Below are 144,179 nucleotides of genomic sequence, written 5' to 3' on the forward strand. Positions count from 1 at the left end.
TGGGGGAAAGCTCTAATTTCTCTCAATTACTTCTACCTCACATGTTTTTTTAAACAATTATTACTGGAAGTTTTTATTAAATAAATTGTTTTCTATCATTAGATTGTAGTGTGTTAATTATTAATACTGAATAATAATTAAGTTCAGCATTGTCCAGCACTTTTTCCCAGTACTGACAAGTGAACTAACGCTCTAATGATGAAACCAAGGAGTTCTGACATGACGTAACAGGAAGGATCCTAAGGTAATGTCAGTTCCTGGGAGTGAGATGAGCGAGAAGGTTTTGGTTTAGTCAGTAGGTGCTTCTTTGCAGGTCCGGACGGCCTATAAAGTGAAGCCCCTGGAAGAAGAACCCCAGGCAGAGTCTGTGTTTTCTCATTCGTGAGTCTGTCTTGGTGACAGGATTCTAGCCACTTAATTGTTATTTTTTAAATATATGTTTCTTGATTTCGGAGAGGAAGACAGAAACATCAATGATCAATCCCCACTGGGGATCGAGCTGGCAACGCGGGCACGTGCCCCGACCAGGAATCGAACTATGACCTCCTGGTTCATAGGTCAATTCTCAACCACTGAGCCATGCTGGCCAGGCTAGCCACTTAACTATTTGAAAGAGTGAGGATTCATCATCTATGCATAAGGCGCTGTGAGTTGGAGGCTTGGGATAAGCTAGAAGTTAAACCCAAACTGGACAATCAAAGAGCTAATAGTGCCGTGCTGATACTCATGCCAAGGACTAAGACAGCAACCCAATCACTAATGTCACTGGGCACTCAGCTTTGCTGAGTTCCGGATCCAAAGCACCATTAGCCTAATAAACAAGACCTTGCTTACAGTATAAAGCCAAGATTTGATGACAGTGTAGCTGTTCCAGTGACCTCATTCCTGAGTCAGTTCAGAGCTCCTGCCTCCTGACAGCTCCCTTTTGCTGTCTTTGAGTCCTTTCTTTTCCCTTTTAAAGATTATTTATTTTTTAGCGCAGTGGTTCTCAACCTTCCTAATGCCTCGACCCTTTAATACAGTTCCTCATGTTGTGGTGACCCCCAATTTCATTGTTACAAATTGAACATAATTAAAGCATAGTGATTAATCACAAAAACAATATGAAATTATATACGTGTTTTCTGATGGTCTTAGGCGACCCCTGTGAAAGGGTCGTTCGACCCCACCAAAGTGGTCGCAACCCACATGTTGAGAACTGCTGTTTCAGAGAGGGGAAAGAAGAGGGAGAGAACGCATCTATCAGCTGCTTCCCGCACGCCCCCTACTGGGGATCGAGCCTGCAACCTGACCGGAATTGAATGGCAACCCTTGGGTGCACTGATGGTGCCCAACCTTTCTTTCCCTCCTCATCTCTCCCTCTTTAACGGTGGGTCTTCCCCAGAGCTCTGTGTTTGGTCTGGTCCTCCTCCTCTCCTTGGACAGCCATGGCTTCAACCACAGTCGTGTGGCTGTTTACCAAATCTATACCCCACCCTACCGGCCTTACAAGTTTTGGTTATAGCTCTTTCCTAGTTCATGCTTTCAGAATCTTCTATGAGCATTTCAGAGACAGTACACATGAAATAAATATTCCCATCTTCATCTAATGCAGTCATTTTCAACAGGTGTGCCGTAAAAATTTTTAAATGCAATACCTGACTAGTCAGGGGCACTGACCTCTTTTTCTTTATATTGTCAAAAAAAAAAAAATGATAGCACTTGTGTTTGTTTTTGTAATTTGTGGACAAAAACTGCATACAGGTGCTAAAAATAAAGCCTCTTGCAACCCAGAACTCATTGCTCAGTATGAGTTTTGATACATAAAAGAAGGAACATGATTTAAAAAAATGACAACAGTCAACACAACAATAACCATCTGGTGTGAATGAATCAAAATTATACTTATATTTTTTTGTTAAATCTACAAAATAAATATTTTTTGGTGTGCCACAGAATATTGGTAGTGTTTGTGGGTCATGAGATGAAAAAGATTGAAAATTGCTGATCTAATACCTTCTCATTGTGACCCCTATTTGGGTTAACAACACCATCTACTTCACAGTTACCTGACTGTGAAGTCTGTAGGATGGCCGGCATGGCTCAGTGGTTGAGTGTTGACCTATGAACCAGGAGGTCATGATTTGATTCCCAGTCAGGGCACATGCCCAGTGTGGGGTGTACTGAAGGCAGTTGATCAATATTCTCATCAGTGATGTTTCTATATCTCCATCTTCCTTCCTCTCTGAAATAAAAAAAAAAATTTAAAGAAAAAAGTAGTCTTTGTGTACTTTCTTTAAATGTTTTCTTTCTAGCCCTAGCCAGTTTAGCTCAGTGGATAGGAGCGGCAGCCTGTGAACCAAATGGTCTCGGGTTCAATTCTGGTCAAGGGCACATACCTCGGTTGCAGGCTTCTCCCTGGCCCCGGCCCTGGTTGGGGCTCATGCAGGAGGTAACCAATCGGTGTGTTTCTCTCATATCTATATTTCTGTCTTACCCTCTCTCTTCCCATCTCTCTCAAAATCAATGGGAAAATATGCTCAGGTGAGGATTAAAAAATGATTATAATAATAAAAAATATTTCCTTCTAATTTCAGAGCAGTACATGATTTTAGTGAGAATTTCAAAAACTGCAGATTTTAGAAAATTAAATTTCATTGTAATCTCATCCTTCAGTTATAACTACTGGTAGTTTGGTATATGATGATCTAGCCTGGTGTTTAAAAAACAAAAATTACCACTACCCACAACAAAAAATACATTTAATATCATAACTGCATAGATATGTGTATGTGTGTGCATCTGAAACAATACTTTTCACAAAATATTTACCCTTTTTATATGTGATACACTCTAATATTTTCCACTCTGTTCCATTACAAACAGAGCTAGTTGTGAGCTATTAAAATTGCTTTCCTGCCGAAACCGGTTTGGCTCAGTGGATAGAGCCTCGGCCTGTGGACTGAAAGGTCCCAGGTTCGATTCCGGTCAAGGGCATGTACCTGGGTTGCGGGCACATCCCCAGTGGGGGATGTGCAGGAGGCAGCTGATCGATGTTTCTCTCTCATCGATGTTTCTCTCTCTCTCCCTTCCTCTTTGTAAAAAATCAATAAAATATATTTTTTTAAAAAATTGCTTTCCTATCCCACTAGGAACTTGGAGCCCAGGTTTGTAACAGAAGTCATTCTCTAATCTTTCTTCATGTATTGGTTGTACTATACTGAACTATTTTTGCTGTTCCCTGCACGTCTTTTCCTTCCCCCATTCGATTCCTCTATCTAGATTTATCTTTTCCTCCATTATCATTTATGTAACTCTACCCAGTCTGAAAGACTTTACTGTCACCTTCTCCAAAAAGCCTTGTCTGATTTTCCCCCCTGACAAAATAATTACTTTCATCTTTATACTATAATAATGTCTTACGTAGCTTTATACTGTTTACTGCTTTTTAAAGCAGCAGTAGGCATACGTAGCATGCTTTAAAATTTGCCAATAATTTCCATAGATATTCTCTCAATTGGATTAAACCCTACAGAGTACCTAGCACAGATAGTCTATATTAGCGTATGGCCCTGAGTAAGTCATTGCTAGAATCCAGGTGTTTGGATCAGTAATTCGGCAATTTTCCCAGTTGCTATGTGTTCCCCGTTCGGTGTGGTACACATTTTCTAGGTGCTATACTAATATTCAGAAGCATCACATCTTGGGCCAGCTGGTCCTATCACTGGGAGCCTTATGGCAGGATACGACAAGCTGGTCTACCTGGGTTCAGTGGGCAGCTTTGCTGATTAAAAAGACTGCTTGTAGCCCTGGCCAGTGTGGCTCCGTGAGCATCGTCCCATGCACTGAAAGGTTGCCCGTTTGATTCCCCGTCAGGGCACATGCTCAGGTCTTAGGTTTGGTTCCCGTTCGGGTGCATATGGGAGGCAACTGATAGATGTTTCTCTCTTTCCCTTCCTGAGAAATTAATAAAACATATTTTTTAAAAAAGACTGCCCGGCTGGTGTGGTTCAGTGGTTGAGCATCGACCTATGAACCAGGAGGTCATGGTTCAATTCCCAGTCAGGGCACATGCCCGGGTTGCGGGCTCGATCCCCAGAAGGGGGCCTGCCGATCAATGATTCTCTCTCATCATTGATGTTTCTCTCTCTCTCCCTCTCTGAAATCAATTAAAAAAAAAGACTGCTTGTAATTAATAGGACAGGCCCATCCAATTCCACTCAAGTCACCACTGACCTTTAAGTGATGGAGACTCAATCCTGAGAAGTCTGAACCAAGATGGGTGCAGGGGATAAAGTCTGTCTTTCCTGACAGCTCTTTTCTGGATATTGCTTTGGTACATAACAAAAGATGTTTACATTGATTTTTTTAGGTTATATTTATGATGATTTAAAAACTTTTCATGCCCTAGCCCAGGAGGCTCAGTTGGTTGGGCATTGTCCTGTGCACCAAAAGGTAGATAGTTGGAGTTCTGGTCCGGGCACATGCCCAGGTTTCAGGCTTGATCTCCGGCAGGAGTCCCGCAGGAGGCGGCTGATGATGGTTTGCTTTCACATCGATGTTTCTCTCTCACTCTCTCCCTTCCTGTTTCTCTAAAAATCAATAAAAATAAAATCTTTGCCCAGCTGGCGTGGCTCAATGGTTGAGTGTCGACCTATGAACCAGAAGGCCACAGTTCCATTTCCAGTCAGGGGCACATGCCTGGGATGTGGGCTCAATCCCCAGTGTGGGGCGTGCAGGAGGCAGCCAATCAATGACTCTCTCTCATTGATGTTTCTATCTCTCCCTCTCCCTTCCTCTCTGAAATCCCTTTCTCTCCTATTTGCTTTTCTAAATGCACTTAGAATTCCTCCATTATTTAAATACTAGGGGCCCGGTGCACGAAATTCGTGCACTGGGTGGGTGTGTGTGTGGGGGGGGTGTCCCTCAGCCCAGCCTGCCCCCTCTCACATACTGGGAGCCTTCAGGCGTTGACCCCCATCACCCTCCAATTGCAGGATCGGCCCCTTGCCCAGGCCTGATGCCTCCGCCAGAGGTGTCAGGCTTGGACAGGGGACCCCCATCTCCCCCTGATCACTGGCTCTGGCCCCTGCCCAGGCCTGAGGCCTCTGGCGCAGGAATCATGCCTGGGCAGGGGACCCCCATCTCCCTCTGATCGCTTGCTCCACCCCCCGCCCAAGCCTGACACCTCTGACCCAGGCTTCAGGCCTGGGCAAGGGGACCATCATATCCCCCCAATCCCCGGCTCCGCCCCCTGCCCAGGCCTGATGCCTCGGCCAGAGGAGTTGACCCTCATCACCCTCCGATCACCAATCACCGGATCGGCCCCTTGACCAGGCCTGAGGCCTCCGGCAGAGGTGTCAGGCCTGGGCAGGGGACCCCCAGCTCCCCGTGGTTGCAGGCTCCGCCCCTGCCCAGGCCTAACACCTCTGGCCTAGGCGTCCAGCCCGGGCAGCGGGGACCCGCAGCTGCAGCGGCCCCGCGATCGTGGGCTCCGCTTTAGGCCCAGGCAAGGGACCCCTAGCTCCCGGGACTGCCAGCTTCGACCATGCCCAGCTCCCATCGCTGGCTCCACCCCTACTTCCTGCTATCACTGGCCAGGGTGGAAAAGGCACCTGATTCTCCGATCATGGCTGGGGGGCAGGGCAAAGGCGGCCCCAGGGCCGCCTTTGCCCTGCCCCCCAGCTCTTAGCTCCCCCCTGGGTTTCTGTTCACTGTCAGTGGCAGGGGGCTTCTTCCTGCTTTCCCTTTCGCCTCCCTGCATTGTGCCTACATATGCAAATTAACCGCCATCTTGTTGGCAGTTAACTGCCAATCTTAGTTGGCAGTTAACTGCCAATCTTAGTTGGCAGTTAACTGCCAATCTTAGTTGGCAGTTAATTTGCATATAGCCCTGATTAGCCAATGAAAAGGGTATCGTCGTACGCCAATTACCATTTTTCTCTTTTATTAGATAGGATAAAATAAATATCAATTAAAAAATCATAAAACTTCAAACATACACAAAAATAGAGTAGTACAATGACCTCCTATGTACCCATCACCCATATTCAATAGAAGATTTTCCTGCAGTTGTTTAAAAACCCTTGATTTATCCCTCCCTCATTTATTTTTAGAGAGAGTAGAAGGGAGGGAGGGAGAAAGAGAAAAAAACATTGATGCAAGAGAGGCACATCGATTGGTGCCCTGACCAGGCTGGGGATCCAACTTGCAACCTTGGTATGTGCCCTTGACTGGGAATTGAACCTAAGGACTATTTGTTCCTCAGGCCAATGCTCTAACCATTTGAGCACACCAGCCAAGGCAACATCTTGACTTTTTTTTAGCTGACATGTTGTAAACCAAATTCTAGACATTTAATTTCACCCCTATACTTTAGTATTTTTGTTACATAATATTTGAAATCTTAAAAATCTGGATTCTTAGCTTTAGTAGATCAATGACTCAGAACAGATTAATATTTTACTTAACCCTATTAAGTGTAGTTAAACATAACACTAAATTCAATTCTGTTCAACACAAGGGGGCTAGAATATCCAGCAAATGTTTATTTTAAGACTATGTTCTCAAAGGGAGAAATGTTTTTGCTTTAAATAAGGTAGATTTGTTGCTGAATTAAATGTCTACTTGTTACCTATAAAGTCTCTGAGGGGCAGAAATCTAGGAACTAGAGGTCTTTTCCCTTGTTCTTATTGCTCTATAAAATAGTAAAAATACATACTTAGCCCTAACTGGTTTGGCTCAGTGGATAGAGCATCGGCCTGCGGACTGAAGGGTCCCAGGTTCGATTCCGGTCAAGGGCATGTACCTTGGTTGCGGGCTAATCCCCAGTGGGGAGTGTGCAGGAGGCAGCTGAATTGATGTTTCTCTCTCATCAATGTTTCTAACTCTCTATCCCTCTCCCTTCCTCTGTAAAAAATCAATATATTTAAAAAATATATATACTTAATTTTATTTGCTTTTCTAAATGCACTTAGAATTCCTCCATTTTTTACCCATCATTTGGAGAGAAAAAAAGTGAACAGTTCAGTTGTATTTCAGATTTAACATCAAGATACTAGAAGGGGTTGGACTTGTCATGAGTTTTAGACTCCTGGAAACACTGAAAACCTCATATCTTTTGAGATCATGAAAATGGAAGCTACTTTTATACTAGTTCAAAATCTGGTGCTGTCACTTACTAGTTCTGTGACTCCGGGTAAGTTATTTAATCTTTCTGAGGTTGGTTTCATCTGCAAAATGGAGATTATTCCTTCTAACTGGGGTGGTTTTGAACATCAAATGAGACCCTGGCTAGGAACTGATCTGCATATACAATACATGCTCATTGATAGGAGAGGGGGCATGGAAGATCAATGGCAAAAGCGTGATGGGAAAGTTGACTATAAATATATGGAAAAAGTGAAATTTGACCCTATCTTCTGCCATTAACTAAAATCAATTCTGGGTGCAATTACAAGCCTAAATCTGAAAGGCAAACCTATGTAACTCGTAAAAAGAGAGTATCTTCATGACCTCGGGGTAAGGGAGGATTTCTTTCCTTTTTTAAAAAAAATTATCTCCTCCCCCCCAAAAAATATATATTTTATTGATTTTTTACAGAGAAGAAGGGAGAGGGATAGAGAGCTAGAAACATTGATCAGCTGCCTCCTGCACACCTCCTACTGGGGCTGTGCCCACAATCAAGGTACTTGCCCTTGATCAGAACTGAACCTGGGACCCTCCAGTCTGCAGGCCAATGCTCTATCCACTGAGCCAAACCGGTTAGGGCTAAATTTATCTTTATTGTTGAAAGTATTGCAGATGTCCTCTTTTTTCCTTCCATTGTGCCCCTCTATCCCATCCCCAAGAAAAATTAAGAACTTATATTTATCAAAGGTCAACATAAAGAGAGAAGATATTAAACAGGAGTCATTGGCAATACATACTAGTAACTGACACTAAAGTACTATGTAAATACTTAGTAACTTGTATAAGAAAAGTAAGTGTACTGCAGGAGCTCCAACCCAGGGAGCGCCATGCTGTTCTTTGCTAATCCGAAAAAACCACCCAGGGGGATCAGAGGGGAAAGACATAGCCTTTATTACTGACCTCTGGCAGCCCATAGCAGCCGCTCGGGTGAGTTTCTGGACTTGGCAAGAGTAGGCTGGGCGCTTATCTAGCAGAAACTAGATAAGGGAAAGGCCTGCAAGCAGACCAAGGACAGACAGCCCGGTGAAGCTTGCTAGCTATCGAGCACGTGGGAAACACTCTGTTCCCGCTGCTGTGCTCCTCAGACTGGGAGGGGGAATTGGGCCCTATCCTGGCCTGACCCTACAATAAGTCAGTAGAAATACAGGCTCAAAACTTGAACAGTCTCTTTGCAAAAGAGAATCTCCAAATAGTAAATAAACATGAGAAAAGTGTTCAATGTCATGTGGGATAAATATAAAACAAACCCAGTATACTCGTTTACCCACGAGATTGGCCAAAAATGAAGAAATTCTCACAATTCGAGCATTAGAATGGAGATGGAGTTACAGAAAGGCTACATTGCTGATAGGAGTGTTAATTTTGAGAAGAGTTTTGAAAATAATTTGGCATTATCTAGTAAATTTAAGAAAGGTATGCCTAGTAAGTTTAAGAAAGGTGTACCCAATTTCCAATAATTCTATTCTTAATCATATGCCTTTAAGGCTGTTTTGCACCAGGATGTATGTACAACCTAGAACAGTGATGGCGAACCTATGACACGCGTGTCAGAGGTGACATGCGAACTCATTTTTTTGGTTGATTTTTCTTTGTTAAATGGCATTTAAATATATAAAATAAATATCAAAAATATAAGTCTTTGTTTTACTATGGTTGCAAATATCAAAAAATTTCTGTGTGACACGGCACCAGAGTTAAGTTAGGGTTTTTCAAAATGCTGACACGCCGAGCTCAAAAGGTTCGCCATCACTGCCCTAGAACAACCCAACATGGAAATTCTTCATGGAAGTAGATTATGTTCAGCAAGTGAAACAAGTAACAAGTAACAAAATTCATAGTATTATTCCATTTGTGAAAAGTTTACAAATAAACTACATTGTTTAAGGGCACATACTTGATTGGTAGTGACATACAGAAAAGCAAGAAATTGGCCGTAGCTGGTTTTGCTCGGTGGATAGAGCCTCGGCCTCCGGACTGAAAGGTCCCGGGGTTCAATTCCAAAGGGCACATGCCCGGGGTGAGGGCTCAATCCCCAGCAGTGGGTGTGCAGTATCCATGGCTCACTCTCACCACTGATGTCTCTCTCTCCCCCCTCTCCCTTCCTCTCTGAAATCAATAAAAATATATTAAAGAAAAGCAAAGAAATTATTCTTTTAAAAGTCAGAATAGTATTTACCTCCAGGGGGTGGTGAGTGAGGGGGGCCTAGTGGCACTTCCCAGGGAGGATGCGCCCTCAATCCGGTAGTGGTTACCCAGCTGGTCATTTTACGATGATTCTTTAAACTGTGTCTATGTTTTATACATTTTGTCCATGTATGATCGCCTCACAATAAAAAAAACTGAAACCCAAAAGCAGTACAGAGGCATAAGAGGACTTGATAATGGCCAAAGCGATGACCAGAACACCTCACCCCATTTTCGCGAAACATCTCGGCCTGTTCCTAGCACCTGCGGATCTGAGGACAGCACACCTTTCCCAGCCGGCCCGGCCTAACACAGGGTCATCACCACGACGCTGATCCTCGGCCTCAAACGAGAAGACACCTGTTTCCTCTGATCAGTAAAACCGTCCCTCTGCTTTTTCCCATCATTTAAAAACGTTCAGTTGTACTTGACATTCAATGTTCTACCAGGGTCAGGCGTACAGCACAGAGGTTGGGCATTTTATCATCCACGAGGTGACCCTCCGCTAGCCTGGTCTCCTCGCTGCGTTTTATAAACCGCGCAGGTCCCGGTGACCGCCGAGCCTCGGGCTGTCCGCACAGCGTCGGCAGCGGCCTGCCGGCTGCTCCGGCTGCGGATTTCCCGGATCCCGCTGCTGCCCGGAGCCCGAGCAGGTGACCCGGAGGCAGGCAGGTGCGGCCGGTGAGACGCAGCCACCCGCGGGTGAAAACGTGCGCACGTGGCCCGCATCTGCGCGGACGCGCTCCCGCGGCGCGACCGGGTCCCGCCCTCCGGCGCCCGCACCGGGACCCCTCCGCTCCGTTTCCGGTCCTTCCGGCGCCGCAGACGCCGAGGGATCCGCGCAGGCGGCTTGTCTCCCGCGGCCGCAGGCTCTGCGGCCCCCGCCCCCTCGCGGCGCCGCGCCCCGCGTCCTCCCGCCGCCGGGAGCGCTGTGGGCCGCCCGGGCCTGGCGCTGACGCCGTGGCGGCCGCCGCGCGCCCGAGGGGAGCCGCTGGGGCCCCGGCTGTCCCCGCCCGAGACCGCGCCGCCGCCGCCATGGGTAAGGGAGCGGCCGGGAGCGGCCGCTGGGTCCCGCGTCCGGGGCTGGAGGCCGCGGCCCGACCAGGAGGACTGGGGGGGGGGTGGGCACCGAGGCCCCCGGGCCGGAACGGGGCCCGGAACCGGGCCTGGGGCTGGGCGGGGGCCGCCGGGGACCCGGGGGCGCCCGGAGGCGCCCGGGGTCACCATGGCAACGCGCGGCCGCGCTGGTCCTCCGGTCCCCGCTCTGGAGCTGAGGTCGAGGGCTCTGGGTCCGACCGCTCCAGTGCGCGTGGACGGGCCGGCGGTGCCGCTGCCTGGTCGGGGGAGTTGGGGACGAAGGCCCCCAGGTTTGGGGGTGGCCGTTGGGGGGAGGGGGCAGCGCCGGCCGCAGCGCCCGGGTGAGCCCTCCGCGGGGGTCCTGGGGCCCCCGAGCCTGTGGACAACTGGTGGGGGGAGATGGGGAGGCAGGGAAGGGGCTCCCGACCCGGCTAGATGCGGGGCCACGTCCGCGAGGCGGGGCGGGGAGGGGCCGGCCGGGGGAGCGCTCCTCCGCGGCGGCCGCCGGCGCCCGGCACCGACCTGCCTCCCGCCGCGGCGAAGGCCTTTGTCCGGGCGTCGCATCGGAGGGTGACGAGCGCTGTTGAGAACGAGGGAGACTTCCCGTCGGTTCTGCAACACCCGGGGGTTCGTCCCCAGGGGAAGGGGGGTCCTGGCTCTGTGCCGGCTGGAGAGATGGTGCGGAGAGTCCCACCTGCGGGCGGGGCCCGGGCCGGTGCGGCCGTGGGCGTCTCCTGCCTGAGGTCAGAGCAGGATGCGGGGTCCCTGGGAGCCCCGACTTCTGGTTCAGGGAAAAGGAAAAACGGGCGCTGGGTGGCCTCGGGCCGTGAACCTGTCGGAGGATGGACCGCTTCGCCAAGCGCTTTATTTTTCCGCACGTGCTTTTGCCATCTGTGTGCAGTGAGGAGAGTGTCGGGTAGCGTCTGAATTTCTGAGTAAGCTGACAATACAGTTTGGGGGGAAGGAAAAAAATACCTTTTGTCAACCGAAAATAGCCATTGAGATCAGTTGTGTGAACTGTCTCGGTTAACTTGTGATTCAGCCAAGTCAGCCGAGCGCGGGAGCCTCCCTGGGAAGCTGGACCCCGTTTTTATGTCCTCGGGGAAAAGGAAGGAGTCATGCAACACAGGCCGAGAGTTGTCATGAAAAAAACAAGTTAAAATGAGTGGAAATTGAGTGGCTTCCCCTGTATCCCCTTGTTTCTCAGTGTGTTTTTCTATACCTGTCATGGTTGTTACTCGTAATACTGGAATCGTAGAATTTTAACTACCTTTTATTTTGTTGCCAATATAATTCTGAACTTTTATTTTTTTTTTTGCCTGGGAATTCATCTTTGGATGGTTCTTGCTAGCCACCTTTTGCATGAGACCCTTAAACATGTTGTCTATTAGTCTAAACTTATCTCTACAGAAATTCATGAAAGCAAAGCAAAACAAAAGCTTACTCTCCCTGAAAAGGGGTACCATGAAAGTAAAACAAGTACCAGAGACTAGCCAGTTTGCAGGGTCTTGGGGATAATTCGTTAACTTGGACTGGAGTGGGCATGATAGAGCTCTCTAGCGCATGTGAGAGAGACAGAGAGAGAAGTTGTAGGTTCGTTAGGAAGACTAATTTGTCCACCAAGGAAACGCAAGCAGCCGTTGGTTTCATAGGGGAAGGAAAGGGTTTGTACTAGTATATTGTTCAATGTCATGTCTTGCAAATGAAGTTGGACTCCTTTCTTGTGCTTTCAGCTACAAAAGACCCCACAGCCGTAGAGAGAGCGAACTTGTTAAACATGGCTAAACTGAGCATCAAAGGACTCATTGAATCTGCTCTCAGCTTTGGCCGCACTTTGGATTCTGACTATCCCCCCTTGCAGCAGTTCTTTGTCGTTATGGAACACTGTCTGAAACACGGTCTTAAAGGTACCATTTTAAAAAATTAATTAACTTTAAGATCATTTCCCCCTCCCCCAATCTTAAACATCCTTAGAAATGTGGTGGTTTTGAGGCCATAATTACTGTTCCTTTATATTTTAAAATACTCGGTGGGTTGGTTTTGGGAGAAAATGTCGTACTGTTTTATGTTTTGAAATGGGTGGTCTTAGAAAATGCTTACTTGATTGTGTCTGGTTAAAAAGCATATTTAATTTTTAAAATTTTCAACATACCCTGAATTGGTTCCTATCTTCTAGGACAGTGATGGCGAACCCATGACACACGTGTCAGAGGTGACACGCGAACTCATTTTTTTTGTTGATTTTTCTTTGTTAAATGGCATCCTATCTAATAAAAGAGAAACATGGTAATTAGCGTACGACCGCTACCCTTCCCATTGGCTAATCAGGGCGATATGCAAATTAACTGCCAGCCAAGATGGTGGCCGGCAGCCAGGGAGCTTGAAACTAGCATGATGCTTGCTTGCTTCAGTGAGGGAGGAAACCAACGTTCCCCACCTGCCGCTGCAGGCCTCTGAGCCTGCAGTTTGAAACATTGTAATAAATATAGAAGCTAAACAAAACCCCAGAAACCTGCTTTCAGCAAGCCGGGATCTCAGAGCTGGAGTTATACATTATTTCGATTATAGAACCAAAACAAACCAGATACCTGCTTTCAGCAGCCGAAGCCTAAGAGCTGGAGCCTCAGAGTTAAAGCTGGCCCAGAATTAAAAAGAAAAAGAAAAAAAGGAGCAGTTGGGAGCTTCAGTCACCCACCAGCCTGAAAACAGCCCTCAGCCCCTCACCCAGACTGGCCAGGCACCCCAGTGGGGACCCCCACCCTGAAGAGTGTGTGACCAGCTGCAAACAGCCATCATCCCCTCACCCAGGCTGGCCAGGCACCCCAGTGGGGACCCCCACCCTGATCCAGGACACCCTTCAGGCAAACCAGCTGGCCCCCACCCATGCACCAGTCCTCTATTCTGTATAGTTAAAGGGTAATATGCCTCCCAGCACCGGGATCACCGGGATCAGCATGACGGGGGGCAGCGCCTAAACCCCCTGATCGCCCTGCGGCTCTGTGTGTGACGGGGAGCGGGGCCACAACCTCCCTATCGGCCCTGCTCTGTTCCTGACAGGGAAAGGCGCCCCAACCCCCTGATCGGCCCTGCTCTGTGCCTGATAGGGGGGAGCTCCCCAACCCCCTGATCGCCCTGCGGCTCTGTGTGTTACAGGGTGCGGCGCCCCAACCCCCTCACCCCACGGGCCCTGCTCTGTTTGTGACGGGGTAGAGCCATTACCTCCCCATCGGCCCTGCCCTGAGTGTGAGAGTGGCAGCGCCCCAACCCCCTGATCGGCCCTGCTCTGTGGGTGATAGAGGGCAGTGCCCCAACCCCCCCCCCCCCCCACGGGCCCTGCTCTGTGTGTGATGGGGTAGAGCCATAACCTCCCCATCGGCCCTGCCCTGAGTGTGACAGTGGCGGCGCCCCAACTCCCTGATCGGCCCTGCTCTGTGGGTGATAGAGGGTGGCGCCCCAACCCGCTGATCTGCCCTGCTCTGTGTGTGACAGGGGACGGTGCCCCAACTCCCCTATGGGCCCTACTCTGTGAGTGACAGGGGGGAGCTCCCCAACCCCCTGATCGACCCTGCTCTGTGCGTGACAGGGGGGAGCTCCCCAACCCCCTGATGGGCCCTGCTGTGTGCGTGACAGGGGGCAGCGCCCCAACCCCCTGATTGGCCCTGCTCTGTGTGTGACGGGGTGGCACCGCAACCTCCCCATCGACCCTGCCTTGAGTGTGACAGGGGGCGGTGCCCCAACCCCCCAATCGGCCCTACCCTGAGCGTGACTGAGGGTGGCATCGCAACCTCCCAATCTGCCCTGCTCTGTGCATGACAGGGGGCAGCGTCCCAACTCCCCAATCGGCCCTGCTCTGAGCCCTACCAGGGGCTGCACCTAGGGACTGGGCCTGCCCTCTGCCACCCGGAAGCAGGCCTAAGCCAGCAGGTCCTTATCTCCTGAGGAGTCCCAGACTGCGAGAGGGCACAGGCTGGGCTGAGGGACTCCTCCACCTCCCCCACGAGTGCACAAATTTTTGTGCACTGGGCCTCTAGTTTAAATATATAAAATAAATATCAAGCCGAAACTGGTTTGGCTCAGTGGATAGAGCGTCGGCTTGCGGACTGAAAGGTCCCAGGTTCGATTCCGGTCAAGGACATGTACCTTGGTTGTGGGCACATCCCCAGTAGGAGATGTGCAGGAGGCAGCTGATCGATGTTTCTCTCTCATTCTAACTCTTTCTAACTCTCTATCTCTCTCCCTTCCTCTCTGTAAAAAATCAATAAAATATATTTAAAAGAATAAATAAATATCAAAAATATAAATCTTTGTTTTACTATGGTTTCAAATATCAAAAAAATTCTATATGTGGCACGGCACCAAGAGTTAAGTTCGGGTTTTTCAAAATGCTGACACGCTGAGCTCAAAAGGTTTGCCATCACTGTTCTAGGACATTTATGGCATTATTTTTAAAATGTTAAATTTGGTGATCCTGATATGAACTCTTCTTATTAGTTTGAGCCCTATTGAACAAATACATTAAAATAGTTGATTGCTGAGCCCTGCTGGCATGGCTCAGTGGTTGAGCATCGACCTATGAACCAGAGGTAACGGTTCGATTCCCAGTCAGGGCACATGTCCAGGTTGCGTGCTTGATCCCAGTAGGGGGCTTGCGGGAGGCAGCTGATTAATGATTCTCTTTCATCATTGATGTTTCTATCTCTCCCTCTACTTTCCTCTCTGAAATCAATAAAAAATATATATAAAATAAAAAATTAAAATAGTTGATTGTTGAAATGTAAACCTCCATAGTGCATGGGAGTATGTCTTCTGGATTGGATTATTGTAGAAATATTAGTGCTCCCTGAAAACAATGATAATAGTGAATATTCTTCTTTACAGTTCATATTGAATAATGTGTGTAAAATATTTGTATTAATATTTAACATATGTTGTGTAATACCAGTTCTTTCACTTAAAATAACTACTTGCCATGGGGTTCAGGACCTGAAGGAGGGGCCAACACACAAATGAAAATACTATACAAGAAATATGGATTTAGAAGGCATTGGGAGCCAGGTGGAGCCTCTTTCTTGAAGACGCACACCTACGTCTGTCCTGGTCTATTTTTTTTACTTGAATACACATTTGCGCTTTAGCAATGCATACATACAGGCTATCAAAGGTAACGTTTGGTAAACAGTAAAAGGATTATCAGGTTTGGAAATTGCATTGAGCCACCACTATCTCAACAGACGAGGTGCTTAGCGGCAGCCCTGCTAATGCCCAAGGTCAGTGCTCGGCAAACTGCGGCTCGCGAGCTACAGGTGGCTCGGGAGCTACATGTGGCTCTTTGGCCCCTTGAGTGTGGCCACGAAGTTTCATTCACACTGTACGTGCGCGCTCGCACGTGGTATTTTGTGGAAGAGCCACACTCAAGGGGCACAGTTTGCCGACCACTGCCCAAGGTCCATCGGCCTTCTGCGTTCCTTGGTGCATTGACAGTATTAGCCAAGTGGTGGCTTCCTGCACTTCTAGTAACAGTTGTTGACAGTTTTGGTCTTTAATTCATACTATCAGCATCTGTATAGAGGGCTATATAAGTTATATTAAGGTGACTATTATAAAGCAAAAGAAGCTTGGTTTTTTGTTTGTACTTGGAGACTGAGTAGGTTAGGATGGCTTAGAAGTTCTGACTATGGTGCATGAAAGTGTGGGTTAATGTAAAAAGCAAAAGAGGATATTTATCTAAATATGGTTTTAATAAACTGAGAAGGAGTCTTGGCACCAAAATTTGAGAAACCCTATGTGACATTAATGTACTCATTTCTTTTTTTTTTTTTTTTTTAAATATATTTTATTGATTTTTTACAGAGAGGAAGGGAGAGAGATAGAGAGTCAGAAACATCGATGAGAGAGAAACATCAACCAGCCGCCTCCTGCACACCCCCTACTGGGGATGTGCCCACAACCCAGGTACATGCCCTTGACCGGAATCGAACCTGGGACCTTTCAGTCCGCAGGCTGACGCTCTATCCACTGAGCCAAACCGGTTTTGGCTACTCATTTCTTTTTCTTTAAAATTTTTATTTATTTTTATTGAGATATAATTGACAAGTAACATATTTCAGTTATACAACAAAATGATTTGATATTAGTATATGTTGTGAAATGATCACAAGTCTAGTTAACATCATCACCATATGTAGTTACAAATTTTTTTCTTGTATTGAGAACTTAAGATTATTTTCTTAGTAACTTTCAAATATAATACAGTATTTATTTATTTTTAAAAATATATTTATTGATTTCAGAGAGGAAGGGAGAAGGAGAGAGATAGAAACATCAATGATGAGAGAGAATCATTGATTGGCTGCCTCCTCCTGCACACCCCACACTGGGGATGGAGCCTGCAACCCAGGCATGTGCCCTTGGCCGGAATCGAACCTGGGACCCCTCAGTCCGCAGGCCAATGCTCTATCCACTGAGCCAAGCCGGCCAGGGCAATACAGTATTATTTAAGTTTATATATTTATTTTCCTCTTGTAGCTTATGTTTTGTGTACATTGAAGAGAAGATTAGGAGCAGCAAAAGTGGGTCAGATTGGCAGCTAAGAGCAACTCATCAGGAAATACCCAAAAGGGTCTCCTATTAAAATGCAGCAACTTCTCATTATTGAGGTGGTTATTCATATATATTTTTTAATTTTAAATTTAAATAAAAAAATACTTTTATTGATTTCAGAGAGGGAGGGAGAGAGAGAGAAACATCAGTGATGAGAGAGAATCATTGATTGGCTGCCTTCTGCACGTCCCACACTGGGGAATCGAGCCTGCAACCTGGGCATGTGTTCTGGGGAATCAAACCTTGACCTCCTGGTTCATAGGTAAATTGAGCCATGCTGCCTGGGCTATACTTCTTAAATGTGATCATCATATACACTTCTACAGATACTGAAGGTCTAATTATGGTAATTCTTGTATACAATATAGTAGTGCTAACTATAGTCATCATATTATACATTACATCCCCATGATTTATTTGGCTCCTTCAGTCATTTTATTCACCCCTACCCTCTGCCTTTGGCAACCACCAGTCTCTTCTCTGTATCTATATGAGTTTGTTTGTTTTTTAGCTTCCACTTTTAAATTAAAGGCTTATGATAATTAAAAAATATGTCAATAGAGAAATCTACTCTTTTTGTACATGCATCAAGTAACATAGAAGCACATAGAGCAAAAACACAGTTTCCCTTTATTTTCCTCCCTAAAGGGAATGCTTGTCATTCTTCTAGCTCTTTCCTTTTGTTTCTTTTTTCTTTTACTCTAAATAGAGTTGTGCTATAAGTGTTATTCTGTGACGTCCTTTTTCTCCTCTTTTAAAAACAACAACAACATGGTGGTATGCACGGTTCAGTGATGTGTCCGTTTATGTAAGTGTCCTTACCACACTTGTAGTGTTGTATACTGTTTCATCGTACATGTACACCATACCTTTTTAAAAAATATATATTTTATTTTTTACAGAGAGGAAGGTAGAGGGATAGAGAGCTAGAAACATCGATGAGAGAGAAACATCGATCAGCTGCCTCCTGCACACCCCCCACTGGGTATGTGCCCGCAGCCAAGGTACATGCCCTTGACCAGAATCGAACCTGGGACCCTTCAGTCCGCAGGCCGACGCTCTATCCACTTAGCCAAACTGGTTAGGGCACACCATAACTTTTTAAGTATTCTCCTCTTAATGTACACTTAGTTTTCCTGTTTTTTGCTATTAAAATTGTGCTGTAAGGTCATCTTTGGGTATATATGTTTGTGCACATGTGCTAGGATTTTTTTAGAATTCCTAGGTGTAGAATTACTGGGTCAAAATAGGCAAATGACATCTATGAAGGTTTCACTAACTTATCAAATAACAGTGAATGTGTTTGTTTCCCCACATTTTTGCCTGTTCTTGATACTATCAGTCTTTTTGAAAGTTCCTTTGTATTTTTAAAAATAGCAGAAACTTAGATTTTTATTTCCCCCAACCTGCTGAAATGGAATTTGCCAAAAGATGGCCAAAATAATTAAATTTTAAACTCTTTTCTGAATTTATTTTCCTTTACTTCAAAGGATAACACGAGGCATGTCCTAATAGTCATGGGCTTATTTTGTTGAATCACTTTAAAGCTACTTTGTGCCGATTGATTTTTCTCCCCCAAGGAAAAGGTGCCTATTTTGTGGTTGTCCACGGCTGGTGCATGTTATAGGCACACGGGATCTGCAGGAGAGCTGGTCAGTCTTAAGAAAGAAATGGATAGTGATTTCATGGTTTTATATTACCCAAACCTCAGAAGAAAATAAAAGGAAAAGTAAAGCCACAATTTTTACATGTTTAAAAGTAAAGTGACTTTTATCTGGTTTACTTAATAAACTGATAAAGATCAGCCTTTATTTTGATACTGGTAAATAATGAGCCCTTATTACAGTATTTTTTTTTTCACCGTAATTACCTGCCTGCATATTTCTGATAAGGACAAATATCAGGATCCTGGTTAACAGGCTCTTCTTGATCAACAGGGCTGTGGTGATTAAAGAGGTAAGGTCTCTGAATAATTGTATGTTGTTAGAAATGTTGAAACTAAATATTTAAAAGGAAGTTAGTACAGTTATATACACATGTTGAAGTCATATTCATCATATTTTCTTTTTTTCAGTAAGGAAATCATTTTTGAGTTATAATAAAACTATCTGGGGTCCTTTGGAACTGGTGGAGAAGCTGTACCCAGAAGCAGAAGAAATAGGGGCCAGTGTCCGGGATTTACCTGGTCTTAAGTAAGGAATCTTATTACTTGCTCATTTCTAACCACAGAAGTGTATATATATATATTTTATTTTTAATATTTTTATTGATTTCAGAGAGAAAGGGAGAGGGAAAGAGAGAGGTAGAAACATCAATGATGAGAGAGAATCACCGATTGGCTGCCTCCTGCACGCCCCCCACTGGTGACCTAGCCCTGCAATCCAGGCATGTGCCCCTGACCGGAATTGAACCCGGGACCCTTCAGTCCACAGGCTGACACTCTATCCAGTGAACAAAACTAGCCAGGCCACAGAAGTATATTTACTGTTCCTTAAAAGTACCTCACATTCTAGTTCAGTGATGGCGAACCTATGACATGTGTCAGAGGTGACACGTGAACTCATTTTTTTGGTTGATTTTTCTTTGTTAAGTGGCATTTAAATATATAAAAGAAATATCAAAAATATAAATCTTTGTTTTACTGTGGTTGCAAATATCAAAAAAATTTCTATATGTGACATGGCACCAGAGTAAGTTAGGGTTTTTCATAATGTTGACACGCTGAGCTCAAAAGGTTCGCCATCACTGTTCTAGTTTATCTTCTCTTGGCCTTAAATAGCTTTCTTCCATTCTCTCCTAATAAAATTCTGTTCAATCTTTATGGTTCATCTCAGATTTCATTTCTTTTATGGTTTTTCTTAGCCCTGTCAGTAAGAATTAACTGTTAAATACTCTAATCACTATAGTCATTCCTTATTATATCACTTACTGGAGGCCCAGTGCACAAAATTCATGCACAAATACAGTCCCTAGGCCTGGCCTGCGATCAGGGTCATCTTCCCTGGCAGCCGGCCCTACTTCCCGCCGCCACCCATCCCCAGTTCCCTGTTCCCCATCGGGCGATTGGAGCCTGCCTGCTTGGGGAAGGGACTGAGAGGTTGGCAGCAGGCCCCCATAGGGCAATTGGGGCCAGCGGGCTGGGGGCAGCTCCTGCATTGAGCGTCTGCCCCCTGGTGGTTAGTGCGCATCATAGCGACCAATTGTTCTGCTGTTTGGTCAATTTGCATATTACCCTTTTATTATATAGGATTTTAGTTCAGCATTGTAATGCATGAAGTTGCAAGTCCTTTTAAGGTAGGATGTGTCAATTATGCATTTCTGTTTCCTGAGTGTTAAGCTATTTTGCAGTAATAGGCAGTCAGTAACAGTAACAGTTTGTTGGAGACTGATTAGGCTAAATCTAGGCAAAGGCTCAGGAGGTTTTGAGTTCTCAGATAAGCCATTTATGTAACATTAGAGGCCTGACGCATGAAATCTGTGCAAGGGGCTCCCCACGCTGCGGCAGCAGCTGACCCTGCCTCGGCCCCCGCTGCTGTGGCTTCGTCCAGAAGGTCGTCCGGAAGGATGTCTGGTCTAATTAGCATATTACGCCTTTATTATCATGGATAAGACATGTGCAAATTACTTTCTTTCTCTGAAAATTAGGACCTATAGGGTACCCTGCCTCTTTCACTCGACAAATGTTATGAAATGTCCTAAAAGCTGAACATCCTAGCTAATAACTCACGAGTGTTGAAATTTTTGCAGTCATAAAGTGTTCTTAGGGCAGAGATCTTACACTTGTCATGATATGACTAAGATGTAAGAGCTCCCTTTAGTATATCTTAATTCTTGTAAATGAGATAACTTTTTTATGTTCAGCATTTCCTGTCAGATCATCAGTTTGCTTTCTTTTAGACAGGTTTACAATTTAGGGTTTATATGTTATAGGGAATATGGTAGTGTTTTCTGGCTATCACAATATCTAAATGTTTACAAGTTATACTTAATCAAGTGATATACAGTAAGCAGCTACTATTAAGCACTGCATCAGGATAATATAATTATTTTACATGAATTATTTCATTTAGTGCTTAAATCAGTCTCCTAGGGTACAGATTATTATAATAAGTGTGTAGATGTGAAAATAAAGGTTAGAGAAATTATAGTTAATAAATGGCAGAGCCAGGATTCAAACCCAATTTTTATTTTATTTTGTTTTTAAAAAAATATTTTTATTGATTTTGGAGAGGAATGGAGAGGGAGAGAGAGAGAATCATCAATGATGAGAGAATCATTGATCAGCTGCCTCCTGCACACCCCACGCTGGGGATCGAGCCTGCAACCTGGGCATGTGCCCTGATCAGGAGTCAAATCTCTTGGTTCATAGGCAGTGCTCAACCACTGAACCACGCTGGCCAGGCTCAAACCCAGTTTTTAGAATTAAATAGCAAATGATATTACATTTGATGTTTCTTATTTTTATTTATTTAAAAAAATTTACAGTTTTCTTTTTCTTTTTTTTTAATTTATTATATTGATTTTTTACAGAGAGGAAGGGAGAGGGATAGAGAGTTAGAAACATCGAAGGGAGAGAAACATCGATCAGCCGCCTCCTGCACATCTCCCACTGGTGATGTGCCCGCAACCCAGGTACATGCCCTTGACCGGAATCGAACCTGGGACCCCTCAGTCCGCAGGCCGACGCTCTATCCACTGAGCCAAACCGGTTTCGGCTTATTTTTCAATTACAGTTTACATTCAGTACTATATTAGTTTCAGGTGTACAACATAGTGACACTTGATGTTGTTGTTTTTTTTCCTCTTGATGTATTTGTATTGATTTCAGAGAGGAAGGGAGAGGGAGAGAGAGATAGAAACATCAATGATGAGAGAGAATCATTGATCGGCTGCCTCCTGCACACCCCCTACTGGAGATTGAGCCCGCTACCTGGGCATGTGCCCCTGACTGGAATTGAACCTGGGACTTTCTGTCCATAGGCCGGCTCTCTATCCCCTGAGCCAAACCGGCTAGGGCTGCTTTTTTATCTTTATAAATGATAGAACTTGGATAAGAGAGGTATGAGATTTAATATTTAAGGACAATTGATTAAAAGAAACATTTGAAAAATAGCAAGAAGCCTAGTGATTTCTCTCTAATTACCAGTGTGGCACCTTTTTAGCTTTGTTATGCTTTTTTAAAAAAGATGTTTTTATTGATTTTTAGAAAGAGGAAGGGGGAAGGAGAGAGGGAGAGAGAGAGAGAAACATTGATGAGAAAGAATAATGTAAGACGGGAAACCATAAAAATATTAGAAGAAACCAAAGGCAACAAAATCTCAGACATATGCTGAAGCAATATCTTCAAATATTTTTTGAAGGCATTTTACTCCCCTATTGACCGATACAGCTCCTAGGGCATTGGAAACTAAAGAGAAAATAAACAAATGGGACTACATCAAAATAAAAGGTTCTGCATAGCAAAAGAAACCATCAACAAAACAACAAGAAAGCCCACTGCATGGGAGAACATATTTGCCAATATTATCACCGATAAGGGTTTAACCTCCAACATTTATAGGGAACTCATACAACTTAACAAAAGGAAGATAAACAATCCAATCAAAAAATGGACAAAGGACCTAAATAGACACTTTTCAAAAGAGGACATTCAGAAAGCCAAGAGACATATGAAAACATGCTCAAAGTCACTAATCATCTGAGAAAGGCAAATCAAAACAACAATGAGGTACCATCTCACACCTGTCAGACTGGCTATCATCAGCAAATCAAAAATGACAAGTGCTGGAGAGGAAGCGGAGAAAAGGGAACACGCATGTACTGCTGGGGGGAATGCAGACTGGTGCAGCCACTATGGAAGACAATATCGAGTTTCCTCAAAAAGTTAAAAATGGAACTCCCATTTGACCCTGTGATCCCACTTCTAGGAATATATCCCAAAAAACCAGAGACACCAATCAGAAAGGATATATGCATCCCTATGTTCATAGCAGGACAATTTACCATAGCTAAGATCTGAAAACAGCCTAAGTGCCTATCTGTAGATGAATGGATTAGAAAACTGTGGTACATCTACATGATGGAATACTATGCTGCTGTAAAGAAGAAGGAACTCTTACCATTTGCAACAGCATGGATGGACCTGGAGAGCATTATGCTAAGTGATATAAGCCAGTCAGTGAAAGAAAAATACCACATGATCTCACTCATTTATGGATAATAAAGACCATTATAAACTTATGAACAAAATAGATACAGAGGCAGAGCAGCATTAAACAGACTGTCAAACTACAGCAGGAAGGCTGGGGTGGGTTGGTGGGGGGGGGTAAGGGATCAACCAAAGGATTTGTATGCATGCATATAAGCATAACCAATGGACACAAGACACGGGGGGGGTAGGGGAGGCTGGGGAAAAAAAATATAGTCAATAGTATTGTAATAACGATGGTGTCAGATGGGTACTAGACTTAAGGGATCATGTCATATGTTATATAAGTTATATAAATATCTAACCACTATGCTATACACCTAAAATTAATACTCAATGTAAACTGTAACTGAAAAATAAAATTTTAAATAAATTAAAAACAAAACAAAGATCAGCTATCTCCTGCACGCCCCCTACTGGGGATCAAGCCTGCAACCCGGGCATATGCCCTGACACGGAATTGAACCAGTGACTTCTTGGTGCATTGGACCGAAGCTCAACCAAGTCATACCAGTCATGATAATTTACATTTGGCTACAGTGTTAATTATTTTTTGAAGGCATTTTACTGCCCTATTGATGTATTTTGCATATTCGTTTTATAGAAGGCTAAGTCCGTCTGAAAATATATTTCTTGTAGAAATATTCTCACTTTTTAGAGAGTCATTTATCTCAAAACTTTAAATGGTACTTAGACGTCCTAGAGGTGCAAATTTACCTTAGAGATTTAAATAGCTCACAGGGATTGGTTTGCATGCTCAAAGAAGCTAGTTTAAAACTATAGAAATGAAGACAAAACTGATAAATTGCCTTTTTAAAAAGTTAATGTACCTCAACAGAGATAGAACATACGGTTTATGTTCTTTGGGCTGGGACTATTTTCTTACCAGTTGGTTTTACTTTTCAGGACCCCCCTGGGTCGTGCAAGAGCATGGCTTCGTTTAGCCCTCATGCAGAAAAAAATGGCTGATTATCTTCGTTGCTTAATTATTCAGAGGGATCTCTTGAGGTTAGTACCATTAAGTCATGTTCATTTTCATTTTTTATTTCATTGATATCCTGTCTCCCAAAAAGCATTAAAGATGTGAAAAAGGACTTGTAAAATACAACAAGATGGCATAAACACAGGGAGGAGTGAAACGAGTGAGAAAACCATGGTGGAGATGTAACAGTGATTAGGAACTAGCTTAAAAAATGATAAATTTATATTTCTAAGTTTCCTTTTTTGAAGCCTAATATACATATTTTTTCTAAATTACAGATAATTTTATGAATAAAAATATATAGTGAAATTTGGGGCTTTAATTCAAGGGATCTCTTTTTAGAACTTGAATATCCAACTACTGTTTTGACTGGATTGTGGGCTTTCTTTAAACTATCAGTTTAAATTGAAAGCCAAGTGCCTACGACAGACTTTCAAAGTAAGGTAATCAGTTCTTAAAGGAAGTGGGGCCCATGGTAGCCCCTCAATTCACCCTTGTTCTTTTAGAGTGCTTGTCTGATGTTTGGGAGAATTTTGTCATTTTTGGTTTTACTTGTGACTCCAGTTCATCTTCGTTTTCCCACTTTGTAAATGAGAATGACTATACTTTAAGCACCTGCAATTTCTCAATAATTTCTGAAGTGATTAAATACTATACATGGGACTTTAAAATTTTTTTAAAAAAATTTATTTTAGAAGAAGGGAGAGAGAGGGAGGGAGGGGGGGAGAGAGAGAGAGAGAGAGAGAGAGAGAGAGAGAGAGAGAGAGAGAGAGAGAGAGGAGAGAGGAGAGAGGGAGAAGAGAGAGAAGAGAGAGAAACATTGATTGGTTGCCTTTCCCAAGTGTCCTGACCAGGGATCAAACCTGCAACCAGGTATTGAACCTGCTACTTTTTGGTACAGTGCATGGATGATGCTCCAACCAAGTAAGCTACACTAGCCAAGGCTACATTGGACTTCTTGAGGAAGGCATGAGTCAGTGATAACTAATTCTTTGAATATAAATTGTCAAATATTAGTTTTATAAAAAAAATATATTTTTATTGATTTCAGAGAGGAAGGGAGAGAGAAATAGAAACATCAATGATGAGAGAGAATCATGCATGCCACTCACCAGGGATCGAGCCTGCAACCCAGGCATGTGCCCTTGACCAGAATTGAACCCAGGGACCCTTCAGTCTGCAGGTCAACACTCTTATTCACTGAGCCAAACTAGCTAGGGCTCAAGTATTAGAATGTTTTTTAAAAATATGTTTGTTTATTTATTTATTTATTTATTTATTTTTAATTGATTTCAGAGAGGAAGGGATAGGGAGAAAGAGAAACATCAGTGATGAGAGAGACTCATTGGCTGCCTCCTGCACACCCCCTATTGGGGATCAAGCCCACAACCCAGGCATGTGTCCTTGACCAGAATCCAACCTGGGACTCTTTAGTCCGCAGGCTGACGCTCTGTCCACTGATCAAAATTGGCTAGGGCTCAAGTATTAGTTTTTAAACTGTCTGGTTTCTTTCACAGATCTCTTATTTGAACATTTTTTTTTAAGAATATAAATATCCATAGGTATCTTTTATTGGTTATTTATTAAGAACATTTGCAATACACATTTCAAATGCACTGACTTGAACATGGGTTTTGAAATGTTTCATATATTCATTTCCTTATCTTAGTCTTTCTCCCAAGGGTCTTAAATCTAGAATTGAAAATTCAACTCTAATAAAAAGTGTTGTAATCATATCAGTAACAGTCTTTTGAGAGTTGCAAACGTTCTAGGCCTCAATGATGCCTCTTTTTCTTTTGATCTCTCTCTGATTTTCTTCTCTCTCACTCAGAATTTCTTTTTCAATTTTATATCCTTCAGTCTGTCTTTTATGTTTTCTGCATAGAATTTAAATTTCAAAAATTTTAAATTATTCACATATAGAAAGGCTAATTTGAAGATACCTAATATTTTTGGTTCCATGTTTGTAATTAGGTTGCTGAGATTTTAAAATTTAGTTTTTGAAATAAATTTGTGATTTACGGTTTTTATTATTTTAATTTTCACAGTGAATTCTATGAATATCATGCACTAATGATGGAAGAAGAAGGAGCAGTAATTGTTGGGCTACTGGTTGGCCTGAATGTGATAGATGCTAATTTGTGTGTAAAGGGAGAGGATTTAGACTCACAAGTAAGTAGAAGTGACTAGTACCCAATGCAGAGTGTTTGCAGTTTGCACTGTTCTGCTTTGATACAGGTCTTACTCTATAAGTTGTAAACAGTGCTGTTAAACAGTAAAGGAAAATTAAGAATGAAATTTATTTGTATGTTAAAGGTACATCTGATATTTCTCCCCTTTAAATAGAAATACCTTTATTTATAAATTCAGGTTGGAGTGATTGATTTTTCCATGTATTTAAAGAATGAAGATGATATTGGAAATAAAGAAAGGTATGATTTCCATAAGTTACTTCACATGTATTTTTTTATGTAGCTCTTCATAATCAGTATGAGGTCCATCTATTTAGCATGTGGTTTTTATTTCCTTTATTTGTGTGTATTTCCTGCTTTGTTTAGTTTTCACTCCATTTGTAAGCTTTTCAAAGCAAAAACCACTTGGAAGGAGGCTTTAGTATGATGTGTAACTTCTGGTTTACATGTTAATAGGTAATAGACCCATTTTAATAGCTGTGTTTTGTGATAAAAGGGATGAAAGCTTATTCACAAGCTTACATATGCTGGTTTATTTCAAGAGCTAATTGTGTTTGTTTGTTTATTTAAATTGTGTTTAAATTTAAAATATACTTGAACTACTGAAAAGAGAAGATAATTATGTAATATAATAGAGGTGCTAATTATTGCTATGGCAGTCATAATATATAAATGTATCGAAGTAACATGTTGTATGCCTTAAATTTACAGTGTTATATGTCAGTATATTTTAATAAAAAATAAATCATAATGATGCAAAATTTTAAAAAAATACACTAATGATATTGTTAAATCTAGTATTAACAAGTAATTTATTTAACAAAGATTATAGTTATTTAGTACAAAGCTTACTACTACATGATTATGAAGATTCTTGAATTTTACTTTAAAGGCAAAATAATGTTTTACCATTATGACTTTACAATTTTAGATGATATAGATATTATTTTTGGCACCCAATGAATACCTTTCCAATTAGCACAAAACTACTTTTCTCCCCTCTAGGAATGTTCAAATAGCTGCCATATTAGACCAGAAGAATTATGTTGAAGAATTAAATAGACAACTGAAGTAAGTATTATGGATACTTGGAATACTTAGTACATTTATGACTATTGTATTAGGGTCCCCCTCTTTTCAGGCCAGCTTAACTCTATTCCCTCTACACATCTTTGAGAAGGGGTTGAGGAGACATAGCATATCTAAATTAAGTATATAGAGAATTATTGGAGAGAATTCATTTTCAGTAGAAAATAAGTCAGACTTTAATCTTCAGAGGATTCAAAAAATAGAATTTCTTACTTATCCCTATACCCTTAAAATAAAGGCTAGCCCTGGCTGGTTTCACTCAGTGGATAGAGCCTGTGGACTGAAGGGCCCCAGGTTCCCTTCTAGTCAAGGACACATGCCCAGGTTGTGGGCTGGATCCCCAGTAGGGGGCATGCAGGAGGCAGCCAATCAGTGATTCTCTCTCATCATTGATGTTTCCATCTCTCCCTCTCCCTTCCTCTCTGAAATCAATAAAAATATATTTAAAATAAGTAAGTAAAGGCTAGATAGGGTGGAAGTTTATATCATTTTGATGGTTCAAAAATTCATTGAAACTGTTAGCTAATACTCAATCTGGGAAGAATGTCTGAGATCTGTTTGTATGTCTAATCCTATATAATAAAACCCTAATATGCAAATTGACTGGTGGACCGACCTGCGGAATGACTGGTTGCTATGATGTGCACTGACCACTAGGGGGAAGACGCTCTGACTGGTAGGTTAGCTTGCTGCTGGGGTCTAGCCAATTGGGACTGAGCGAGATGGGCTGGACACACCCTGGAGCCCTCCTGCCATCCCTCCCTGGCTGGCCAACCTCTCACGTCTCTCCCCAGCCCTGATTGTGCACTGATGGGGTCCCTCGGCCTGGCCTGCACCCTCTTGCAATCTGGGACCCCTTGGGGGATGTCAGAGAGCCAGTTTCGGCCTGCAGGCCAGGCCAAGGGACCCCACTGGTGCACAAATTTGTGCACTGGGCCTCTAGTTTAATATAAATAGAAAAACATTTTTCTTGTTTCACATCTAAACTAAAATACCAATAGCTGTTTCTGAGGCTGGTATAAAATTTTTTGAATCTATTCTAGATTTTTACTATAATGTATACAGCATATTACATTTTATTAGAGAAAGTTTGAAATGGTAAAATCAAGCAGGACTTGAAAATTAGATTCAGTAAAAGGTATAATAATGCCCAGTCTTGATGGATTTAAACAAAAATATAAAAAACAAGTTTTTTCATGTAGTGGAACTTGATTTTTGACTATATCCTTGAAAGATAGGTGTTTGCTTAGCTTCAGGCTGATTGGGTACCTGATATTACGTATCTCATTTGCATTTCTCAAAAATGAGTGATTTTGGGGGTCTTTAAGTTATTATGAAAGTGGAGAGAGGAAGTAGAATGGGGCTTCTGTTGATGAATACTGTTTATAAGCATCATTAAAGTTTATCCTTTAAAAAATAATTTTAAATTTAGTTTTAATAATAGTTACCTTTTTTTAAAAAACACACACACATTTTATTGATTTTTTACAGAGAGGAAGGCAGAGAGATAGAGAGTTAGAAACATCGATGAGAGAGAAACATCGATCAGCTGCCTCCTGCACGCCCCCTACTGGTGATGTGCCCACAACCAAGGTACATGCCCTTGACCAGAATCGAACCTGGGACCTCTTGGTCCGCAGGCCGACGCTCTATCCACTGAACCAAACCGGTTAGGGCAATAATAGTTATCTTTATGTGGAATTTCCATTCCTAAATAGTATAAGTAACATGTAAAAGGGACCCTAAGAAGACAAAAAATGAGCAGCATCAATTGAAATTTTAATAGAAATATATTGATTCTTTTGCTACAATTTTTGTTGTTCTAGTTAAATCAAGTTATTCTGACTTACTGAAATTTCCCACACTAAAAAATTCAGACAGGGCAGTTGGTGAATGTCATTCAACATAGAATCCAGGATCGCGTACTTTTTCTTGCTTTTGTGAGTTTGAATGAGTTTTTTCTTCATTAATTTCAGCAGCACAGTCAGCAGTCTCCATTCAAGAGTTGATTCATTGGAAAAGTCAAATACTAAGCTGATTGAAGAGGTATTGTCATCACAGTGCTAGTATTTGTGATCCTTTTTCATTTTCAGTATGAATGTATTAATAAGCACACACACATTTTCATTGTGATTGAGACGTTTGAGAGAAACCACATATCTCAGGTGAATCTGAATTGTTTCGAGATACTCAGCTTCTAGAAGTGAGCTTCAGAGATGAAACTCATACATACTCTTCTGTAAAGAAGCTGTGCTGCTCATTTTAAAATCTGGATGACCTGAATTTAGATGGTGCATATTTTTTATGTATTAAAAACATTTCATTGTTTTTCTAATTAGAAAGTAGTTTTGGTACATATAGAATACTTCACCTATAGTTAAATTTCCTACTAAAATGATATTCTCCCTCTTGTTCCACTAGTCAGATTACTTTTCTTTTCAAGCATGATCATATTCACCATTTCTCCACCCTCTCATCTGTAAAATTCATCCCACATGCTCCAGTTTCTGCATTTTCAAAGTGGCTATCTGGTAGTCCAAGAACCAGAAATTTATCTTAGCTCTTTTTTTAATACTATTTTTATATAACTTTAAAAAATATCTATCAAACCACAGATGTATTGCTTTATATTTTCAGAATTATTTCAGGTAGAGGAAGAAGTCTGTTATTTTATTAGTGCTATTTTCCATATGAATTGAAATTATTTTTTTTAAAACTTGCCCAATTTTTTTCAAACCAGGGAACACATGGTTGTTTGCACGTCTGCAGTTAAGAATGTATCTTTGTTTTGATAGTTTGGGATTATTAGAAAGAGCTGCTCACTGGTTTGTGCCTCTTCTTGGCCTTAGACACACTGTGAAGTTCAAGTTGTATCCTTGATAAATTATTCAGAAATTTACTTGTGAGCCAACATTGTGGAGTGGCCCCTTCTTCCTTTTCCTTGGATTCTTCTTTTTATTCTGGGCCTCAGAGCCAAGCCACTTAGTTATTCATGTTTAATTCTGATGATGAGAGCTGACTCATATTGGCCCTGGTCACTCAGTGTGCCATGTTTCACAGGGTATCCTATTTGGTTATCATGAATGTCATTTTCAATGATAGTGAAACTTTTTTTCCTTATAGAGATTTCTGTCTTTACACAAGTCTTTACAAAGTTTAGTTGTTTAACACATAATTCTTTATATGCTTGCTTAGGCACTTTTTATTCAGGGCATATTGTAAACAGGGATAAGCATAGTATATTTCGATTGACATAATATATTGACTAACAAAAGGAAATAGTAGAAATTAGTAAATTTCTTTCATTGGTATCTTGGGATAATAGGGGCATATTTTTCTTATGAAAGTTTTTGTAGCTGTGAGATTTTCACTAGCTTTAGGATTTTATTTTCTATTATTGATAGCTGTGAACATAACCTGTAAAGCAAGTATAAATAAAGCTGTTTAAATTTTTTTCTTGCCTATTTCATAATTTTTAGTTAGCAATAGCAAAGAATAATATCATTAAGCTTCAAGAAGAAAATCATCAATTACGAAGTGAGAATAAGTTGATTTTAATGAAAACACAGCAGCACTTAGAGGTAAGTATAGACAGATTGCAAACACTGTCTTGTGTCAGAAATTGTTACTTTTTGGGACTTTGGAATAGACTGTGTATTTTTGTGCTGTATTAACAATAGTGGTTATTAGAATAAAAAGTTTTCTTCCGAGGTTACCAAAGTGGATGTGGAAACTGAGCTTCAAACATACAAGCATTCTCGGCAGGGGCTAGATGAAATGTACAATGAAGCCAGAAAGCAGCTTCGAGATGAATCTCAGCTACGACAGGTAGGATACATTAAAGTTATATGAGTATATTAATAACAGTTATTATTATTATTTTTTTAAATATATATTTTATTGATTTTTTACAGAGAGGAAGGGAGAGGGATAGAGAGTTAGAAACATCGATCAGCTGCCTCCTGCACACGTCCTACTGGGGATATGCCCGCAACCCAGGTACATGCCCTTGATCGGAATCGAACCTGGGACCCTTGAGTCCGCAGGCTGACGCTCTATCCACTGAGCCAAACCGGTCAGGGCAATAACAGTTATTATTATTACTGATATTATTTACTCTTAAGCAAGCACTACTTAAAATCTTTCAGCCTTATTTTCCTCAGTGGGATAGCAATCAATCTCATTCCCTTAATCCCCTCAAATTCTTTAAGTTTCCATTTTATCTGTGTTTTTTAAACAGTGTTTTTAAACTGTTACAGTCTGTGTTTGTGAAATAGATTGTGACCAGCATTACAAAAAAAGGAAACAGAATAAAATGACGTATTCAAATTTTAGTAAAATCATATTTAAAATTAACTTATTTTTACCTTTATAAATTATGAAATACAATACCTGTATAACTACCTCCCAGGTCAAGAAGAGAGTATTGTCAGCTTTTTCATCCCTTTTGCTATTTGTCTTTAATGTTAGGAAACATCTTTTCCTTTTGGTGTAAAATTGAGAAAAAATTTTGAGTTATCTTGGCTTTGACTTATATGGACTGCTTCATTTTTCTGTCTAAGGAAAGTCAATACTGAGATTATGTGGCAAAAAATATTCGTGAGCCGGTAGAATAGTAATAATTGACAGAGTGTAGAAAGTTCTTTTCATTTTAGCAAAATATTTATTGATTATATAGAGAGAGAAGGGCAGAGAGAGACAGACAAAGAAAAACATCAATTTGTTCCACTTTATCTATGCATTCATGGGTTGCTTCCTGTATGTGCCCTGACCAGCAATCGAATCTGCAACCTTGGTGTATTAGGATGATGCTCTAACCAACTGAGCTACCAAGCCAGGGCTGCATTTGAAAATATTTAGAATATTGTTTTAAGGCCTGATTTATTCCCTTTAGTGGGGCTTATAACTCAAAAGGAGTAGTCTACATATTGAAACTTTTTTTGTTGTTAATCCTCACTCGAGGATATTTTTTAATTGAGTCTTTGGAGAGAGTGGAATGGAGGGGGAGAGACAGAGAGAAAACATCAATGTGAGAGAGACACATTGACTGCTTGCCTCCCGCATGTGCTCCAACCGGGGCCAAGGGTCAAGCCTGCAACCAAGAAACGTGCCCTTGACCAGAATCGAACCAAGACCCTTCAGTCCCTGGGTCTGTTCACTGAACTGGCTAGGGCTAGAACTTGTATTTTTTAATCCTCACCCAAGGATATGTTTTTTTTATTGATTTTAGAGAGAGGAAAGGAGAGACACAGAGAGAGAAACATCGATGTGGAAGAGAAGGTTGGATTGGTTGCCTCCCATATGCACCCCGACTGAGGATTGAACCCTAAACCTTTTTGGTGCCGGGAGGACACTCCAACCAATTGATCCCCTGGCCAGGGCTGAATAGTAGCTCTTTCTTGGTCTCATTAACTGTTGTGTATCTGACTTTTGACATCTTGAAGTGGCATCTGAATTGAGGATATATTGCAATTACAGGATGTGGAGAATGAGTTAGCTGTACAAGTTAGTATGAAGCATGAGATTGAACTTGCCATGAAATTGTTGGAGAAAGATATCCATGAGAAACAAGATACTTTGATAGGCCTTAGACAACAACTAGAGGAAGTTAAAGCAATTAACATAGAGATGTACCAAAAGTTGCAGGTAAGGAATGTTCTTAAATTCTTGGAATTTGTTATATAAATTGAAAATGAATATTTGTATACAAGGTTTGATTTAAAGCAATGAGGTTTCTTTTATTTCTAAATGGAAGCTTAAGAAATGTAGCAATGAAAAAAGTACTGAAGAACTAAAAAACAAAATCACCTATCTGAATTTGTTTTTTAATGCTGAAAGGTTAACAGCATGAAGGTTAAATCTTTTGGGAAAACTCAATCTAAATATGCAAGACATTTTTGTGAACTTTTTTTTTTTATATATTTTTATGGATTTCAGAGAGGAAGGGAGAGGGAGGGAGAGAGATAGGAGCATCAGTGATGACAGAGAATCACACTGGAGATTGAGCCCATAACCCTGTCATGTGCCTGGACTGGGAATCAAACCCCCTGACCTCCTGGTTCATAAGTCAACGCTCAACCACTGGGCCACACAGGCTGAGCTTTGTGAACTTATTTATACAGTACAGTCCTGAGAAAGATTTGATTGAAATGCTTTACTATGATTGTGAATTCTCTAATAAAGTGACATTTTTGTTAAGTAGACTAGTTGCCAAAATCCCTTTACAATTTAATTTGAAAAATAGTGTATGTTACAAGGGCTCATCCTGTTGTCTTCCAAAAACATTGAAGGCTGTTTCCTTTTCCTTTACTATATTTTAAATGAAGACTGATAGTACTACTGCTTAATATCATAGGAGTATTTTAATCTATAAATTAACTCTGCTCATTTCAAGGTAAGAATCCCATAGCAGAATGGTATACAAAACTTACAAATATTCAGGGTTAAAAATCAAAACCACTATAGCTTTTATGTTTTTCTAAATAGGGTTCAGAAGATAGTTTGCAAGAAAAAAATGAAATAATTGCCCGACTAGAAGAAAAAACCAATAAAATTACTGTAGCCATGAGGCAGCTGGAACAAAGGTACAGCATTTCCAGTCTTAGTTTCTTTTTTCCTTTCCTTCTCCCCCTATTCTTTATTCAACTCTGACATCTGCCACAAAAAAAAAAAAAAAAAGGAAAATTTAGATTAGGACATGTTTTTCTTTTAGCCCAGCAGAATTTTCCCTTTTTTGTTTTGGTTGTTGCATGGAATCAAGTTGTTTTATATGAAGCTGATTCTTTGGAACTTGCCATTTTATATGTATATATTTTAAAGGCCTCCTAATATCAGCGATTTCATGTGGTTCAATCTATTACATTACATAAAACAAATACACAAACAGAAACCTCGAAAAAATGTAAAGTGAATAAAATTCATGGTGAAATTGTTCCTGATTGGTTTCCATGCATATTGGTTGTCATTTCCTTTGTCATTCACCATCTCTCTATCTGAAATCAGGCTTTCTGAGTTGACAGTTTAGTTGTTTTCTTTGAGGTAGGCTCCTTAACCCAAGAGATAATTTTGTTTAAACTTAATTGTTTTATATTGGCATTTTTCACTTTTATTGTTGGAAAATGTAATGTATTTCCATTGACCTGTCATGTTGGTGTCAACATATGTCTTATCATTGCTTTCTTTGAATCTACTTATGAAAAACATAACTATTAATGCTTTATTGACATGAATATTCTTTTATTGACATCCTCTTTCTTCTTTTTTCTTTTTTTGTTTTCTTTATCCCCATTTTTACATTTTGGACATCTTTATTACCTTTTTCTGTCTTTGATTTCTGTCCATTCCATTATGAAGTGACAATGATTTGTTAACTCAAACTAGGACAATTGCAATGTCATTGGTGAAATGTGCCAGCAGTGACACTCAGGACCAGTACAAGCTGGTCAAAGATATATCTTTCTAAAAACCACTGCATTTAAATAGCCTAAAAGAGAATCAACAATTTTACAATATATTAAATAGAAAAGAATTTATGCTATTAAGTCTTCTAAAAGGGTGTTAGGGACCCTCTCCACTTCTTGATCAGCTGCTGTGTTAATACACTGCCATAAAGCAGAGTGGCTGCACTTGGATTTCCAAAACATATCCTTAGACCCTGTGCACAAGGGCTGATTTTGAGTATTGACCTTTGGAGGTCAGGATTTTCAAGTGCAGTTTTATCTTTTTTGCTACTTTTTGGTGGAAAAATATAAAAATTTAGTTTAAAAATAAGTTAATCTTTAGTTTCACAATGTGTTGGCACAGATTCACACCCTCCTACCCCCACTATTGGTCCCTTCCTTGCTTGATGGCTCTTTTACTAATTTTAAAATATGTTTAAAATAGTTTATAACCCAGATTGGCCATCATCTTGTGCTTTAGCTCCTCAAGTTTTTTTTAAAAATATATTTTATTGATTTTCTACAGGGGGGAAGGGAGAGGGATAGAGAGTTAGAAACATCGATGAGAGAGAAACATCGATCAGCCGCCTCCTGCACACTCCCCACCAGGATGTGCCTGCAACCAAGGCACATGCCCTTGGCCGGAATCGAACCCGGGACCCTTCAGTCCGCAGGCCGACGCTCTATCCACTGAGCCAAACCGGTCAGGGCAGCTCCTCAAGTTTTTAGTTCCCCTGAGCACTCTTCTGTGATAGCACAGCTTCATGGCCTACCTCACGCTGACTTTTCTTTTAGTTTCTATAACATTATGAAAACACTTGTGTCCCCTACCTCCCACCTTAGTATTTTAAATTTAGAGATAACTGGAATGTTACTCTCTTTTCCTTAGAAGTAGCATTCATACTTCTGAAATATGTGAGGTTTCCCCATTGGTATGGTTTTAAGGAAGAAAAGAAGAGGCAATATTTTTGGTTAGTTGAATAGAAATTTCTCTTAGGATTCTCTAAAAGGAATTAATGTCTATTGAATATTTGGTAGATGTTCTCTTATAAATATATTGAAGTTACATATAAGAAATCCTAGATGGCTGTAGGAGTCAGGGAGTGGAGCTAAGCACAGGGAGAAGCAATGCCTTACAAATAAAAACAGAAAAAATGGAAATCACATTTTTAGCCAATTTTTAAAATGCAATGATGAGGATCAAAAATAATCTCTAGAGAATGTTGCCAACTAGTACTAAATTCTTTTAAATCTTAAAACACAAACACACATGTACATACAGCTTTGGTATAATTTAGTAAATACGTAATGATCCTATGGGGCGGACTAAACTATTATTTGAAGTAATTGCAGGTCTTTGCTCTTGGCCTTGTTAGCACACTTGATTCCTGGTATCCACATCTAACATAATATATAACAATGTGGCTTCTTCACCTACTATAGACATAAGTACTATGCTTTTCATGGTTTTGTAAAAAGACAGTAACACACCTATTATACTTGGACAGTTGATTCATTATGCTCTACAAAAGTGGTAAAGGCTGTATTGCTTTGCATTGTTAATTATAAACAAGAAATAAAACAAATTTGAAGATAGTATTCTGGGCATATTATATGTTATATTGAAAAAAATCACAAAACAATTTTTAGACATTGTGTGGCTCTTTCACGTTTGAGTTTGTGAGTTTCCCCCCAAACTTTGTTTTCATTTAGAAATGTTTCTATTTCCCCATTTTTCTTTTATTTGTCTTCTTCACCCTTTTACACCCTAGTTCTAGCCTCAGTTTTACCCAAAGTTGATTTGAATTACACCAGATTGCAGCAAGCAGAGAAGGCGCAACTGGAAGCTGAAGATGAAGATAAGAAATATCTACAAGAATGTCAGAGTAAATCCGACAGTCTGCTGAAACAAATCTCTCAAAAGGAGAAACAGCTGTGAGTATTTCGCTCTTGGAAAAAATATTTGTATTAATGTAATTTCCACGCACCCCTCTTTCTTTTGCACCTGTGGTAAAATATATTTTCATTTATTTAATGATGCCAGTTGGATTGTAGAGTTCTTAAAAAAATTAGATAACATACTTATGATTAAAACTTGGTTTTTACTACCTTTATTGCTTATCGAGCGCTTTCAAGTGTATTGCTGTCTTTTTGCTCAAGGAGAGTTTTATTCTTTCTGTTGTTGTTTAATATTAATCTGATGGCCATTGTGTTTCTAGATTCTAAGTATAATAGGCCTTTATAACTCCAAGGAACATCTATTATCAAAGAACATGATGTTTTCTGAGAACATTTTTATGAGTACTTCATATGATAGGTCTGTATATAGCTAAGTAAGAAGGATGTCAGTATATGTCATTGAGTTGAAAAAAAAAGTTGCAGACAGTATGCTATGCTAAGTATTATCCTATTTTTTTATAAAATTAAAACTGCATATGTGTATACTTACATACACATAGAAAAGAGTTTATAAAGAATACAGATTCTGGGATTAACGGGGATATTTTAATTTTACTTTATAAACATTAGTATTTCTCCCCAGAAAATATATATTACTTTTGTTATTAAAAAAACAACAACAGCCCTAACCGATTTGGCTCAGTGGATAGAGCACCTGCGGACTGAAGGGTCCCATGTTCGATTCCAGTCAAGGGCATGTGCCTTGGTTGCGGGCACATTGCCTGTAGGGGGTGTGCAATGTTTCTAACTCTCTTTTTCTCTCCCTTTCTCTCTGTAAAAAATCAATAAAATATATTTTAAAAAACCAAAAAAAAAACAACAACAGTAGAAAGTAGAGTTATGTATTATGTGTAACATATCATTAAACAAGACCACATAGCACGTTTGATACATAACTGCTAAGCTATCTTATGATCTATTGGTTGAAATGTTAAGTTCTTCTCTGTTCTTACTGATTTTCTCTCTAGCACAGCGGTTCTCAACCTGTGGGTCGTGACCCCTTTGGCGATCAAACGACCCTTTCACAGGGGTTGCCTAAGACCATCCTGCATATCAGATATTTACATTACGATTCATAACAGTAGCAACATTACAGTTATGAAGTAGCAACGAAAATAATTTTATGGTTGGGTCACAACGTGAGGAACTATATTTAAAGGGCCAGAAGGTTGAGAACCACTGCTCTAGCAGATCAATTATTGAAAGAGAATTGGTTAAATTTTCTATAATTTCAAGTAACTTGGACTTAGATATTTCTACTTTCAGGTCTATCAGTTTTTGTTTGTTGTATTCCGAAGTTTTGTTGTGTAATGTCTACACATTTATGATTGCTATGTCTTCTTAGTGAATTGATCTTTTTATCATTATATAATGTGCATCTTTGTCTCTGGTAATTTTATTTGCTTTGAAGTCTACTTTATCTGAATTTAGCCACTTCCGCTTTTTTTGATGAGTGTTTTTATTAAACAAAAGATTTTTCTGCCATTTTACTTTCAGCCCTATCTTTATCATTTTATTTGAAGTAAGTTTTTTATAGTTTGGTTTTTGTCTATTCTGCCAGCCTCTCTTTATATATATAATTTCTTAAAATTGATATCAGAGTAGAAGGGAGAGGGAGTGAGAGACAAAAACATAAATGATGAGAGAGAATCATTGATCGGCTGCCTCCTGCACCCCCCCCCCCCCCCCAACTGGGAATCAAGCCCTCAACCCCCCCCGGGCATGTGCCTTGACTGGGAATCAAACTGTGACCTCCTGGTTCATAGGTCAACGCTCAGGCACTGAGCCACACCAGCTGGGCCAGCCTCTCTTTTAATGATGTAGTTAGCCCATTTATATTTAGTATATTGTTGATATATTAGAGCTTAAGTCTGTTATTTTATTGTTTATTTTTCTGGTTTTTATTTCTGTTTCATTTTTCCTGCCTTCCCATGTGTTACTTGAACATTATTTAGAATTCCTTTTTGATTTATCTGTAGTGTTTTGTTTTGTTTTTAGAATTAGGGTCATTTATTGGAGTATGTCAACAGAGAACACAGGAGATGGGAATAAGTATTAGGGCCTTGAAAGTGGGCTTGGAGTACAGGAGCCCATCCTGGGAGAATGATCAGGTCCCAGGCTGTGCCGAAGAATTTGTCAGTGGGTACCCAGAGGTATGGTGAAGGAGAGATAGTCCCCAGGGCGCCCCAACGGGGCCGGTAGATCTGGAAGATGGTGATCCAGGGGATGAGTATAATCACCCAAAAAAGGAAGCCCACAGCAGAGCGCCAGGCACAGCCTTTGACTTGGCTCTGCTCTGTGTGTGCAGGGACAAGGAAGGCCTCTCGGAAGAACCAGGTGTTGACCAACCAGAGAAAAGGCAGGAAAGCAAACCCACCCAGGTAGTACTTGCGGCACAGGTTCAACTTCTCTTCGTTGGACACCTGCTCCAAGTTCATAGTTGCACTAGGGCTAGGTCGTTCCGTGGGTCTGAGGGGCAAGACGCTGAGATGCAAGGATCGCGAAAATCCATGCCCCAGTGGAGTTTACTTCCTCCGGATTTGTGGTGTTTTTAGTGTATTTCTTTGTATAGGTTTTTTTTTAGTGGTTGCTCTACACATTATGTATTGCAACTTTTCACAGTCTACTGGTAACATTTTATTACTTTAAGTGCGGAAGCCTTACCTCCACTTTATACCCTCTCTCCTTTACAATACGACTTAAGTATTTTCTCTACATAATATTGAGAAGCACGTCAGACAGTGTTATAATTTGTGCTTCAACCTGTAAGCATAATTTAGAAAATTTTCTTTTTGTTATTCTTTCTTCATTCCTGATGTCCCAAGTTTCTAATTTGTGTCTGAAAAACTTCCTTTAGCCATTCTTTGAGGGTAGGTGTGTTGACAACAAATTTTCTTATGTGTGTGTTTTTGTTGTTTTTTTTTTTCATTGGAAAACATCTTGATTGATTTCACCTTCATTTCTGAAGAATATTTTCAGGGTATCCTTAGAATTCTAAATTGATATTTTTGTTCAGCACTTGAAAAGTGTTGTGCTACTTTCTTTTGGTCTTCATAGTTTCTGCTGAAAAATAAACTGTCATTTTAATTGTTCTTCTAATTACTCTCAAGATTCTTTTATTAAATTTATCCTATTTGGGCTTTGGTCAGCTTCTTGAATCTTTAGGTTTATCTTTACCAAAATTGGAAAAATTTTGGGCATTATTCAGATATTTGTTCAGTTTCACATGCTTTCTCCTCTCCTCTGGACTCTGAAACATAAATGTTAGATCTTATTTATTTATTGTTTTTCCTATATTTTTATTGATATCAGAGAGGTAGGGAGAGGAAGAGAAACATCAGTGATGAGAAAGAATCACCGATCAGCTGCCTCCTGCATGCTCCACACTGGGGATCAAGTCCACAGCCTGGGCATGTGCACTGAGTGGGAATCGATCCGTGACCTTCTGGTTCATAGGTCAATGCTCAACCACTGAGCTGTGCCAGCCAGGCAGATCTTTTTTTAAAATAGTCCCACAGGTCCCTGACACTCCTACTTTTATTTTTTAGTCTATATTCTCTCTGTTGTTCATATTGGGTAATTTCTGTATTGAAGTTCATTCTTTCCTCCTCATCTTCCTTCCCTCAGTGAGTCAGTCTATCCAATGAGATTATTGTATATTTCAGTTCTAAGATTTCCATTTGGCTCTGTATCTCCTTCCTTCTCTTCTTTCCTTTCCCTCTTCCCTTTTTATTTTTGCTGGAACTTCCTATTTTTTTTCATTTGTTTCAAGCATGTTCTTTTTTTTTTTTTTTAATTATTTATTGTTAAAGTATTACATAAGGCTTTAACCGGTTTGGCGCAGTGGATAGAGCGTCGGCCTGCGGACCAAGAGGTCCCAGGTTCGATTCTGGTCAAGGGCCTGTACCTTGGTTTTGGGCACATCCCCAGTAGGAGGTGTGCAGGAGGCAGCTGATCAATGTTTCTCTCTCATCGATGTTTCTAACTCTCTATCCCTCTCCCTTCCTCTCTAAAAAATCAATAAAATATATTTAAAAAACAAAACAAAAACATTTTGATGACTATCCTTATTTATTTTTGGTATTATATTTATATTATCTAGTTTTAGTTTTTAGGAAGGGATCATGCTACCTGCTCTTTAGTATCTTGTTTATTGTATTACTACATATCACTTAATATAGGTCTATACCATCATAACACAGTTAACCTAAACAAATCCTTTAATCTGAAAAATTATGCTTTATTGAGTTTGAATATCTTTGACTACAAGTGATAGCTTGCATTTCTTTATTTTGTGAATTATCAGTTTATAATTATTTTTTTCTCTTCGTGTACAGCTTTTTTTTGGTAAGAGTTCTTTATCTATTTACTTTAGGTTTTTCACCTATAGTGAAAGTTTTCTAAAGTTTACTATTAATTTTTTAACATTGTTCATAGTCTACCGCTTTTTATTTACAAAATTAAAATTTTTATAGTTACATTTTCCCTTTTTCTCTCTGATTTTCTGCTTTTGGTGGTCAGCATGTTTTGACAATATATTTATAGTAATTAAAAAAAATTTTAAATTTGTTTTTTCACTCAGTATTTTTTATTTTGAGAGTACATTTATTACAGTTGGGGACAGTGAAACAAGGAAGGGCTTAGGATAGAAGCAGCAACATGAGAGATCCTAGGCAGTGCTGCGTTGGCCTTCCAGAAAGTTATAGGAAAGTGAGCCCCACAGGGCTGTGGACTCACTGAGAAGTAAAAGTCAAGGGACAAGTGACCCAGGCAGGGCTGCTTTAAGCTCACTGAGAAGTGAGAAGGGGGCCTTGGAGACAGGCCCAAGAAGCTTAGCCCAAGATGAGCTGCTGCTGCCCATTGCTCCACTGGATGCAAGTCTCATGGGGACCCTTAGAGTTTAGGAGACGCTGGCCTGTGGGGAAGGGGGTCTGCGGCGGGGAGGGGAGCTCACTTCACTAGTTTTTTCTGATTGTGGATGATAAGGCCGCTCACTCAGTCAGGCACTCTGTGCTTGGGGTACTTTAGTGGTAGTAATATTACATTTGCCCCTATGTATTCCTTTGAAGTTTGTAGTAAAATAGTATTTATCTACAACTTGTAAATTCTGTTTTGAGGTATTCTCATCAACTCGAATTATAAAATCTGAAGTTTACTTCATTGAAAAAGAACCTGGCTGTAAATGGAAATGCTAACTTTAATGAGGAAACAGATGTAATAAAAATATTAACACAAGATATTGAAATAATGTAATATTCTCAGTATTATGATATATTGTAATTAAAATGTAAAGTATTAGAAACTGTAGCATTATTAGTATATACTCCCCTGTTATACCTACTTGTGAGCAATAATTATCGAAATGAAGGAATTTCACAACTTCTGTTTTGTCAGCTTGTACCTGTTGTTAGAATGTTGAAGTAGTGCTTTCAAATGTGGACTGGCATTTCCAGGCAGTGTGGATTTTCCCCCGTGTCTCCTTGGTCTTACCGTCTTGTAATTGGTCAGCTTCTAACAGTAATCTAAGTAGCTCTTTGCACCAGAGCTTGTTTTTCTATTACTGATGTTAAACTGATTTAGTAGTTGCTATAATTTTTATATCAGAAGAGTACTTTCCATTAGTTGTAAAATTTTTCACATGGCACAGAAATGTAAATAAAACCCCATATTTCTCACACACTACACTGTTACTGTAACCAGTTGTAATAGTATAGTGTGGCCTTTCAGGCATTTTCTATGCAAATTATTGTCTAGCAAGGAGTTTTTGTGGTTGGCAATTAAACTGGTGCTTTGGGATCAGAAAATGCCATGCTGCTTAATTTGTTTATCAAAAAATATTTATGAAAGGAAATATGAAGAAATGAATTATAAAGGCAAAAATAACCCAAAAGATGCTCTTGTTAAAGAATACATACAACTGTCATGTGAGCAGCAGTACTGAGCTTCTGTTTGTTTGTCATTCAAGGGCGCAACTGGAAACTGATTTGAAGATTGAGAAGGAATGGAGGCAGACTTTGCAGGAAGATCTTCAAAAGGAAAAAGATGCTTTATCTCATCTTAGAAATGAGACCCAACAAATCATTAGTCTTAAAAAAGTAAATGGTGGTAAAACTTTTAAAAATTACATTTTGATGAAAGTTATTTATAAACAGAATCAAATCATAATTTACATTTATACCAAGGAAACAATATAATAGTCATCTTAAAAAAATATTGGTAAGGAGCCCTAGCCTGTTTGGCTCTGTGGATAGAGCATCGGTTGTGGGCTCAATCCCCAGTAGGGGGCATGCAGGAGGCAACCGATTGATGATTCTTTCTCATCATTGATACTTCTATCCCTCTCCCTTCCTCTCTGAAATCAATGAAATTATATTTTAAAAAATTGGAGATTAAATGAATAGAAAATAGTTGATAGTTGATAGAGCAACTATGAAATAGCTTTGAACATATAATTTTATTTTTTATTTTTAAATTTATTTTTATTGACAGTTTAACAGATGCCTCCCACTTCTCCCTTTTGCCCTCCTCCACCTGCCCCGCCCCACCTCACCCCACTACTGTCTGTGTCCATGGGCTAGGCATATCCACTATAATAAAAGCATAATATGCAAATCAACTGAACGGTGAAACAACTGGTCACTGTGACATGCACTGATCACCAGGGAGCAGATGCTCAACGCAGGAGCTGCCCCCTGGTGGTCATTGCATTCCCACAGAAACCCTGGCTCATGGGTGGCAAGTGCAGCAGTGGTGGTGGGAGCCTCTCTTGCCTCCACTGAAGGCAGGCAGTAAGGAGCGAGGGGTCCCAGACTGCAACAGCCCCGAACTGTGAGAGGGATGTCTGACTGCCAGCTGGGGATTGGGCCTAAGTCAGCAGGCGGACAGCCCCCGAGATTCGTGCACCAGGCCTCTAGTATACATATAAGTTCTTTGGTTAATCTTTTCCTGTCCCCCCTCCACTCTGAGATCTGTCGGTCAATTCTGTTTTTTATAAAAAGCTAAAGGATTTGTGTTCCTAATTAATGGTATGTATATAATGTGGAGTTTTCTTGTTTCTTTCTTTTAAATTGTGTTTGCTGTTTTTTTACTGTTTTGAAGGAGTTCCTTAACCTCCAGGATGAAAATCAGCAGCTGAAAAAAATATATCATGAAAAGGAGCAAGCTCTTCAAGAACTTGGCAACAAACTTAGCGAGTAATTTCTCTTTTTTCCTTCAACTAAGTAGTCATTGATTTTTATTAAGTGTGCCAAACCAAATAGGCAGAAAAGTTTAAATATAGAAAAGAAAGGTAAGAACTATTAAAAACAAAACCAAACAAAAACTTTGAAGATTAACAAATAAAATTACAGACAGTCCTTGTGTTATGTTGGCCTCGACGTACATCGTTTCGTGGTTATATTACGTTGCTATCTCCCATTTATTTATAAAAAAAAAATGTTCTGTCATTTCAACGTATGTACATATGTGCTTTATGTTTTTTTCGTTTGTTTACCATAGTAAAGGTCAGGAATTGTTATCTTATAAATTTTTTTACTGTTTCACTTCATTACTGCTGTGTATGTGCTCCATGTGAGTGATGTAGGTGCTTATGTAGGTGGGTTCTGACTTACGTTGAAAATCGCGTTAAATCGGGCCATAGGAACGGATCTCTGATGTAACCTGAGGACCTACTGTATAGGGTAGAGAGATTTTATTAAGTTTTCATATTAGATCTTGGCTCTGAACATTTTCTAGGAGATGAAAGCTAAGACTTTTGTTTAATTTCTTTAAATAAGAGTATTCAGGAGTTACGTTTCTCAGAACAACAGAAGCCAAGTTTTAAAAATATCTGGAGACAGCTTTTGCAGAGTGTTTTGAGAAGGAGCCAACATTGTGGGAAGCGAAGGGTATTTTATCCCACCTGGAGAGGGGCTTGGCTTCAAACAGTGTGGTTGGTTCTATTGCAATGAAAGGTTGGGTTCCTACAAAGACAAGAAAGAGAAATGTTCTGTCTCACATATTCCTCCTCGTTTCCTGTGGTCTGCATTTTGCTAAAGATGGGATTCCATAAGAAGTCTTGAAACAAGTTTCCAAGGGCAGGGGAAAGAATAGTTCACTAAAACCACAAAAGGAAACATTAGCTTTCTAACAGTTTTTATTTCTACAAATTCAAAGAACTGCATTGTGATTCTGGCATCCATTTACTTAGCACTTTGAGCCAGATCCAGTGCTAAGTGCTTATTACCTTTTTTCCATTCATTCATTTGATAAATACTTGTTGACCTTGTGCTATGTGCCAGGCACTATTATAAATGCTAGGGACTCAACAGTGAAGAATCCCCACAACAAAAAATGTTTACATTTAGTAAGATCATAAAGGTTTAATACTAAAACAGATTAGAATAATTAAACAAGGAATGTGTCTTTCTTTTCACCCATCATTCAACACGAGAAATTTTATAGTTGTAGTGAAAGCATGGTCTTTTGACTATTCAGATAGCTGAATTCAGACTTGGTTTTTCCTTCAGTCTAATTCATGGTTTCTCAAATTTCAGTTTTCATGAAAATCACTGCTCAAGGCCAGATACACTCAGCACTCTATACTGAAATTTATTGACTAAGGAATTTTCAAGGGTTATTTTGACTGCTAAAATTTTTCATTGTAAACTGCATTCTTAATCCCTGTGTAACTCAGCTATATGCATGTTTTTTCTGAAGTTTGTGCTTTTTTTTTAAGAATACGTTAGAAGTTTTTCCATCTCAGTACATAAAGATATGCCTTAGGATGAATGTGCTATCATTTTTATTTATATTTATTGGCTTAGAGAGGAAAAGGGAGAGAGAAAAACATTGATTTAAAAAAAATATATATATTATTGATTTTAGAGAGGAAGAGGGAGAGAGAGATAGAAACATCAATGATGAGGAAGAATCATTGATTGGCTCCTCCAGCATCCCCCCTACTAGGTATCGAGCCCACAGCCCAGGCATGTGCCCTTGATAGCAATCGAAACTGGGACCCTTCAGTCCCCAGGCTTATGCTCTATCCACTGACCCAACCCAGCTAGGGCGAGAAAAATATTGATTTGTTCCACTTATTTATGCATTCATTGGTTGATTCTTGTTTGTGCCCTGCCTGGGGATCCAACCCACAATCTTGGTGTATTGGGACAGTGCTCTAACCAACTGAGCCACCCGGCCAGGGTCATGAGTGTCCTATCATTGAAACTGTTTCTAATTTTTAAAAAACTGTTTCTAATTTTTTAAAAAACTGCCCGGCCAGCATGGCTCAGTGGTTGAGCGTTGAACTATGAACTAGGAGGTCACAGTTCAATTCCTGGTCAGGGCACATGCCTGTGTTGCAGGCTTGATCCCCTGTGGGGAACATGTAGGAAGCAGCTGATCAAGGATTCTCTCTCATCATTGATGTTTCTCTCTCTCACTTCCTCTCTGAAATAAGTAAAAATACATTTAAAAAATGACCACCACCCAGTGTTTCTGTGAACATCTTTGTATGTATATGTTGATATATCATGATATACTTTATTAATGAGTATATCTAAAAATTAAGTTTATAGAGATGATTGCTGGGTCAAAAAGGATGTGCTTTCAAATTTTTTGATAGTGCCAAATTACCCATCACTTCAATGTTAAACCCTTCCTCCAGAAAGAAGTAGGAGAGAATGTTTATTTTTGCCAGTTTGATAACTGAAAATACTGATTTGTACTTCTTTAACCATGAGTAGGGTTGAACTTCTGTTTGTGTTCCATTTATATTGTAGTTTATATACTTTGTACATATTTTGGTTGGATTGCTTATCTTTTTCTTATGGGACCTTTGTAAATTGTTATACACAGCATTCATCTTTTTCCCCCCACTTTTTGTCATTTGTTTTTTTTACTTTAGGATATATGTAGTTTTTTCCTTGCTAATGTTTGAATTTTTATGGGGCAGCTTTATTAGTTTTCCTTTTCTGCTTCTGAGATCCATAGTCCCTAAGATATGGGTAGGGCTAATTGTGAGTCAAAACATATTCTACTTTGTCAACTTTAGTCCTCTTCTGCAGTGATGAGACTTTAATCAGGGCTGGAGGGAAGGACCAATAGCCCTGTGAGTTTTTCCAGACTGTATCAGTTTATCTGCTGAAATACTCTTCTTCCTCTATTCCTATGATTGTTATCAGATTGGATTAAGTAAAAATAAATTCCTCCCTAATACAAAGGATGAAGAATATCTCTTTAAAAGTTTGTTGATGATGAGGGCCTGAGGTTGGCTCAATACTTTAAAACATCTTTTTATTGAATTTAGAGAGGAAGGGAGAGGGAGAGAAGAGAAACATCAACGATGATAATCACTGATCGGATGTCTCCTGAGTGCCCCACACAGGGACTGAGCCTGCAACCCGGGCATGTGCCCTTACCGGGAATCGAATCGTGACCTCCTGGTTCATAGGTACATGCTCAATCTTTGAGCCAAGCCGGGCTGATAGCCCTTTTCTTTAGGATATTTGGCAATTTGTATTAGAGGCAAGGTTTTTAGAGTCCATATTTGTGAATGAAAATATTTTAACTGGCAATATATTAATACCAGTAAGTTTTCATGAAGTATTTCTATAGTGAATGCCATTAAGGTACTTTCAAAACAGCAGTTACTGTTCTGGCCATTATTCCCACTAGCATCAGTGTTCCTTGGGCACTGAATTCAGACAAGAAAATTGGATTATTCAGTTAATATTTTTAAAAAATATATATATATTTTATTGATTTTTTACAGAGAGGAAGGGAGATAGTTAGAAACATCGATGAGAGAGAAACATCGATCAGCTGCCTCCTGCACATCTCCTACTGGGGATGTGCCCGCAACCCAGGTACATGCCCTTGACCGGAATCGAACCTGGGACCTTTCAGTCCACAGGCCGACGCTCTATCCACTGAGCCAAACCGGTTTCGGCAGTTAATATTTTTATACTGTATAATTTTACGTTGGTTATTCCCAATGTTAGAGTATGAGCCAGATAAAAGCCTACCATATTTTTATGTCTTAGAATAAAGAGCATTTGTAGGGTGAAGCAAATTCCTAATATTCTGCTTCATCAAGTATTTGATTTTGAGTCAGTAATCTCATCTCTAAGTTCTAAGAAAAATGATACAAATGTTTTGGTCATTCCAATTTCCATGAGTAATTTTTGTGGCAAAAAATTTGAAACAAATTCAAAGTTCAGTAGATAATTACGTAAATTATTTTATATTTTTTTTATGGTATACTTGTAACCATTTACTATGATAATGTGGCAGATACTAAATAGGAAGTCAGTAGCTTTGAGCCTTTTAGGATATATTGGTAAGTGCTGGTTATGGAAATTTGTGTCAATAATGATTCCATTTAAAATACACACATTCATGAACATGTAGAGATTATCATCGCTGGATAGTGGGCTCACAGGTAATTAAATATTGCTATTTGTAATATGCATGTTCACTAATGTGTATTTTCAAAAGAAAAAGTATTACATAAAACTGAAACTCATAGGTAACAGTATGGTGGTTACCAGAGAGAAGGAAGGAGTAGTAGTAAAGGGTAAAAGAAGCCAAAAAATGGTGACAGGCCCTAACTGGTTTGGGCTCAGTGGATAGAGCATCGGCCTGCTGACTGAAGGGTCCCAGGCTTGATTCCAGTCAAGGGCACGTACCTTGGTTGCAAGCTTTTCCCCAGCCCGGGCCCTGGTCAAGGGCTCATGCAGGAGGCAACCAATGGATGTGTTTCTCTCACATTGATATTTCTCTCTCTGTCTTTCCCTCTCTCTTACATTCTCCCTAAAAATCAATGAAAAAATATCCTCAGGTGAGGATTAACAAAAACAAAAATCAATAAAAAAAGTAAAAAGTTAAAAAAAAAATATTAAATGGTGATGGAAGATGATTTGACTTGGGTGGTGGGCATACAAATGCAGTATACAATCATGTGTCATAGAAACGTACACTTGAAACCTATATGATCTTATTAACCAGTGTCACCCAATACATTCAATTAAAGTATTACTATTTTTTTTAAAATATATATTTTATTGATTTTTTACAGAGAGGAAGGGAGAGAGATAGAGAGTTAGAAACATCGATGAGAGAGAAACATCGACCAGCTGCCTCCTGCACATCTCCCCACTGGGGATGTGCCCGCAACCCAGGTACACGCCCTCGACCGGAATCGAACCTGGGACCTTTCAGTCCGCAGGCCGATGCTCTATCCACTGAGCCAAACCGGTTTCGGCAAAGTATTACTATTATATCTTCCATAATTTCTCCTCTCTTTTGCATCTGTTAGACAAATAATGTGTATATTGGTAGCATGTGGGCTTTGTGGTTACATAGACCAGGGTTTGAATCCTGGCTTCCCCAGTTACTTCTTCGGTGACTTGTTACAAGTGACTAAACCTTATCAGAGCTCACTTTCTTCATCTTTAAGATAGTTTTGTGGTTTTTTCCCCCTCAAAAAATGATTAAATGAGATTATGCATGCAAAGGTTATAGCATAGTGTCTGGCATACCATAAACCAATAAATGAGAGCTATTATTAATACTAATATTGTCATAATCACATGAAAATGTAAGTATTTTAAAAAGCAGTTTTTAAATTTAAAGAATACATTTTTGCTTTCAGACAGAAAATAAAAATATAATCCCACTAGCCAAAGATTATTAGAATCATGTATGATATACAATTTTATATTCTATGTAAAAGCAGTACCTTTCTAATGAATTACTAGATGTCCTATATTTAATTATGTGTACTGAAATTTAGACTTATTTGTAATCTTTTTAGATCCAAACTTAAAATAGAAGATATAAAAGAAGCCAACAAAGCATTGCAGGTGAGTAGAAAGTGTTTTTGTCAAGTAGGAAGGTTATATATATGTAAAAAAGCCTTCAGTAGAAGGTAAAGACATCCTATCTAATAAAAGGGTAATATGCAAATTAACCATCACTGTCACAAAGATGGTGGTGCCCAGTCCTCTCAGCCGTGCCAGAGTCCCCCAGTCCCAGGGGGGCAGCGCGACCGCTGAGAGCGGGCAGCACGAGCGGCCTGGAAATGCTTGCTTCGTCACCACGCTGGAGTGGACAGGGACAGGGGGGCTGGCCCGCAGCCTCCGCGGCTGAGTGCAGGCCTGGAGAGGAGATGGTGGGCCCTTCTCCGGTGGAAGCGGCACAGCTCCCTCCCGCCTCCCATGGAATGAATGCGGGTCCCTCCCGGCTCCCGTGGGTGCTGGCAGCTCGCTTTCGCCTCCCGCGGAAGCCCTGCGACTCCTGGCAGCACACTGCAGTTCCTGCCGCCTCCTGCGGAAGCGGTGGGCAGCCTACTTCACGCGATATCGCACGATGGGCCACTAGTACAAATACAAGGTATATTATTGAATCCTAGGATTTATAGAGCAGAAACATTGAATAGGGAGCCTGGGTGATGGGGATCCAGCTCTTCCCTATACTTTTAGAACCACATTTTAATTATTTTCGTATTGGAAATGACCTTGGGAAGAATTTGTCCATTTTCCTACAAAGTGTGGCATGGCAGATTGAAATTGCCTTTGAATTGGAGAATCCTTGAGTTCCTATGCCATTATATTACTAGTTTTTGACCTTCAGCAAGTCTATTCTCATGAAGTGTTTTTCTCTTCTTAAATGGGCTTATGATTTTACATAGGGTTGCTTTGAATGTTGGGTAGGTCAAGATATGTGAAAGTGATTGGTATAATTTATCAGTATATGGTTCTGAATGCGTTTGATGGATGTAAGAATCCCTTCTACGACACAGAAAATACAGTCTTGAGTACTTAGTGACAGATGGCTCTCTTCTTCATCCTCTTGTCCCTTATGGACCCTAGGTCTGTCCTCGTAAAGGGAACTACTTCCAATTCTTCTAGTTGTTTCTTCAGGCATTTATCCCTGTTTAGTAACTTCTTGGAAAGTGAACCCCAAGATAAAGACTAAGAATTTGCACATCTGCATATGCCTTTATTTTGCTCTCTTTTTAAGGAGATGGGTAGGAATGTTTGCCCTCCTGTTATTATTTAAAGACTGTGAAATATTTTTTGTTGTTAAAAGGTATATTTATAAGAGGCATATAGTACAGCTTTAAAACACTGACATACTCTCTGCTTTTAGCTTATAAATTTAATAGAACACGTATGTGTGTTCCTTGATTGCATTCTTCTCCCTATAGTAACAATTTTATATTTTGTGTTATCATTGTTGTTTTTCTTTAGTTTTATCATCCATGTCTATTTTTAACAAAATATTACCTAGATGTCCGGATTTTCAAATGTATGAAAATAGATTTGTGTGTGATGTGTGTTTTTTTGAGCAGTTGTTGGGTCTGGGACAGCTGTCCTACAGTTTACTACATTCTGAATTTTATGAGTAATCTTTTCCCCCAGTCTTGTTTTTCTATGTTGTTGTTGCCTGTAAACTGGACGTTAAAGAAATCTCAAGGCTTATGCAGCCTTCAGAGACTTATTTCTGCTGCCATATTCTTAATATTCAGCAGGCTCTTATTTGCTCACTTTCCCTTTTAAAAATAGCATCGTTTTCTCTCTCAGGATATTCAGTATAGTTTCTGTAAAGTTTTTTGGTACTGCCATTCTGTATTTCATTCTGAATTTGTTTCTTTGGCTGAAGTATCTCGTGCCCATCATTCCTCAAATGTTGGCTAATCCCCCTATTTCAATTTTTAAAAAATTGGGGTGCCCGTGTAATGGTTGGATGGATGAGGGTTGGTTGTTATAGATTGGTAGGCTTCAGCTTAGAGAAATCTGTTAACTAGCAAACTGCTGGGTATCCTCTGCAAATAATGGTAGAACAGGACTTCCCTCTGGGGCAGTTGAGTTTCTCCAGAAAAAGGATCCTCTAATGTCGTGTCTGGTGGTGGTGGTGGTGTATAAGTTATGTGACTTACATTCTGGAAATTGGGCAGAGAAAAATAGCTATTTATTTGCAGAGTAATAGTTTGTTCTCTTATAGCAGGGGTCCTCAAACTACGGCCCGCAGGCCACATGCAAATACAAACATTGTATTTGTTCCCGTTTTGTTTTTTTACTTCAAAATAAGATATGTGCAGTGTGCATAGGAATTTGTTCAGTTTAAACCAGGGGTGGGCAAACTTTTGAACTCGAGGGCCACAATGGGTTCTTAAACTGGACCGGAGGGCCGGAACAAAAGCATGGACGGAGTGTTTGTGTGAACTAATATAAATTCAAAGTAAACATCATTATATAAAAGGGTTTGGTTTTTTTTTTTTTTTTTTCAGTTTTATTCATTTCAAACGGGCCGTAGTTTGCCCACGGCTGGTTTAAACTATAGTCCAGCCCTCCAACCGTCTGAGGGACAGTGAACTGGCCCCGTTTAAAAAGTTTGAGGACCCCTGTCTTATAGTTTTGGCTCTGCTTGTAAACAGCATGTTTCCTTGAGAAAGCAACTCCAGCTCTCTGGACCGCATTTTCTTCTCTTGATAAAATGAGAGCTGTAGGTGCTGATCTCAGCCTGTCCTTGGGAGACAGGCAGGGTAAATTCAGTCAAATTACAGTAAGTCTGAAAAGCCCAGCTCTGATATCAGAAAGGTTCTCTCTGAGTCTAATGGTGCTACTTGAGAATCTGCTTCACATCAGGTTCTCCAACCCTTACAGGAAAGCTGAGCAGGAAGGAGAGCTGCTTCTAACAGGTGGCTTTGGGGCATTTGGCAAATCACTTCCCTTTCACATGGTGCTCAAGTAGGATTGGATTATCTTTTAAGGTCCTATGCCGTGCTTAAGAAAAAAATCCACAATTCAAATAATTTGATTCTTTGCAGGCGGTGTTGGAGCTATCTGGTTTTTAAAGCCTTCACTTCTTACAATCCTGTTCCAAGGAGCCTTAGACTGCCTCAAATGCATTAACCCAACACCATTTGTCTTCTGCTAGGAGATAATACGTGCTAGTCATTAAGACTGCAAAACAGTAATATCTGAAATTAACCTTGTGATTTTTATCTGTAAAAGCTTAGTCCTTTTTCCTTTACAATTTTGTCAGGAATCTTTTAAGAAAATTTGGATTTTGGGGAATGTATCTGTGGGCTTTTTTACTTGGAGGATTTTTCTCTAGTTAGGTGATAAAGGTCCCTGTGCCTAGAGGTCAAAAGCATCAAGGACTCTCCACCTGGGTCTTTTTAGCATAAAACTAACACCATCTAACAAAGTTGCTTTTATAAGAAAAAACGTTCTTAGCCAAGATCTTGATTGGTTAAGAATGGGTCAAATTAAAAATTTTAGGTAAGAAATTCCCACCTGTTTAAGACTACTTACATACACTTTCTACTAAAGAATAGACACAGTAGCTATTAAATTTGTGTTATAGAACTTGAGGGAAACTAATGGCCATATGAAACTGAATTTAAGGTGAAGTCTTAATGAACTCAAATATCCAATTTCCAAATTCTCAAGTTTTAGGGAATTACTGTATAAAGTAACCTAATGCCAAACTCAAATGCATTTCAGTGAAAATTTGCCCTTGTTAGACTAAATAAATAATCTTTAAGGTTCTTTCCTTAAAGAAAACTCCCATCAGTAATAGGTTTTTATTTAAAAAAAATTTTCATGAAAATATAAACATATGTAATTGTAGAGTAAAAACAAACCAGTATTCAGTTTCATTATTTACCGAAATGTGGCCAATCTTGTTATATATATATCTCCCACATCCTGTCCCTTCTAAGCTCACATTTAATTTACAACTATTTCATCTAAAAAAAGTTATACATATATTTTTTATTGATTTCAGAGAGGAAGGGATAGAAACATCATTGAGAATCATTGATCCCCTACTGGGGATCGAGCCCACATCACAGGCCATTCCCTGACCGCAATGAAACCCGTGACCTCCTAGTTCATACGTCAGTGCTCAATCAGGGAGCCACACCGGCCAGGCAGGACTAGTTTTTGATTCTGCACCTGTATACATTCCTGTAAAGTGTTCTTAGTTAAAAATGTTTCCACATGTAATTTAGTGTTATCAATTTGAGCATTTTCCTCCTACTAGGGACTGGTTTGGTTGAAAGACAAAGAAGCAACGCATTGTAAGCTCTGTGAAAAGGAATTCTCACTCTCTAAGAGAAAGGTAAGCGAAGTAGCAAATCCAAAAGTTTCAGTGCAAATATGGCTTTTAACTTTATTCACTTTTTTCTCTTTCTGATTTCCTCCCCCCTCCCTCAATTAATAGCACCACTGTAGAAACTGTGGGGAAATTTTCTGTAATGCTTGCTCTGACAACGAACTGCCTTTGCCTTCTTCGCCAAAGCCAGTACGGGTTTGTGATTCCTGTCATGCATTGCTCATTCAGAGATGCTCATCTAATTTGCCGTAAGATTCTAAAGCAAAATCCTCACTGTATGGAAGTACTGATTATGAATGTTATGTATGAATACGTGCACAACATACTCAGACAGCCCTTCTTAAGCAGCTTTCAGACAGTATTGGTACCAGTTTTATCTTTCACATCTTCAATTATTGGGAATTAAAAAGTTGCATAATTGGGTATTTCCTTTCCATTATTAAAGAATTTTCATCAGGGCATGCTTTAAAATAACTTCAACCTAATTCCTAGTTCATGTAATAATCATGTAACTCTTAATAACATTGATAAGGCCAGATAGTAGCTAACACAGTTGCCTTATTTTATAAAGGCCTTCTTAAAAACAGGGCTTCAGATTTTCTTCTCCAGATCGCGGAGTTGATATTTGATGGTGCCTGTAATTTTCTTAATGCACTTTAAAGCTTCATGGTTCTTAAAGATGGGAAATGTGTAGAATTTTTTATGTGTTAATATCCCAATTCATCAGATTTTCAATTAGCTTGGTAAGGTGTCAACTATATTTATTTGGCCCTTTGCTCACGTTGCATTAGAAAAGGCCAATATTTTATGCTGTTTCCTTTGGGTCTTACTCCTAAAACCAGTGTTGTAATTGCTATCTTTCAGATACAGTGGGTTAAAGAGTTCGTTTTTCCACAACCTTTTCCTTATTTTGAAAGGAAGTTTAAATCATCCTTTTAACTTAAGTTGCTACTTGCAGGTCTTTCCAGTAGTTTTTAAGAAGCATTAATAGTGCAGTGGTCTGCTACTGCATAAAGGGTAAAAAATTTACCACATACTGAGCACCTCTAAACCAGGGTTGGTTAGCGGATGAAGATGTGGTCTCAGCCCTGCCATGAAATACATACTTGAACCATTTCAAGCATGAGATTGAATAAACACTAATCTCATTGTATTGCTTATTGCATATACAAGAATTTAATCTGTAAAAAGTAAGTTACCCTTGTATACAATCACTTGAATGGCATCACTACTAGGAGTCCTACCCTTTTTTATTTAAGTCAAGTTTTAGCCATGCACTTTACCCCTGTGAACCTTTCAAACAATGTGCTATTAGAATAATCTTACATTACTCCTAGGAGCATTGTATTTAGTGAATTTAATCATGGCTACCCCCTACCCCCTAGGATGGGGGTTACTTATTTTGCAGGATTTTTTCCTCGGAGTACATACTTTCATTAAGTGTGAAAATTATTTTTTTAAATTGCCAAAGTTTGAAACTAGTATTTTACTTAAGATTTTCTCCATAATCCAATTTGAGGTCTTCTGGCAGAACCGACAGATTTTTAGGTGGTCTTGCTCTGATAGAAATGTTGAAGAGATAAATTATATTATTGAAACTTTTGTATTGATGGATGAACATTTTTATGATACTAAGTGTTTTTTATTAATGTGCTTAGAATTAAAAAATGGGATTTTTGCTTAAATTCCAAGGCTGGTTAATCTCCCCTTCAGTTCTTTGCTATTCAAAACTCATGTATCACCACTGCATTGAAATTTTTGTAGGCAAAAGTTTAGTATTAGCTCTTTAAAAAACATAACACATTTATACCAATTTTGAAATTTATGTTAAAAAGCTTTTCATTTGTACTTTGTGAACCTACACTTTTTTTCAAGGAAGATTTGCAAACTTCACATATCATTCCCTCATCTAGCCAGTACTATCACAATAATGCTATCATGGTGCCAAGGAATTGTGATTGTTAATTCTTCTACCCTGTAATGTTTTAAAATAAAATGTGAATTTTATAAAAATAAAAGATTTGAAAACTTATCGTGCTTTAGAAGAGCAATTTTCAATGATAACATTTTATGGTTTTACTCATGGGAAAGTAAAAGCACATGTGATCTCTAAAAAATGTAAGTGGTATGAGACTAATATAATAAAGGGATACAGCTAGGAGAGAAGGTACAGGCATTATTAAAATGAAACATTGCTTAGTTGACAGGCTCCATATAGGCTACCACAGCTACCTTCTCTAAAGCAGAAATCACTCCTTAGGAGTCACTTTGTCTAATCTTCAGTTAGATATACTTAGTACCTTTGATTTATGATCAGTAATTGACACAAAGCATTCTAGGACAGACGCCATACTATTATCTCCCACATTGATATTTATTACATTCTAGCAAAAACAAGTAACAAGTTCAGTAACTGAATTCACATTAACAGGTTTCGTTTGATCCATTAGCCAATCTGGAAAAAAGCCATATTGATCAAAGGGATTAAAAGTAAAAAGCACCTTTTCCTTGCTACATATAGTATTTAACACAATGGCCCTGAAACTCCAAACAGATAATCCAATACAAAATCCAACTGTAGGACTCTCATTTTAATTAAGACTACAACATGGACTTATCTCTTACATTTTTTAAAGGTATTTATACAGTTATTTAAAAAATGCTTTAACTATTGGGTTTAAACTGAAAATACACCTGTGAGAATTATACTCCATAGTTAATACCTTTGTACTGAATTCTCATATGTCACTTGGAACCTTAACCTAGTCTAAGACTTGGGATAACTTACAACTATCACCGTTTGGAAACATTTTTTGGTACTTCAGTCAAGTGCTGAGGGGATTTTATTCTAAAATCGAGGGCTAGAATTTAAACTTCCAATACTCCCATTCTTGGGTAACACAATTATGAATATTTAGAAATCCAGATACCTCATCAACATTTCAGAGCTATGCCTGTGACATTTGAAAAAGATTATATAGAATTAGAATTTATACTCCTGAAACCATCTATACAGTATTGTCCAGGAGAAACCATTGTTCTCTAAAATTACAACTACTACTAGTAGAGCTAATAATAATAAAATACACCAACCCAAATCTTACGAAAGCAGCACATTCTTAGGAGTAACCAGTATATAAAAAGTATCAACATCAGTGGTTTGAATATAAAAATTTATTTTAAGTGAAAGTATGCAACAAATAAAACCTACAGAAACAGATTTTCCCATCACAATCTGTTGCTTTACCAAATGAGATTTGAGAAAACATTCCTTCAGTCATTATAAAGTTCTTAAAATACAAAAGAAATTAAATCTGTAAGAAAGTCTAGTAGACCAGATTCTGTTGTCAGGACTATTATGTTGGTGGTTTTTGCTCTAATACATCCCACGCCATCCACCTCCACTCATGCCACCTTGCCCATAGTAACCTCCACTGCCTCCACCACCACGACCTTAGAAAAAAAAAGATTGAGTGTTTAATAGGAGGTTATCAAAGTAGAAGACAGTCTGCACTACATATGGGGGCTAACAAACTGAACCAGAGTAACCAAAGACACTTACCATAACCACCCAGGCCATCAGGAGTTCCGTATCCTCCACTGTAATTGTTCCCCATTCCCATTCTTCCAACAGATCCATAACCACCCTGATTATCTTTAAAAACAAAACAAAACAAGTTTGAGATTGATTGCTAAGTGTCTAACTGAACTCCATTTGCTTTACAAAACTATACATACCCATTCCATCTCTGCCGTAGCCTCCCATTCCAGAACCTCCCATTCCAGAGCCACCTCCAGGAGTGGAATTCAAGAATAGTTCAATGTATCGATGTTCTTTAGGAAAAAAAGAGTAATAGGAAAAATGATGGATCAAATTTATCACAGCATAAACAGGCTGACTACCTAATATTAAACCTAAGTGTATGCTTACAGATTCTGAGGGGAATGATAAAACAAATGCTGGACAGAGATAAAATCTAGTTTTGTTCAAACGGTGTAATCTTGAACAAGTTTCCTTATCTATAAAAAGGACTGATATATTATTTCAGAACCAGCTGGTATACTTCTAAGTACCAAGTGATTATGTGTAGCCAGATTTGGGAATAACTAGTCGAAGTACAATTAAATGGCTTAAAAATTGATTTGAAGACATGCAGGAATAACTTATCCAAGTGGATCAGCATATATGTTAACAAGTTGTACTGCCCAGCTGGTACTGCTCAGTGGTTGAGCGTTAACCTATGAACCAGGAGTTCAGTTTGATTCCCAGGCAGGGTACATGTGGGCTCAGTCCCCTAGAGGCAGCCAACCAAGGATTCTCTCTTATCATTGATTTTTCTCTCTCTCTCCCTTCCTCTCTGAAATCAATAAATACATATATATTTTTAAAAGTAATACTAATTTGCAAAAGGCGCAAAACTCAGACAAGTAACATACCTATTTCCCCCTTTTAATAACTTAAGCGCTAATTATCTGTCAAGTATTAAGAGTCTGAATTAATGCTTCAATATAAAGTTCCCTAGAAAGCTATGGAAGTCTGAACTTGTAATAAACAAGTTCAAAGCTAGGAAACAAGCTAGCATGCCAAGGATACTACTCACGCATGTTATTCTTATCTTTAGACATGGCAGCTACTGCATCTTCATGTGTCACAAACTCTACATCTGCTTCTCCTGTTGCTCTGCCATCAGCTCCAATATCAATATGCACTCGTATTGGATTTAGTGGTGAAAAGAACTAAAGGAAAGAAAAACTTGTTACTTTTATATTACCGAAATTACCAAATGCCTTTGGTTTTGTTCATTAAAACAACCCTTCTTACTGCCCTGTTGCAAGGCTAATAATTACATCAACACTAGTGGTTATAAGACCACTCTTAGGGAAACACAGATACCTGGAACTTAGGCCAATAGATTCCCAGTAACAGTTAGAACAAAAATTTTCTTTAAAAGCTACACAGTAGCCCTAACTGGTCTGGTTCAATGGATAGAGCATCAGCCTGAGGACTCAAGGGTCCCAAGTTCGATTCCAGGCAAGGGCATGTACCTTGGTTGCGGGCACATCCTCAGTGGGGGGTGTGCAAGAGGCAGCTGATCGATGTTTCTCTCTCATCGATGTTTCTAACTCTCTATCCCTCTCCCTTCCTCTCTGTAAAAAAATCAATAAAATATATTTTTAAAAAATTAAATAAAAGCTACACAAATACTCTTGGCTTTGTAGGCTGCTGGGAGCCAAGTACTAGATGTCTATTGGGCTGAAGTTTGCTGATTCTCTAACCAATATAAAACCAACCAGGTTTCAAGTTAATAGCAGCATCTATTTCCATTATTTTCAGCTCGCCATATAGCCTAGAATGCCAAACTAAACTACTTGAACTTTTCACTTGTTAAATATACTTTTGAAACTCCACACAAGGGAAACAATCTCCCAGTCACTACCACTACGCTGATCAGTCTTTCACTAAATTCTTAACTGGACTTTGTAACTGTAGCATTTACTTGCTTCAATCCTATGTAGGTCAGCACAAAAATGGACACAAAAATATTCATCAACTACTGAAGGTTTATATAGTCACATTAAAGGGATTCTGATATTAAAAAGAAAATTAAAAATGCTTTAAAAAATGTAGATACCAGAATTAGTATAAAACCACTAATTACTAAAATTACTCACATTAGCAATGTCATTTTCAGTTGCACGAAAAGGCAATCCTCTCATATGTACAAAATGACCACCATGAAAACCTGAACTTGCATCACCAGCTCCACCATAGCCATGTCCTCCCATACCTAAAAAAAATTTCCAGATCATAAACTAATACATGTAGAAAAGCATTTCAACAAAATATTTCTTCCCTATATACATCTTTTCCTATTTACAGCTTTTTGACAACCCCAAGAGATTTTAACACTTATAGTTGTTCTAAACATCAAAAGGAGAATTTACCAGTAAGTATATATCTGTATAAAGGTCTAAGTAGGAATACACTAAAATATGCCTGAATTGACTTTACCAAAATTCACCTAAAAATGAGTATATCTTCAATATTTACCTCTTCCATCTCTCATTCTGTCATCAAAGCCATCATTTCCATAGCCATAATTATTATAGCCACCATAGTCGTCAAAACCTCCATAACCTGTATAATTTGAGAAAATACATGAATAAAGAGATAAATTTTATAGTTTACAAAAGCATACTCTGTATAAGCAGTTTGACTAAAGTATTGCAACTCCCAACATGTGCAAGAAAGCAGTTAACACTTGGTAAAAATTAAAAATCTATAAAGAATACGTTTAGAGATTTAATTTCACCCTGATGCCAAGCAGAAAATGTCCAAACGTGCCAAAACTTCATTTTAACTTCTATATACATTATCTAGGTGTCAATATGTGCATCAACCAAGTCCCACAGCTGGCCATGGGAATCCATATTTTCATGAACAGGTTTTAAAACCTAGTAGGTACTGAAATTACTGCCATTTTTGTATTTCTTGACAAAGTGTCAGGAACATTAAGAAAATGACAACAGAACCTTTGTTCATTAGATACACATACCACCATCATATCCATCACCTCCTCGTCGCATTCTGTCATACATACTTCCACGCCCAGCTCCATAATAACCCCCTCTTCCTCCTATTGGTCTATCATATGGTCCTGGTCGCTGGCCCAGCAATCTTCTTGGTGGATCATAAAATCCTTTGATTTCACTCCTGCTACTTCTGAAGATCTCAATATACCTATTTAAAAATGGTTTAAGGTACTGGTTTCAGCTTAAATGTATTAGAGTAAATAAGATATTGGGCAAAATGCAATAAGTTTTTTTGTATCTAGATACATAACCCAATTTAGCCTAAATACACCATAAAATTAACATTTTTACACCTACAAACTTAATGATTAATATATTTAAGTTTTACATAGACAAGTCAATCATTTGAGATATAAATATAATTTTAGCTTGCTTCTTTAAGCACAAGATAGATGTTTAGAGAAAATAGTTGATTATACAAAAGCATTTATCAACAACATCCTACAGAGAAATGGAAACAATCTACTTTTAATTTAAGCAAACTATTAGCATTAATTCCCCACCCATATCTGTAGTTTCCAAGTTAAATTATCAATTCTTTTATTAAACTATCCCAGAAAAATGTTACTGGTACCCCCCACTTAAGCAATAGTGACCCACAACCCCCAAAAATAAAAATTTAACACCATCCCAAACTCTCCATCCCCACCTGTGCCCTATTCTTTCCTTGTGTTTCCCCAGAGCATTTTCTGCTATCTCCTTTGAAGCAAACTGCACGAAGGCCTCCCCTGTGCTTCTCCCCTGGTAGTCCATCGTCAATGTTATCCCATTTGGCACGATTTCCAACCCTTTAACCCAAGGACAAATAACCCCATCAAGGGGAACAGTGTTAAAGGCTGAAACATTCCCATCTGAATCAAATATTTAAAACAAGTCTAAACAAAACAAAACAAAATGCTTAGTTCCCATCACCCCATAATACAAATGGAAGATTTTTTTCAAAAAACTGGATTACACAAAAATTTTTTCTATCAGTGTCTTTATAAATTACATACTCTAACAGCCCACCTATATTACATGAAAAAAAAAAAAAAAAGCTGAAATCAAATTTAACTATGCTCCATCTTCTAATTCATGGTTCATTTCATCATACATAATTACTCTCAATTAAGTTTATTGCACATTAGTTAGGTTTTACATATTCTATACATTCTGTATCAAATATTAACTGGAGCAAATTTCATAACTATACATTAACCAAGATATACTCAAATTAAAAAGTCCCCCAAAACAAGCAAATGGGTTTTGTAAATTAAAAACTGAGTAATAAAATACTACTAAACTTTGACTAATACTAGAGGTACCTTGAAAGAACTGAACTATTTCCTCTTTGCTGCAACCAAATGGCAGTCCACGAAGTCGCACTGTCCCATCACTAGCGTCATTTGGACCATTATGTTTCATAACCCAATCCATCTCAATACCGTTTGATTAAATGCTATAAAAAAATAAACAAGCACATAAAGCAGTCAATCAAAACATACTCTTGTCAGAGGTACTGAAGAAACACCTCTCAGTGGTGCACAACAGGAAATGTAACATAGGACTCAATGACGACAATGCTACACCACCACCTTTCCGTTTTGGGTCAAGCAAAAAAAGATTGGGAAAAGGCAGTGAAACTTGACTCCTCCCACCAAAAAGCACTCAATTTCTAAGGATCAAATATTATACATTGCCTAATTTTAAGAAAGTTTACTTAATTCCACTCTAAGTCTTCTTGTTCAAGCTCTATTTCTTAACCTGTCATTTAGTATCAACTCTACCTTTGCCCCATCTCTCAAATTTTCATTCACATTTTCCATATTTTATTATTCACTTGAATAGTTCTGCAAATCCTTTGAAACCTGATCACTCAAAAGTTGCACATAGTACCACCATCCACGCACATGAAGAACCCACGCCAAAAGTACGAGTACTTCTTTAATGTTGGAAAAAATGGCATCATAAAAGTGTAAATTTACTAGATGCACTATAGTTCTGAACATATCCAATTTTTTGAAGGGGGAAAATTCTTAACTCTATTGTAACTAAATGATTCAACCACTCCCCAAGAGTAAGTTTTAAGTGACTAAACTAGGTTGAATTTTAAAAATGGAGGTAAAAAGGCTACTTAAGTTACTGAACATAGTATATTAAAAAGTTACTCACTGCTTTACTTTTAGACACAAATTTTAAAAAGTGACACTATATTCACATTCAAAAAGTATTAAAAAGGGTACAGTGAAAAGACCTCTTTCCCTCCAAAAAGAACCCACCCACCCAGTTCCCTTCCCAAGACAACCATCCTTCCTTAGTTAAGATTCCAGAACACTTTAAAGAGGCTAATGCAGAAGTCCTTCAGCTGCAGAAACTTACCAGAGCCTAGAAATTTCATTATGCAACTGTAGGAATCCTACTCACCTGGTTATTTCAAAAATTTCCCTCACCACCTCCTCCCCTGTAAACAAAACAATGTTCACTTGATTCCTTTATGCTCAAGAATTATTTCATACCAACAGGATTCACTAATAATTTCATGATTGAATTATCAGTGCAACTGTTAGGGGCAGCATCTGCAAAGAGTGAAATTCCCCTCCTTAGAATTCTTGCATTTAAAATAAACTAATGTAGAATTTCCCAAATGTGGTTATAAATCCTATCAGCTCTGCATATGTATCACTTCTGGTGCCCGTTCTTTATTGTTGCTGTTACTTTTAAAATATTTTTATTGATTTTTTAGAGAGAGGAGGAGAGAGGGAGAAACATCTATTGGCTGCCTCCTACATGCCCCTTACTAGGGACCGAGCCTGCAACCTGGACATGTGCCTTGACTAGGAATTGAACCAGCAACCTTTTGGTGCATGGGAGGATGCTCAACCAACTGAGCCATACCAGCCAGGCTGCTCTGTTGTTTTTTAATCCTAGACAGAAATCCCAAAAGTGAGATTATGCATTTTTATTTGATATTACAATTAATTCTTATGCACACAAATAACTGGTATGGACTTAATTTAAGAGAAAAGAAACTGGGCTTGAATCCCTAAAGCCTGTCACTCACTGGCTCCTTAATTTAAGCAAAGTACTTAACTGCTGTGCCCAACGGTAAAAATGCAGCAGTGGTGCCTATATACCTCACTGGACCATTTTAAGAATTATTCAGTGCCTAGTCTGCGGTGTGATAACCATTCAATGGTGGCCATTTTAAGGGCACAGTAGAACTAATGAAATGTACCACAAAATAACAGGTTGAACCTTATAGGACAGAAAAGTATTCTGAGTCTTAAAAGGACACAGTTTTATGTTTCCTTGGAAACTGTCTAAAGGAGAGGGGAAAACACTGTTCTAGTAGCCCTAAAAGTAGGCCTCAAATCAGTCTGGGGAAAAAAGAGACATTGTGAAGGTCTACCATGTTCTTAAACTTTTGTAAAAAAACACAAACAAAACAAAACAACAACAGTACCAACTTAAATAGCTGTTTCCTATAAAGAGTGATTTAGGGATAAAGGAAAAAAGTGAAGATCTAACATTACACATCACATCCTCATGAAAAATCTAAGAACTTTACAAAGTCAATCTAATCTATTGTGAAAAGGTGTTATTAATATGGTGCTTCTTATCATTTAGCATTTTTTTCAATGTGAAGATACTGTTTTGGGAACAAATACAAACAAGCAGGATATAGTATATCTTTACTACAAGCACTAGTGAGCAAACCAGGTTTTGATTTTCAGGATCAGCTATGCCAATGAGAACCTATATAAAAACAACAAATAAATACAACGTCTTTAAAAAACACTAACTGTGGTCGGGTGGCTCAGTTGGTTGCAGCGTCTTCCCACACATCAAAAGGTTGCGGGTTTGAATGCCAGTCAGGGCCCATACACCTGGGGTTGCCTCTGGGTGTGTACATGAAGCAACTATTCCATGCCTCTCCCTCCCTCCCTTCTGCTTTCTCTAAAAATTAGTGAAAGCATCCTTGGGTGAACATTAAAACACACACACTAAACACAATTTTAAATTAGGTAAAAGTTAAGCAGATTTCAGAGGAAACTTTTAAAAGGGCGATTCTTCATCACCTGTGTTCAAAGAGTACACAATAAAAACGGAAGCACACACTATTATCTCTTCAAAACCCCAAAATTGAGTCTAGAATTCTACTTACAAAACCAAAATGAACTTTAAAGGCATACAACCAACTTTAGTACCTTAATAAAGTAGTCTCAGAAACCACCTAGTTTTTACAAATTATTCAGGATAATCCATCTCATCCTTTCTTTGCAACAGCATCATGGCCAATCACAATTGTTTTAAGATTTCCAAGTGTTAGCACCAATTAAAAATACTAGCAGTTGAAATATTAGGACAATTTTAGTGAGTTTTCTATAAGACTTTAGTTCCTTAGTAAAAGCATCTAACTGAGGGCAAATGAAATGTAAAATTCCTTTATAACAGAAATTACACTATCCCCTTAAGCATACAATACATATAGAGATTGATGCATCAATAAATAACTTTCTAAATGATAACCCTCTGGTCCTAAAAAATGAGAATGAACTTCAAATTTCGGCAAAAAATTTGATATGTTAATTTTAAATCATTCCCCCTTTCAAAGTGCTCACTCAAATTTAAAAAAAAGCACACCACTAGTACCTAAAAGGAGGTAAGTTCAAAAAAAAGGGATTATGAATGAGCTGTTCTTTATTACATTCAGCCACTTGTTTACTAACACGAGGACATAAAACACACACACACACAGTTAAAAATTTAAAGGCAATAACATGGATTTCCAGATGATGATGCAGATGAGGGCAGAAAAAAGATTTCTGGGGCAGTCCTGTTAGGAAAGCTGTTATAGCATATACTACTTAATAGGTAAACTCTGGCCTGTCCTTCAAAGCCCCCAAAGTAGACAACCTTCTTGTAAAGATTCCTATGAATTATTGTAAACTCTTCTCAGGCCCTGCCTTCCCCTTTCCTATTGTCTTCAGTGTAATTACCGCCCCAGTTCTCCTGTGTTCTGAGGACCAAAATCATCCCACCACATATGGACTGGGCATTAGTTTCTCTCTGTTGAGTAGGCCTATGCTCTTGTTCAAAATATTACGACAGCTCTACACTAGACAAAAACAAACAAAAACATGATGAGCTACCAACAGAAAATAAACACCAACTGTATTTTCAAGCCATTTTACTTCTACAGCCTAATGCCCCCCGCCCCCGCCCCCGCCCCGGTCTTCGAACAGTAACTCAATTCCTACACATACACACGTTTTCGCCATCCCGGATCGCTTTAACTTCCTTCCAGATGCAAACGCCTACTTAAATTCTAACCCAGGATGTGCCAAACGACCCCAAACCATGGCTGACCTGCCCCCCGCCCCCCAGTTCCATCAGCCGCATCACACAGCTCACCGGGCCCAGACGGCCGATGTGAAATCCCCCTTTCACATTCCTACTGAACACACCACCCACGCGTCTGCTCACAACAATCACCCACAAAACCTTTACATACGTTTAAGATCAGCGTGAGAAAAGAAAAAAACACACCACAAAACCCGGTTGGAAAATGAGTACGTACTCTGTTCGAAGTTCCAAATCGGGACTATAAGGGCCGGCTAAGCGTCCTGTCCTCCTCCCCGGAGACCTTCCGTTTATCTAGCTGCCCTAGAGACCGGAGAGCTAGGAGAGCACGCCCCGCCCCGCCCGCCCGCCCGCCCGCCCGGCGGCCGAGCCCGGCACCAGCCCCAGCCTCCGGGCGGCCGCGGCACAAAGGCGCCCGCCGCCGCCTTTGTCCCGGACCTGGGAGCGGAGCGCCTCCGTCGCCACGGGCTCTCCTCCCCCAGCGCCAGCCTCTCTCCTCGGGAGAATCTGCGTCAGAAGACACCCGCCGGCCCCGGGAGCCCCGCCGAAGCTGCGGGGGAAGGGAGGCCGGGCCAGACCCGCGCCATTTCCACCGGCAGCGCGCCCGCCAGCCCCGGTCGCCCCCACCCACCGCCCGGCAGCTCCCCGCTCGCTCCGCTCCCCACCCTCACCCCCTGCAGGGCGCTCTGACCGGCCCCCGGCTTTCCAAACCCGTTTTGGGAAGCGGAGGAGCCCAAGCGGAGAGGAAGGGCGGGAAGCCCAGGCGGCCGCGCCACCGTGCCCAAGATGGCGGAGGCCAACCAGCGGGGAAATGGGAAAATGCTGGGTGACCCCCACGCCGGGCTTCGGCTTCGCTCACGGAATCCCACATGAACGGTTCCTCCCCCCGACATGCCGCCCCCCGTGAAGTGGGAGATCGCCCAGGAGGCGCAGCCGGGCCGTTTCCGAGCGGCGACCTCCACACTCCGCCCCCCCACCCCCACCCCCCGCCATCTCTCTCGTCCTTCTCCCGACTCCGCTCACGGCACCACGAGCCCAACCTACCCCCTGTTACTTCAGATACCCTGTCAGCGACTGCAGCGCCCGCGGGGTCCGGCCGGAGGAAGGACTCGCTCTCCTCGTGTAGCGCCCCCACAACGGCTCTTCCAACCGTCTCCAGCGGAGGCTGCCGCGGAGGAAGCTGCGCAGCACAGCGACTGGCTTGGGGGATGGGAGCGAGCGAGCGAGGGGGTGGGTAGAGCGAGAGCAACGGAGACCGGCGGCGTCGTTCTCGCGAGACGAGAGCGTTGGTCCCGCTTTGGCGCAGCGGGCAGGTAGTGCGCTTGCGCGGCACTAGGCTCCTGAGTCGGCCGCGGCGGGGAGCCGAGGCGGGTCCAGTTAGAGGAGAGGGCGGGGAGTTCCGCCCGTCTTTCCTCCGGCGCAACCACCGGGGCCTCAGAGCCCCCCTCGCTGGCCTCTTGGAGGACGAGTGGGAGCAGCGGGCCGCCCGCCCCGCGTTGCTGGACGAACCGTAGTGACTCGGTTTGGAGCGGTTCTTCGGTCCCCTATGGGCCGTTTCCCTCCCCTCCAACAAATTCCAGCAAGTCCAGCGTCACCTGCGTGGAAAGGCGCCACGTGGTTCAGCCGCCAAACACAGAGAAGGGTTTCCTTGTCCACCATGTTTGCATTATGCAGTAAAAATAGTTGTTCAGTGCTGGGGCGATCGGGTGTCCACCAGACCAATGTGGGCCGGGGGCCTGGGGCTCCTCCGTCCTCGCTCTGGCGCCGCGGCCCCGCTGCCCCGCAGCCGGCCTGGTCGGGCGGCTTCTGGATCGATTCCCTCCCGGCCGTTTCCCTGCAGGCCTCACCTCGCCTTCGCATGCCTCTTGCCTGTCACCTCTCGCCCTTTACAATCGGAGTGACTGGCTCAGCGCCCACCGCCCACTCGGGTTTCCTATATCGAGCTTTGCGTTCTTGGAAATTGTGCGTACAAGTGACACCTAATAAATGCTTTTTGGTTATGCTCACATGCCACCAAGGTTCCTAGTGACACTTCATTTTTTTTTTAAATTAAAAAAAAGAAAAGCAAGCTGAATTTTTGGGAAGGATGAAGGGCAGTCATGGTAAAGAGATGAATGCAAGCGAAGGCCCAAACGTAGGAACGGACATGAAGTGAGATGGGGGGAAACTAAGGTGTAGACCTTCAATATCCAGCCCGACTCTGTACGGCGGACATTGGGAAGCCTAGAGGGTGGGGTAGGGGCACAAAGGGTGTTAGCAGTGAAGAAACCTGAATAATTCCAATGAGATCTGGGTGTGTAGGATGGACCCGGGAAGCCAGTTACCTTCAGATAATGTAAACTTCCACCTCATGACTTTAATTCAGCCTCAAATCTGCTCAAGTGGGACAGAGTCCTGAGCTCGCCCCTGCACCTTTCCCATCCCCTCCCCTTGCCCCCAGGGGTCTCACTCTGACTTTTCTCTCTCCCTTTGCGTCTGTAACTTGTTTCCTGAAGCCCATTTCTTCTGCTCATTTCTTCTACCTCTGTGACTTTCTAAATAAACGTTCTCTTATAGTTTGAAAAAAAGGCAAGTGTGGGACAGTAAGAATTGACTAGGCCGTGGTGCTGTCGTGCCTTTCTTGAGCCCACTCCCTCAAAATGCCCCCCAGAGAAAGGGTCATCATTACAAGAGACAGGAAAACAAAACCAGGATAACAACAGTAGCTCACGTTTATTGAGAACTTGCTTGAGCTAGGTGCTGTGCTCAATTCACCGACTCCTTACAGCCCTGCAAGATAGTAATTATTATTATCCCCAGTTTACAGATGAGGTGCCCGAGTTTAGAGAAGTGACAAAAAAAAAAAAAAATTGCTCAGCAGTTCTCAACCTGTGGGTCGCGACCCCTTTGGCGGTTGAAACACCCTTTCACAGGGGTCGCCTAAGACCATCCTGCATATCAGATATTTACATTACGATTCATAACAGCAACGTTATAGTTATGAAGTAGGAACGAAAATAATTTTATGGTTGGGTCACATGAGGAACTGTATTTATTTTTTTAAATATATTTTATTGATTTTTACAGAGAGGGAGGGAGAGGGATAGAGAGTTAGAAACATCGATCAGCTGCCTCCTGCACACTCCCCACTGGGTATGTGCCCACAACCAAGGTACATGCCCTCGACCGGAATCGAACCTGGGACCCTTGAGTCCGCAGGCCGACACTCTATCCACTGAGCCAAACCAGCTAGGGCAGGGGTGGGCAAACTTTTTGACTCGAGGGCCACAATGGGTTCTTAAACTGGACCGGAGGGCCGGAACAAAAGCATGGATGGAGTGTTTGTGTGAACTAATATAAATTCAAAGTAAACATCATTACATAAAAGGGTACGGTCTTTTTTTTTTTTTTAGTTTTATTCATTTCAAAAGGGCCGGATCCGGCCCGCGGGCTGTAGTTTGCCCACAGCTGAGCTAGAGGTGAGGAACTGTATTTAAAGGGCCAGAAGGTTGAGAACCACTGCCCTAGTGGCAGAAGCTAGGATCTGAACCCAGGTGGTTTTACTCCAGGGGCTAAGGTCATCATTTCAGGCAAATTGAAGTTACTTCCCCTAAAAACACTGGAGTTACCAGAACAGGAGACCTGCAGTTAACAGTTAATTGGCTGGAGACTTTTAAATAGGGCTGAAACGTGATTGTTCTGGGTCACAGGCACTATGAGCACCCCACCCGCTTCTTTTTTCAAAATAACTGCAGTATTAGTAAAGACTCCAAGACCTCACACTTCAGATGGAGTTCTTTCCTGGTTTCAAGTCACATTCCCTACTTTATCCTTTCAGTCTTTCCACCTGATTTGGTAGATGGAATTCTGTAATCCATTTCATCCCTAGCCTGAATTGGAACAATCTGTTTACTGCCTGGCTGAGTTGGGCATCCTTTCCACATACCTACTTTGTGTGGTTATGAGCCACAATCCTAAAAGCACTGTAATGATTTTTTACCACCACACCTTGATGTTTTCTTTGGACATAATTTCTTTGTGTTGTGCACTCTGCTGTTTGCCAGTGTGAGTGCTTAGGAAGAACTTGAAGCTAGCTAGTACATGTAGAAGCTAGTACATATATATTCCTTTTGCTTTTTTATCATTATAACAAGTAGGAAGTTTTGAGTTTTTAAAAAAGTACACTATATAGAGGTATACCTAATTTTATTTGACTTCCTACTTTACGATTTTTCTAAAAAAAAAAAAAGGCTATCAACTATTCCTATTTGCAAGTTGAATCCTGTAAGTACGGCTTGGTGCCCACTGCTCCAGTGATCCCTACAGAATTGTTTCCAGCTGGATCTCCGTGGAATTGTTTCCATAGAGATGGTTAGGAATAAGGGCTCCCAGCTGCTTTTGGGATTTTTTTTCTCTCTCTATTTGTCTTGCTTTCAGTCATTTCAGTGCTTTCCTATTAGCATAGAGATCAGAGGGACCCTGGAGAGGATCTTGTTAGGGGCCATAATGAGAGAAAAGATGAAAAGGGAGAAGGAAATGGAAGTACCTACACCACCCAGGGGAAAACAAGACAATGAACACGTGATCATGTATTACACCATCAAGAGGAGAGGAGAGGAAAATTCCATGTAGAGCCTAAGGGAAAGAGAAAGATACAGAAATCCAGAGTTTGCACTTCTGGGGGAGGAAGGTATATTAACTAAAAATTGGTTAAGATAGTTGTTCAGATATTCCCCCAATGACTTTCTAAATTAACATAAAACTGGATTATCATAATCTTTTTGCCTATATGAAAAGCATATAAGTTAAACATAACTAAGTTTTTAGAAGTGTGACTAATTAAGGCAGTTAATGCCTTTTAAACACTAAATCTGTCTTACCAACGTTTTGTGAAATGCTTGTTCTTGGACTTATATATACCTACCATCTTTAGAAAGAAGTGATCTTCCTTGTCACAATTCCAAATTGTTTCTCAAGACAAGGCTTGATTACACTGTTAACATTCTTAATACTTTTTTGTTTCTTTAAGTCATATAAGTGTTCATCTGGGACTAGGGAAATTCAAAGATCTCACCCACTTTTTATAATTATACACTAAGCAAATGTAAATTTAAATGGAAGGAACTACCACACTAATTTTTGAAAATAATTAAAATTACTGAACATTCTTTCTGTTCCAGTGGACTGATGTGAAGAATAGGGAAAACAGTTACAAATTATAGCTACTTAAGGAATTGAAATCAAATTATTGTACTAATTTTATTGTGTCATAAGCACATTAATAACTTAGAAAGCAGGACAGATAAAAGAGTAGCACACTGTTTCCTGCCCTCCCACCCACATGATTTTAAGCTTCTGACTGGTAGATAAAAATGCAGGTTTCATTATATATGTACCTATGCCAATGATTGTTATGTTGGGGGGTGGACGCACTTTAAGTAACTAATTTTCACAACCATCTAGCCTAGTTATAATGGACCAAGAAATAGAAGAATCAGGAGATAAAGCTCCAAAGATTACCACGAAAATCAATGGTAACATTTAGAACTGCCTTCATAATCAGGGAGTCCACAGGCCTAGGCTCCAACCCCAGTTTTGACACTTACCTACCAGTTGTTTGATTCTGAGGCTGTTAACTTTTTGGAACCTCAGTTTCTTTTTAAAAATGTATTTATTAATTTTTAGAGAAGGAGCGAAAGGGAGAGGGATAGAAATACCAATAAGAAACCTCATCGATCTGCTGCTTCCTGCACGCCCCCTATTGAGGATGGAGACTGCAACCTGGGTATGTGCCGTGACTGGGAATCAAACTGTGACCTCTTGGTTGATGCTCAACCACTGAGCCACACCAGCTGAGCTGAACCTCTAAAATGGGTTGTTATATAGGGTAGTGATTAGTAGTTGAAATAATAAAAATCCTAGTTCCATCCTATTTCATGTGTGTTTGTTGTATCGTTATTAATAAAAGTGGTTCATTCCTATTAAACAAGCCCTTGCTTGTACCTACCACTGGATCCGGCTCTGCAGGGTGGTCCTGGGTGGGCTTCGGAATCCTGTCGATTACGCCAAGTAAATGTTGATGTAAGAAAAATTCAAACCTGTGGAGAATTTTTATGAGTTTATTTGAACCAAACCGATGACATATGCCAGGGAGCAAGATCTCAAATGATCCCTGGCTTTTGTTTTTAGGTTGATAATCAATCTCAAATTAGATAATTTTGGCTGACGTGGGGAGCATGGATCTTGAGAGGGGAGAAGAGAGAAGACTCGGAGAAGGCCCAGCAGAGATGATGAGCACTTAAACTAGAACAATGGTATTAGGGATAGACATAAGAGGATGTCTTTGAGAAATATTTAGGAGCTATTTTCAGCAGGATTTAGTGGTTGATTAGAGGGGCTATGGATGGGTGAGTTAAAAGAAGTCAAGGGTGAATTATTTTTGGTTTAGGGTTGGATGGTAGGGACAGCAATTGACATAGGAAATATAGGAATGTTGGGTATGTTGATTTAGAGATTCCATGTTCAATCCAAGTGCTTATATCTAGGAGGAAATTAATATGTGCTAATTAATATAAATTTGGTATTCATCAACATATATTTTACCTTTACATTCTGGAGGTTTGGGAAATAGGCTCAGGTTAAGTAAACTTGGTATAGAATATGTCGTAAAAATTGGAATTAGAATTTATTAAGTTATACTGAGGAATAATGAGGAATGCGAGTTACATGTAATTACATTTAAAAGGCGAAAGATTTATACGATCTGAAGAGAAACCAGAGTATTGCATGTAATTACATTTAATTAAATTACATTTAATGTAATTTAATGTAATCAGGTAGGGTTTAAGCTTGTCATTTTCCTATTGGTTTCTATATGTCTTATGTCTTTATTGTTCTTTTATTCCTTCATTTGTTGCTTTTTTGCATTAACTAGGTATTATATATGAATATACATAATCTATATTTATTTATTTATTTTTTTTAAATATACATATTTTATTGATTTTTCACAGAGAGGAAAGGAGAGGGATAGAGAGTTAGAAACATCGATGAGAGAGAAACATCGATCAGCTGCCTCCTGCACACCCCCTATTGGGGATGTGCCCGCAACCAAGGTACATGCCCTTGGCCGGAATCGAACCCGGGACCTTTCAGTCCACAGGCCGACGCTCTATCCACTGAGCCAAACCAGTTAGGGCCATAATCTATATTTATAGTAAGCATGCATTTGTAAGTGTACATAAAAAACAGAAGGAAACATCTAGAGAGGGCTACAAGATTTTAAAAGATATTATTTTGTTATTCATGGGATTATATTAATCATAACATTTTTTTAAAAAACCACTATTTCCCACAATTGCTAAAGTTAAATCCAAATGTATGTATGTAAAGACATAGATAATATTTTTCTCTAATGACTTTGTAGACCCAGTTTTCCTCATTTAATTTCAAGATAGAGCAGGACTCTACCAGTGCTTTACAACTAGATTGATGTCTTTAACTGTAAGACTGCCCCAAAATTCAAAATTCAATGTATAAACATGCAATAGAGTTTGATAGCCCTTGTGTCCCACAGCTGGAAGAATAAGTAGTTGACCTTTAAGTAGTTTTCCGCTTCTTGGCAGATGGCCGTTCAAATACATCTCGTACCCCAGCTGCCTTTTGTTTAAAGAACTTTGTGTTCTGGGCACTCGCTTGGCCCCATGCTGAATCAAAGGAGGTGGTGTCCTGATCCACAAGGTGGGTATATTTGGTACGACCAGAGCGCCCGAAATTCTTGACCTGCATGACTTTGGGAAGAATTGTTTTGTTGCAATGATCCTCCAGGGCAGGTGCGCTGAGATCTCTCTTGTACACTTCTTCATCCTCACCCATGGAGAAGGCACCCCGGTGATACTACTACTGTAAGAACCTGTATTTGCCCTTAACAGCTTTGTTGGTAATAACTTTGCCATTTGCACGAAGCCCAGCTCGCCTCTCTTCCTCAGTCAGGTTTCTCAGGCGCTCAATTTCTGCGTTCTCCTTTTCAAGCGCCTCTCGATCTTCTCTGTCCCTCTTGATTCTCTTTAGTTCTCGAACCTTCCATGCCTCATCTGCCTCCTCACCATTTTCATCGTCAGTATTCAGTGCATCCAGTGCAGCCAGGGAGCGCTTGTTTTCCTCCAGCTCTCTCTCGGTCTCCTCTTCTACAATCTTGAGTGTATACTTGCGCCTCTCCTCGGCCCTGCGTTTAGCCTCCTGCTCCAGCTCCTCCTGTTTCAATGCTCCAGCCTCACGTTCTGGAACTGTTACTCGGTCCTTCTTTCGAATGAGGACCGGCTTAAGGCGAGGCTCCATCTCCTCCTCACTGACGTGTACTCTTCACACGCGGACTCTGATTCTGGCTCCTCCCCAGAGCGCCCCTCATCTTCCACTTCCATGACTTCCTTCTCTTCATTGTGTCTCTCCTGTGCTCGTTGACGCGTCAAGCCACGGCGCCGCTCTATTTCCTCCTCATCAATTCCTTCCTCTCCTTCCCCACTGCTGTCTTCTCGTTCCATGCGCCAAGCATCTCCTTCTACTTCTGACTCACTTTCTCCTACGACTTCAGGGTCCGCTATTTTCCGATGTGGAGCCAATCTCTCTTCCACATCTTCACTGACACGGTTCTGCAACCGCCGTCGTCGGGGCTCGCTGGATGAACCCCCTCCTGTTCCTCAGGCTCTGCTTCTGGTTCTTTGGCTTTCTTTTTTCTTTCTTTCTTTCTTTCTTTCTTTCTTTCTTTCTTTCTTTCTTTCTTTCTTTCTTTTTGTTTTGTTCAAAAAAATGTATTTTTCATTGCATTAAAACAAAACAAAACACCTGTTCAATATGCTCCCCCTCATGCAAACAGCTCTCATATGAGATTCTTCAGATTTTACGTTTTTTCCATTCTGGCTCATTCTTTGCTTCCTCATCATCAGATTCGACTTGTGCAAACATGGCTTTGGGCTGAGCCTTGGAATAGGCCGGAGACACCCAATACGGGTTGTCCCCCGCGGCCTTGGCGTGGCGCAGGACGGCCTCCCGGGGGTTGCTGTCGTCCGTCTTATCCAAAGCAATGTTCTTCAGGATGCATGAGGACAGGGTGCCGCCGTGGCTTCCCACCGGCCGCCAGACCTGGGCCCGCCACCGGAGGCTCGGGCTTGTGCGACTTCAGGGGGTCCGGTCTGTCCTTCTCCAGCGGCTTCCTGGTGCTCCGCTGGCGGGGCTCGCGGAACAGCAGCGAGGCGTGAGGGGTGATGATATAGTCCTGGGTCAGAGTCTCGGCTGGCTTCGCCTTCCGCTGGGTTTTGACCACACGTAATTTTGCTCCCCTCTGACTCTTGTCGGGGTCATAATAGACTTTCGCCAGCCCGTTGCCAGTTCCCACCATGATCTGGTTCAGCTTTGGATGCCACAGGCAGCGGACCACACTCGCATCCGTGATGTCTATTTCATTCACCCTCTGGAAAGTTCTGCGCTCAAAGAAAACGAGTTTGCCGCTGCCACATCCCCTTTGAACAGATGTGCGGGTTACTATGAGTTTATCATCTGGACTGAAACGGCAGTCAGTCATTGGAAACATGGTGGGAAGACCCGAGGCTGAAAAAAGTGGCTTATTATCTGTCGGATGTCCCATAATTTTAATGTATTATCACCTCCACGAGAGGCAAGGACAGTACCATCATAGGAAAAAGCCACGCAAGAAGTGTCTGTACCCGGGCCATGAGCCTGTTTGTAGTGGAATTTAGGACAAACCGTCAGGTTCCGGTCCCAGATCTGTATGCTTCCGTTCTGGCAGGCAGCTGCTATGAGGTTTCCATCTCTACTGTGCACGTGGTGGGAATCACTTTTTTACCCTGCATCGTCCGTGGTTTAAACACACTTTTTTGTTTCTTTGGATTTTCAACTTCCCATGTCCTCACAGTTGCATCATTTGAGCAAGTCATAAATTCTCCCTTATTCTGGGATGGCATGAGCCGGTATGAAGCATTGCTGTGTGACCCTTGGTGTTGGCCATGTCCACAATATATTGGTCTCCTTTTATACATTCCATTACTTCAAAACCATCTCTGCCAATCACTTTGGCTTGAGAGCTTCCGGATACAACAAGAATCATGTCTCCTGTGTTACTATACTGCAATGACTTGATCTGATGGCATTCACAGGGTTGAAGGGATCGAAATGCCTTAAAAGAAGCGTCCATTCCAGCAAAATCCCAAAACTTAACATCATATTCGTATCCTCCTGTCACCACGTGGGCACCTGAGGGGTCCACACCCAAAGCAGAAACTGTTTTAGTGCCATGCTTTAGCGTTATTTCATGAGAATCAGGGATCTTTTGAACAGGATTTTCCTCTTCGGAATCACCACCACCATCATCATCATCATCACCATCTTCCTCTTGAAGAGGTGGAGGTAAACGACCAATAGTTTGCTCCATACGATCAACAGGTTCTTCTGCCATGGTAGGGGGTAAAGGAGGGCCAATCAACTCATCATCAGAGGAATCAGAACTCTCTTCATTTCCACTACTGCTTGTATCACTGAAGATGATTTACAGCAATCTCTGACCACATTTGAGCCTGAAGATGTAGGTTCAATATCTTCATTTTGCCTTCTTAATTCTTTCTCTCTGTTCACTTCTTCCTCTTTTTCTCTTGCCTCCAGTGTTTTCCGACTTCTTTCCACAGCTGTTCTTCGAGTCTGTTCAAACACTGCTTCCAAATCAAATGTACGAGCTTTTCCCCGAACCCCGTGAAGCCCGTGAAGCCCACGGTGACCGCCAGCTGCGGGTCCGGTCCCGACGTCTCAGCACCTTCGCTGGGCCCCGGGCGCTCCATCGCCGCCGCCTGCCGCAGAGCCAGCGGCAGCCCACACAGCCGCGCGGGCACTGAGGCTTTGTCTTTCTTAATGAACTGAAATTCTTCATCCTCCTCATCTGAGGACTCCATAGGGGCAAAGTCTGGCCTCTTTCCCGACACATAACGTTTCACTTTCTCCATCGAAATCTCACCTTGCGCATTGCGGACTGGGAAGGCCCCGGCCATGGACTGAATGGGCGGCTGTTTCATGAGTGAGCTGGGGGCTGACATGTTCATGGCAGCGGCAGGACTCCAGGCACTTCCCTGATTCCAAGTAGTAAACAGCTATCAACGGTAGAGCATGAGACTCTGAATCTCAGGGTCGTGGGTTCGTGCCCCACGTTGGGCGCCAATTGTTCGGGTCCAACCCCTGCAGATCCAGGGGTTCCCGAAGGTGTGGACGGAATCGGCGAAGAAGGAATGACAGGAGACAGTGTTCAGTTGATCAGCAGTCTAGCCAGATTCTCTAGCCAGGTTCTAGCCAGGATCTCCAGCCAGGTTCTGTGCTTATTTCTCCTGCTACATCTGTATTTATACCAGTTGATCTTAATCCTATCCATTCTTTTCCAAAGGTTAGGGCGTTTGTTATCTCCATTTCAGGGAGTAAAGATTATGTAGCTTAAGCGTGGCTGTTCGTAGTTAAAGTGATTAACTACCCACCTGGCACTTAGTTAAGGGGTTTTACTGATAAAAATCCCCACCTGGGGAAACAACCTTTCTCGGAGAGGTGACCTTGGTTAAAACACATAGGCTAAGAAGGGGAGCAAACATATTAAGAACAGTATACCATATATGCCAGGTCCCTTGAATCATAAGCTGTGCAGATGTTTCTTCCCCACAGCAACTGTGTCAAGCAGCAAGGGTGGTCCGGCTTCCAGCACATATCCAGACTATTGTAAATCTATTTAAATGATGTTTCTGAAGCATTGTGTATCTAGAGTATTTCCCTTGAAAAATATTTATGCTAAGTACTGTTAAGAGGGTAAAAATTCTGATTAAAAGCAATGTCTAGCCGAAACCGGTTTGGCTCAGTGGATAGAGCGTCGGCCTGCGGACTGAAAGGTCCCAGGTTCGATTCCGGTCAAGGGCATGTACCTGGGTTTCGGGCATATCCCCAGTAGGAGATGTGCAGGAGGCAGCTGATCGATGTTTCTAACTCTCTATCTCTCTCCCTTCCTCTCTGTAAAAAATCAATAAAATATATATAAAAAAATAAAAAAACCCAAAACACATTTAAAAAAAAAAAAGCAATGTCTAAAATATTAATAATGGTATTGCTTGGGGTCAAAAGGTACAAACTTATTAAAGTTAATGAAGGGGGTCAGTTTGTTGTCAGTTTGATTCAAATAAACTCTTATGGAAAATTCTCAAAAAATAAAGAAACAGAAATACCTGTGGGTCTGGGAGCTGCCAAGCGGGCTGGGGCCTGGTTCGGGCAGCCAGCAGGGCTTCCCAGGTTGTTTATGTTCTCCTTGAAAACAAGAAATTCATGTTAGATGGGTCATTTTCTTTCAGGTGTAAGCAAAGCACCCTCTAATTTGCTGAATCTTCAAAAAAGTACTATAACTTTGGGAGGGAGGAATCCCTCCATTACTATAACAAAGCCCATGTTTCTAGTAAAGCAAAGGAAACACCCAGAATATTAATAGAGTTCATCTCTAGGCAGTGGAAGTACAGGATATTCTTTCCCTGCCCCCCCCCCCCCGTTTTTCTGTATTTGATAGATTTGTAGTAAAAAGAAAGTATTATTCTTTTAATGAAAAGCTTTAACTAATCTGTATCATGAGCTCACAAAAGTCTCCAATCTACAGATTTAATAAAATAACGCAAAATTAATTAAAGCATTAGGCTTCTTTGATTATACTAAGTCCAAAAATAAAAAGAAATGTTGTTCCATGGTTATGGGTCACTTTAATTTGCTAAGTTTTTTTTTTATAATGAGCATATTTTTTTATAATTAGAAAAAATACATTCTTTTAAAAGGGTAGTAATATTCATTGGGTGACTATAAACATATATGTGCCCCTTGGATGTTTCATTCCCTTCATCAAAAACATAGCCTGAGCTAGTTTTCGCTGCTTTAAGAAAGAATATGATGATGTTGTTAAGTATATGGACAGTATGAAACGTTAATACAAAATTTGAAAAGAAAATATTCTATTCATTTTAGAGGCTTAAAAAATTAGGGATCACCTATCTTTAAATGTAGGTGTGTTAGAATAATTGCTTGACTTTGTATCTGGGAGCTGTGAGTTGCTTCTGTACACCAAGTAAAACATTAACTCTCTGATTTTGTTTTTTGCAACAAGATTACCAGCGTTTGTGAGAGCCTGCAGAGACAGCCGGCAAGGAAAATGAAGCTCCCTATTTTCATAGCAGACGCATTCACAGCAAAAGCATTTCGTGGAAACCCTGCTGCTGTCTGTCTCCTGGAAAATGTGAGTATTGGTTTGGAAATGCAGGGCTTGGAATTCTAGGTTCCCTGAGAACTAAATAGGTCTTTAAAAAAAATCAGACCAGCTGTTTACCTCTTTGTGTTTTTTTTTTTTTTTTGTCAAATGACACTAGCAACGTTCATGTCTGCAAATTGATTTAGGCAAGAAAGCTTACACCTACAAGTTTAATTCTAGAGAAATGAAGATTCACGTAGGGAAGGACTAGAGCTCCCTTTTGGCCCTCAGGTTTTCATTTAGTTAGCACCAAATGTGGAGGAGAATAAAATTAGATGAGTTTCATGTGACTAGACGTGGCTGATATTACATTTAGCATGAAAGATCCAAACTGCATATTTCTAATCTTACCTATAGTCCATGTAATTAGAGATTTTTTTCAGGGTGAAGAAATGAGATGTTCTGTAAGGAATAAGGTAGAGAGATAGAAGGAATTAAGCTCTAATATAGGGAGAACTTAGTTTACTGAAAGTCTCATTTTAAAAATGGCTTTTTGATTAGGTTAAGTTATTAACAGGTTAATTAAATATTCCCTGACCTTAAGTGCTTTGTGTTGGTCCCTGGGTATTATTAGGAAACAAGCCAAAATACCCTTCCACTCAGAGCAGTTAGTGCCAGAGTATGTATACGTGAGAATTTTCAGAAACACAGCAAGCAATTGATGATCTTAAGTAAGTTACTAAGTTGGGCAAACTGCAGGCTGGGGCATTCGTATGCAGTGAATCCCGACCTGGCCTGCACATCAGAATCACGGAGGAGCTTTAACATTTCTGTGCTCAGGCCTCAGACCAAGCCAGTGACACCAGAGTCTCTGGGGTGCGACCCAGGCTGCCCGGTTTGTCCTTCTCCGTGTGTGATTCCAGTGTGCAGTCACGGTGGAGGGAGGCCCAGGTTTTCCGGAGATAGGCGAATACTGTAAGTTGAGTCCTTGGGGTGCTTGTTTTCTTTCTCAAGGGGAGCAGCAAAATGGTGACCAAGAGTTCAAGAGTCCTCCACTCACATTAGCAATGCGTTCATTATGCAACCTTGCTGTTGGCACTAGCCAACCACACACTGCTGAAAGAAAGTAATAAAGTTAACAGGCTTTATCAAGTAACACAACAGTTTGCGAGGATTAGCAAGAGAGTAATTAACAACCAGATTCTAAGTCATGAACTTTCTTTAGAAATAATCTGGCAGCCCAGCTGGTGTGGCTCAGTGGTTCAGCATTGACATACGAACCAGGAGGTGGCGGTTTGATTCCCAGTGAGGGCACATACCTCTGTTGCAGGCTCACTCCCCAATGGGGGCATGCAGGAGGTAGCTGATTGATGATTCTCATCACTGATGTTTCTCTTTCTCCCTCTTCCTTCCTCTCTGAAATCAACAAAAATATATATATATTTTTAAAAGTGACTCCCATGCCTGGCCATTTCTGAGGTCCTCTGCCAGGAGGTTAAACTCTAAACCAGGGGTGGGCAAACTTTTTTACTCGAGGGCCACAATGGGTTCTTAAACTGGACTGGAGGGCCGGAACAAAAGCATGGATGGAGTGTTTGTGTGAGCTAATATAAATTCAAAGTAAACATCATTACATAAAAGGGTTACGGTCTTTTATTTCAATAGTTTTATTCATTTCAAACGGGCCGGATCCAGCCCGCGGGCTGTAGTTTGCCCACGGCTGCTCTAAACCTAATACTAACCCTAACAGTAACACTAGCCCCACCCCTACCCTTAGCTCTAACCCAAACTCTAACCCTAGACCTAGACCTAGCCCTAACCCTAACACTAAACCTAACCCTAGATCTAACCCTAGCCTAGCCCTAGGCCTAAACCTAACCCTAGCCAAAAAAAAAAAAAAAAGTAAAAAAGAAACAATCTTTTTAAAAAAATATATTTTATTGATTTTTTACAGAGAGGAAGGGAGAGAGACAGTTAGAAACATCGATGAGAGAGAAACACTGATCAGCTGCCTCCTGCACATCTCCTACTGGGGATGCGCCCGCAACCCAGGTACATGCCCTTGACCAGAATCGAACCTGGTACCCTTCAGTCCGCAGGCCGATGCTCTATCCACTGAGCCAAACCGGTTTCGGCAAGAAACAATCTTTAAATACAACTCCACCTTGAGGAATTGTGAAATTGACTAAAGCTGCTTGTCTAGAATCTCAGTATATTTGCCCATGTTTCCATATGTAACATCCTTGAAGAGTTTTGAAAATAGTTTTAAGTGATTTATATACTGTTTTCACTAGATGACAAGGATAGGATTATTCCTCATTCTTTTATCTCCAGTGTACTCATTAAGCAACAGGCTCAAGGATCTCTCTCTCTCTACCTACCTACCTAACTCTATCTCTCTATCTACCTCTCCATTAAAATATATTTTACATGTTATTTATGTATTTGGAAAAACTAGGAAATAAAATTTTAACAAAGAACTTAACATAATTCAAAGCAAAATGCTTCAGTTCAAATGAAAGAAAGAAAAAGATAAGGCAGTCCATAGCTCGGGGACACTCTCTTGTCTCCCAATTCACTTCTGGGCCTTGGACCTGTGAGACTAGGCTACTTTGATGACCTGTCAGAGACAACTGAATAGATACCTGAAGACTAGTTTGCTAGCTTTTCTATTCTGTGGACATGAGAGTCCTGTTCTCCTGGATGCTAATTTAACACTTTCCCCAATTCATAATCAACAAAATTATAAAGAAAGTGTAAACTACGTTTTCTGCCCTTGGATTCCTTACCCATGGCTGGAGACAGAGATCACCTGAAACACAAGTGAACTCAGGAAAATATCAGCGACAAACAGGGCTAAACCTTATAATGCTGACCACAATTCAGGTGTTTAGCCTGTCATCGACATATTCTACAAATACTTATGAACACCTGCCAGGAGCCAGGCTCTGGGCTAGGGCTGGGAGGTACAAAGATTAGTAAATTTGTCTGCCCTTGGGGTGCTCAAAGTCTAATGTAAGCCTCCTCATTATCCAGAGGCTAAGGGACCAGAAGGTGCCAGGTGCAAAGGGAACTCAGAGGACAATGTTGGATTTTATGGAGGGGGACATACTTCAGATTTTAAGTGCAGATATACTTTTTTGTTTTGTTTAAAATTATTTAACATTTGACCAAGATGAGACTAACCATAGAAAAACTTGGTGGACAGTCTAAAGACCAGGTAATTGCTTTTTGAATACTTGATAACAGACTGCTGGAAGGAAATGGAGTCCCAAGAGCTTTTATAATTTTCTAAAGGTTTGTTTTGTTTTCCTTTAAGGAAAAGTCCATTTTTAATGTTCTCACACGAGGAACTTATAACACTGTACATTAGGTGGGGGGAAAAAAACAAATTAAGGGATAAATGGAACATACTTGAGTAAAATATTTAAAATCTTAAAAAACTGTGTGACAATCAGTTTCGCAATAAAGACCATTAGACACATGGAAAATGTATCGAAACAATATTTTAAAAATGAAATAGATACATTATGGTGACAGCTGAGTAAAAAACTACAAAACTCATGACCAACTACTGGATAGGTCAGAGGACTGTGGTAGTGCTCAGGGGTGATATTTTGTTTATTTTCCGGTAAACCAGCCTTCATAGTTAGTGAAAATAACAGATCAACAGGGTAAGGTATCTCATATTTATTCTTCTTCATATTCTAACAAAGCCATATATATATATGGTGTGTGTGTGTGTGTGTGTGTGTGTGTGTGTGTAGCACAAGGTTTCTTAACTGCAGCACTACTGACATTTTGGACTGGGTAGTTCTTTGATGTATGAGACCGTCATGTACATTGTAAAATGTTTACTAATATCCTGTCCTCTATCCACTAGATTACAGTAGTCATCTCTCAGTCATGGCAATAAAAAATTGCCCCCAGCTGTTTTTTCCCCCCTCTGTTTCTCTCCATTCCTCTCTAAAAAAAAATCAATTAAAAAAAAAACAACCCTGGCTGGTGTGGCTCAGTTGGTTGGAATGTCCTCCCGTGCACCAAAAGGTGGTGGGTTCGATCTCTGGTCAGACTACCAATCCAGGTTTCAGATTTGATTCCCAGTTAGAGCATATTTGGGAGGTGACTGATCGATGTTTATCTTTTTCTCTAACAAAATTAAAATCAATAAAAAATAAAATGGCCCTGAAGTTGAGATCCGCTGCTTTGAGGATACCTTTTTAAAAAGAAGTTTATATGAGTTTTTCTGTTAAAGTTCATAGAAAACTTTTGTTGTGTGCCCAATATATACATTTATTCCAATTCAGCTGGCATTTATTGGTTGTTTAGTTATTATTCTTTTCAACACCAGTAATCATTGCCAGTGACAGCAAGGAGGATGGGTTTCACACTTAAAAAAAAACACCTGGTTTTAAAATTGATTTCAGAGAGGAAGGGAAAGGGAGAGAGATATAGAAACATCAATGATGAGAGAGAATCATCGATCAGCTGCCTCCTGCATGCCCCTCACTGGGGATTGAGTCCGAAACCTGGGCATGTGTCCTGACCAGGAATTGAACTGTGAACTGGTTCATGGGTCAACACTCAACCACTGAGCCACACCCGCTGGGCTGGCTTCACGCTTTTAAGGAGGAATGCTTAGTTTTAGTTCCTGAACTATTTGTCATTCCAGTTTTCCTTATTAAATTTAGAGAACACCCAAAACCCCTTTACAGCTTAGTGAGTTATGCATTTAAGGGAAAAAAAAAACACAGGTGTACAGCAAACCCAGGCTTGAACTCATGTCAGGAGGCTTATCACTGCCCGTTTGCCAACTCCGTGCCCTTCCTTAGAGAGGCTCTCGGGTGTGACCACACCCGTCAGAGGCTCCTGGGGTTTCTAGGGAGTTTCAACCTCATATCTATTTTTATGCCCAGAAAAGAGATTGAGGAGTGCAGAGAAGATTCTTCTAGGGCACTGAAGGGTTTTCCTTTGCCCAGTGACCGAGGGGCGAGCAATGCAAAGGAGGAGATGTTAATGTAGAATTTCTGCTTCCCAAGTATCCTCATTGGCTTCCAGAACATAACCCTCAGCTTTGGGAACAGTGACTTCAGACACATCCAGCCCAATACTGTGCTAGCTGCTTTTCATGTTATCTCATTTCATCCTCACAACCACTCTATGAGTAGGTCTTACTATTATCACCCCCATTTTACAAATGCGGACTCAGAGGCAGAGGAAGGAGAAGTACTTTGCCAGAGGTCACACACTCCTCCGTGGCCGACTGCCTGGCTGCGGGGCCTGTGCTTTTAACCACTGTGCTCACTACCATCACTCTTGTCATTCACTCCGTACCTGTCTTCCTCATCAGATTGCACCTTCTATACGATCTTAGATCCATTCTGACTTGTCTCAGCACACCCGGCCTAGCCCACGGGAGGCACCACATAAATACCTGTTGAGTGAAAGTAAAAATGTAATCAATTAAATTATGGCAAAATCTCTGAAGAGTTCTGGTTAACCAGCCGTCATTGGTCTTACGTTCTCCTTGGCGGGGCAGGGTAGGGGGTATGGGAAGTGAGAATGAACTTCGGGCTCAATTTGGAGCTGGAGAGACGAGGCATCCGTAGAACCACTAAGATGGCCTACAGCGTGAGCACTGCATTGTGTGGACATAACTTCACAATAAGAAGTCCCAGTGCCTCAGAAGGAATCTCTCATTTCTTCCTGGGTGATTTAGAACTTTCTACATCCAACTGTTTTTCCTTTGCTGGAATCCATCTGCAGCAGAGGGACAAAGGCTGAGAACAAGTGATATGCAGGCTGTCATATTTCTGAACTGCCACAAGATGGGGGTATTTTAAAACTTTACTCATTTTCTTTTTATATATATATATATATATATATATATATATATATATATACATATATATATATATATTTTATTGAGTTTTTACAGAGAGGAAAGGAGAGAGATAGAGAGTTAGAAACATCGATGAGAGAGAAACATCGACCAGCTGCCTCCTGCACACTCCCCACTGGGGATGTGCCCGCAACCAAGGTACATGCCCTTGACCGGAATCGAACCTGGGACCTTTCAGTCTGCAGGCCGACGCTCTATCCACTGAGCCAAACCGGTTTCGGCTCATTTTCTGATTATTAAATTTTTGGGGGGCCTAATGGTGATGGAACCTCAGTGTCCCATGCAGTACACTGGAACTCAAAAAATAAATAAAATAAAAAATCATGGTTGTTTTGCTGTTGGAAATTTGTCTCATATGACATTACCAAAGGGAAATGGATATTAAAGCAAGAGGATTAAAAGTTGTTGGTTTGTAATTATTATGTGCTGCATTTGAAAATAAGCTTGTAGTGTAAAATGGAAAAATTATTTGAACAAAAACTCAGTATTTTAAATGAGTGTGCAGCCTCTTTCTCTTATTTCTAAAGTTCTCAAAGTTGAACCAATATGAGCCTTCTCATGATGCACCATCATCTCGACCTTTGGTGCCACTGTAGAAATTCAGCCGCAAATGGTGCGTATTGAGGGCTGCGATGACCAAATTTTCATTATTTCTGTCCCTCAGGCAAATAACAGGTGTCCTGGCACAGAAATTAAAATTGCATTTAAAGTTACAGAAGTTCAAATTGCATTTGGTGTCATATGGTAGAGAGGTTTAAGTAAAGCCTGTGTTCTAGCTGATGTGCAAAACAGCCCATTTGCAAGGAAATTTACTGCCAAAAGATGGTGAGCTTGGCTACAACGTGGGATGCTTTAATGCTCTCAGAGGGTCTTGTCGAGGGAAGCAATAGATAAAGAGAGGAAGGATAAGGATAGGGAGAGTTTGACCAGATCAGAGAGAGGAAGGACTGGCAGGCACCACAGGAAGACCAGCACCGGCTTTCCTTTGTCAGCCTGTCATTCACTGTTGAGCCCTGTGATCGCAGGTTCTGCACTAGGGAATCAAATGGCTTCCAGTTTCTCTCAGGTGTTGTATCACAGGCATGTGAGCCAGTTTCCGCAGAGAACATGCTATAAGCCATGGCAAGTGCCTGAGTTCAATTCTTTTTTCTCCCCAAATTATAAGAGAAAGCTTATTTAGAAAATTACAGAGCTAGTAGAAGTTAGCCAGCTCAGCTGCATAGGCTCAGGGAAAAGTGACAGAAGCAAAAGAAGGGCCCTTAGAGCTCAGGAGAGGGAAAGGAAAGGTGAAACCCTTGTGGGGGAGAAGCGGGGGAAGGGAAGGTGCGGGTGTGCTCCGAGGGGGAGAGCACGCCTGAGTTCAGTTCAGTGGAGGCCCCAGCAACCACCCCGCTTCTTCTACTCAGGTGGGACTGTACAGGTGTGACATCCTAGTTCCCTTCACCCCAGCTCACAGAATCCTGGCGTGTCCAAGATTTAACAAGAGAACAGACGTGAGATCAAGTAACTTGCCCAAGAAGCATCCCCAATACAAAGCTCTTTGCCCACATTTTCTTGCCCAACTCACCCAAAAGTGCCCCTTTTCTGAGTCCACTTCAAGGCCTCATCTTTAAAGGCCTAGCATGTTTATTGTCAAAATCTATGTGTCTCAATGACACACTGTACATACTCTATGTCTCAAATACATATGCACTCTCTGGTGTTGCTCACTGTTGCTTTCTGTATCTGCCTTGACTCCCTACAAGAACACAGGGCCAGCCCGGCCGGTGTGGCTCAGATGGTTGTGAGCGTCAACCTATGAACCAGGAGGTCACGGTTGGATTTCCAGTCAGGGCACATGCCCAGGTTGTGGGCTTGATCCCCAGTGTGGGCATGCAGGAGACAGCCGATCAATGATTCTCTCTCATCATTGATGTTTCTGTCTCTCTCTCCCTCTCTGAAATCAATAAAAATATATTGAAAAAAAAACGAACACAAGGCCATATCTTATACACCAGGACTTCTCAAATTTTAATGTGCACACAGATCATCTGGGGATCTGGTTAAAATGGAGATTGTGACTCAGAAGGCCTCTGATGGGGTCTGAGACGGCATTTCTAACACCTTCCCTGGGTAGTGGTGCTGCTGCTGCTGGCCCAGCACAATACTCAGCAATTGATTGCTGCTGTCCCTCAGAAACGTTGCAGGAGTCCATTTGATCTGGTAGACCTTGGTTTTCCTGTCTGCAATGTGGTAAAGGGTAATAATAGTGTGTCTTTGTTATGGGGAGGGAGTGTAGTGTGGCAGGTTAAAGCTCTGGCTTTGAGCCACTCAAAGTAAAAAGCTAACATTTATCAAGTACTTACTACGTGTTGGGCACTGTGATGAGCACTTTATATGCATTACTGGATTTAATCTTTCGGAAAAAAAGTTAAGTAAAAATAAAATCAATTTATTATGTTTGGGTTTTCAAAAAATAAGTTATCAATTTTTTAAAATTGATTTCAGAGAGGAAGGAAGAGGAGAGAGAGAGATAGATGCATCAATGATGAGAGAGAATCATTGATTGGCTGCCTCCTGCATACCCCACACTGGGGATCGAGCCCGCAACCTGGGCATGTGCCCTTGACTGCAATTGAGCCTGGGACTCTTTAGTCCACAGGTCGATGCTCTATCCACTGAGCCAAACCAGCTAGGGCAGTTATCAATTTCTTAAGTCAAATTCTATCTGTTTCTTTCTATAGGACTACAGAGCTTCTATAGATTTTTGAATATAGTGCTCCTTTAAGTAAACGTCTTGCTAGGATTTTTATATCAGCTGATAGTTTAAAAACCATTTCTGATTTTTCACAATAACTACTGTTTTATGCCTTATACAAGTGCATGGAAAGTGTTTCAAAAGAATTTGAAACAACTAAAAAACAAAGTGTGCTTAACTTGCATAACTCAGATAAATGAATTATGAACTTATGAACTTATTAGTATAAAGTAATAATTCTTATTTCTGGGTTTGGTCAAAGCAAAAATTCATTTGTCTTTGGAATACAAACTATAGCTAGTAAGCATTATGTTGATTAAAAATTTATTTTTATTCTCAAAAGGAAAACTCATACTTCTGACCCATTTTTTAAGAGGAATGTGTGTATTTGCAAATACATATGTGTATGCATGTGTCTTCATTAAAGTACTATTACTCCCATTTTAAAGGTGAGAAAACTGAGGCCCCATGAGAGCAAATGACTTGCTCACTTTTGCACTACTATGATCCAGATATAAATCCAATTCTGCCTGTTTCCAAAGCCCACATTATTTATATATTTTTTTATTTTATTTACTCTTTTAATCTTTACCCAGGGATATTTTTCCATTGCTTTTTAGAGAGAGGGGAAGAGAGAGGAAAAGAAAGAGAGCAATATTGATGTGAGAGAAACACATCAGTTGGTTGCCTCCTGCACATGCCCTGACCTGGGGAGGAGTTTGCAAATGAGGTACATGCCATTGACTGGAATTGAACCCAGGACCCTTTAGTTCACAGGCCAATGCTCTATCCACTGAGCCGAATTGGCTAGGGCTATTTTTTTTTAACATTTTATTTTGAAAAATTAAAAACCTACAAAAAAGTTTCAAGAATGGTACAATGAACAATCATATAATACCTTTCCTCTAGATTCACTGGTTGTTACCATTTGCAAAGCCCACATTCTTAACCATTCTACCATTTATTAGGCATATCATGATCTTAGGATATTATACAACCCCTGTGTTTAATTTCTCAATCTGTAAGTGGGTAAGATATCTATATTGAGGGTTTTAAAAATGAAGATTAAGTGAATAATATAATTATCCTTTCAGCAAATGTTTATTGAGCCCCTCCCATCCTGGGATGAAGCACTGTTCTAAGCCAGGACTAAGCAAACTAACACCATCCCGTCCGTCTGTCCGTGCCCTCTCAGAGCTCCGAGTCAGAGGTGGAGGGACTGACAGTAAAGGACACACGAGGGAGTTTCAGGTGGCAAAGCACTGGGAGGAGACAGTGCTTTTGGACAGAGCAGTCTGGAAGGCATCCTGCAGGAAGCGACCTCGGCCTGAAGCCCGGCCCATGAGAGGGAGTGAACCGTGCATAAACGGGGGCAGAGGGGCCCCGCCTGTCTAATGTGTGTGCCAAACACCTTTATCCAACAAGAAAGGGAGACTGTGAAGTCCCCATCTGTGGAGAGTGTTGTTAGAAGAGAGCACACGCTATCCGATAGATAGACTGTCATAATCTCACAAAGGATAGGCCAGGCCAGTAGGTTTTTCAGAGTCTGTTCCAGCTTCGCACACACCTACAGCCCTTCTTCATGAGGTGCCAATCTTTATGAAAGTGCCTGGCTTCCTTGGCAGTTATTTCCTATTAAGCATGTGAGTTTTCACATTAATAAACTGTGTTATTAACGAATGGCAGTCGCTGTCCAAGGAAGTCTGATTTGTGTTTCTAGAGTCTCAATAACCTTTTGTTTCTAATTTAGAAATTGGATGAAGACATGCATCAAAAAATTGCAAGGGAAATGAACCTCTCAGAAACCGCCTTTATCCGAAAACTGAACCCAAGTGACAGCTTCTCACAAAGTAAGTACGCTTTCTGGCTTTTCTTTATTTTCTTAACTATTTATTTATTAATTTGATTGGGGTGACATTGGTGAACATGAACATATAGGTTTGAGGGGTGGGTTTCTATGTTACAGATCTGTATATTGCACCATGTGCCCACCACCCAAAGTCAAATCTCCTGTCGCCTTAAATAAGCATTCTAAAAAAACATTGTTTATGGTAGGAGAAGCTGCTTTTCCAGTGAGAGGGTGATATTTAAGGGAAATGCCCATTTGCTATTTGCATGCAGATAGGAGAGCGAGGGGGGGAGATTCTGATTTGGTTCTCAGTTAATCTGAGGGTGTGGGGTTGGTTGATTTGAATGTTTCAGCCCCGGACCTAGCACCAAGGAACCCTAGAATGTATGCTTAGAGTTCACTCCTTTTACAACATGTTTCAGCAATTAAATCACACGGGTGAAAAATTCAGAAAAGAATGAGAAAACGAAAAGTCTGTGACTCACTTGCACAGGAATGATCTCGTCTCTCTTTGGCTTATCTTTCCCTGAAGGTTCCTGCTTTGGATTAAGGTGGTTCACACCGGCGAGTGAGGTTCCTCTCTGTGGTCATGCTACCCTGGCTTCTGCAGCTGTGCTGTTTCACAAAATAAGTACTGTGATTTTAAAAAATGAACCTACCACTTAGCAAATAGCATTTTTTTAAAAAAAATTCTCATGCTCTTTGTGATGAACACTGGAATGGGACATTGCAGAGTTTATTTCATGTAAAACATTATCCAGAATAAAAAACATCAACCTTCAATAACCTTGGCCTTTCTGAGTATGTGCCAGGCATATTGGAAAGCCACAGCGTTGTTCCCTGGAATGCCATTTATTGTGAATCTGGAGTCTTTGGTCTCTGTGGAGGGGAGTTTACAGGAAGAACAGGTGACACACATGATATCGGGGACCCAAAAGGCACACTTTGCCCTCAATATGTCCACCCCGCACTGAAACAAGAGCTTCTTTACTCTGAATTTTAATTAACTAATTAATTAAGTTATAAAATATTTTTATTGCTTTCAGAGAGGAAGGGAGAGAAGAGAGATAGAAACATCAGTGATGAGAGAGAATCATTGATTGGCAGCTTCCTGCACACCCCCTACTGGGAATTGAGCCTGCAACCTGGGCATGTGCCCTAGACCGGAATCGAACCAGTGACCCCCTCAGTACACAGGCCAACACTCTATCCACTGAGCCAAACTGGCTAGGGCTACTCTGAATTTTATTTTATTTTATTTTATTTTTAAATATATTTTATTGATTTTTTACAGAGAGGAAGGGAGAGAGATAGAGAGTTAGAAACATCGATGAGAGAGAAACATCGATCAGCTGCCTCCTGCACATCTCCCACTGGGGATATGCCCACAACCCAGGTACATGCCCCTGACCAGAATCGAACCCGGGACCCTTCAGTCTGCAGGCTGACGCTCTATCCACTGAGCCAAACCGGTTTCGGCTACTCTGAATTTTAAAGATTCATGCACCCAACTACTTACACTACAACTACCATTTGTGAGGATAGGGTGCAGCACCTAGTCCTTCATCCTACCACTTTCCATCTAAGCTGCATAAACAGCAGGTAAAGATGAGGGCTTTGTGGGAACGGGGCAGAAGAGAGATGCTTGGAGATGCCCTAAATCGCAGCAGGAGGCAGCTATGAACGCGTTTAGACAACACACAGAAGTGAACAGGATGATATGACAGGGTAACTGTAAGAAGTGTGGAGTTAGAAAAGGAGGTTCTTTGGAGAACTGCTGTAGATGGGGATAGTAAGGGAAGGGGTTGCAGGGCAGGTTCCGCCAGGGTGCAGTGCAGATTCGGGGACACGTGTTCATGCCGGAGGAACTGCGGGCAATATTCCTGGGGTCAATATTGACAGGGGAGTAAAGAAAGGATCAAATAGAGGGAGAAGTTGGACTGCAAAGTGGTTTTACAGAAATATTAGGGCGTGAAAAACGATTATGTCCCAAATCTCTGTTTTCATCAAAAATGCTATGCACACTGAAGTCAGATAAGTGGCTCAAGTTGTATCAGAAACACAGAAGGAGGGCTATCATATCAGCATCTATAGTCTAATCTTTAAATCAAAATTTTATGTCTAGCTTTGTTTATTTAAAATAAACTTGATTTGTTCATATCAGATTGTTGTTCATAACTTGTATGTTCTATTTGTCATCTATAAACTGACTAGTAGAGCTTATAATTCCATGCTAATTGTAGGTTAATACTTTAAAATCGCATTAGAAAACATAATATTTCTATGAGGCAGTAAAATAAAATTGATATAGGTTGAATTATTATCTCACTTTGTTGATGTGGAAATTGAGGTTTAAGCCGGTTAAATAATTTGCTCAAGGGTATAGCTAGGAAGCAGTAAGGAGCTGGGATTTGAAGCCTTGCAGCATGATGCCAAGTCTAATCAATCATGTTCCTGGTTCTCAAATTAGAATCCAGTGAGGGACCCCACTGTGGACCCCAGCAAACCAAACCCGGGCAGCACTGCTAGAGAACCTGAGACAACACAACGGTGTCTGAAACAGACTTATAAGCATATAACAAAGTTTATTTTCCCATTTCATGATTCCTTTTCTAACAGTTTTATGATCGACAAAATAAGACTCTTTTTTTTTTTTTTTTGGCCAGAAAATATGAATAGTACTCTAACCTTTGTCACGCTGAGTGGGGAACTAAAGGCCAGAAAAGCGGAGGATGGTATCATCCTGGACTTGCCTCTTTACCCAGCCCACCCCCAGGTCAGCTCTTTCTAATTGATAAACTGTGTACAACTGGCAGAATGCCTGTTTTATAACGGTTTTGTCTTTTTCCCCATCTAGGACCGCCATGAAGTAAAGGACTTGATAAAGGTTAGTGACAAGAATCAAGCCTGTGCTCATGTTATCTGAACACTTGTTAGTATCTGAACACAAAGATTCGGTACCATTTGATCCCCAAAGACAGGCCTGCTACCGGTATCAGCGTTCCTATCTAAGCGTGGATGAACAGAACAGTGCGTTTGAGGTCTGAACTGTAATACTGAATCTATTTGGTGAGAAGACGGACCAGTTTCCCCTGACTCTTCATTGTCAGCATTAGCCTCCATGACAGGGTGGGGAGAGCTACGTAAAGCACGATGGCAGGAAAATGGGAAATATTCAGAGTTCTTTCTACCTTGTTCATGGCAGAAAGACCTTAACCTGACCTCTCTAAGCCTCAGGGTCAGCGTTTGCAAAATGGGAATGAGAAAGGGTTATTCATCTTATCACAGGTTGTCCTTTTGTGTTCCTAGAAACTGGCAATAAGATTCCCAGCTGAGAATTAAACTTTCTTAGCTGGGAATCTTATTGCCATAGAACCCATGCAGAGAAGGGCTGGATGACCCTTCAGAGAGACTGGAAGGTCCGGGAGAGCAGGTGGGATCTGGCTGCTGGGATTTGTTTCTAGAGAGAGGGACATTGGTTAGCTGTGGTCACAGAGGCAGACATCCCAGGCATCACTCCAGGAGGAGAGAGTCTTGGCCTTGGGACCTGGAGCAGCTCAGTCCCTAAAGGGAGTTAGAAAACCTGAAGCCACCTAATGACTGCCAGACAACTACTCTGTCATCGCCACTGTCACCTACTCTGCCCACAGCCACTGGTAGTGCTTAAAGGGGCTTTTGTCCCCTCATCTATTCCCTCAGCACCCCAAGCCAACAAACAAGCAAAACAATGTTATCTGTAACTAGGGGCCCAGTGCACGAATTCATGCACCTTGAAAGGAATTGTGGGCCACGTGGCTGTGGTGGGCACTGGGGTGGGTCTCCGCCCCTCCCGCTGCAGCCCCTGGTCTCCTTTCTGCCAGCAGCCCCACTCCCGCTGCAGCCGCTCCGCTCCCATGCGCTGATGGCACTGGCCCCAATCACATCCACTGACTGCACAGAGTGACTGGGGCCGGCACCAGCAGTGGGTGCGAGCTGGGCCGGCACTGTCAGTGGGTGCGAGCAGCGGCTGCTGCCTCAATCGCCCCTCAGGAGCAGGGGGAGATGGAGAAGCCCACAGGGGTGATCGGGGCTGGCAGCTGCTGCTTGCACCCGCTGATGGCGCCGAGTGATCGGGGCTGGCGCTGGGCACTGGTGGCAGGTGCAAGCAGTGGCTCCAGCGCTGGCAGCAGATGTGAGCAGGCCCGGCGCTGGCAGCAGGTGCAAACGCCCGGTGGGCTGCGGTGCGCAGGAGCAAAGAATTTTCAGTAACCACCAGAGGCTCGCCCCCATGACAACGACCGGCACCCAGCCTTGGTCTGGTGCCCCCACTCAACCTGCTCCACCATCTCACTGCAGTCGATGCCTGCCATGTTCCACATGCGCCCCCTGGTGGTCAGTGCACGTCATAGTGACCAATTGTTAGGTTGTTCCGCCATTCTGTCCATATATATATATATTTTTTTAAAGCATAATATGCTAATTAGACCAAACGTCCTTCTGGACGAAAGCCAGGCTGCGAGGGAAGCCCGGGTCCCGGGTGCTGGAGGGAAGCCAGTGCCAGCAGCCGGGGGAAGGCAGGCCTACTCTTGCATGAATTTCATGCATTGGGCCTCTAGTGGGAAATGAACAAGGTTATGTGTGTGTGACCCTGGGCCTCTCTAAGTCTTTCTTCTGATCTGTGGGGAAAATACCCATTTGAGGAGTTGTGTGTTCAGGCACATATTAACACTTGTGAATAATGTCTATCTTTGGCTCGAAAAAGATAAGCTCAATTCCTTTAACGGCCTCTTTAATCACCAGGAAACTGACCTTTTCCCTGGGCAACACCTTCAGCCCAGAAACCTACCTAAAACTTGGGGACTGGAGACCAGGGGTGTGCCTGGCACGCTGCAGATGTTCAGGAAAGGTCGTTTCCCACACAGGGGATCAAGGACTGCACCCTTCTCAGGCACATGCCTGAGAAGTCTTTGGTCTGTCTTCACAGACTGCCATAGGTGACACACTGGTCCAGGACATCCGCTACTCCCCAGACACCCGGAAGCTCCTTGTCCGGCTCAGTGACACTTACGACAGGTGAACGAGATTTTTGGCTTCGACAGCACTTTGGAGAGGGCCAAGCACCCCATCTATAGCCCTGGCTTGGTCTGGCTGTGCTCTGCCCAGTAAAACCATGATTTCTGCAGCCAGAGAGCTTTGTTCTCGGCTAGGAAGGTATTCCACTTGCTCCTCCTCCTGCCCCTGCTGATGCGTGTGGGTCAGCCACACCCTGGCCTGCTTTATGGAGTCCATGTAGTGGTGGTGGTGGTGGTGGGGGGGGGTGTCTGTGGAATGGGGTTTGTCCTAATCCATCCCATTGATGAACAAGGTCATTTCTGGAGAACCTGAAAGTGAACACACAGGATCTGCTGCAAGTAGAGAACACAGGGAAGGTGAGAGGACTCATTCTCACTCTTAAAGGAGAGCCCGGTGGGCAGACCCACGCATTCGACTTTTACTCCAGATATTTCGCACCCTGGGTTGGCATCGCAGAAGACCCGGTAACAGGTACTTTTTGACATGGGTCCCTGGGGGGGGTGGGGTTAAACAATGGAGGGGGTGGATAAGAAATAGCTGTTTAAGTGTCCTTCATGTGACCTTTCAGATTGCTTGGGTTTTGAGCTGCCTTTGTTTTCCTATCTCCCCTCCCCCATCCCTTCACGTAAAAACACAGAATTAAGGAAGCAGTACAGCCCGGGCCAGTGTGCTCAATGGTTAGAGTGTCCGCCTGCATACCTAACGGTCTTCGGTTTCATTCCCAGTCAAGGGCAAGTACCTGGGTTGCAGGTTCAATCCCTGGCTCTGGTTGGGGAAGGTGCAGGAGGCAACCAATTGATGTGTCTCTCTCATATTGATGTTTCCCCCTCCCCCTCCCTCTTTTCCACTCTGTAAAAATCAATGGGGAAAATATCCTTACCCCCTCACCACCCCCGCCCCCCCAAAAAAGAAGCAGTATAGCAGGGTTAAACCTTAGTGTCAGACAGCCTTGGTTTGCATCCTAGCTTTCTAGCTGTTGACCTTGGGCAAATGGCTTAACTTATTTTTTCAAAAAGATTTTTGACTGACTTTTAGAGAGGGTAGAAGGGAGAGGGAAAGAGAGGGAGAGAAACAGCAATGTGATCGTGAAACATTGATCAGCTGCCTCCTGCACACCCCACCGGGCAATTGAGCCTGCAACCCGGGCATGTGCCCTGACCGGGAATTGAACCAGCAACCTTTCCGTGCATGAGACGATGCCCAACCAACTGAGCCACACCTGCCAGGGCTTCACTTTTAAACGTTTCCATTCCCTCCTCTATAAAATACAGATAATATCCCATAGGGTTATGCCAATCCAAGGCCAGTCAAGTACTTATCACAGTGCGAAGAGTGGGCTGAGCAGCAAAAGGGGGCCATGAGGAGGCTGGCACATGGGATGGTGGCCAGGGCAGAAGGAGGCTGGGCAGACTGTTCTGGTCAGATGGCAGGGGCTGGGATGACTGAGTTACTCTCTGAGGAACAAAACATGTGAAATTCAAAGCTCAGTAAGCAAGCACTTTTTGGATGTCAGGAAAATGCCCAAATGACATCCAAACAGTCCAACTCAAGCCTTTCCCCATGGAATAGAAGTTCTGAGTGGATGTACACTTACACAGCTGCTTTACAAAGATTTTAATTGGCACAGAAGGCAAGTTTTTCCCCTAAAACAATGCTTTTCTACAGTGGAAAGGTCTTTGGGCAGTGATGACCAGCCATCTCAGTTTGCGTAAAACTGAGAGATTTTTCAGCATACAGGGCCTTCGGTGCTAAAACCAGGACAGTCTCAGGCAAACTGGGATGATTGGTCACACCGTGTGGACCTCCCGTAACATTTAGTAAGTTTTCCTGAAGGAGGGGCCCTTCCCACCCCAGCCTTTTCTGCCCCACAGACTTTTCTGACAGTTATTCCTTTATAGCTTGTTCCTTCATTTTACTACCCATTCTCTGATCTAAACCTTGGGCACAATCATCTAAAAAAAAAAATACCTCACCGAAAGACAGTTCTTTTGCCACCAAAATCTGGGAATGTGTGCTTGATGGAAATTTTGGATTTTGTCAGAGTTCCCACCTTTCCTTGCATGTGCATCCTGGGAGCAAGCAGATGGTCTCTCTTGAAGGATGTAGATTTAAGTGAAGGACTTGATTTTCCTACCACGGGCTGACAGTAACGTGTGGACAGGACAAGAATGAAAACCCGCAGTTTAATTCAGCCTTCAGAAAGTGTGCAGCATTGCGAATGCATCATTTGGAGGCGCTTATCCAGACATTCTATGCCTTCCTTCCTATCTCCATTCGTAATTCCACACTCTGCTGTGGCCATGCCGACACAACGACTAACTGGTTGATTGCAATTGCTTATAAATTTACCACAAAGTCGCCCCTGTTTCCCTTGTGCGGTATCATAACTTCTCATTTCTTTTAAGGGTCTGCACACACTGTTCTCAGCAGCTACTGGTCCCAAGAACTGGGGAAGAAAGATATGCGTGGTAAGACAGCTCTTTTTCAATTAAAAAAAAAAAAAGCCTAATCTTAAACTAGGATTCCTTCTCAAATGTACTATGCACTTGAAGATATGTTTTGTGTCACCCACGTGAAAATGAAAGGTTTTAAAATTCCTTCACCCTGACCCCTCTACTCTAAATATCCTCTACCCCAAACATCTTCTACCCGTCTCTCCCAACACACAGACACACTTCTGGCACAGTGAGTGCCCAATAAATGTTTGTTGAAGAAAATTAATTAGCTGTGTAACTTCGGCCCAGGGAAGTTATCTATGATGTGAAAGGTGGAGATTGGATAATCAGTAAGGCTCCTTACTGCTATTACTAGTCACAGGGTTGAATCATATAAATAGCTTTTGAACCAAGTCCCCTGGTGATTAATATATATTTTCTCAGGGGCAGAGAACATAGACCTCAGACAATGGAGGCTACGTAGCCCTAATAATCAAATTAGGAGTCCAACCCTAGAGGTCTTGCTTAGTGGGAGGGTTAGGCCTCTGTGAGCCTGATTTGGGGAGAGCAGGTGGCTGCTCTTAGGTGAGACTAGTTACTCCCCTAAGCACTGAGCTCCAGGAAGGCTGAGGCTTGCCTCTTGTCTGCCTGACAGTGTGGTTGCTTGGTAACCACAATGAATGAATGAATGAATGAGCTCCTTTTGTCTTATTCAGGCCTGGAAAGACGGGGCCTTCTCAGGAGGGCCAAGACCACCCCTCTTTATTTTCATAACATCTAGTTCCTGCATCTATCTTTTCACATGTCCTTGCTTACTCCAGACAGAGCCAGGAGGAGGCTGTGGGTGGGGTGAGCCTGGGCATTACAGGAGGTGGTCGAGGAAGAAGCTCAAGAAGGGGAGACCTGGAGCTGCGTTCTGCGGACGGAAGTCCATTTGTGGCCCTTCACTCCTTAGGAGAGCCGGTTGGGCTGGGCAGTACCATGGACAGATTTTATCTTGAAAGAATTTTATCTTTAAAGAATTTATCTTTAAGCTGACCTAGGAGGATTCTAGAACTTGTAATAAGAGGTGTCTCACTATATGCTGTTCATTACAAAGGGTGGAAATTATCTTAATTTGTGATTTGTTTGGCTTTGTCCAGCCTTTCAGTGTTCCTGCCGAGGAGGAGAACTGGAGATCTCCCTGCGTCCGGATGGCCGGGTTGACGTCAGGGGAGGTGCTGCGGTGGTTGTAGAGGGCACGCTGACAGCCTAGAGGCGCTGCGCCCATGCTGCTCTCCCCCATGACTGTTTCCATGAAGAAAAACACAGGGGCCGTTAGCAAACCTGCATGGTAGTCTACGTAATCCACATGTTAGAAATAGAAAAATGAAGACATATTAATGGAGAGTTAACGGGTACCAATTAACTATGGCGTTTTGGCTCCACCTGTGAGTGTGTCTGAAATATAAGTAATTCATAATGAAGAATAATGCTGTCACCTTTGATTGTGACTACTGATCACAGAACGAGGAACAAATGGTTAAAGCCAAACCATTTAAATGTAGGTGACTGTGATAGAATATTTTGCAGCCATTAAAAAGATCCAATAACTATGTGGAAATACAGAAAAATATTTCATGATATAATACTAAGAAAGAAAATTACAGATTATAAAATGTTAGCAATGTTATGCTGTCTGTGAGAATATTAATCTATGCGGGCAGGATGAGTCATGAAGATAGTGAAAACAGTTCATCTGTGGGGAATAAGATTGGGAATAGTTTTAATGTGTGTAATAAAAAAGTATTTCCTTCATTGGAACACACATATTCGATAGCCAAAAATAAGAACATATAAGTAAATAACTAGAAACCCCAGAAATTTTTAAAAAAATGTATATGTATTAGTGTGGTAGTATAATTAAACACTAAAAGTAATGTATTATCTTTATCTTACAGCTTTAGAGTGATAACTTAAAATGGATTCTTCTCTTACCTTAATAAAATGGGTTTTTAACATAACTTTAAATTCAGTTAAATCTGTAAAACTGAGTGCCTATAATTGACTTTGGGATGGGGACTTTTTCAAGTCATTAAGAGTGTTTCTTTAAGATGATCTCACTGATGGCAGTTCTCGGCCATCTCAAAAACTGCTAGCTGATCAGTTAGAAATTCCTGTCCTTTTTTTTCACCTTAATGCTACCATGTTTTCTTTTTTGTTAATCCTAACCATAGGATATATTTTTATTTTCACTTTTTAAATATGGTTTTTTAAAAAAATTTAAAGAGAGGAAGGGAGAGAGAGAGAGAGAGAGAGAAACATGAATGTGAGAGGGGGTAACATCGATAGGATGCCTCCCGCACAGTCCCATCCCCCTCACCGCCACTGGGGATTGAGCCTACAACCCGGGCATGGGCCCTGACCAGGAACTGAACCGGCGACTTCTAGGTTCATGGGATGATGCTCACCCAAATAAGCCACACTGGCCAGTGCCCAAGGATATGTTGTTGTTAATTTTAGAGAGAGAGGAAAGGAAAAAGAGAGAAAAATATTGATGTGAGAGAGAAACATCAATCGGTTGCCTCATGTATGTCCTCCAACTGGGGGTTGAACTAGCAACCTAGGTATATGCCCTGACCCAGGTGTACGGGATGATGCTTCAACCAACTGAGTCACCAGGTCAGAGCACCATGCTTTCTATTTTTATTTGTTTTGCTAAGGCATGTGAGAGTGAATTTATTACAGAAGTAATCTTGTGTTTCCCCTAATTTGCAATGAAGAAAATAATTCACTAGCTTCAGTACTTTAGCTTAATGAGTAACCAATGACCCAGCGCACACTGCACAGCTCCCCACAACTCATCTGTTGGTTCTGACACCAAGGGAGAGAATCACTGGAGGATCTGCCCAACCTAGGACTGGCTTGTATGCATAACTTTATATAAATGCATAGTTGAAAGGGTCTGAATTTTAGCTCTTAAATGAATGCCAACTTCTTTTTTTAAATTATATTTTTATTGATTTCAGAGAGGAAAGGAGACAGAGAGATAGGACCATCAATGATGAGAGAGAATCATTGACTGGCTGCCTCCTGCACATCCCCTACTGGGGATCAAGCCCACAATCTGGGCATGTGTCCTGACTGGGAATCAAAACATGACCTCCTGGTTCATAGGCTGATGCTCAACCACTGAGCCGCACCAGCTGGCCTGTACGCCAAGTTCTTACTAGCTATTTTTGGGAAACAAGTCCTTGAAATGACTGTAAACTCTTTTTTTTTTTTTTTTTTGCATGAAAGTTGCTATTTGAAGCCTCTGAGTTGATTTTTCACCCTATATTTTCAAACCCTATATTTAGTTTTATAAGTGATTTAAAATTTTTCCATTTAGCAATGGACAGCTGAGTCAGAATAGTCAGGGCAACTGTTATATTTATTTTTTTATTTTATTTTTTTTAAATATATTTTATTGATTTTTTACAGAGAGGAAGGGAGAGAGATAGAAACGTAGAAACATCGATGAGAGAGAAACATCGATCAGCTGCCTCCTGCACATCCCCCACTGGGGATGTGCCCGCAACCCAGGTACATGCCCTTGACCGGAATCGAACCTGGGACCTTTCAGTCCACAGACTGACGCGCTATCCACTGAGCCAAACCGGTTTCGGCCAACTGTTATATTTAGTGTTTACTCGGTCCACCTGCTGAAGATTGACTGGGTGGCCACCGTGGCGGCAGTGCTCCCGAAGTGGCCCTGAGGAAGCTGGGGCGGGAGTGGGGAAAGCCCAGGCACACCCCAACAGATACAAAGAGGAAATGAAATGACATCATTAGTTAGCAGGAGCATAGAGCCTCTAGAATTAGCATCCTGTGCTGATATGAGCAGGGCAGGCTGGGGGCACTTTAATATCTCTAGTCCTGCTAGGTTTCTCCTGGCCTCTTCTGCTTCTGCCCAGCTCTTGCCTCTCTAATCTTACTAAGAGTGCGCATAGGGGTAAGTGAAGAGAGGCTGTTGGAGATGGATCCCAGCACTCAAGTGTAAGGTTACCACTGATTGAAAACGCACTCCCAGCAACGTGGGCATCCCTTGGTATACTGAGTTAGAGTGGGTTACACTAATGTAGGGAATAGCTCAATGGCTTAATACAACAAACTTTTATTTGCACTCATATGATTTGCTAATGAGCACAGGTCAGGAGGGGTTCTGTCCGTTATGGTCCTGCAGGGGCCCAGGCCGATGTGCATGGTTGCTGCAGCAGCGGGAAAGAGTGTATGGAAAGCGCACTGGGTTTTGGCTCAGAAGCGATAGGTGTCAATTCTACTCACAGCTTATCAACCAAAACTGATAGCAAGGGACCTGAGAAGTGTGGGGAGCTCATGCATATACTCTGTGTGCAGTAAATATAGCTGCCACACCTTGGGAAGACTTCCAGACCACTCTGATGGCTCCCCCTTGGGCGGCATGACTTGGGTAAATTCATCACAGTCTGGGAACTCACGGGTGCAGGCTCAAAAGCCTATCATGTAAAGGTACCACATCACATGCAGGTTCACATTAACCTAGCGCATCTAGACTAACATGTAGAGCCAGAATACCAACTGTTTTTTGTTGTTGCTGTTAATCCTCACCTGAGGACAGTTTCCCATTGATTTTTAGAGAGAGTGGAACATAGGGGGACAGACAGAGAGAGAGAAACATCGATCTGAGAGAGATACATCGATTGGTTGCCTCCTGCAAGCACCCTGTCCAGGGCCTGCAACCAAGGTACATGTCCTTGACCTGAATCAAACCTGGGACACTTCAGTCCATGGGCCGATGCTCTATCCACTGAGCCAAACTGGCTAGGGCTTTTTTTTTTTTTTTTGAGAATACAAATTCTTTTTTTTTGGTAACAAATATATGTATTTATGGGCCTGTTTGTTATAAATTTGTGGTTCTAACCACATATACAATACACACATACACAATATTTACATATAAACAAATATATATACCTCCAAATAACTGTTCTAGCTAATATGAGGAAAAATTATTTGTTTTTCTGTACCTTAAAAGTTCAGTATCATAGTAATATATTATTGATATAAGAATTTTATTAAATAAATATTAATTGGTCTTACTTCTCTTCTACTCCCATTTTCCACCATAATTTTCCCTGAAAATCTTTTTTTTAAATTTTTATATTTTTATTTTTCCCCCCTGAAAATCTTTTACATTATGCAGAACTTGATAGAATACCAATTCTTAATTTTAGATGAGAAATGTAACCACAGAATGGTTTAGATCGGAGCATTTTCTCCCCATGGGCATTTCTGTTTGGTGCATTTCATAATCAGAAAGCTGCTTGGTGACTGTGGAGCTAAAACAAGGAGTCAGCAAAATGGACCTAAAGGGCAGATGCCATCAAGATATGATCAGCTTTCCACTTTCACAACGCATTAGAATGCCCTCGTACTGCACTTCATTTACTTGAATTTAACTTAATACGCTCAAGGCAGGGCCAAATGTGATTATAGTGTTAAAATATATTTATTTATGAAACAAAAAAGGAAAACAAAAAAATTTAAAAAGAAAAAAAAAGGGAAGGAAACTTTTACTTTTGGAACAACCATGATCCCTAGTTCAAGACCACACTTTATCTAGCACTCAAGAAAACAGTGATGCCCTAACCAGTTTGGCTCAGTGGATACAGCATTGGCCTGCAGACTCAAGGGTCCCGGGTTCAATTCCGGTCAAGGGCATGTACCTTGGTTGCGGGCACATCCCCAGTGGGGAGTGTGCAGGAGGCAGCTGATCAATGTTTCTCTCTCATTGATGTTTCTAATTCTCTATCCCTCTCCCTTCCTCTCTGTAAAAAATCAATAAAATATATTTTAAAAACAAACAAACAGTGATGCATTCCAGCACTGGAGAAAAACTGGTATAACTGTCCACTATGTTTAATAGGTTATTTAAAGGACTTTCAAGGATAATTTTAACAACACCCAATTTTTGCCTTACACACCACAGTAGCCTGACTCCAAAATGCTCTCAATGATCCCCGCCGTCTGCTGTTCAGACCCTTGTGCCCTGCCTTCCCACACTGCACCAGGGTTGGTCTGTGTGACCAATAGAATATTCAGAATGGGATATCCCTTCTGAGATTAGGTTATAAAAGACTATCTGCTGTTCTGGTCGACTTTTGTGTGTCTCTCTTCTCTTTCCTCCTCTCATCACTTGCTCTGTGGGAAGCCAGCTGCCCATCATGAGCAAAGATCCGAGGCACATGACCAACAGCCACGTGAATGAGCTTGGAAGCAGATCCCCAGCTCATCAGGCCTCAGATGCCTGTAGTCCTGCTGACACCTGGATGGCAGCCTTCTGAGACCCTATGTCAGAGGCATCCAGCTAAGCTGTGTCAGATCCCTGACCCACAGGAACCGAGAAAATAAATGTTCGATGTTTTAAGTCACTAAGTTGTGAGGTAATTAATTTTGCAGCAACAGATAACTCATATGCATGTGCCGGGAGCCGGTCCATCCTTGCTGTTTCAAGGGACCTGGCATATATGGCATACGGTTCTTAATATGTTTGCTCACCTTCTTGGCGCTGTGTTTTAACCAAGGTCACCTCTCCGAGAAAGGTTGAATCCCCAGGTAGGGATTTTCCCCTGAAGTTAGGGAGGGAATAAAACCCCTCAACTAAGTGCCAGGCGGGTAATTAATCATTTTAACTACGAACAATCATGCTTAAGCTACATAATCTTTACTCCCTGGAATGGAGATAAGAAACGCCCTAACCTTTGGAATAGAGATTGATAGGATTGGAATCAACTGGTATAAATACAGATGCAACAAGACAACAACAGACAGAACTCAGAACACAGAACTTAGGAGACAGGACTTAGAAGACAGGACCAAGAGAGACCGAACTTAGGCACAGAACCTACACAGAACGTTCTCTAGAGACAGAAGGACTTCACTGAAGAGAACATGGCAAAAGATCCTGGACTGAACCTGACTACAGAAATTGGCAAGAGAACCTGACTAGAACCTGGGGACTGAACCTGGCTGGAGAACCTGTACAGAACTTGGCTGGAGATCCTAAGCAGAACCTCTCTGGAGATCCAGACCAGAACTTCGCTGGAGATCCGGGCTAGAGATCCTGGCTAGGCTGCTGATCTACTGAATGCTGCCTCCGAGTCTTTCCCTCTTCGCCGACTCCGTCCACACCTTTGGGGACCCCTGGACCTGCTGGGGTTGGACCCCGGCATGCATGCTATCTTTTTAATTTTATTATGAAAATTTCAAGCATACACCCAAGTAGAGAGACTCATATAACGAGCTCCCATGAACCTACCAGATTCAACAATTTTCAACTCATGGCTAATTATTTATATCTCAACCCACTTCCCTGGCCCCCTGGATTATTCCAAAGCAAATCTCACTCAGACATCATAAGTTTTTTCATTGCAAATATTTCAGTACTTAGCTCTACTAGTAAAATATAAGGGCTCTTTAAAAAATAGTAACCTCAATACCAATACACATCTATGGAAGGCAGACTCTTAGGGTGACCCCCTGATTCCTGCCTCCTCCAGTGCTTGTAACCAATGAAGTACGACAAAGATGATGGGGCACATGTGATTATGTGGACATGATTACGTTACATTAGACAGTAGCACCGGTCTCGTTGGTGTCTCTTTCTCCCTTGCTGGCTCTGAAGAAGCGAGGTCCCATGCTGGGGAACTCTAGAAGCAATCACAGGTAGCCTCTGGGAGCTGAGGGCAGCCTCGAGGCATAGCCAGCATGAAGACGAGGCCCTCAGCCCTGCCATAGCAAGGAATGAATTCCACCAACCACCCGAGTGAGCATGGAAGCAGCTCTTCCTCCTCAGCTGAGTGTTCATACAAGACTGAGACCCCAGCCCACCCTGACCTCTGACTACAGCCTTGCAGAGGCCCCGGCTAAGCCAGGCCTGGTCTCCTGACCCACAGAAACATGTGAAATGTGTGGTTTTAAGCCATGGAGTTGGTGGCGATTGCTGTGCAGCAATGGAAAACTACTACAACGTTGAAAAATGAGAAACAAGCTACACTAATAAAAGAGAAAGATGCAAATTGACCATACCTTTGTGACACTCCCCAGCCAATCAGGAGTATGCAAATTAACCAAATAAAGATGGTGGGTTAATTTGCATACACAAATTAACAGCCAAGCGGCCGGGGTGGGACACTTGTGTCGTCGCCATGGCAATGATGCAAGGTCCCGCCCCGCCCCAGCCGCTCTGGGCCTCTGGGCAGTGTGGGAAGGCAGAAAGGCGGCTCCGGCAGGAGCAAAGGCGATGCTGGCAGCCAGGGGAAGGAAGGCCCATTCTTGCACGAATCTTTGTGCATCGGGCCTCTAGTGACTTAATATTATTGAGTATCCAGTTAGTATTTCTACTTCCCTGGTTGTCTCACACATTTTTTACAGTATTTTTGTAAGACGTGATGACTTTAGCCTGCACTCGTGTGAGATGTGAGTCCACCGTATGTAACCTGCCTCAGCACAGTTGAGCCTCTCTCCCAGGTCTGACCTGGCTGGGCCCTTATCTCTTTAAGTAACCGTTCCCAGACCCTCCACTGCTGACCAGCCCTGTCTTTCCACTTTGGTCAGAATACAGTCAAGCCATTCTATTCCTTTAACGTTGTCAGAAATTGCCAAATACTCCTGAGATGGGGGCAGAGGGCAAAAGTGACCACCTGGTTGAGAACCACTGCTTTAGGTTGACCTTGTTTTTTTCGTCTCTGATTTTTAAAAAATACTTTGAACCTTCAGAGGGTGGACTACTTCTTTCCAAGCTCCATTCAGGGTGGGAACCCCCCTTGCTGTTACTCCCATGTGTTCTGAAAGTCAGGTGCCTGTTTAGGATCCAAATTCACAGCCTGTGGGGCACACCTGCTGGTCAGCAATCTGACATGACTGGTAAACTGTTCTTTGCTGTCTCTGTGTATAAGACACCGCGCTAGAAGCTGGCAGGTGGAGAGCCGGGGAACAGGCTGCAAAGGAGATTGGAGAGGAGCTTACAGCGCTCTCCAGGGACTCTAAGTGGGGAGGCCAGGCCCACCCTTTCATGAAAAGATAATGAGCACGCGCACTGGTCAGTGATTAAGGCCTATGCGTGGCAGAGACACTGAGAACCACGGCAGCCAGGGGAGTACTGAGGGCCGAGGCTTAGAAAGACTGGGGCACGAACAACGATTTCAGGATGAGGTACAGGCATGTCTGGGTGTTGTCTGTAGTTTCTACATCTAGAAAGTAGTTGTTAGGGTCTGTGGTGGCAGAGAGAGAAATAAAAGAAAGCAATTCTTTAACAATCCAGTTGAAGAGGTAGCATGTAAACACAAGGCCAGAGAAATAATACTGAAAGACGTTTTTTAACTATTAAAAAAATACAGAAGGAACTTGGGAGTCATTCCCCGTGTATGAGAGAGGGTAGAACTGTGGTTCTCTAAGTTTGGTTCCCGGACAAGCAGCTTCCATACCACCAGGTGGAGGCTTGTTAGAAAAGCAAATTCTCAGTCCTCCCCCCGACCCCCCTGCCAGACTTACTGAATCAGAAGCTCTGGAGACAGGGATCAGAAATCGGGTTTTTCAATAAATTCAGATGGTGCTGGTGTGTGCTTAAGTTGGAGAACCACTGGTGTCCAGGCCTCCAGTTTTAGCCAGTGTTTTCTCCCAAGCAACAACTGTCTATGCAGCTCAATAACTTTTAAATGTGCATCTGCTCAAAATCTCCCTGACCATACCAGTACACTTGCTGCTTAGTGCAGTTTTGGAGGAGCTGGGGTTTTTTTGTTTGCTTCCAGTTCTGTTCGGCATAGAAAAATTAGCTGTGCTCAGGTGGGAGCTGTTCAGTAATGTGTTGGTAATAAACAGATTAGTTAATCAGCCATGATTTATTAATGATGAATTAATTATACCTGATTGTGCAGTTCTGCTAGCTAAATGGAGCTTTAAAGGAGTTATTTTATTAATCATCATGGTGCTAATTGCAGACACTTACAGAAGGATCACTAATTAAACATGCAACCATATGCAGAACAAGTTGGGCTGCTGAGACCTGCAAGAATAAGAAACACTGATTTTTAGGGGAGCTAAAACAAACTTTATTTTATGCAATATGAGGGAGTTGGCTTGGTAGCGTTAGTCATTCACTTCAAATTAATACTGTAATCTTTTCCCATGGGAATTGATCCCTACATGAAACAGTGTATAGCACTGTGGTGAGAGTCTGTTCAAGGGGAAGACTGTTGAGTCCTACTTTCTGTTTTACACACATGCAAACGGCTATCCTGCATCTTTGCTAAGCAGAGACCACTGATTGATGGGATGGGACTTAGAGCAGTCCTTGGTGCCAGAGAGCTCCAGGTGAGTGGGAGGTTGTGAACTCTCAGAGACCAGGCACACCCTCTGCACACAGTAAGAGGATTCACAGCTTCGTGGCGTTGGAGCAGAAAATGAAACTAGACCAGTGATGGCGAACCTTTTGAGCTCGGCGTGCCAGCATTTTGAAAAACCCTAACTTAACTCTGGTGCCGTGTCACATATAGAAATTTTTTGATATTTGCAAACATAGTAAAACAAAGACTTACATTTTTGATATTTCTTTTATATATTTAAATGCCATTTAACAAAGAAAAATCAACCAAGAAAAAAAAATGAGTTCCCGTGTCACCTCTGACCCGCGTGTCCTAGGTTCGCCATCACTGAACTAGACCGTTCAGTCAAAGGGGCATCGGGTAAACGCAAGGAGAGTTAAAGAACAGGAAAATGGTTTTCAATTTTTACTCAAATTGAAGCCATGTCATGCTTTTGTTGTTGTTACATTTGTTTGGAGTCATGCAGCATCTGAACACCATCCTCCTAGCACTCCTAGCACCCGGACGGGGAGATTCTCACTGTGAGCAGTGAAGGAGGCAGTGCCCAACTCCCACCGAGGAAGCCAAACCGTCCCGGCGCTACTCAGGCTTAGTTAGCCAAGTCAGAAAGGATCTCCTGCGAGCCGGACAGGTACCGTGGAGGTGGCTGGCGGCCCTTGGTCCCTGCAGTGGCTGCTCCATGAGCTGACCTAGGATCTGATAGTTGGAGAAGCTGCCCAGAATAATGGATGCAGGAATATTTGTGTAATTTTGGTCTATTAGGTGATACAGTGAAGTCTGTATGGCATGAGCATATACGGTAAATCTGTGATGAGGATGATAAGGATGATGGTGATGAGAAACGTCAGGTTGTCCTGATTTTTTTTGGAATCCTCCATCCTGCACATTCCCTCGCCTGCTCATTGGATTAGGATCAATCATGTGACACACTCTGGCTAATGAGACATGAGTAAGTTTTCAGTTCAGGGAGCCAAGGGAGGAAAAGAACCTGGGGTGGGGTAAGCCAGCTGTTGGCATGCATAGGTTTATTTAAGCCCCCAATTTTTGGTCTGGCATCCCTCCCTCATATGTGCTTGGTGCCCCTGAGTCCAGAGATCTTCTGTTTCATATTCTCCAAAGGAAAAAAATCTCCTGTTTTTCCCAGAGGGAGGAGAGGGAATTGCACAATGTGTGAAATTTGGGACATATTTATTATATGTATTGTAACATGTGTATACAATGTATATCTACCATCTAGGTAAAGACAAAGAGTATTTCCATCACCCCAGAAGGCTCCTTCATTCCCCTTCTCAGTAAAAAACAAACACAACTTTCTATCCCTCATTCCGTAAGAGAACCATTATTCTGAGACTTCTATCACCCTCAATTAGTTTCCTATTATTGGATTTTTATATATGGAATCACACAGTAGATAGTGTTTGGTGTTTGGCTTCATTCATTCAACCTAACATTTTTGAGATTTATACCTGCTGTTAAATTCTTTCATTCTTTTTCTTCTATACAATAGTCTACTGTATGATTATGCTACAATTTGTTTATGCCTTCTCCAGTTGATGATCATTGAGGTTGTTTATGAAAACTGATGTGAACATTCTTATGTCTTTTGGTAGACATAGACATTCATTTACCATGGATAGCATATGTAGAAGTGTAACTGCTAAGTGAACTTTAGCACATGTCTAACTTTAATAGATGCTACCAAGTGGTTTTTCTATATAGTTGAATGAATTTACACTTCCCCCAGTAATGTGTGAAAGTTTGCTCCACATCCTCACTATCCTTGACAGTATCAGTCTTTCAAATTTTAGTCACTTGGGGGAGTGTGTAGTGACATGTCACTGTAGTTTTAACTTGTACATCCCAGTGAGAACTGGTGTGGAATACCTCTTCACAGGCTTATTGGACCCTGGGAGATCTTCTGTAAAAGTGCCTAATTTTTTTTCCACTTTGTAATTGGGTTGTGTTTTTATTGATTTGTAAGGGTTCTTTATATATTTTGGACATGAATCTTTTGTCAGATATATGTATTATGAATATATTCTCCCAGTGTAGGCATGTTTATTCACTTAAAAAAATATTTTTATTGATTTTAGAGAGTAAGGGAGAGGGAGAGAAAGATAGAAACATCAAAGATGAGAGAGAATCATTGATGGACTGCCTCCTGCATGCCCCCTACTGGGGGGGATCAAGCCCATAACCCATGCATGTGCCATTGACTGGAATTGAACCTGGGACCCTTCAGTCTGCCAGCCAACGCTCTATCCACTGAGCCAAACCAGCTAGGGCTATTCACTTTCTTAATTATGTCTTTTATTGACAGAAATTATTTTAATAAAGCCTAATTTATCAATTTTATCTTTCATATTATTTTTTTGTGTGTTAATCCTCACCCAAGGATATTTTTTCCATTAATTTTTAGAGAGAGTGGAAGAGAAGTAGGCAGGGGAAGAGAGAATCAAAAATGTGAGAAAGACATATCGACTGGTTGCCTCCTGCACGCACCTCAGCCGGGGCCAGGGATCAAACTTACAACCCTTGACAGAGAAACGAACCAATGACCCTTCAGTGCAAGGGCCAAGGCTCCTACTTAGAAACACCAGCTAGGCCCATAGTTAGTTTTTTTATGTCCAGTTTAAGAAATCTTTCCCAACCTTAAGGATATGAAGATTTCTCCTATGCTTTCTTTTACACAACTGATTATTTTTACTTTTCATATAAAGATCTATGATTTATCTCAAATGAATTTTTATATATGGTGTGAGGTAAAGATAAAGGTTCATTCTTTTTCCATACAGATAACGATCTGCCTCAGTACTGTGTATTGAAAAGAACCACTTTCCTCACTAAATTGCAGTAATGCCTGTACCTTAAATCAAGTAACTATCTGTGTGGGTATTCTTCTGGACTTTCTATTCTGTTCTACTGGCCTATTTCTCTATCTTTATATCAACACATTCTCTTAATTAATGTAACTTTATAGTCAATCTTCGTATCTAGAAATGTAAGTTGGCCAACTCTTGAGGATGATGTCTTCGAAATCCTGCAAGATTGCATTGAATCTATAGCTCAACCCGAGGAAAGTGGATTTCTTAATATTCAGACTTCCCTCCAAAGACAAGGGAAACAAAAGCAAAAATGGGACAACATCAAATTAAAAAACTTCTGCACAGCAAAGGAAACCATAAACAAAACAAAAAGGCAACAAACTGAACTGGAGAAGATATTTGTAAATGATACTTCTGATAAGGGGTTAATATCCAAAATATAAAAACTCATACAACTCAACAACAACAAATAAAATGAACAATCTGATTTAAACATGGGCAGGGGATCTGAATAGACATTTTTCCAAGGAAATATATATAAGGCCAACAGGCATATGAAAAAATGTTCAATAGCACTAATTATTAAGGAAATGTAAATCAAAACTACAAGATATTACCGCACACCTGTTAGAATGACTATTATAAAAAAGATAAACAGAAGGAGAAACTAAGATGGTGGCATAGGCAAACACCGGGAAATTGCTGCCTCCCACAACAACTTCAAAAATACAATGAAACGACAAAACGGACATCATCCAGAACTACAGGAAGGCTGGCTGAGTGTAAATTCTACAACTAGAAGAAAAGAGAAAAGCACACTGAGACTCAGAGGAGCTGCGGAAGTAAAGTGCAAAGGTACGGAGGCTCGAGTGCATGCATGCGCGCGAGGAAAGGGGCTGGTACCTGAGGACGCGGCTGTCTTTTTGAATCAGGAGGGAATCACAAGCTCCTGACTGCTCTGAATTCCGGTTCCGGGAAGTCTCTGGGGACCCAGGACTCATATAGGGGAGAAACTGGACTGTCTGGCAGCAGGCAGAACTCGGAACTTGAGGGCGGCTTTCCCTCAGAGGTGCTTGCAGCAATTATTAGGACACTGAGACATGCAGCCCCTTAGGGCAGGGCTGAGGACCAGCCATAGCTGCTTGCTCCACCCTTTGATTCCCTGAGACCCCGACCCACCCAGGCTGCGGCAGAGGCTTTTGCATATGAATGCCCCGGCCCTTTGCAACCTGAAAATTACCTAACAAATTGCAGCTGGGCCAGACAGACCCAGAACTTCAAAGAGAAGGCCCAAGGCCCCACAGCAGCTTGCATTGCTTCACAGCTGGGCCTCATCAGGGCACCTCCAAACTCCAAAAAAGGAAGGGGAATCTGCAGTTCTCTTCGTAGCTCCTGCTGGGTAACCTCAGGCAGAGGCTAAATTAGCACCTCCTTAGATCCAAGAGCCAGTGTACCCAGTGGTCAGAGGGGGACCATCCAGATTACAACTCCTCAGATCCATAAGGGACACACTCAGGGCTCAGACTCAGTGAGCACCAAAACCCCACTGAAGCAAGTCTTGCCCCAGAAGGGTGTCTTCAGCACAGAAGTTCTCCCACTGCAGACACAGCTGATTCTCACTGCCAATTGGCCTGGAGGTCAATTCCTCCCAGTGACCCTACAACAATCAAGGCATAACTACAACAAGACTGTGCACAAAGCCCACAAGGGGGTGCACCAAGAGTGTCCACCTCAGGTAACGGGGGAGGCTGAGCCACTGGGCCCTACAGGACACCTAGCACACAAAACCACTCTACCAACACAGGGAAGCATAAAAAAATGCGGAGACAAAGAAACAGGTCACAAATGGCAGAAATGGAGGAAAGCAAACAACTGGATATAGAGTTCAAAACCACGTTTATAAGGTTTTTCAAGAATTTTATGGAAACCGCTGATAAATTTAGTGAGACCCTGGAGGATATGAAAAAAGACCAACTAGAAATTAAGCATACACTGACTGAAATAAAGAATAATATACAGAGATCCAACAGCAGACAAGAGGATCCCAAGAATCAAGTCAAAGATTTGAAATATGAAGAAACAAAAAATACCCAACCGAAAAAGAAAAAAGAAAAAAGATTCCAAAAATATGAAGATAGTGTAAGGAGCCTCTGGGACAACTTCAAGCGTACCAACATCAGAATTATAGGGATACCAGAAGAAGAGATAGGGCAAGATATTGAAAACCTATTTGAAGAAATAATGACAGAAAACTTCCCCTACCTGGTCAAAGAAATAGACTTACAAGTCCAGGAAGCGCAGAGAACCCCAAACAAAAGGAACCCAAAGAGGACCACACCAAGACACATCATAATTAAAATGCCAAGAGCAAAAGACAAAGAGAGAATCTTAAAAGCAGCAAGAGAAAGACAGTCAGTTACCTACAAGGGAGTACCCATACGACTGTCAGCTGATTTCTCAACAGAAACCATGCAGTCCAGAAGAGAGTGGAAAGAAATATTCAAAGTGATGAATAGCAAGAACCTACAACCAAGATTACTTTATCCAGCAAAGCTATCATTCAGAATAGAAGGTCAGATAAAGAGCTTCACAGATAAGAAAAAGCTAAAGGAGTTCATCACCACCAAACCAGCATTATATGAAATGCTGAAAGGTATTCTTTAAGAAGAGGAATAAGAAAAAGGAACTCTTACCATTTGCCACAGCATGGATGGAACTGGAGAGTGGATAAATACCACATGATCTCACTCATTTGTAATATAATGAACAACATAAACTGATGAACAAGGACTGATCCAGAGACGGAGAGGCATTGATTGGACTGTTGGGCCTTGGAGGGAAGGTAGGGGAGGGTAGGGGTAAGGGGGAAAGATCAACCAAAGGACTTATATGCAAGCATATAGGCCTAACCAATGGACACGGACAACGGGGGGGTGAGGGCATGAGCGGGGGGGGGGGTGGGGGAAACATGGGGATAAGGACACATATGTAGTATCTTTTTTTTTTTTAAATATATTTTATTGATTTTTTACAGAGAGGAAGGGAGAGAGATAGAGAGTTAGAAACATCGATGAGAGAGAAACATCGATCAGCTGCCTCCTGCACATCTCTCACTGGGGATGTGCCCACAACCCAGGTACACGCCCTTGACCGGAATCGAACCCGGGACCCTTCAGTCTGCAGGCCGATGCTCTATCCACTGAGCCAAACCGGTTTCGGCCATATGTAGTATCTTAATCAATAAAAAATATATTAAAAAAAGAAAGACAAACAACAAGTATTGGCGAGGAGGTGGAGAAAAGAGAACCCTTGTACACTGTTGGTGGGAATGTAAATTAGTGCAGCCACTATGGGAAACAGTATGGAGGTTCCTTTAAAAATTAAAAATAGAACTACCATATGGTCCAGCAATTCCTCTTCTGGGTATTTATCCAAAGAATATGAAAACATTAATTTGAAAAGATATATGCATTCCTACGTTCACTGCAGCATTATTTACAATAGCCTATATGTGGGAAAAACACATTCTGTCCATTGACGAATAAATGGATAAAGAAGATTCGGGATATAGGCAATGTTTGATTATCTTTTTATGGCTGAGTAATATATAATATTGCCATTTGTGATAACGTCAATGAATCTTGAGGGTAGTATGCTAAGTGAAATAAGTGGATGGAAAAGGACAAAAAAACATATGAATTCACTCATATGTGGACTCTATATATATAAAAGCCTAATATGCAAATTGTCCCCTTGGGAGTTCAACCGGGAGACCAGGAGTTCGATCGCTCGCTATGACATGCACTGATCACCAGGGGGAAGGCCCTGGCCGGCAGCTGGAATGCCCCCATTGGCTCTGATCGCTGGCCGGGCCTAGGGACCCTACCCATGCAAGAATTTCATGCACCGGGCGTCTAGTATAAAATAAAAAAGGAATAAAAAAACTCAAAACAAAAACAAACTCATGGATATAAACAACATAATGATGGCTACCAGATGGGATGGGAGGAGTGGTGGAAGGAAACTAGACTTTTGGTGATAAGCACTCAGTAGAGCAGCGGTTCTCAACCTGTGGGTCGCGACCCCTTTGGCGGTCGAACGACCCTTTCACAGGGGTCACCTAAGACCATCCTTCATATCAGATATTTACATGACGATTCATAACAGTAGCAACATTACAGTTATGAAGTAGCAACGAAAATAATTTTATGGTTGGGTCATAACATGAGGAACTGTATTTAAAGCGCCAGAAGGTTAAGAACCACTGCAATAGAGTATATAGATAATGAATTATAATGCTGTACACCTGAAATTTATATCATGTTCTTAACCACTGTTACCTCAATAAAGTTAAAACAAGTGAACAAATGTGAGTCTCCCAATCAATGAACATGGATTATCATTCCATATATCTGTCTTCTTCAATTTTTCTTAGCAATATTTTATAATTTTCAGTGTAGGAGTCTTATACATCTTTCATTACATTTATTCCTAGGTTTGAAATTTTTTTGATGTTACCATAAAGTCTTTTAAAAGTTCATCTTCTTTAATTCTGAATATGTAATAACAAGTGATTTTTATATTTGAACTTCTTTCCAGTGAGCTTTCTAAAATTTATTAATTCAGCACAGCTGGCGTGGCTCAGTGATTGAGCATCAACCTATGAACCAGGAGGTCTTCATTCGATTCCAGGTGAGGGCATATGCTTCGGTTATGGGCTCAATCCCCAGTAGAGGGTGTGCAGGAGGCAGCCAATCAATGATTCTCTCTCATCATTGATGTTTCTATCTCTTTCTCCCTCTCCCTTCTTCTCTAAAATCAATAAAATTATTTTAAAAAATTTATTAATTCAAATAGCTTGTAGATTCTTTTGAATTTTCTATATACCAAGCATGCCATCTATGATTGACAGACACTTTAGTTACTTTTTTCTTTCCAATCTTATACTGTTTACTTCTTTATCTTGCTTTATTGCATTGTCTTGGACCTCTGGTACAATACTTGAATAGAAATAGTGAGAATAAAAATCTTTGTATTGCTCCTAACTTTGGGAGAAAATGTTTGATACTTCACCATTGAATATGATGTTAATTATAACTTTCTTATAGCTACTTTACATCAGGTTAAGGAATTTTCCTTCTATGCTTAGTTTGCTGAGAATTTTTTTTTCCCGTAAATGGATCTTGCATGTTGCAAAATTCTTTTTTCTCCATTTAGTGAAATGAATCTATGGATTCTATCCTTTATATTGTTAGTGGGGTGAAATACTTCAATTTTATTTATTTTTTAAGATACATTTTATTGATTTCAGGGAGGAAGGGGAGAGGAAGAGAGGGATAGAAACATCAATGATGAGAGAGAATCATTGATTGACTGCCTCCTGCATGGTCCCTACTTGGGATCGAGCCTGCAACTCCGGCATGTGCCCGGTTGGGGAATTGAACCATGACCTCTTGGTTCATAGGTCTATGCTCAACCACTGAACTACTCTGGCCAGGTGAATTACCTTGATTTTGTAATGTTAAACAAACTTGTATTCCTGGAGTACATCCTAATTGGTAATAACATTTTGTTACTTTAAAATATTGCTGGATTCTATTTGTTTCTATTTTGCTTAGAATTTTGAGTTTGTGTTCATCAGAGATATTGGTCTATAATTTTCCTTTCTTTTGTCCTCGTTAGCTTGGTGACAAGGTTATATCAGCCTCATAAAATGAGTTGAGAAGTAATCCCTCTTTTCTTATTCTTTGGAAGAGTTTGTGTAATATTGGCATTATTAATTACTTAAATGTTTGAAAGAAAACCCCAATGCAACTTCAGTGGATATTCTGGTGCTCAACCTAAACCTTCTTTTAGGGATAAAGCACCCGTCCTCCAGCTGTCCAAATATCTGACACTGACAGCTCAAAGCCGTGTCCACCTCCCAAAGACCCCCACCTCCAAATACCATCCCATTGGAGAGTAGGCATCAACATATGGATTTTGGGGAGACACAAATATTTAGTCTATACCACCTTTCTGGGAAATGCCTTGTAGTTACTGCTTCCTGATGCTGCCAAACGCGCCTGGAGAGGCCAAAGTGGCTCTCGTGGCGATGAGTGGTCTATGACTTTGTGCAAGAGCGGAAGGAGGTTATCACAATACCTTTGGGCCAGGTTATTTTAAGTTACAATTTCATCAACCAACTGGAGGCCCTTTCTAGCTGAAATCGTGATTTCAGCATAAAGAAAAGAAGAGGTAAGTTAAAAGTGAACACCTGTTCTTCTAAAACTGCTCCACTGCAGGTACCGGCCCTAGAGAGTTGGCAGATGGTTTTGTGTTTCTAAGCCTGACCTTAGCAGCCCTTCATCAATCTTGAGCTGATTGATTCTCAGGAAAGAGGAGACTCCGCTTCCCAGGGTACCCAAGACACCTTTGATTTAGTTACTACCTGAAGACCAATTAATTAGCCCTCACTGGTTCTCCTAACACAGCTAGGAAACACTGGGCACAGCCTGGCCGGGGCAGCTTTTCACTAGCTCATTAATTACGGTCACCGCAGACGTGGCTAGTCCTAAAACATAAAGATAAAAGCAGCCTTCTGCTCCAGGGAAGACTGCTGATCTCCAAGGCCTGCAGCTACCCTGCGCTGTGATTCCTGTAGACAAAGGGCCCCCATCCTTGTTATATTTGGTTAATCCTCACTGGAGGACACTTTCCCGTTGATTTTTAGAGAGAGTGGAAGGGAGGGAGAGGGAGAGAGAGAGAAAGAGAAACATCAATGTGAGAGGGACACCTCCGTTGGTTGCCTACTGCATGGACCCTGACCAGGGCCGGGGATCGAGCCTACAACTGAGTCCCCATGCCCTTGACCGGAATTGAACCCTGGACCCTTCAGTCCACAGCTGATGCTCTAGCCCAGGGGTCCTGTTCACTGTCCCTCAGACCATTGGAGGGCCGGACTATAGTTTAAAAAAAACTATGAACAAATTCCTATGCACACTGCACATATCTTATTTTAAAGTAAAAAAACAAAACGGGAACAAATACAATATTTGTATTTGCATGTGGCCCGCGGGCCGTAGTTTGAGGACCCCTGCTCTAGCCACTGAGTCAAACCGACCAGGGCAAGGGGCTCCCCATCTTTAAAAAAATCTCCATCTATAGCACTGAAACCACCAATTGCGTCTTCCCTTTAACTTCACTCACAGCTGTCAAGGGGAGCTCAGTAACAATGAGAGATTTTGCCCCTTCACTACCAGGCACTTTATTTTTTAAATTTAGAAGGTTTTACTTAAGTTATTTTTCTTTTTAAATCAAATGGGATTGCATTTTTTTATGCCAGAGAATTAATTCATAATCAACTCGCAATTATCCTCTAGTCTAGATTACGTGGGAACCCCAACCACTCGGCCAGTTTCCCTTCTTCGGTCTCTCACCTGGCCCCATTTCTCTCCTAGTTTCTCCTCAGTCTGTCCTCTTTATTCCAAGCTAGGGCAAACCTGGGAAGAGTCGAGTTTGGATGTGGGATGTGGAGTGAGTGTGATAAGAACTGAACAGCATACTCGTTTTAAGGCCCTTCCTCCATTAAGAGGCTAACCATAGTTGACTTTTGTTACAAAGAACTTCCTTCTCCCGACAGATGTTATGTTTTGGTAGTGTTAAAAGATAAACTGACACATATTTAAAATATTAGTTTACTTGAACAAAAATCGATTCCAATGGGGCAGTGCCAAACCAGAAGGGGTTAGGAGCACTCCACTGACAGGAGATGGGGCAGGACTCTTATCGAGAAGACTTGGAAGCTGGCAAGGAAATTAGGTGGCTATAGTTTAAGCATTCTTTGGGAAAGCCTGGTTGGCTGTTTGTGATTGGTTGTCATCAGGTTTTGATTTCTTTTTTAAATATATTTTTATTGATTTCAGACAGGAAGGGAGAGGGAGAGAGAGATAGAAAAATCAATGATGAGAGGGAATCATTGATTGGTTGCCTCCCGCACGCCCCCCCACAGGGGATTGAGCCTGCAACCTGGGCATGTGTCCTTGACTGGACTCAAACCCGGGACCCTACAGTCCACAGGCTGACGCTCTATCCACTGGTTTTGATGTTCCAGCCAGGGCTAGGTTTTGATTTCTTATCCTTGAGGTACTTTCAGGCTTAGCTTTGGGTTTGCTTACGTAGGTGAATAAGGCATTAGGACCACCTCAGAGGCCTCCTTGCTTAGTTAATGGAATAGTAGTTATGTATTAAATTTTTTATTATGGGAAAATTTCAAACAGAAGTAAAGCATATACTATAGTTACTCTTTCTGACCTCCCTCGCCACGTGCCCTCCCCCAACTCCCATGTATCCATCCTGCAGTTTCACCATTACTAACTCATGACCACTTTTGTTTCCTGTATGCTCCCAAACCCAGGTGTTCTGTGCTCCATGTTTGGATCCACCTGAAACCCTGTTTCCTCAGCTGAATATACCCAAGAGGTGACCCTGGGTGTCAGTCTGTGTCTTCCCTCCGTCCTGTGGACCAGGGCTTGAGAACACCTCAAGTGTCACATTCTATTACACTTGATGGACAACTCTAGGCGTCCTGGTGGCAGGCAGGACAAAAGGACAGCTGTGCTGGGCTGTGCACAAATTAGGGCATCTTTGGAGGCTGTCCTCCAATTCCCAATTAGTTTTTTAGGAGAACTTTAATTATGCCATCCACATCTTTACTTACAGAATCACAGCCACGCTGGCTTACGGGGCAATGAGTGACTGACTAGATTTGCATAATCATTTACCCTAATTAGAATGTCAAAAGTTGGTGACAAAAAGGCCAAGTTATGCTGTAACTTGGTATCATTTTAATTGTCTAATTTCCTATTATTGCAGCTGTCTTCCTCTTTGCATCACAGTCCTCTTTCTAAACAATCTGTAGTAAAAACAAAATGGAAAACAGGACTAATAACTCACTTATAGGCTGAACTCCTGAAAACCTCTAAGAGTTCCTTTCCTTAATCCAAAGCATGATTTTAGCTTCTATCTAAATGTATAATTGCATGGCCATTTAGATTGGGCACCGGGAATTTAGGCAGACACTTAGCTTTGAATCTAGAAGCCTGTTCTTTATGTGTGCACACCCGTGTGTACACTTGCACTTTTAAGATGGAAGAATCATCTTCAGGTTGTCCCAAGAGAAAAAATAGTGTCTTTTAATAGTCACTTTTATTCCGATGTTGTTGTTTTTTAAAAATCCTCACCCGAGGATATATTTTTTATTGGTTTTAGGGGAGGGAGAGAGAGAGAGAAACATCAATGAGAGAAACATCCATTGGTTGCCTCCCGTATGCACCCTAACTGGGGATGGAACCTGCACCCTAGGAATGTGCCCTGATCTGGAATTGAATCCCTAACCCTCTCAGGTATGGGATGACGCTCCAACCGAGTTACCCGGCCAGAGCTATTCCAGTGCTTTAACACAAGGGTTGGTGGGTAATAAAAATGATTGTAAGATATACTCATTAATAGGTAATATTATTTTTAATAACGTGTAAAGCTTCTATGACAAACGTTTTGGACCACAGGATTTGACAACTACAAAGTTTGCTAAAAAAAAACAAACACAAAGCAAACAAAAAAAACAACCCACAGAACTTCAGGTCTCAAGCATAGAACCACCCTAACCCATTAGAGACTGTTTAGGCACGCATCGGTGATTTCTGGGTCTGGCTGGTGAGCTACTTAGCCAGGTCCTAGTTAAATCAGGCATCCTCTGTCTCCACCCCCCCCCCCCCCCCCCCCCGCGCCCTCATTCCCTTTTAGCAGCAGGAGGCCACCTATTTAATTAGTTGGGGGTGGGAGCGTCTGTAATCTCCTGGGGCCAGCTTTAGCCCCAAGGTTGGATATGAGAGAGAATCCAACCCCAGGCATGGCTAGCCTCTCCCCTGCAACATATGGGGACCCTGCCACGTCTTCAGCCCAAGTTCCAGCAGCAAGCATTAGTGGAGAGGCCTTCCCGCTGGGAACACACCCTGCAAAGCCAAGGGCAGGTGGCATCACTAGTAGAGGTCAAGCAGTTCTTAGGCCAAACAGCATCTGGTGAACTGTGCCAATTGAAAATCGATGTCCTTTCCTGGGTCTGTCCCATTTTATGGTTGTTTGCACAAACGTACAGCCGCTAACGGGCAGGGCAGGGCTCAGAGCATGCTCCCAGGATTGTTCCAATGGAGTCTGATGTCTTCCCAAGCCACTGATAAGTTGAATTAGAGTCTGTTTACTAGAGGCTAATGGTGAAGCCTGGTGATCAGGCTAAGCCAGACTAATGGCGGGGTTAGCCACTATCTACCCAAGGCCTGGAAGTCTGACCACAAATTCAACACATATAAGCCTCCAAAGCCTTACCACACTGTCTCCAGCCTGGGGAAGACGTGTGGCAATCCTGAATCATGATGTTCAATGCTGCAGCTCCATGTTTTAAGCAGGCCAGTTTTCTTTGGGTTGATGTAATATTTTTAGTGCTTAAAAGGTTATGTAGGCAGATAAACTCAAGCTCTGTCACTCACCAGCAGAAGGACCCCGGGGCAAGTTTATTAACCTCTCTAGCCCTCATTTTCCTCACCTGTAAAACGAGGATAATAACTGTCCCCACCTCACTGGGCTGCTGAGAATTCAATAAGATAATATGTTCAAATGTTTTATTACAGTGCCCATTAGTGCACTTTTAATAAATCTTGGGTAATAAAAATGACAATAAAGATAATAATGATAATTCCAGCCAATTGTGAACAAAAATAGGCCTGTTAAAATAGGCAGGAGCAGGACACTGGAATGAGTAGCACTGGGTTTAAAATCTTGATTTTAACATTTTTACCACTGAACTCTGTAGTCTTAACGTTGTATGGGAATTCTTTAACTTGTTCATTTCTCCCTTGTTCTGATTGATTCGACTTTCTTGTTTTTCAATAAAGAGGTGAAGACCCAGGCACGATGCTAGAATTTAATTCACCCTGTAATGAATGGGCTGCTGCTTTAGAAGCACTTCGTGCCCATCCCCTAGGTCCTAGCAGAACCAGAAGGCCAGGGAACCCAGCGATAGGCATGGCCCGGCTTCCGTCCTGCTTCTCAGGTGGGTCATTCCCCGGAGAGAGCTGGATAATCAAGATCTGGTCCCACTCCTATGGGACAGAAACTTTTGTGTAGCTGGGGTTGGGGTTGTCCTCTTCGGGGCCAGACGCTCAGGTGGAATGTGGGCCGGCCTGGCCGTAGTCCCCCATGCTCTCCTCTCTCCCAGGAGAGGCAGTTTCATTGCAGTGGCCACTGAGGGAGAAGGGGAGAGGAGCCCCTCTGAGTGGGGCTGGGTGAGGAGGACTGGAGAGGAGGCCAGTTCTCCCAGATGGACAGAGCAACGGTGGTCGGAGAAGCGTGCTACCGCCAGAATCACAGCTTCCGTGAGATGCTTCATTACTCTTTTCCTTTATCTACAGCTTCAGCGGATCCCATCACTAGAGCAGTATGAAAAAGTCCTCCTTTCTCTAACAGGCACAAACTGCAGTGGCTCCTGGCTCACAACCAACTCCACCCCCCCACCCCCCCGCCCCACCCGTCCCCCATGACCATGGTGCAGTTTCGTAGGCACAGCTAGAGCCAACACACAGGGTCCTCTCTCCCGGTATTTGAAAACTTGACTGGAATAGACAGGGGGGTGGAGCAGAATCATCTCATGACAGTCAGTGCTCTGGTGTGCTCTGGTGCCAAGAGCAATGGCACCTATGGCCCCAGGTCACCTTCATTCATGTCTTGCCAGAGAATTGATTGTTTAGCTCCCTTTGATTTAGTGAGCTACTCCCCATAGCATTCCATATCTTTCTTTAGTTTAAATTAACTAAAGACTGCTTTCATTTAGCTTTTTCTCTTCCGAGAACCTTAAATGACAGTTTCCTTTATAAAAAAAAAAGCAGAGAGGGGTGAGGCTTATGATGTTTACAAGTGGTTTAACCCAAAATCTCTGGGCTCTCTAACTTTGAGAATTACCATAACAAAATTTCCTCCCTACAAGGCACCTTCAACCACAAGACTTATAAGGCTGCATGGAGGGGCATGTGCCAGGTAGCTAACCAGCTCACCCTGTTCCTTGGCTGAGGGATTTACATCTCCATCTCACAACCTGGGCTTTACACCTGTGCCTACACACAATGACCCAGTGGGTGTCCTCCAGGACAGGTGACAGAGAAGCATTGAATCTTCTGCTGCCAGTGGTCTCTGAGGGAAGGCCCCAGGCTCACCTAGGCTGCACAAACCCGTGCAGCTAAGCACATTGCCTTTGCTTTATGAACTACAACATTACCTTCAGTGATCATCTGGAACGGCCTCGGCGATGCTCAGCATCCCGTGAAGCAGGCCGTGGATTTCCTACTTTACTACCGGAAATGGTTTTCCCCCAGGCTCCATACTGCTCACCCATGTTTGGGCACTGGTTTAGACTGAGAAGGCTTTCGCCTCATCTTCTGCAAAGGGCTTCCTCTGAGGATCCAAATGTGAAGTTAGGTCCATTTATCAGTGATAATTCCGAAGCTGGGCAAAACCCCCGAAGAGGAGACGAGTCCCCCTCCCAGCTCCCTCACACACGGAGATTTTCCACATGATGTCACCAAGGGTTGGGTAACTTCACAGCAGAACTAAAGACATGAGTCCCTGGACGGTCCAGTTCAATGTCTTCTCTTTTCTGGCCATGGAATGCATTCTCCCCCCATGGTCATGACCAGCCTCCTCCCAGAGAGCTGCCCTTGGCACAACCCATCTCACTTCTGCAGGAGCCATTCAGGGCATGAGTGGTATTGCTTTAGCTGACGATAGCCTCACGCGGTTCACCAAACCTCTCTCCACGTTCCCTGGAGTTTCCATGTTTCTATGTCATGAATTAGCAGTTACAGCTTCTTATGGAGCTCCACGCCCGAGGACTAATGTGCCTTCCACTTGTCTCTCTAAGCCTCCTACTCTCCCCTACCACCCCTCATGGTAGTTAAAGGGCTGGGACCAGACCAGGTGAAGTAGCTGGGTGTATCTTCAGGAAGGGCTTGGGTAGAACCAGAAAAGGTTGGATTGACATCTGGGAGCCCAGGACTGCCTCTGGTGTGACTGAACTGCAAGAGGGTCACCTCCTTGACTCCCAGGCACTGGGCTGACCACCAGTACTGAAGATGCACTGCTCCTATTCTGAACTATGCTCCCATTTCCAAAGTATCACCTAGTACTACCCTGAAAGAAAAATTTCAACTAGTTTCTTTCTAATTTCGGGAGCTCATATGGTATGATGAACCTGCTCTCTCCCTTTTTTACTTTGTATTATGGAGAATTTCAGACAGGAAGAATAGTATAAATGAGCCACAATATGCCTATCACCCAGCTTCAACAATTATTAACTCACAGGCAATCTTGTTCTACCTATACTTCTACCCATTTCCCTCTCCCTAGATTATGTTGAAGCAAATCCCGCTTATATAATTTCTTTTGGATATTTCAGTAGGTATCTTTAAAATATAAAGACTTAAACAATATAGCCATGGTATCTTTATTATACCTAGAATAATGAACAATTCCCTATTATCAAATATCATTATTAAATCAATCTCCAAATTCCCCTCATTACCACATAAATAGTTTTAGAGTTGACTTATTTGAATCAAGATCTACATATTGCATATGGTTGATGTGTTTCTAGTCTCTTATCTAATTCCAGCATGGAGGGGGGACCTGGAGAGGGTTACACTAAGCGAAATGAGCCAGTCAGAGAAAGGCAAGTATCACATGATCTCACTTATATGTGGAATCTAATGAACAAAATAAACTGCTGAACAAAATAGACCCAGAGACATAGAAACATGGAACAGACTGTCGAATCTCAGAGGGAAGGGGGAGGTGGGTGGGTGGGAAGAGATCAATCAAAGATCTTGTATGCATATATGCATAACCCATGGACACAGACAATAGGGTGGTGAAGGCCTGGGGTGGGATGCGGGGGCAGGCCAGAGGGGTCAACGGGAGGAAAAAGGGGACATATGTAATACTTTCAACAACAGGCCCCCTCTTCACTTTTTCCCCCTCATGCAGGATATTTGCTCACAAACCAGCCAATTGTCCTATTAAGAGTCTCAATGCTGGATTTTGCTGATTGCCTCCCCATGGTATCACTTAACATGTTTCTCTGTCAGTGCAAACTTATTGTTAGATATGGAGGCCTAATAAGATTCAAGTTCCATTTTTAGTAGGTATACTAGGTGCTGTGTTTTTCCATCAGGAGGGATATACGGTCTGATTCTGTTTGTCTCTCTCTTGTTAACGGGTTAATTGGACAATAATGAGAAGCATTCAAATAACAGAGGTGGGCTATTCACAGCCACGTGCCCACCACCAGGCTTTGGACAATAAACTGTGCGTCAAGCCAGAGTTCGAATCTGAGCCTGACACCAACACCCTTCTCTCTACTGGCACTTCTCCCTTTCTGGGTTCCTTACTCACAGTTGAATCCTGGGCTGGCTGCCAAGCGAGCAGTGAGCCTCAGACCATCCTCCTTGCCAGCCAGTTTTTTGCCCTGAAAGTTTTCCCAATCCCAACATGCTTCTTCCAGCACATCCACCCCACCCTCAGCACTACCAGATAATTTACATGCTCACAAGTAACTTCATAAGATAAATCTTCAGGACTGGAAGGAATGACTAGAATGTAGAGGAAAGGAGCTGATGCATTATTTTCAAAATGGTGAGTTAAAACCCTTTTGAGTGTAAAGATAGATATTTTTAAAAAATCAACTACTAAAATGTTTTAAGACGGCCTTCTTAATGTAAAAGTGTGGATTCAGCTTGCATTTTCCAAAAATGTTTTCTGTACATACGGCTCTATGGAGATCCTCTGAGATGAAGAGGTTCCACGGCCAAAAATAATTTGGGAAAGTGCATGTCCCATTTCAAGAAAGATCATAATCATAGTAAAGACTCTACAAAGTCCTGCAGGAAACTGGACTAGTAGCTTATACTAGTAGCTTTGGTTAAACCAGAATTTCCTTTTCTTTGTTGAAGGGTAACAGTTTCAGGACACACACTTTGGGAAAGACATTTTAGGGAACCAATAGAGCTGACCTCTTGGGAAAAGTGAGGCACGGGAGAAAGGGGTCATTGAGGGCTACAGCCAGCACTCTGGACTTTCTTTGACCCACTGAGTCTGGGGACACTTGGGAGATGAATTAGTAGGAGGTTCTTATAATGGGCTTCTGCAGAACCCTTGTGCCCTAGGGCTGTTTCACGGGCTAATATCGTCAAGTGTTTAAGTAAACTTTTGTCTTCCACCTGCGATGACTTATCTGCCTCCTGCATGGCACCTGGGAGCATGGAGGCAGGAACCAATGTTACCTGGGCTCCAATTCCGTGTCCATCAGTTAGCAGCACAGAAAACTTGCTAAGGTGAATCAAGTAACCTTGAGTGACAAAGTATATGACAACTGGGCATTAGCCGCTGGGGAACAGTACTGAAAGGAGGGGGTTATGGACTTTACTTGTCACCTGAGCACTTCAGTCAGCAGTCACGTGGGTGCTCAGCGGTCGGGTCCACTGAAGCCTCAAGAACAGGCAGCGGTGAGCATGCAATCAATGGCTGGTCGGGGTTGGAGGAGCTGACTCAGCAGTGAAATTGGTCTGTGAGGCGGATGGTCAGAAGGCCAGGGTCGGAGGGGTATTGCAAACGCAGGCTCTCTCTTTTGGTGCTGACTTCCATGGACCTGATACTGTGTGAGGACCTGCAGGAGCTCCTAGGAGGCTACAGGCAGAGTGAGATGTGGAAATGATCAAGTGGTCGGTCCTGGAGCTAAGGACATGTTTGTAGGTTGAGGCCGGCCCCTAGTCCTCTGCTAAGAGAAGAACAAATACCCAGGTCTTGGACGGAGAGTGCTCATGGTAAATGAGGGACCCCACTAATGAGGCTGGGGGTCAGGCCAGGCCTTCAGGTACCTGAGGAGGAGAACATGCAGTGGGCCAGGGGCAGTTGGAAGGAGGGTCCGAAGAAGAAGGATAAAGTCAGTGCGTCCTCAGGAGTCTCTGATTCACCCTCAGGAACATTAGACACCAAGCTCAGGGCTAGGAACTAATTCTAAACCACTAGTGGGACTGGGCACTCCAAGGAAACCTCAGACTTGGTTCCCAGAAACAGACTAATCTGTGCCTGCAGATTACCAGTCCAATTGCCTACTGATTAGAAGGGCTGGGGCAGGCTGGGCCTGGCACCGTACAGCACACATGTCTCAGCACATTTAATGAGCATCTGTACTATGTGTCGTTCCAGATACTGGGAGCACAGAGCTGAACAGGCCCTATCCCTGACATCAAAGCTCTTCCAGACAAAACCCAGTGTAGCACAGAGCACGGGCTCTAGCAAGAAAGAGAACCGCCTTTCAAATCTAGGCTGGCTATATAGCTCAGTTTAACCAGGGTCCTTGGTTTTCTTGTCCACAAAGTAAACATTTTAAGTCCCTATTTAAAGGGTAATGTGAAGTTAGGAACTAGCACCTGGTAAGCATTTGGTGCAGTGGTTCTCAACCTTCCTAATGCCACAATCCTTCAATACAGTTCCTCATGTTGTGGTGACCCCCAACCATAAAATTATTTTCGCTGCTACTTCATAACTGTAATTTTGCTACTGTTATGAATCATAATGTAAATATCTGATATGCAGGATGTATTTTCATTGTTACAAATTGAACATAATTAAAGCATAGTGATTAATCACAAAAACAATATGCAATTATATCTGTGTTTTCCGATGGTCTTAGGCGACCCCTGTGAAAGGGTCATTCGATCCCCAAAGGGGTCGTGACCCACAGGTTGAGAACCGCTGATCTGGTGTTTCTTGAAAGTGTTATTATTATTTTTTTTTTTTGGCGATGGTACTAGTTTCCTTAGCTCAGCGGTTCTCAACCTGTGGGTAGCGACCCCTTTGGGGGTCGAATGACCCTTTCACAGGGGTGGCCTAAGACCATCGGAAAACACATATATAACTACATATTGTTTTTGTGATTAATCACTATGCTTTAATTATGTTCAATTTGTAACAATGAAATTGGGGGTCACCACAACATGGGGAACTGTATTAAAGTCACGGCATTAGGAAGGTTGAGAACCACTGCTTAGCTTAAGGTCAGCCTGCGTAAGAACTTCAGTCAACCAAGCAGCATATACATATTTACTGAACACTCTAAAAAGATCCAGGTATCTACAATTTGCCCCTTCCTTCAAAGAACTTACAAACTATTTAGAGAAACAAAATAAAATTTGTAAGATACCAAGAATAGCAGTTTTAAATATTTACCAGGGTGGAGATATTTGCAGTGTGGTCAACTCTATTTCTAGTGTCTACAACAGTACCTGGTAAATAGTAAGTACAACACATATTTGTTGAACAAAGGAATGAATGGAAATCAGTTTAAAACAATGAGATAAGTTGGTATAAGGTTGCCAAATGAATAGAAAAGAGTACATCTGGCTACCAATGTTGGATTCCACTTAGAGATACTAGTAGCCTGGGAATCTGTTTGGTATAATTGTCTGGTCATGGTATCTTTTTGCCCCCAGCCCCCTCAGTGGAGGGCAGCAGGAGGCTGGGGCACAGGCAGGGAAGAATCAAACATGATGGTGAGCCCTGACCGGTTTGGCTCAGTGGATGGAGCGTCAGCCTGCGGACTGAAGGATCCCAGGTTCGATTCCAGTCAAGGGCACGTACCTTGGCTGCAGGCACATCCCCAGTGGGGGGTGTGCAGGAGGCAGCTGATCGACGTTTCTCTCTCATCGATGTTTCTAACTCTCTATCCCTCTCCCTTCCTCTCTGTAAAAAAAAAATCAATAAAATATATTAAAACAAAAACAAAAACATGATGGTGAATAGGGATGGAAACACAACCTCAGAATTAAAAGACCTGGGTGTTTGAACAATTAGAGTAACTTGTTCAGCCAAGCTGCTGAAATTGCACAAGGAAACAAAAAAGCAACACCAACTAAAATCAACAGAAAACCGCGTTCCCCTGGGGCAGGGAGCCCGCACCAGCGGCTGGCCTGGGCCGGTGAGGCCTCTGAGCTTTTACTCGGAGCTGACTCAGGTACTGCCTGAAACCTGGATTGTGATGAGAGTCACCCTTTGGGGAAGTAAGCCACCTGCTCACTGTGAAACAGCGAATACCACACTTTCAGAGCAGAAACAAGAGCAGCAGGCCCGCTGCCACCACTTTTGGAGGGCATAATTTACCCACAAAGAGTCCATATTAGCAGGAGAAAAAAGAGCTGTGTTGATAGGGGAACAGTATCTGCTCTCCCTTTGTGTGTGCGGGTTCCTCCATCCACCTTCTCCTTCTCCCTTCCTTCACCCGATATTTCTTGAGCATCTATTATGTCAGTGGTTCTCAACCTTCTGGCCCTTTAAATACAGTTCCTCATGTTGTGACCCAACCATAAAATTATTTTCGTTGCTACTTCATAACTGTAATGTTGCTACTGTTATGAATCGTCATGTCAATATCTGATATGCAGGATGGTCTTAGGCGACCCCTGTGAAAGGGTCGTTCGACCGCCCAAGGGGTCGCGACCCACAGGTTGAGAACCGCTGTATTATGTGCTAGACACAATTCTAGGTACTGGAGACACAGCCAGGGATAGTGCAGAGGAAGATCCTGAATTCCCGGAGTTCCCAAACAAACAACTAAGGACATAAAGCATCTAACACAGTGGTTCTCAACCTTGGCTGCACATTAGAATCACCTGGGAATCTTTTTAAAATCCTGATTTCTGGGCCTCATCCTCCAGAAATTCTGTTTCTTTGTTACTAATGCTGTGGCCCCACCCCCTAACAAAGAAAGAATTTCCAGAGGATGAGGCCCAGAAATCAGGATTTTAAAAAGATTCCCAGGTGATTCTAATGTGCAGCCAAGGTTGAGAACCACTGATCTAACAGAACGGGAGCTGAAAAACACAGCGGAGCCAGCTAGGAGGAATCTGGGGAAATTGCATTTAGGGCTGAGGGAGCAACCAGTGAAGAAACCCCAAGGCCGGGGTGAGTATGGGCAGTGGAAGAGCAGTCTTTTGAGGGGGCAGCAGTAAGAGGTGATGTCAGAGAGTGGGGGCCACCAGCCCAAATCCTTCCGCCTCCAGAGCACAGCAAAATCTCCGTACTCTGAGTTCCTACTGCTAATCATGTTTTGCTGCATGCCAAGGACAGTGGTCGCAGTTTTTCTCATCACACACTCCTATCAGAAGGGAAAAAGCACTGGCATATACTCACATATATGTACATAGGTATTTAACATTTGTATAGTGTAAAACATACCCCAAGACAGAAATGAAAAGAAAGAGATAAAATAAGTATCAGCAAAATACCTTTGTTTCCCACTCGAGGTAGTTTTTTGGTGTGGGTTGGGTCTTATCTCTACAACTGGATTGTGAATCCCATTAGGCTAAGGGCTGTCTTATCCCTGAGGCTGCCTAGCACAGGGCTGAACAGTTGGGAAAGTAATTACAGCCTAAGAGACGAAGGCTCTACCTCTGGTGGACACACAGACCGTGGAGGTCTCCACTGGAAGGCAGGGAGAGTCCTGAGGTCTCACTGTGGCCTGGGTGAAAGATTCCTCGTATCAGTCAGAGTCCAACCAGGGAAGCAGAGCCACTGTGAGTATTATGGAAGGAGGAATTTAATATAAGGACGAGGACTTACACAATTGGGGAAGGAACTAGGGACATAAAGGTCCAAAAAGGGTTGTTTAAGGATCAGCCACTAAGCAGCCCACATCCCAGTCTGGAAGCCACACCGGTCCAGCTTCTGGGGGCAGAAGTTGGCTTTTTTTGGTGGCTACCACCTCTGTGAGTTTGCAGGGAGCATCTGATAGTGGGCCTGGGGTCGCTGCTGGTCAGCAGGGCTGGAGTGGAGGTGGGGGGGTGGGGGGGGTGTAAAGGGGCAGGGAGGTAGCACTGGACACACAGTGAGGAGGAGCAAGGAGAGCTGGAATCCACCAGCACCTCTGTGTCTCTCTCTCTCTCACACCCTCCGACCTACAACGACGCTCAATGCTCAAAGCACGGTGGCTTCACTTCCGCCTCCCAAAGCGCCTGCAACTTCGCTTTTGCCAAACTCAAACCCGGAACCACACAGGAGAGCATTCTGAAAACCCCAGCTCCCACGCTATCGAAGAGTCCCGCATATCCCCAAGACTGATCCCTTTTGTTCTGCTTCTAAGCCCATGGAAAGAAACATGATCACTGACTTGCCTTCTCGAAAACCTCGGTACTAGCAGTGGAGGGTCCCTGGATGGTGAATGCAAATATTTCAGCCACTGGAAAAGTAAAGCACCCCCTGAAAATTAACCCTTTAAAATACAAGAGTTCACTTAACATCATCGATAGGCTTTTGGGAACTGTGACTTTAAGCAAAACGTCATATCACAAAACCAATTTCACCGGAGGCTTAATTGATATAAACAAGAGTTAAGTTCCTAAGGCATATTTCTGGTCACAAAAACACCACAAAACTTCTATATAGATACTAAACACTTGCAATATTAAACATGGAAATAAATGTGAGCTATATATACATTTAAGAAAGATTAATAAAAACAAGTAAGAAAACTCTTTTCCAACCTGCTTATTCCAGCTCAGGGTGGCAGGTGTCCAGAGGTTGTCCCAGCAGCTCAGGGGCATCAGATGGGAACTCACCGTGGACAGGACACCCTTCCATCGCAGGGTGCAGCACACCCACACCTACACCCACACTCACTCAGACTGGGGCAGTGTAGACACGCCAACCCACCCGGTGTGCACAGCTGTGGCATGTGGGAGGAAACTGGGGTACCTGGAGAAAGCCCACGCCGACATGGAGGGAATGTGCAAACTCTACACCTACTGTCACCAGGGGCCGGAAGTCGATTTATTTTTTCTCGTCAACATTACAATGAAATGACACCGAGTGAAAGGATATTAGAAGACCTACTGTATGTGTCTATTACTGTAAAACCAAACCTCACACTATAATGAAACCATCCCATTTACTACCCAGTGAGGCCCCAAGCAGCCTTTCTTCGGCTTCTGTCTTTGATATTTCAAATGTAGATTGCTCCAATATCAAAGGCAAAAGGAACTCCTCTGAATTTGCCCTCTTCTTCTTTCCCCTCTCCGTTGATGGACAGACACTGCAGAGCAGGGAAATACAGCAAAAATGAGCTTTAGGAGGGATGGCTAGTTTGTAACCTGGATAAAGGCAACAGGTCATTTTGTTTATCTAAACAAGCACCTATATTGCATTTAATTGCATGCCAGGCATAGACCTAAGTGCTTTACAAAGATAACTAATTCAATCCTCATATCAGTTTTATGAGACTTGATTGACAGTATTATTAGCCTCTTTTACAGATAGGATAAGAGGCATAGGGAGGTTAGGTAAGTTAAGATCACACCGTTGGAATTCACATCATGACCAACTGTAGCTTTATGTGTAAAAGGTCCAAAATTATCCCTTGAGTGTGAAATCTGCAGAAACTGATGAGTTCATTTTCATTTGTAAAAACTATTTATAATACGTCCTGTTAGCTGTCATTTAGGGTGACTTTCTTAGGGACCAGGCAGAGTCCTTTACAGGTACAATCTCATTTTAATGCTCACCACTGCCCTGTGAGGTAGGTAGTATCACTCCACTTTGCAGATGGAGAAGCAGAAGTGATTTCTGCAAGAGCGTACTGCTCATTGACAGGAGATCCAGGACTGAGAGCTGACTTCAGAGACACAGCTTAGCCCAGATGCTCAAAGGACGCTAAGTTCCACTATCAAGAAAAATGAATGCAGAGTCCAAACCATGCAAGTTTGACTGCCAAGCCAGAATTCTCATGCAGTGTGTGAAGGGACTGGGGGCTGGAGAATCACCCGGGGCCCTCTGGTGAGCCTGTACTTTGAGTCGCGGGCCTGGTGCAGGGTCCCCCATCTTTGTCATCTTTCTCTTGGCTCATTATTAGTCTCTAACCCTTCTTAGCTTTTGCCCTCCACAGATTTCTCTTCTCTGCACCTTTAAGGGGCAGGGAACAGAGGTATGAGACTTTCCTCTCCTTTCCTTTCTCCCCCTTAGGAACTACACAGCACATTATCTATATACTAGGGGCCCGGTGCACGAAATTCGTGCACTGGGTGTGTGTGTGTGGGGGGGGGGAGTGTCCCTCAGCCCAGCCTGCCCCCTCTCACATACTGGGAGCCCTCAGGCGTTGACCCCCATCACCCTCCAATCGCAGGATCGGCCCCTTGCCCAGGCCTGACGCCTCTGGCCTAGGCGTCCGGCCCGGGCAGTGGGGACCCGCAGCTGCAGCGGCCCCGCGATCGTGGGCTTCGCTTTAGGCCCAGGCAAGGGACCCCTAGCTCCCAGGACTGCCAGCTTTGACCGTGCCCAGCTCCCATCGCTGGCTCCACCCCTACTTCCTGCTATCACTGGCCAGGGCAGAAAAGGCGCCTGATTCTCCGATCATGGCTGGGGGGCAGGGCAAAGGCGGCCCTGGGGCCGCCTTTGCCCTGCCCCCCAGCTCTTAGCTCCCCCCTGGGTTTCCGATCACTGTCAGTGGCAGGGGGCTTCTTCCTGCTTTCCCTTTCGCCTCCCTGCATTGTGCCTACATATGCAAATTAACCGCCATCTTGTTGGCAGTTAACTGCCAATCTTAGTTGGCAGTTAATTTGCATATAGCCCTGATTAGCCAATGAAAAGGGTAGCTCGTACGCCAATTACCATTTTTCTCTTTTATTAGTGTAGATATAAAAAGCCAGTGACTGGACCACCACAATGACTGGAACGACCGGTCGCTATGATGCCCACTGCAGCCAGACAACCAGCCTGACTGGGGACGGGGGCGGCCAACCTCCTGTGTCCCCTTCCCCCACCGGCAGCCTGGCCCCAATCGGCCCCCATTGGGGTGGGTTGGCTGGATCCCACCCATGCATGATTTCGTGCACCGGGCCTCTAGTAAAATTACAAGAACTTTTAACACCTTGCTCTTCTGGTCTTTAATGAAATACAAGTGCAACTCAACTTCGTCATTCCTTTGTCTTTTGCTGGTTTACCTCTAAGTCTTTCAGGGACCGAGTCCCCCAATTGCTACCCCCTCCGGACGGGAGCCCTGTTCCTTATTTTCCATATATTTCTCTGAAAATTTCAAAGTGAACATTTTTTTTTTTTTGCCAAGTGTTTTCTTCTCTTTATTTTAATTGTGTGTTTATTTGGAGACTTTCCATTTTAAAAATTAAATATGGTTTTTGGATAATAAAGGAATGTTTACCCTTGAACTTATTCTATACCTTTTATGCAATAATTTCCAGCTATTGATCTTTTACCTCTCAAATAATATTTCTCCGGTCTTTCTACTCCTACAGGTGTAAGCTCCCTCTACCTTTCCCTCTCTCCCATCTCCATCTGCCAGTTTTGATTTCTGGCCAACCCCCAGCCATACAGCAACTGCCAATTCAGCTGCCAGAGTCATGCCCTCAGTATAGAAACACTGAAGAAATTAGTCTGACATGCATGTTCTTCGGGCTCAAATGGCTATGAATGTATTTTTGATAAGAAAAAAAATCCATTTTGCATTCTTAATCTGGAGCCAGTGTGTATTCTTTACAAGATGAGGGAATAAAAATCATTCATATGGGTTATTTCACCAGGAATGTACTCATTCTGATCAGCATCTATCTATCTATCATTTATCTAATTTATTTTCCAGCCATTCAGTCTGGGCCATTTATTACCTATTATTTTCTAGGCACTGTGCTAGACAGTAGGGTTATAAAATAAACGACACTGTCCTTTAAGCACAAAATTTCTAATTCTATTCCTGGCACTGTTACTAGTGACTTGTCTGACTTTGGGAAGTCACTGGTGGATCTCAGTGGCCCCACTGTAAACTGAGCGGCTTGTATTAAGTGATCTCATAATTTAAAACCTCCAAAATCAAAGGACACAGAAGACTGACTTCTTGTCTTAATTTATCCATTACTTTGCTCAGTGCCTTTGAGCACCGTGTTTAGTCTCTGACCGCAGTCTCCTCCATAAGATAAATAGGAGGTCCTCTAGATCAAGTTTGGAAAGGGTGTGTTCCAAAGAACTTTGTTAATAGGCCTTCCTAGGGGGGGAAAAAGGTCCTGTGTTCAAGAAAGTACAGGAAACATGAGTCAATGGGCTTCTTTACTTCTGGACGTCTTAGAAACTTTACTGTACCAATTCTGCTCACGGCTCTCCAAGCAAGAGACAGCAAGTAGGTTTCCCAAACTTACTTGACGATGGAATCCTTTTCTCCAGAATCTTTACAGTACTAACAAATTGTCCTGCAGCATACATTTGGGAAATGCCTTACTATATGCCTTCTCGGGCCCTTTACTGCAGCAGTACTCTCTCTCCTTGGATCAAGTTCCTGTCACAGATATCTGCCAGTTTATGTTCTAATACAGCTGTGCTGTGTGCATCCTGCTTGCTAGGTTTCCCTTTCTCTTCAAGTTACGCTTCTGCTTCTTTTGGTGCACAGACTATAATCTCACCAACCCTGAATACATGGCCTGCCTGCAAAATCATGCATCTCATTAGCACTTTGGTCATCAGTGTCCAGGGTAAGTGCATAGTATGTAGGGAAATATCCTAAAGACGAACACAGAGGAGGCTCCGTGGGGGAAAGGGATGAGATAAATGAACATGAGAAATAATAGCATTCATAGGGCAGATTTCCATAAAAACTCAAAAAATATATTTGACCTCTTGGTGACTAAATAACGTAAGTCTTTCCTGTCACAGGACTACGTAAGAGCCAGACTGTTAAGAGCTGGGGTAGCAGAGCTGAGTGGGTCCATGCGAAAGTCTGTGTTCAACAGCTGTCATGCTGGAGATTATTAATGTTCGATTGCATTCTATTGTCTTCGTGTTACTCAACTTCATTTCACTGTCATTGCTTCAGCTGGGGATTAATCAACTATTTATGGGAAGACTGGATTGGAGTCAGGGCAGTCACAAAGGGGTTTCATTCTGCGGCAATGAGGGGGAAGCAAGTCACAGTTAAAAGACTCCTGATTGTGAGAGTTTGCTGGTAATGTAATTAAATAAAAATGGCTGGGAATAATGCTGACAAACCCATATTTCAAAAGGAAAAAGAACATATTTGGTCTTCCTTTAGAATCCAGAAATTCTCTGGCTTGAATCTATTTGGGGTGGGTTTCTTTGCTACTTTACTTTTCCTTAAGAGCTAGAAAGAAGCTGTGATGAGAGAATCAAGCTAATGGATTCTCTGTATAAATCAGCTCATCATTATCAATAGTGGAAATCATGCTTCATTATTGTTCCTGAGGACAGCTGACACAACTGTAACACCAAGTAGTATGAGATATTTATGAGGTGGAGGGAAAAAACCCTTTCATTAGGACCTACTTTTTAAAAAATATATTTTATTGATTTTTTACAGAGAGGAAGGGAGAGGGATAGAGAGTCAGAAACATCGACGAGAGAGAAACACCAACCAGCTGCCTCCTGCACAACCCCCTCCTGGGAATGTGCCCACAACCAAGGTACATGCCTTCGACTGGAATCGAACCTGGGACCCTTCAGTCTGCAGGGTGACGCTCTATCCACTGAGCCAAACCGGTTAGGGCAGGAGCTACTTTTAAAAAATCTCACAAATTACTTAGATGTTTCCATGTTGCACATATATGTGCATTATGGTTAGTTTTATTAGGTTTAAATGTCAAATTAAATAATGAAGGGACTATCATCCTAATGTATGTCGCCAAAACATTTATTTCCCTGTGTCAGGAGAAACAGAGTATAAATTCTGAATTAATTTGCCTAAGTATCCCAACTCATGCAATTCAATTATATAATGAGAATAATATAAATTTTTGACATATCATTAATATCTCTTGATATGTTATAATAAATTATTCTGCAGAAAACAGTCAAATTACTTGCACAGTAAAATTCCAGGACTACACTATTAGGACCTGCTAACTTGTCCCAACGTAATAGCTAAAATTAAAATGTCAACACATGAGATCAGCATTACCCAAAATTGTCACACATCTTGTCAAAGCTAAATCCTCTTATACTAAACGGATACAGCTCATAAGTCCAAGGCCAACATGTTCATGCCAATGACTTCTAATAAATTTAAAACCTCGGTTAAGTTTTTGATACGTGAGCTGCCCGCGGATGTGGGAAAAGATGGACCAAGCTCTCCCCTTACCCCCACCTTGTTATTCTTTTGGGGACAGCCAGGCCACTCCAGATGGTGCGCTACGGTCGGACATAGCTTTGGAGAAACTTCAACAGACGAGGGCTGTAATGTCAGGATTTTGCTGTGCGTCGCCCCCCCCCCTTCCCCGCCCCCCCGCAGTTCCCAGGGTAGGAAGGTGCTGAGATGGAAGACGAGGGACGCCCGCCCACCTGCCACCACCTGTTCCCTCCTCAGCCCTCTACTATAAATTCTCTGCCCTCCAACATCCACCCAGCACGGCCCCACAGCTCCTGCGGAAAAGGCGCTCCTTCCCGACCTGAGCTCCGACAAAGATTTCACCTTCCAGAAAAGAGGGCTCGGGCTTCCCCGGGGACTGGAACGGCCTTCCCACGCTCCATGCTGCCCCAGGAAGCCTCCCTTCTCCTTTCCACCTTCTCGCTGGGAAAATGACTCTCTCTCCAGCCTCCGCCTTCCCCCTAACGCTGGGCGAGTGAAGAGACCTGCCTCTGGCTACCCAGGCGGGCAGAGGGCGGCGCCCGGACGCCCGCTGGAAACTCCGACTCCACGCGAGGTGCCGCGCGCGCGTGTAACTCACTCGCTAAGAAGAGCCACCTCGGGGAGCCGCTCCGCAGACCAGCCTGCGCGCAGGTGCGGAGCCGGCGGGCGGGCGAGCGCGGCGCCCCGCTCCTTCCCGCGGGGGATGAAGTCCTGCAAGCCCGGCCTCCCCGCGGCCGGGGCGCGCGCCGGGGCGCCGTGCGCGGGCGGCGCCGAGTGCGCGGGCGCGTGCGCCGGGGCCGGGCGGCTGGAGAGCGCGGCGCGCCGGCGGCTGGCGGCCAACGCGCGCGAGCGGCGCCGCATGCAGGGGCTCAACACGGCGTTCGACCGGCTGCGCCGGGTGGTGCCGCAGTGGGGCCAGGACAAGAAGCTGTCCAAGTACGAGACGCTGCAGATGGCGCTGAGCTACATCATGGCCCTGACCCGCATCCTGGCGGAGGCCGAGCGCTTCGGCTCGGAGCGGGACTGGGTGAATCTCCACTGCGAGCACTTTGGCCGCGACCCCTACCTCCCGTTTGCGGGCGCGAAGCTGCCGGGCGAGAGCGAGCCCTACGGCCAGAGGCTCTTCGGCTTCCCGCCCGAGCCCTTCCAGATGGCCAGTTAGGGCGCGCGGCCCCGCCGGGTGCGGTCCGGGCATCTAGCCCCGGAGCCCGCCTCCCCTTTCCCAGCGTCTGCAGGGCCTCTCGGTGACCGAGGATGCATTCTTAGCATAAAGTTAGCAGACTTTCAGGTTACTTTAGTTTGCATCACTAGGCTATGGACACGAGGGTTTTATTGTCTTTCTTCCTACCCTTCTTATCAGTGTTTTGCAGATTTCATAGATGGATCTTGTGAATGGTTTTGATGGCTGTGAAAATAATTCCCCCTCTCCCTTTTTTGGTCTACGTTGAGGGAAAACAATCTTAAGGAAAACGTAGAAGTAACGGTATATTGCAGCTTTAGTCCTCAGAGAAATAATCACTTCCTTAAACTTTGTCAGTTTGTCCTGTTCGGGTGAAGTTACGGTATCCATTCCTCGTGTATGCTTAAAACACAGCTACCTTCCTATCGTGTGAATGCATTTTGCTTAGTGCATTGTGTGCGCATGCATGAAGTAGACTCCTTCCCCCCACCCCAGAGTACATGGCCGTGAATGTTCTGTATTTTTAAAAACTGTGTATACATTATTAAAATACAGATTTTGTAAAATATGGATAAAAACGTAGGTCTGTTTTTCGTGCCCTGCTGGTTTCCTGATGGCACTAAAGGCCTAATTGGGGGTTAATGATATTGAGTGCTTTCCCTGAGCAAAGATGTGGAATATTTAAATCTAATCACACCAATGGTAAATGTGCTGTTTTGTAATACTTCCTAAAACAACAACAAAGCCGAGGCGAGTACACATAATTAATGTGAAAGCTTTCTCTGTAATCTTGAAAATAGAATGTATTTTTCATGTTTTTTAAATGATTAAATTAATTGAAATATTTAGCTTTAAGTAACTATTCAGTTCCTCAATATTTTATTTTCCTTATTAAGCCAATTACTATGAATTCCTTACAACTATCCCAATATATATACATTGTTCCTATGTTTGTTCATATATATATATATATATATATATATATATACACACACACACACACACACTATCACTGAGAGAAATTTAAAAAATGTTCTTTTTGGAGGTAATTTCCTTTTAATCAGCACAAATTGAGCAATAAGAGCTTCACTACCATGAAGGCTAATCAAGATGGGAGCAAAAGAATACACATGGCATTTGTTTGAGTTACTTTTATAAATTTGTTTACCCCATTAGATGAATAAACCAAACCTTAATGTAAACAGTGACTTTGTGGTCAACAGCACAGAATGCATTTGGGAGAATGTCTTGCTAATAATTAGAATAAGTAGGATTCTTAAGTTACCTTTGGACCTTGTCACAAGTCAACAACAAAACGAAATCCCCCAAACCCTTGTTATGGATTCCAACGCCTAATGTCAGATACAACATCTATTTGCAAAGTATCTACAGAGAGTCTCCATTGAAATGTTTACTTTCTTAGCTATGCTAATTATCAAAACCCATTTGGTCTGTAAGGAATGTGTCTTCCCAGCACATAAATTTAAACTTACAGAATTACAAGTGTATCCCTAGAAATCCATTGAGAGACTAACGATGAATTTCCCTTCTGATATCTGGTAGGAAGAAACTGAAGAGGGTTGAGGACTTTGCTTCGGAACTGAAAATTAGAGAGTAAAATGTTTAACCTCAACGGCTCTTAGAAGACGCTACCGCCCAACAGGCAGCACAGTTCTGGAAGTGAGGATGCCAGCACCCTTTTCTGGTCACACTCCACTCTCAGTGGACGAATGACAAGGCTCCGGGCATCCGCTGCCTCACTATGTGGGTACAGTAGCTTAATTATTTAGACTTAAGATCCTTCATTAATAACCCCAGTAAATTTGTAGAGTTTGAGAATGAATAAAAGCAGTGTAAAAAAACAAACAAAAATATTGTGTTCACATCCCCCTGCCAGGAGTGAATAAATACCTTGTAAAAGAGACCATTCTTTTCATTTTCTCTCTACAACTATAAACAGTAAATAATTATTTTATGGATAGTAACAGCTGTTTCTTAATGAAATTGAACAATTTAAATTAAAATGATGGGATTCTAATCCAATGCCTCTCCTTCCCCCATTCCCACTCTCCCAAAGGAATGGGAATGTGTCTGTTCAATATTATGCCTTCAGCTGCCTGTTTCTATGTTTTGGAAATCTTTGGAAGTAATTTAGCTCTTACCAAACCCCTAAGCTTTCCACCCAACTTGATATACTATTTTTTTCCTGGAAGATATTTTAGGGAAATGTAAATGGAAATCAGTGATCAACTCCAATCTTTGATAAGAACTCCTCAAACTATGTTGGGAAATCCATCATGGTTTTTGGATTAGGAGCTTGGATAAAGCAAGTGTAAAATTTTTTTTGAAGTTAAGATATACATCGTAGATTTTAGGTTACCAAGCAACCTAAAAGTTGAAAATCCATGTTCTAATTTCAGGATATTGAAATTTAAAAAATATATATTTTACCTGGTCTTCCTTTTTTTCAGCAAATCAACAAATATTATCAAGCACCCTTACCCAGGCTTACTCAAAACCATCCTTGTCCTTGGGTAGGCAGCCAAGAAGGACACCCATGGATTAATCAGTAAGCAGTCCTAAACAGAATATACTGAATGCTTCAACAGTGCTCATATTACCATCGGTGCCAGATGAGCTCATAAGAGGGGACATCCTATATAATAAAAGGCTAATATGCAAATAGACCGAACAGAGGAACAACTGGACAACCGGTCGCTATAACATGTGCTGACCACCAGGGGGCACGTGCAGAACATGGCAGGCATTGGCAGCAGGCGGCAGAGTGTAGTAGAACATGGCAGGTGTTGGCCACGGTGGTGGGATGGTGGAACAGGTGAGGGGCGGGGGGCATCAGACCAAGGCAGGGCGCTGGTTGCTGTCATCGGAGTGAGCCTCTGGTGGTTACTGAAAATTCTTTGCTCCTGCACACTGGATCCCGCCCGGCACTCGCACCCGCTGCTGGCGCCGTCAGTGGGTGTGAGCGGGGCTGGCGCGGTCAGTGCATGGGAGCACCAGTGGGAATGGGGCTGCCAGCAGACAGGGGACCGGGGGCCGTGGTGGGAGGGGCCAGGCTGGGGCTCTCAGGATGGGCTGAGACCCGCCCCTGTGCCCACTGCAGCTTTGTGGCCCATAGTTCCTTTCACGGTGCACAAATTCGTGCTCTGGGCCCCTAGTTAAATAATAAGAGAACATTCCCCCCCTCACCTTTCTGGACAGGGTTTGTCAGTTGGACTAGTTACTGTAAGTGGGCTTGCCCTGGGTGCCAGCTGGAGGTTGAAGCCCCAAACCCTAGGGCCAGAAGTCTTGAAGAATCATCTACAAATGAAGGGGGCTATCTAAATGGGAAAAGCCGTGGAGGTGTGTGGTTCTCAACTCCGACAGCTCATTAGAATCACATCTCGGGAGTCTTGAAAAAATACCAAGCCTGGGGCCCCCAGCTCAAGAACTGATTTAATTGTTCTGAGGTAAGGTCTGGGCATAGATATTTTTTAAATGCTCCCAGGTGATTTTAATGGGCTCAGGGCTGAGAACCGCTTAATTAAACAGTATCTACTACGACACCATTAACCTCATTACCATTCTTTATATTTGTAAATGTTAAAAAGGATCAGGCTTTCTTAACAGCCAATGCAGCCAGTTCCTAAGTCAATGAGGCACCCTTTATATTAATGAAGATCTAAAATTTCTGCTAGAGACCTAGCCGACTTGGCTCAGTGGATAGAGCATCAGCGGGTGGACTGAGGGGTCCCAGGTTCGATTCCGGCCAAGGGCACATGCCTTGGTTGCGGGCTTGATCCCCAGTGGGGGGCATGCAGGAGGGAGCCGATCGATGATTCTATCTCATCATTGATGTTTCCATCTCTCTCTCCTTCTCCCTTCCTCTCTGAAATCAATAAAGAAATATATTTTAGCCGAAACCGGTTTGGCTAAGTGGATGGAGCGTCGGCCTGCAGACTGAAAGGTCCCAGGTTCGATTCCGGTCAAGGGCATGTACCTTGGTTGCGGGCACATCCCCAGTGGGGAGTGTGCAGGAGGCAGCTGATCGATGTTTCTCTCTCATCGATGTTTCTAACTCTCTATCTCTCTCCTTTCCTCTCTGTGAAAACTCAATAAAATATATTTTAAAAAATATATATATATTTTAAAAAAATAAAATAAAATTTCTGCTAGATATGAGCCAGATAGCCTTTGTTTGGGTTGTGGTTAATAGAGCTGCAGGATTCAACAATTAAGACTCCGTTCACTTAAATTATACCATCTTACAGTAAAAGTGAAGTGCTGCCCAGCCGGTGTGGCTCAGTGGCTGAGCATCTGAACTAAGAGGCCACGGTTTGATTCCCAGCCAGGGAACATGCCTGGGGTTGCAGGCTCAATCTCCAGTAGGGAGTGTGTAGGAGGCAGCCGATAGATGCATCTCTCTCATTGATGTTTCTCTCCCTCCCCTCTCTCTAAAATCAGTAAAAACATATTAAAAAGAAAGTGAAGTGCTATTTTTGGACTGAATTTGGCTAGACTCTGCTCTATGTTTTCTTTGGGTGTCACTAAAGATATCTCTTTTTACTACTTAGGGGGTGAAAGAAATTTCAAAGTGAATATAAGACCATAAATATATGACCTATCTCCTCAGAATGTACATACCCAATTCTCTCTGGTCATGAATACACTAGGGCCGTGGTCGGCAAACTGTGGCTTGCGAGCCACATGCGGCTCTTTGGCCCCTTGAGTGTGGCTCTTCCTAAGCCTTAGGAGTACCCTAATTAAGTTAATAACAATGTACCTACCTATATAGTTTAAGTTTAAAAAAATTTGGCTCTCAAAAGAAATTTCAATCGTTGTACTGTTGATATTTGGCTCTGTTGACTAATGAGTTTGCCGACCACTGCACTATTGGATACAAGCTTCAACAACCATTTTATTGATTTAACACAGGACGTTTGGTTTGCTATTTCATACTGGTAGTGTGTCCAAAAAATACCTGAGCTGAAAGAAAACCACTGACAGCAAGAACTTACCCATCTTACATTCTAAGTCAGGGAACAAAAACAAAACAAACCCAACAATTAATTGAGAATAAATAACATTTTATTTAAGGAATAAAGAAACAGTCCATCACATCCTCTAAACTGCTTTTGAAAACATCCATTAAATAACTTTTTAAATTCTTAATTTTCCTTTTCTAGTTACAAAGTTCCCAAACAAAATACAACCCTCAACAAATCTTGGAGAAAGCATGACTAGAAAACAGCAACGGGTGTCATGGAGACGACGTGGTCTACTGGAATACAGTACCATGTATCTTCGGAACACAGACGCAGGTGATGCTCACAAACATTTTGGCTTAAGGGATCAGTTCCACAGACTGTCTGACATGCATGATGCAGAGGAACAGGAATAAAAGCCAAGATCCATGAATGGTTTTCTAGTAATAAAGGCAAAATATACAGTTTACGTAATTCAAAGTGACTACTCTAATGGTTTTTCCATTAGGATTTCAATAGCCAAAAAAGTACCTTAGAAAATAAGTTGACTCAAGCTTCCCAAGATGGAAGCACACTGTATCTGTGAGCTTTCTGGGGCCTTGGGTGTTTTCAAGTGGAAAGAACTCATGCAGGAAGAGAAAGGAGAAGTGTAAGAGGAGTCACTTGATTCTGATTGGATTAGGTTAGCTATGGATGCTCCACGACTGTGTGTGTGTGTGTGTGTGTGTGTGTGTGTGTGTGTTTGTGTACATTCCTATGGCAGGAATACATCCTTTGTCAGTCCTCATGGCTGAAATGAATCATCGGGGTTAAATTCAGACCTGATGTAACTGTGAATGGGAAAACAGAGACCAAAATATATGCTCATTTTGAGGGTCCATATCTACCTGTTATTCTAACGTTGATTCATTTCACTGTAAGGCCACTGACATGCTAGCATGAAACATTTCTTCACTGGGGTCTGCAACTGTACGATAGCGTTGTCTGAACTGCTTAAGCCACAAAGGAATACAGGAACGCCTTTGCTATTTCTCTGTGCACTGCCAAGTCATTTTCCCCCCCACTAGCTTCAATCATAGACACAAGAACCAGAGTTCCCTTTGGCTACTCTTGCCTGTGCCAAAATAAATTTCCCTGGAATCTGCCTGCAGTAAGCAGTTAGGTTATTTCTTGAATTAATTTTTTCCAGGTATTTTTTTTAACTGTATACCATCTGGAGGAAGATTTTGCCATTGTGTATTATCCTTTTAAGAAAAAATAAAGTAGTGAGGCAGGAAGGAAATGTGAACTTTTAAAAAACAAATTAACTACTTACTTGGAAAAATATTTTTAGCATTTCCCTTGGAATAAAAAAAACCCTGCTACTACTTTTTTTAAGGGTCTTTAAAATAAACTCTTCATAAATATTCGTTTATCCTATCCTCCATCCTGGGAAAGATTCAAGTA

General features: G+C 42.1%; 4 protein-coding genes, 1 non-coding gene and 3 pseudogenes across 16 annotated transcripts; 4 read left to right on the forward strand and 4 right to left on the reverse strand.

The window, feature by feature from the left end:
* Positions 1-1,696: 1,696 nt before the first annotated feature.
* On the forward strand, positions 1,697-1,819 carry LOC132215049 (small nucleolar RNA SNORA40). The gene has a single exon (XR_009448415.1). It is a non-coding gene; the product is annotated as a small nucleolar RNA SNORA40 (small nucleolar RNA).
* An 8,327-nt stretch (positions 1,820-10,146) lies between these two features.
* RUFY2 (RUN and FYVE domain containing 2) lies at positions 10,147-56,041 on the forward strand. 9 transcript variants are annotated; one of them, XM_059662544.1, is made up of 18 exons: positions 10,151-10,393; positions 12,165-12,338; positions 19,106-19,223; positions 24,146-24,247; positions 26,270-26,393; positions 26,592-26,653; positions 27,419-27,484; positions 29,482-29,548; positions 30,982-31,083; positions 31,214-31,330; positions 32,981-33,148; positions 33,989-34,086; positions 36,757-36,876; positions 42,866-42,995; positions 43,999-44,093; positions 49,697-49,745; positions 53,938-54,015; positions 54,118-56,041. In XM_059662544.1, the coding sequence occupies exons 1-18, from the start codon at positions 10,390-10,392 to the stop codon at positions 54,259-54,261; spliced, it is 1,818 nt and encodes a 605-aa protein (XP_059518527.1). In that variant the 5' UTR covers positions 10,151-10,389; the 3' UTR covers positions 54,262-56,041. The 9 variants fall into 9 exon arrangements, with proteins under 9 accessions (XP_059518533.1, XP_059518529.1, XP_059518528.1 ...); XM_059662543.1 differs by having other exon boundaries at positions 10,152-10,393; positions 29,479-29,548; XM_059662547.1 differs by lacking the exon at positions 10,151-10,393 and adding an exon at positions 18,924-18,987 and having other exon boundaries at positions 12,201-12,338; positions 29,479-29,548.
* LOC132214911 (gamma-secretase subunit PEN-2-like) lies at positions 38,619-42,766 on the reverse strand (annotated as a pseudogene).
* A 1,124-nt stretch (positions 56,042-57,165) lies between the features above and the next one.
* Positions 57,166-67,145, reverse strand: HNRNPH3 (heterogeneous nuclear ribonucleoprotein H3). 4 transcript variants are annotated; one of them, XM_059662553.1, is made up of 10 exons: positions 66,991-67,145; positions 61,908-62,041; positions 61,253-61,391; positions 60,585-60,751; positions 60,062-60,148; positions 59,683-59,798; positions 58,611-58,746; positions 57,748-57,843; positions 57,572-57,664; positions 57,166-57,462 (listed from the first exon to the last, which is right to left on the reverse strand). In XM_059662553.1, the coding sequence occupies exons 2-10, from the start codon at positions 62,017-62,019 to the stop codon at positions 57,386-57,388; spliced, it is 1,023 nt and encodes a 340-aa protein (XP_059518536.1). In that variant the 5' UTR covers positions 62,020-62,041; positions 66,991-67,145; the 3' UTR covers positions 57,166-57,385. The 4 variants fall into 4 exon arrangements, with proteins under 4 accessions (XP_059518536.1, XP_059518537.1, XP_059518534.1 ...); XM_059662554.1 differs by having other exon boundaries at positions 60,612-60,751; positions 66,991-67,144; XM_059662551.1 differs by having other exon boundaries at positions 60,567-60,751; positions 66,991-67,144.
* Positions 67,146-67,315: 170 nt separating this feature from the next.
* On the forward strand, positions 67,316-99,064 carry PBLD (phenazine biosynthesis like protein domain containing). Its single transcript, XM_059662556.1, has 10 exons — positions 67,316-67,456; positions 79,100-79,228; positions 89,570-89,669; positions 90,201-90,299; positions 92,335-92,444; positions 92,526-92,555; positions 94,632-94,720; positions 95,013-95,191; positions 97,126-97,188; positions 98,298-99,064. The coding sequence occupies exons 2-10, from the start codon at positions 79,145-79,147 to the stop codon at positions 98,408-98,410; spliced, it is 867 nt and encodes a 288-aa protein (XP_059518539.1). The 5' UTR covers positions 67,316-67,456; positions 79,100-79,144; the 3' UTR covers positions 98,411-99,064.
* On the reverse strand, positions 73,491-77,184 carry LOC132214903 (microfibrillar-associated protein 1-like; annotated as a pseudogene).
* LOC132214902 (WD repeat-containing protein 70-like) lies at positions 74,723-76,812 on the reverse strand (annotated as a pseudogene).
* Positions 99,065-136,817: 37,753 nt separating the features above from the next.
* Positions 136,818-138,317, forward strand: ATOH7 (atonal bHLH transcription factor 7). The gene has a single exon (XM_059662557.1). It carries the CDS (start codon positions 137,275-137,277, stop codon positions 137,731-137,733), a length of 459 nt encoding a protein of 152 aa, XP_059518540.1. The 5' UTR covers positions 136,818-137,274; the 3' UTR covers positions 137,734-138,317.
* Positions 138,318-144,179: the final 5,862 nt, after the last annotated feature.

Source organism: Myotis daubentonii, chromosome 13, assembly GCF_963259705.1.
Source record: "Myotis daubentonii chromosome 13, mMyoDau2.1, whole genome shotgun sequence".
Taxonomy (NCBI): Eukaryota; Metazoa; Chordata; class Mammalia; order Chiroptera; family Vespertilionidae; genus Myotis; species Myotis daubentonii.

Coding starts and splice junctions, on each gene's coding strand:
- RUFY2 (XM_059662542.1), top strand. CDS start 12,134: ATGAAGTTGGACTCCTTTCTTGTGCTTTCAGCTACAAAAGACCCCACA. Junction 34,087..36,756: donor ATGAGGCAGCTGGAACAAAG/GTACAGCATTTC, acceptor GAATTACACCAG/ATTGCAGCAAGCAGAGAAGG. Junction 44,094..49,696: donor CTTGGCAACAAACTTAGCGA/GTAATTTCTCTT, acceptor TAATCTTTTTAG/ATCCAAACTTAAAATAGAAG.
- HNRNPH3 (XM_059662551.1), bottom strand. CDS start 62,019: ATGGATTGGGTTATGAAACATAATGGTCCAAATGACGCTAGTGATGGG. Junction 59,799..60,061: donor CAGAATGAGAGATGGAAGAG/GTAAATATTGAA, acceptor AATTTTTTTTAG/GTATGGGAGGACATGGCTAT. Junction 57,665..57,747: donor CTACGGCAGAGATGGAATGG/GTATGTATAGTT, acceptor TTGTTTTTAAAG/ATAATCAGGGTGGTTATGGA.
- PBLD (XM_059662556.1), top strand. CDS start 79,145: ATGAAGCTCCCTATTTTCATAGCAGACGCATTCACAGCAAAAGCATTT. Junction 92,445..92,525: donor TTTACCCAGCCCACCCCCAG/GTCAGCTCTTTC, acceptor TTCCCCATCTAG/GACCGCCATGAAGTAAAGGA. Junction 95,192..97,125: donor CGCAGAAGACCCGGTAACAG/GTACTTTTTGAC, acceptor ATTTCTTTTAAG/GGTCTGCACACACTGTTCTC.
- ATOH7 (XM_059662557.1), top strand. CDS start 137,275: ATGAAGTCCTGCAAGCCCGGCCTCCCCGCGGCCGGGGCGCGCGCCGGG.